A 143,887-nucleotide genomic window follows, 5' to 3' on the forward strand; every position below is an offset into this window, starting at 1 on the left:
GAGATCACAGGCAGGAGGCAGCTAAGTGTGGGATCACTGTGACCAATGACAGCACCTTTCAACCTGCCCTTCCCGGGGCTCCGTGATTCCCCCAGCTCAGCTTTTATATCTATAAACGTCCCCGTTAGAAACAGGCTGACTTTTCCCTTCTGCTCTGGCGAGAGTAGGGTCAGAAGGTCACCATGTTCAAAACGGTGGTGGAGGCAGCTTCCAGCCTCTGTCCATCCACAGAGACAGAAATGAGCAGAAACCATGCGAACAAGTTTGTCAGGATTCTGGGCAGGGTCAGAGGCTTAGAGCAGCCGAGCCAACACTGAGCAGGTTATGTGAAGAAGACAGGATTGAGGGAGAAACGCTTCGACAGCAACAGCTGAAAATTCAGCACCCACTCGCAGTAACGGGTACAGCATCCAGACAAGTTCAGTGAGGACCAGAGGACTTGAGCAACACCGTGACCGCCGGACCGACAGCCGGGTGAGCCCTCCGCCCAACAGCTGCAGGATGCACCCCATCCATTGGCAGCCCGGCCACTGGGCAGGTGGTGTATTGACTTTAGAAACTGGGTAAAGTAAAGATGATAAAGTTTCAACGTTGCCACCTCACTAACAGTCCCGCACTGACCCCAGCCACAGTAAAGGAGGGGCCGTGCTTGGCCCTCTGCTCGCCGCGCCGGCAGCGCTGAGTGCAGAGCACGCGTGTGATACCAGCGAGCCCGCTGCGCTGTGGGGACACAGGACGCACCCTCAGCGGGGTCTCGGGGGGGGGGTGTGCAGTGAGTGCCATCCTCACTCCGGTTTTCCTGTCCAAGGATATGTTGAAGCGAAGATGTTCTGGGTCATGTTTATGTCCTTTGATATCCTTGTTATCTGGATGTTTTGTTTAAATTATCTAAAGCAAAACCAAGAAATGGCATTAAGCACATACTCCGTTCCCTGAAGCACTTGAGGTTTGTTTCTGAGCGGAGGGACGGTGCTGTTCTCTGGCTCTCGGGTGCCTTCTGGTGAGTGTGGTCAGTGTATGAGAACTGTCTGAATAGAGCCAGTCCTGCCACTGTGCGCTGGGGAGTGGCCTTGGCACTGGGCGGAGGTCCAGGGGAACTTCCTCGCCCCCCCTGGGCTCCACCGTCTCTCCCTGCACAGGAGTCCCGCCCACTAAGTACTGAGCGCGACTTACGTCCCCCCCTTCTCCTCCTGGTGACCTGGGTGCCACTGCAGGCAGGACCTCAGGCACCCCCTACTCTGGTGCCGCTCTCAGTGGGAGAGGCTACGGCTGAGGCCCTGGAACACTCTTCTGATAACTTGCTTCAGGCCCCCACATTTTTCAACTTCTGCCACTTCCTGCTGACTCTGCCACTCGTTGTCCAGGGATGTCTCTTCCAACCAATAGCCTGAGGGTGGTCACTGGGCCTGGTGACCATAGATAGATACCACCCTGCATGTCAGCACAGGCTGAATGAGTGTCACCTGCATGTCAGCACAGGCTGAATGAGTGTCACCTGCATGTCAGCACATGCTGAATGTCACCCTAAGTGACCATCCAGTTCTGAAGCTGCTGCTCTAGGTCTCTGATTCAGACTCAGGATGAACCTGAGAACTGGAATGTATTGATGACATTCTTAATCACGTAACTACCTTACCAGTGGCACTTATCTTTGACTACCTGACACCTGGCACATAGTGCTGTCTTGAAACATAAATTAAAGCCAATTCAGGGGATTATTCAGGACAGAAAAAGAATCTTTGTTTTGCTTCTGCTTAGTTTGGAAGTTGGAACTGAGGAAGCCTTTGATGACTATTTCAAGCTGCAGAATACAGTACATGCAACCTCCCTGGAGCACCCTCTCCCGCTGGAATGCACCTGCCTCTGGAATGCACCTGCCTCTGGAATGCACCTGCCTCGGGAGTCTTTGGAAGCCTGCCCTTGACCAGGAGATGGCATTCTTACTCTAGAGAAAGAGGCAGTGGAGGGGCAGAAGCATACCAGTGGAAGTGCCTATTCTTCACCGTCCTCCTGTGCGATTCCCCCACACCCCTCCCACCTCCGTGCTACCCTAGACAGCCACCTCACCACCTTGTCACTCTGCAGGTGCCTGCGATGTCTTCCTGCCGGCCTGCCTTTGCTCTCGGGAGAAGAGCTTGTATGCTTAGTCACAGCCAGCTCACGGGAACAGGGCCAGCTGCGTGGCTTGCAGGGCCCTGTGTGAAATGAAAGTGCAGAATTTATTGAGAATTTTAGTACAGTAACCACAGAGCATTAAACCAGGCATACCTGTGAGGCCAGCGTGCTGAGGGATTCAGAAGACAGCTCCCTGTCCCCAGCCTGTCACTGCAGCCCCTCTGTGACACACAGCACAGGGCTGCTTAAAGGGAGAGTCATCGAATGCTGTTCAGAGATCACAGACTCTGGCACTGGAAGGGAACTGAGAGGCCATCTAGTCCAGCTGCCTCATGTAAAGAGGACTGAACTAAATAAATTCCACGAGACGGAGCCATTCGCCCGAAGTCCCCAGCTGGTGATGCCCCAGACTGAGGGCTCTCATGACCAGGCCAAGCCTCCCTCTGCCACACAGACTTTTCCCATCACTCAGACATACTTTGCTCTGTTCTCTCTACAAGAGAAGGGCGCAGGTTTGACTTATGTACGTTTATTGAGTATGAACTATATGCTGGGCATCATGCTGGATGATTACATATAATACCTCGATTAACAACAGTCTCAGAAGACCATTAGTATTTTCCCCAGGAGGAAAATCGAGGCTTGGCACTTGAGGCACTTGAACTTGAGTTAGAGATGGAAAGCCAGGGTGCAAGAAGTCTGACTCTCACATGCCCCCCAACCCGCTGAGAGCCAGGAAGGAGCCAGCCTGCATTGCCTGGGCTCTGCTCTCGTTGTGGTCAGTTCTGGGAGGTCTCGGGGACTCTGACCAGGCTTGCTCCTGCCGTGGGTTCTTGGCTCCAGGCTGTTGCCTCCCAGAATGTTCTTCTTCCAGACAGTCCCCGACAACAGGAATGCCTGGTAGGAACTGGGAGACCTGACCACACAGGGTCTTGTAGGCCATCGTGAGAACACTGGCTTTTCTCTGAATGAACTGGGGGATGTGGTGTTTTGTGCAGAGGAGTGACGTGATCTCAGGTGTCTGTGTTGAAAAACAGTCTAAGGGTGGGGTAGGGTGGGAGGCTTTTTAGGGTTATTACAGTAACCTAGGGGAGAGATGGTGACTCAGACCAAGGCAGGGATGGGGAATACTTGACTTCTGGAGTTACATATGTACATATTACATGTTTAAGTTTTTGTTATGGAAAATTTAAAATACATGCAAAAGTAGGGAGAAACGTCCAATGAATCCTCCTCTTCCTACTTGGGACCAGTGAACTTGTCACATGTCAGGCACTTTCCAGGAGCTGTGACAGTTGTCCACTTGTGACCAGTCCCGCTTCATCTGGGCCTCCCAGTGCTTCCCCAGCCCTGGACCGGGGGGAAGTGATTTGAAGCAAATCGCAGGTGCCACTGTCCCCACATAAGTCCCTCAGCGTTGACGCCTCCACTGCCCCCAGCGGCCCTGCCCTGCATCCGCCCGCTCTGCCTGCTCGCAGGCGCACAGGCCGCTGACCTTCCTCACAGCCGCCCCCTCGGTGCCCTCCACGCCGCTTCCCTTCCCACCGGCCGCCCTGCGTTGCTTCAAACTGGACTCTAGGGAGAGGCTCCTCTGGGCTCCGTTGGTGGTGGTCCTTCTGCACCCACCATAAACTGGCCAGATGGTGCGAGATTGGCCGCTCCGGCGCCGGCGCCCTCTGCTGGCCCATCAAGTTGGCGTGATGTCAAGGTCAGTTTCCCAAAGAGGGGTGACAGCAGTGGCGGTCACTCAGCAAGTGATGGGCTACCCTCGGACACTAACAAACAGTGGAAATCCAGTACAGGAGGCCAGAGGGGGCTGAGTGCCTGCTGATTGCCACCGCTTGGCACGCTGACCTGGGTCATTCTGAGCGTTATTCTGGGCTCCACTAAGGAATTAGGGGACATTTTTTCTTAAGATTTGGTGTTTATACCGGGCTGGGTAATAGCATAGGTCGTAATTACTAGACTGACAGTCAAGGCCTCCATTCAGTTCCTGTGCTCATTGTGGCCTCCACAGCATGAGACAAGCTAGCAAACTAACGTGTGGTAGTTTCTCCACTTTCAAATGCGATCAGCACCTGCCTTCTCCTATTTCAAATATGTAGAAAGGTGAAATTAGAGAGGTAAAGGTATTTTGAACCTTTATTTTTTAAAAAGCAAGTGAAAAAATCTTAATGATTACTATTTCCTTTGTGAAGTTTCAGGGACATGGATTTGAGTCCTTGCTGTGCAAAAGATTAGGTGTTCTCTCCTCTGCTCACTTGCATCATGTGCTCCCGTCTTCCCCACCCCCATGTGTCTTCCATATTCATATAGCACTCTGAGCAGCGTGTAGGTCATGACTAGAACTAGGTCAAGGTTGGTGGTCACCTCCATCAGCATGAGAAAGGGGCAGTCAAAACAAGTTCACAGAGATGGTCTTAAAAAATTGACCTCGCGCTCTGCCCTCTAATACACACCCGCCTGTAATGCAGTTGCTTGAAGTATATAAAACAGTACCTCATGTGAGGATACGTGCAAAGGAAAAGGCTCTGGGCCCTGGCCCACTGGCTGTGCACGTGCTGATGATGGAGGGGTAGCAGTGGAAGGTGACCCCTCTGGCATCTGAGGGCCCCGCTGTTCTCAGACCCCTGGTGGGTCTCTACTCAGAGGTGCTGGTCTGGAGGGTGGACAGGAGGAGTGGAAGCTCATTAAAGTGCCTCAGCCAGGCCTTTAACTCGCACACTGTGCGTTTCCTGTCGTGCTGCCCGAAGCAACGCCTGTGGGGAGATACGTGCCTCCGCCCCGGACGCGGGGCCTGGGAGGGTGTCTGCTAAGATCAGGATGCTGACTAGCCCTGGATCCTGGCCACTACAAATATTCAGTTTCCATTTGCTTTTCTTATTTCTAAGTTTTCTGGTTGAATATATATTGTTTGTATGATAATATATTTTACTAAGGAAAATATTTAAAACCAGTGCAGGATTTTGAAGACCGCCCCCCCCATACAGCCTGTGTTTTCAGTTTACCAAATGTGGAGCAAATAAACCCCAAACAGTCTATCAATACACATGTTCATGCCACACAGGTTTTTGTGGGGTTTTTTTGTGTTTTTTTTTAAGGAGAGGCTACTCATAAAGCAATATAGGAACAATATTTATTCATCTGTTTTAAAAAATATCACAATTTCTTTTAGAACAGCAATAAATGTACATCTCAGAGAACTGTAAGCCCAGTGGCATCCTAATTAGCTTGTAATTCTTTTGCTTGGGCGAGACTGGAAACGGAGCCCGTGGCCCTTGTTTATGACAGGACTAATCAGCCAGGAACTTTGGACTTGAGGAGACAGAAGTCTTTCTGCTGCCGAGGGTTTTGTGTCTGCTTGTGTCTGGGCCGAGCTGCAGGAACAGCGCTCACTCCTTTTTGAAGATCCGCTTGGCTTCGACTCCTTCGTACACGTAAGTCTGAAAGGTGTTAACAGACAGGAGAATTTGCCATTAATTTTAAGGCTAAATTAAGAAAAAGATTAGATTCATATGATATCATTATCACTTTGAAATGAATTACTTATAGTGAAATGAATTTGCTTGTCTTGATAGCAACATGTACAGATACAGAACACACCCATTAGAAATACATGTGGTTTGTAGTTGCATTTGCAGTTAAAATGGGCATTAATGTATTTAATATATACGCAAGTTCTTTTCAGTAGGGATCAGAAAAGATGTATATGGTTAAAATCAGAAGGTTTATGAGAAAAGTAAGAGTCTGTTTACTGAAGATACAACTTAGCAACAACAAAAATGAAATTATTGTTGTGCAGTTATCTTGGCTTTGGGAAATAGTGATAATGGTTTCACAGCTCACCTGGACCAGCTCACCGCCTATGATTTCTCGGACAGCATTCAGTTCATTTCCATTGTCTACCCGTTTGAATTTTCCGACAAGTTTATTCCCCTGCAGGTCCCAGGTCCCCTGTATAAAAGTAACAGTAACCGGAATGAAATAGCCTCTTTAGAGTCTTGCATGTGTTGGTGCTGTTCTGAGTTCTGTGGGTGGACGTCTCCACAACGACCCTGTGAGGTGGTATCATTCTCTGTTGCACGGGTGAGAAACCAGACGGTGACCACCCACAAACCCGGAGTGGGACCGACCCCAGCCCAGGCTCTGCCGCTGAGCCCCTCTCTCAGTGGCCCCTGCGTGCGGATTCCTAGGGACAAGCGCTTCCTAGGGACCAGCGCGCCCTGAATCTCATCATGGTTCAGATTAGTCTCAGGGCCCGGCTGACACCTGTGCTTGCTTTAATTTGTGGAATTATTATAATAGTTTTAAAAAGAACATAACTGAACAAATATTTAACAATTTAATTGTCATTGCAAATATATAATTTAACTAGAAAAATTCTGAGGACAAAAAAGTTTTTAAAAAATCAGTTGAAAACATATGACTTCCTAAACTTTCCATTTGGTCACTCACTCATTCACTAATTTCATTTATTTTATTATTTCAGTTACATTTTGTTATGTTTCAGTTAGAGAACTAAAAGTTTTTGTTGCTGTAGGTACGTAAAGTCAGTCTATGGCTAGGTCTATACTCAGTCATTCAGAGGAGTTTTTTCTAATTCTTATTGTTCAACTCAGGTTCCTTATAGATATGTATGGAAATAAAAACATATTTAAGTACTCTGTCAGCTTGTGTGCTTACACCGTGGATAAACTCATGAATGGAGTTAACTAAACCATCCAACAGCAAGAAGCAGAGGTTATCTTAGTGCTGTGTAGAAAATCAGGACAGCATTGCTTATAAAACTGCTTACACGGAGTTCAGTTCCGTCCGCTAGGCTGTAATCAAAAGTAACGCCAAGGTCAAAAACAATCTCGGCGGTCCGAAAAGTGCTCGATTCTTTGACGGTGAATTTGTTTCCTTCCTGCGTGATTATCAGTTTCAAGTTGTCATGGGCCGCCAGCTTCCTTTTCACCATATTGATGCCTGCAGGCAGAGAGAGATTGGGTACAATGAAGTCAGCGCCTGGTTTAATTTTTGCTACTGTTTGGAGGGGCTGGAAAGCCTGAGCGCCTTGCCTTTGCACGGGACACTCAGGTTGCTTTTGCAGAAAAAGTTCGAGCTGGAACAGAGAGAGCGCACTGACAAGCCGTTTTCCCAAAATTTAAGAAAAAGTAAATGCATGGAATTGTAGAATCTTAGAACTAACTAATTTAAATACAGTTATCAACCTTTTTGTCTCAGTGCTAAGTAAACCAAATTCCAGATATGGCAAATGAAGGATTAAAAGCTATATTCATATATTTATAAGGACATACAACTTGAATTCTGCATGTACAGTAGTCTTTCACTGCACCTCTGCCTTTCATGTGGCTTTACATCTTCAACTTCATATTCTCTTTGCTTTTTGTGGCATTTCTGACTGTCACAAAAATGAGAAAGTTAGCAGTTATTACAGTCAAGTTCATTATTGTAAAATGTACAGATTGCATAAATTTGAACTTAGAATCCCTGAACTGCAGGTTATAATGGATGCAGAATTTTATTTTTAAGTAATAACGTAAATTTGTTTGCCCGTCTCGTGCGGCGTATGGGCTGCCAGAGTATGGTACAGATATTAAAATCAGTTGGTTTAAAATCTCCCTTAGAAACTACATATTGTAGTCAGTTCACACGCCGTTGGCACTTTCCAAACGGAAAGCTGTCAGTTTCCCCCGGAACGGGCTCCGTCCCGTTAACGCGAATGAAACACTGGATCCGCCTGCGTTTCAGGGGACAGCACCCAAGGATCTCTCCTCCCGCTGGGGACACAGCGTGTCTCCCAGTGGGAGCAGGGACACGGGCTTTCCCTGCTCTGCGCCTGCACACGCTCGGGCGCCTCGCGCTCCCTAAGCCCAGGGGGTAGAGGGAGTCGGGGAGCCGTCTGCGGGAAGCAGGAGGACGGACAGACGGCCGGCAGAAGCATGAGCCCTTACCCATCTTCTCCATGAACTTGTCGTAGTTCTCATTCCGGTCTATCTTCCAGGTCCCGTCGAAGGCCATGATGTCCCGCTGAGTCCCAGCTGCCAGCAGTCCAAGACTCAGGTCTGTGCTCGGGAGAGAATTTATCCTGTGTCTTATCTCAGAACCAGCTTCGTGCTGTGATGTGGAAGTTTAAAGTTCAAGAGGTCACCCAGTGCGCTGAATGCTGAGCTGTCTTCTTCCTCTAGACACCTTCATTCCTCTCCTGAAACTTGGCTGGTTTAAAACTTGCTAAGCACACCTAGTCTTCCCTAAACTACAATTTGTGGGCACATTTATTTCAAGAATTAGAACGCACGCTAACACTATCTGAAGATAGGTTTTTCTAACAAGTTCAAAGTGCGCCCTGTGTTGGAAATAATGTAATTCGGAGCATGTATCAAATAACATCTGGAAAGTGAGACTGTTAATGACCTTTCCATTTTTACAGCAGCAATTTCCTTGTAAATAAGACTTTCTGGCCAAATACAGCTGTGAGATTAAGGTTAATATGATATCAAAACTGAAAACTTATTGGCTTTTCTACTGTGTCCCTTTGCCTTGTGTTCTGGGATTGCTAGGAGCGTGGGTAACTCTCCTGGCACCTGGTGCGGGGCATGGCACCGCACAGACCCATTCTGGTTGTGTTTTGCTCTTACATGGTGATGGGCCGCTCAGAAAAATGTCGAGAGGTAGATATGAGGCCACATACCATGGAAACTCCCAGAGCAAGAGTCAGCTTTAAATGTCTGCCACGTGCAAAGAAAACAAAAGCTGGATGGCAGTTACGGCGTTAACTAAAACTGTCCCTTTTACTGCTCTCACTGCCTTGCCCTCCGCAAACCTGGCTCAGTGGGACACCAAGACTCTGTGCGTATGGGGGCGAGGAGCAGAGGGTCCCAGGACAGGCAAAGGGGGAGCCCAGCCTCTGTCCCCCAGGGCAGGCCTACGCTGTTCGACAAAACACGTTAACTTAGTCTGCAGAGCGGAGTGTTGGTTATTAACCAGCCCGAACCTGTTAATAAGTAAGAGATGGTTATTGCGAGTGAACATGACTGGAGAGCCTATTATTATTATTATTATTAATTATTATTATTATTGGTCAGTAGAGAAGCTACCAGCCAGGGGAGGGACGCATCTGATGCATTTGAACACAAGAAACAGGTCCCAGAGGTCACAGGCACCTTTCACCCCTTGTACAGAGGAAGAAAGAGCTTATGGAGTCTTTTTTAAAAATCATTTCTGGAAAACAGCATTTCCAGGCCTTTTCTAATCACCTCAGAATTTCTGAACCTTGCTTTTTGGTCCCACGTTGGGTAACATTTCATGCTGGAGGGAAACAGCGTGGTCTGTGTCGGGGCCCAATGGAGAAGGGAATGGGGCCAGGGGAAGGGGCGTTGGGAAGTCCGGAGACTCCCGCCAGCCTGCACAGTGACGTCCCTCCGGTTTAACTCGAAGTCACAAACTTCTAATGTAAGACCTGTTAGATGACATCTTAGATTTTGTACCTGGGGAGGCTGGTTGGTTTTCCTCCCAAAAGACCCCAGAGTTGCAGCAGCTCGGGGGGATCTGCCGTGTGGTGGGAGTGGCCTGCGATCCTCATTAATTGACCATGGGCAGCCTCCTCATGACCTCTGTGTGTCAGCTGAATGACCTGCACGAAGGGTTGACCACCCTTCCACCTTCTCCGAGACTGCAATCGAGGTCTGCCCCCAAATGACAAGGCCCCTCCGGGGGGCGGTGGAGGCAGCTCCTCTCCTGTCCCTCGCACACTGAGGGAGGCGGGTCTGCATAGTCTCTGTCCCCCCACCCCCGCTACATCCCACATTCCAACCTTGTGCTTCTGTCCTATTATTATTATTATTATTATTATTATTATTATTATTATTGCTGTTGTTATTTATTTTAGGGAAAGCTTTTCTTTTGAGCCCATTTCCATCTGGCTGTGACCTTCCAGCCTACACCCTCACGTTATCTACCCCCTCCCGGCCTGTCATTATCTGTCATTTGCCCCTATCCAGCTTTATCTGCCATCTACACTGACAGCCTGGCTCACAGCCATCCTGGGTCCTGCCACCATCACCATGATCTCGAAGTCCACGTGGAGAAGCCACTTGTCACTCTGGCCTCACAGTTCCAGACCCTCATCACCTCCAGGCCTTGTCTACTTACACCCAGGGCTTCAGTCTGCATCGGTCGTGGCTATAGCCCTTCCTCGTGGCAGGTCACAGGCCACCCTGGGCCACAACTCCCCACCCCCTGCCCCCGCCCAGCTCCTGCACTTTCTCCCCAGCATCAGCTCCTGGGGCTCTTATATGTTGTTGCCAATAAGAAAACTCCCTCACACCTTTTGCCGTATTGAGCAGGTGCTTCCCTGTCCCTGTCCCCAGCACGTCTCCCTCTGCACCCCTCTTTCCTCCACCTGGAAACCCCCCACCCCATGCTTTCCTCCTAACACTCAGCCTTTAAGAAGCCGCTTGATGTCACTTCTCCCATAAGCGCCCTGTGCCCTTGCTCCTGGCCGGCTGACTTGCTCGAACCCGAGCTGCAGCATCAGCAGGGACCTGCCCAGTACACCCACCCTGGTGGCTGCAGTGGCGGGTCAGCCTGCCTGTTTCTCCAGGACGCCTTCAAGTTTGAGGGCGGAGATGACACAAACATGTACAAATTCTGTACAGAGTAAGTTCATGTTCCCTGACTAAAGCCTTCATCTCCCGCCCTGGGTGCAGCGTGTGAGCTCCTAACAGGCTGTGTGCCAGCGAGCAGGGCCTTGTGTAGGGGCTCCCGGTGTAACGCTGGCACTCTGCCCACTTTGCAGCTGAATTGAGGCCCCCCGATGGGCTTTGGAGCCGAATCGAGCCCCCCCAGACAGGCTTTCCAAAACAAGGCTCATTGCAGATAAACGTCCTCGAAGCTGTCCAGTCGGATTCAGACCACACATGCTGTTCTGTAATCACTTTAAAAATGAACAACCATCTTAACATTTTTTTCATTTCATTAAATATTCCTTTACATCATTCAGAAAAAATTTAAATTATAGGTTAATGAGCAGTCAATGTATGTAAGTTAGAAAACATTGAGAGGCATAAAGAGGACAGTCAAGGACTCCCAATCCCGCCAACTTCGGCTGAGGTGTGTGCGTGCTTGTTTACACACACATGCAAACAGGTGCGTAAGTCATGTATTCCTGCCTGCACAGCTGTGTATGTATGTGCGCACACACAGGGCCTTCATCTGGCACCAAATATAGGAGGTTTTGAGAGTCTCAAGGGGAAGAGAAAGCTACCTTTTGCTGAGAAATGAAGATGTGAGAGCAGGTCAGGGAGAGGAGACTTGGAGAAAGGAGAAGCAGCCCCAGCGCATGTAGCAACGCCCCAGGCGGCCTGCAGACGTGCTTAGCAAGCACAACGGGTGCCAGGGGTATCTCGCAGCGACATCGGGGCACCTACTCGCGTCTCAGGAGCTCATCTCTTGGGACAAGGACCTTTGAGATACAGATAAGGTCCCTAAAGCCCTTCGCCAGGCAGACCTTGAAGTTTGCCCCAGGCAGCGCTGCCACCCTTTCCCACCGCAGTTTGCTTCTCCGGTCACCGGCCTGGAACGGACACGGGTTGATTTAAGTAGAATCCCTTTCTTTAATGCCCTCGTTGGCCTTCGTCTACTTGCCTGCCGCTCCATCGCCCTCCGACCCGTCACTGTCAGCTGCACAGCACAGTTGCAGGGTTTAACTAAAATGCAAGTTCATCTCTGCCTTCCACTGGCAGTTTTGTCCTGAGGCCGCATAGAAACATGGCAGTGCCATGTGTGTTCTGACCATACACATAATGAAATGTCCTCAGGGCCTCTGGGTGGCACGGCTCCAGGGGGCACATCTGCACCGTAACCCTCCCGGAGTCCCTCCAATAGGTTGTAATGGGAAAGTTCTGCAGCACAGCCTTGAGTCCTAAGGTCATAGTTTTAATCTTTAATATCAAAGTCATAGTTTTGATTCGGTGTTAGAAGTGATCTGTCTACTATATTAAAGAATACTTTGCTCTTCTTTCAGTTAAGATGTCTCATCCCCACCCGCCTCCACCACGGGCCTGTCTGCAGGTTCCCCTGAGTCTTCAGGGATCAGGGCCTGTGAACTTTCCTGCTGACCCCCGGAGGGTTGGGGGGGCCAGCAGAAGGTGACCCTCTGATTGCTCTGACCCTTACCTCCTGCACCATACTAGCAGGGCCTCCTCCACACCTGGTCACTGCCAGCACCCCTGGCCTCTGTCCACAGCAGCGCATCCCAGAGCCGCCTACTCCAGGCAGCCCTCCACACTCTCAGACCATCCTCCTACATGGGATGGCGTTTAAATGACCCCAGGCTGGTATTCCAGCCTCTAGTCTCCATCTGGCCCATCGCCTTCCCGTTCTTGGACCCACAGTTGGGGGGGGTACCTCCAGGTCACCCGCCTCTGCTGCCGTCACTGCCGCTTCAGCAGGCACGGTGCAGGCTCAGGCATCACTACCTTGCGCACCTTGGCCGGGCCTGGGACTGAGGGAAGCTGGTGAGGCTCTCACTTTGAGCACAGACTGGGTGGACAAAAAACTCAGCAATCAAGATAAGCAACATTTTAATGAAATATTTGCTTAAAATAAATATTAATGCCAAAAACAATGGACAAGATACCAAAATTTAAATAAAGTCAGGATTGGTGTGGGACACATGCAGTTCTGCGCCTGTCCCGAGGCTCAGGGCAAACAGCCCTCATCACTGGTCCCCTGTAGTCACCTCTCTTTCCATTGAAATGATCCTCCAAACATTCCCTCACTCGCCTCAGGGGGGCGTGATGCTGACGGTTAGGCCCGGCCCTAGCAGCGCCCTGCGAGATGGGCCCGAGCACCGTGGCCCCAGGTATCCGCTCGTCCGCCCCGTCCACGCGCCCATCGGGTGGCATCTGGAGGAGAGTAGAGACAACCTTCCAACGCCCGAGCCTCAGCCACTTTCAGACGCTTATGCGAATGGCTGTGAGGAACTAACATTTGCAGTTACACAGGGAACGACCCTGGCACGTCAGCTCGCCGTGTGGACACCAGCACAAGCGATCCGTGAGCTTAAAGGGAGTCACGTCATTCACCCTCCTGGCAGAAGTGTCCCGAAAACTTGTCACGTTAGCAGCTCGTCCATTCTGCTTGCACCCGCCTCGGCGCCCACCCTGCTGAGCTGCTGGGAGACACCCACCCAGGGCTTCTGATCCGCACTCTAGTTAGAGACCCACCCGCAGAGGGCGTGAGGAGCCTGCTCCTGTTCAGGGAAAAGTTAAGGACCTTCCAGCTAGAGAGCTGTCAGTTCCTTCAAAAGAGTGTTTTCCTAATCGCTCAGCTGCCCAGGGGTAGCTGCTAACAGAGGATTGTGTCCAGGACACGGGGGCACATCGTTGCAGGCACTAGAGATTTTTTTTGGGAACTTGTTTTCCAAGATTTTTTTCAAAAGTGGGCATACTAAAGGGGTAATTTATTCAATAAATATTTGTTATCTAGTTTACGACATACAGAGCTGTTATTGGTGCCAATGGTCAAAGATAATTCTCTAAGATCATTGAGGGCACCTTTGGCCTCTGTGCAACCAGGTACGAGTGAGCACGGTCCCCCCCCCCCCGAGTCCAGCTGCAGCCTGCTGCTCTGTGGAAGGTCCAGTGCCAGCTGCTGCTGTCACCCTTGGCCACTGAGGGACCCTGCTCCATACTCGCAGCCCACAGAGCACTGGGCCTAATACACTCCACTGCCACATGCAGGCCACAGACGGGGCTCTACAGAAGCACCCCTACTTGGAGCAGCACAACACGCAGTGAAAGCAGCAGCCTCCCCCCTCCCGTGAGCTCTCGAGTGCTTGCTTTCCTCCGGATAGACTTGGGACAGACGCTTTTCCTCGGCGCCTGGTTGTCAGACTCAGCAAAGCTGGACCCGCCCTGGGTTCTGATAGTGACCAGCGACTGCCAGCCGGGTGCAGCTGGCAGGGATCTTTGCCCTCCCAAATGGCTCCTGGGCATTGCTGCCCCCATTAGGATGCATTTATGAGACGAGATTGAACACCTTTGCCCTCTCCAGAGCTGGAAGCAGTTTGTTAGCATCTGTAACACACAGTGTCACCCCCCTCTGCCCCTCAGCCTGGGACATGCCACCTCCAGTCTGTCTCTGCCCGGACTGCAAAAACACTTAATCCCATCACCTTCGATTTTCTAGTTAGGTGTCTGTCCTCTCGGTTGTGAACTGGGGGTGGGGGGTGGGGGGTGGGGGGCTAATCCGCCAAGGCCCTGCTAAAGCCAAGGTGAGAGGAGAGGAAACACTGGGGACCAGCACGCCGTCCTGCCCCTGCCTACCTCAGTCCACCCCCGGGTTTGACTCCTTTCTTCCCTGCACAGAGGGACTGTGTTGTGCTTTTGTTGACCTGGGAAGTCCACATAATTAGAGAGGAACAAAGTTTTCGGTGAGTTTGCTGGTCAAACCCTGAGGAGTCTCTCTAGTGAAAGTGTCGCTTTTATCTTGGAAGCGTCACTGCAAGGCTCCTGCGTGTGGCTCTGTCCATGTCCCCTTGCCCCTGGGATGGTGAGCAGTTAGAAGAAAGGGGCAGTGTCTTGATCAGTGGTTCTCCCACTGGAGCGAGCACCAGAACAACCTGGAGGTAGGGCCCGGGGCCTGGGAACTAGCATTTTCAACAGGAGCTGCTGCTGCTGATCCAGGAGCCACGCTCGGGAGGCTTCCGACTGACACAACACGAGTCCGACTGGGGATGCTCAGAGAGGGCGGTGGGCTGCGGGCAGGCGCGGGTCAGGCGCAGCTCAGAGCAGTACCCGCGCAGCGGCTGAGCCTCAGCCTCTGAGACCAGGGAGCACCCGCCGGCCCGCAGAGTCGCTGTCGGGAGGAGACGCGCTCATGTACCTACGGGAAAGAGCTTGGCAAACGGCGAAGCAGGACATAAGTTGAATTCATTCTAGATGTGCTTTCAATAGTCATGTGTTTTTTAAAAAAACATGTTTTTGATTTTTTTTTGAGAGAAGAAGGGATAGAGAGAGAAAAACATCAATGATGAGAGAGACATTGATGGGCTGCCTCCTGCATGCCCCCTACTGGGGAGGGAGCCCGAAACCCGGGCATGCGCCCTGACCGGGAACCGAACCCGGGACTTCCTGGTTCATGGGTTGATGCTCAACCACTGAGCAATACTGCCCAGGCTCAATAGTCATGTTTTATCTTCTTAATAAAAGCTTTTATTTTACCTCCTGGGATAGAAATCTTCCATCATTATCATCACGTAGCCATAATCGAGTAATAGAAGTCTACCCTTTATTGTACTTTCTGTACTGGGTACTTAAAAAATTTTGTTTATATCTTTCAAAAGCCTCACAAAATCTTTTTTATCATGCACATTCTTTGCTTATCTAAAAAGCCCAGGACAGGGCAGCCCTCCAAATGTGTGAGGCCTCACCCGTGTAAACAATTTGTATTACAAAACTCACGAGCTCACATGAAAGACAGTGACTGGGGCGGACAGCGTGTGGTCCCCAGAGACCCTCATCCTGGGAGCCTATGACTGTGTCAGCTTTCATGGGTGCAGGAGCTTTGCAGGTGGGACTGTTGAGTGTTTGAAGTGGAAGGTGGTCCTGGGTGATGTGGGTGGGCCCAGTGCAGTCAGAGTTTCCTTATGAGAGGGAGATAAGGTGTAGGGGGTAAGCAGAGGGTGTGTGTATGTGGGTGTGTGTGGGTGTGAGGGGGGAGGAGAGGACTTGGGGCTTACATAACATCAGCCCTAGAAGATGCTTGCTGCTGGCTCTGAAGATGGAGGGGGAGGCTGGAGGCTGTGCAGGGGCCTCTGAGGGCTCAGAAAGGCAAGGAAGTGGCCACAGGAGGCAGGTAGGCACCTGGCTGATTTTTGATCTGAACTGAGATAATATATCATGTTGTTTTAATTTAGTACATTTGTGATAATTCCCACCAGCAATGGGAAATGAATATGGCTTTTGCGTGAAAATTTAGAAACTTGAGCCGGGAAGAGGAATTTCCACATTTCACCGTCCAGCTGGCGCAGTGAGAACCTGCTCCCACCGGCAGCGTCCAGGGTCCATGTGCTGTGCTTTCCCATCAGACGCGCTCCTGCCCCACTCCCGAGCTCCCACTGCAGAGAAAGCTCAGAGCTGTGGCCTTCAGGGCCTCTCTGGGGAAACAACGTGCTGGTTCTGTGGTCACTCAGGACGCTGCCTGAGAACTCGGCTTCCCGGGACCCAAGTTCGTCAGCGTGCCCGTCCCCCGCATCATCCCAGTGTCCTCTGAGAACAGGTGTGAGAAACATGCAAATGCTCCTTGCTGGTCGCGCTCAATTGACTTTTTAGAATTTGATGACCTAAAACAACAGATCTCTCAGCCAGGCCTTTCTCGTGCTCTGGAAGCCATGTCCACTGCCTTCCTAACAGGGGCCTCCCTCGGCATGGACTTCACCCCGCCTCCTAGGAGAGGAGCACATCTGTCCGGAGCTGCACAGCTGTGACCGCCCAGAGGGGACAGCTTACACTGATCAGAGGCAAGGAGCAGTGATGGAGGAGGCCCGTGGGGCCCACAGAACGGCCATCGGGGAGCCCTAGCAGGAGGCAGGGTAGTGCTCTGAGATCCCTGGTCAGTCCAAGATCCCTGGTCACTCCAGGTGGAGTGGAGCTCCCCGAGGAGGTCAGGTAAGTTAGAACAGGCTCTGGTCACGAGGCTTTACTAACACCCCTGCCTCAACCCTGCCCCTTTGAGGCTGCACCTTGGGACAGGCCCACCCGCCCAGACACATTCACCGAACCAGGGTGGAGACGTCAGGAGGAGAAACACTCCCGGCACTTACTGTTTTCCTGAGACAACTTCAGAAAGCTGGCTGGAAAAAGGAAAGCTCGTTTCTTAGAGGAGTTTGCTGGACGGGGTCATACAAAGCCTAAGATCACTCCCATCGGGTAAGGGGACACAGTGCTAGGAAGTGAAATGCGACTCTGAAAGTAGCCACTATGGGAGACGTTACAGTTGAAAGCTACTGTGATAGTCCATGTTTGTTGCTCCCCTCACCCCCCACCCCAGCCACGCAATCTTGACCCTTAGTTTAGAAAGAGGAATTGAAAATGTGCCATTGGGATGCTATCAGGTGATTGAGTCAGCTTAGTTGCTGTTCAACTTACACACACACAGACTCTTAAAATGAGGCAAGCGGAGAGGAAACCATACATGACATTAAATTAGATTTCTTTTGATGCAAATAGTATTTTTATTCCATTTAGAACTGTTTAGAACTGTTGTGTATTTCTATTTTGAACAAATGTTCTGTGAATTGGGAACATGTAGCTTTTTTCCTTTCTAGGCTGAATATAGCTTACAATCAGCATAACCTCTGCACGTTCAACGTGTTTCTACTCATTTGATGTTACGTGGCTTAAAGTCATCTTCCGACATCTGCACATGTCAGCACAGGACGCCGTCTGATAAGGCGGCACAGCCCACAGCAGAACGTGGGTGTGAAGAGCTGTCAGAGGCTGCTCTTCCGCCAGGGGAGGAGGTCTCTGGAGATGGAATATGGGGCGTGAATCGGATACTTCAGATGGTCAGTTATTGTTCATTTGGAGAAAATCATGGAGAAATGATCACTGGACAGAGGGCATTAAGTCAGTCTTAATTCTCCACTGATTTCCCCATTTATTTCTCTTTTGCTAGTAAAACTTTTTTAAAAGCAGTTCTATTCATAGTTTGTACCGGGTCAGGGAGGATCCCCTCTTTAGATACAACTCAAACTCTGGCGCCCTCTAGTGGTCGGAAGCCTGAACTGTTGTAAGTGAGCTCTCACCCGCCCTCCACTCTGGGACTGTGCGCTGCCCAGCTTTGCCGCCCGGTACCAGGGCCTTGTCTAGTGGCCAAACCAGACAATGCAGAGAAACTGCCCTGAGCTACACCTCCCAGCTCAGATGAGCCGCGCTGGAGGGCACTGCGAGCAGATCGACTAGGGAAAGTTCACTCTGGATCCCAGACACCAAACCTGCTGGCGGAGGTGACGCTCGTCTCTAATGCTTCCAGGTGGCCCACCTGATCCGCTGAGAATGGATTTGGGGCCTTTTACAATTAAAATTTAAAAAGAAAACTGAGTGGGGTAGCAACTGCTTGGAAACTAGACAGCGGGGCTGGGATCCAGCTCATGCTGTGGCCAGCATTTCACCCCCACGCTTGCTCCTCAGCAGTGTGAGGCTGGTCACCATCCTTCAGAGTGTCACTGGGGTCTTGGAGTGAGGAGCGTGGACAATGTGGCCCTCCAGGTGGTGGCAAAGGACATGAGTAAAAAGAGGACTATTACTGAGAGGAGTCTAGGCTAAGAAAATGACGCTTTATTCAGCTAACAGGACCACAGGTTAGCTTGATTTAAAGCCTCTCAATCTATCGGCCCCTCCTCTCTGCCTAAAATTCAACGCCCACTAATAACCATGCCACACTCATCCGTGGTTGTTTACCCTTCTCTTTATTTTTACAAAGCGTGGCAACACGAGGGGACAGCGGCAGGTGAAGAGTCTGCCCAGTGGAAACCACCCTGACTTTGGCGTGGGGTGGTCCACGTGCGTGTTCCTTTAAAGGGACTCGTCTGAAATGCTTCTCACGGTGGGGGAGGGGAGAGACAAAATCAACATCCACAGTTATTTAAAATGGCTTACGAGCTAGACATAATATACATAGTAACTCCTTTATCCTAGTACAAAAATAGTGCAGAAACTATATATTTGTTCAAATATATTGAAAAGGTATAAGAATACAAATAGATATTAACAGTGGCTAGTGATGATTCATAAGGTTTCTTTTCTTAAACTATAATAGAAATTTGTATTTTCAACTATTTACATTGCTCTCAACAGCATTCATTCAGACATGTTTACACAGGCTTCTGAGAGGGATGAGTGTGGAGGGGCAGGGTGAGCCTAGCCCTTCCTCCCTCGCTCCTGGCGATGCAGCAGCCGGTCCGGACCCGCGCAGTGGGGCAGCCGAGGCCCGAGTGCTCCCTGCGTGGCGGCCTGTGGAAAACGCCGCCCACAGTGCGATCCACGGCGCCTCACACCAGCGTCCTGCACGCTCTCAACAGGCCACGGGGCTCACTTGCAAGAAGACAGGGTGGTTGCTAACAGATTCTCACCAAGTTCCAAGTAATGAGTTCCTTGGAAAACTGCATAATACACATTACAGGTGAAGACGAAAGTGGCATAGTGTGCCCCGTATTTTCACGGTAAATCTGCAGGCTTAGAACTGAGCTGTCTCCTACCCAGAGCACCTGCTGGGACTGGGCTCCGTGGGCTGCCACACTGTCTCCACCGCGGGGCACAGTGCTGGGCATGTGGCAGGGACTCAGCGAAAGGCGGACTGAGCATGTCTGAGACAGCAGCGAAACTGCGCCACCCTGCTGTAACTGCAGACGTTCGGGGGAGAGCATGGCGAGGACACCCCCGCCCTGCCCCACTGTAAACGGATCTTGTAAAAGCAAATGGGAGCAGCACTGCTTGTGTGGGCTGTGAAGTGTGAGGAGTGCGGTCTGGTGAAAAACACAGGAAAAGTGAAAACCGACTCGGGGTCTAACGCGTGCTCTGTTCTGGAAATCGAGGCACGTCGCTGCTAGGCAAGAATACAGCTGTGGCATTTCCTCCCGGGACCCAGCACTGCCAGCGCGCTTCCTCACACCCTCTGCGGCCAACACGGCCACGGAAGGGACCCGCTGTCTGGGACGAAGGGACCGGCGGGGACCACAGCATCGGCGGGCTGGCGCTCTGAGGCCGGGCGCTCACACTGTAAATCTCACTCTCGCCAGCGGGAGAGGCTGAATGGCTGTATCGTCCGAGCAGGGACATGTGGGATTAGACGCCCGAGCTCCGCAGCCCCATGTCCCGTTCTGACAGTGGTCCCCAGGGCCCGCCAGGGCCGACAGAGGAGCTGCCTTCTGTGACGGCCTCCGCGAGGCAGTCTTCGCCCACACAGCTCCTCTGCTTGTTCAGGCACAGAGGTTGTGACCTACACAAGTGCACACAGGATAGTGGCTGGCAGAGGCCAACGCTCTGAAAAGTGGAAGGCCAGGCAATTTCACAGACATCTAAACAACTTAGTAAAAAGTGGGGACTTTGGGGGCTGAAAATTGAAATGAAATGGTATGATGTTACTCAGCTAAAACAAAAGAAAGCTCCTTACTCTAGAACAGAACAGCTTCCTGCTAGTTGCGGGTAACAAAAATTATAGGGTGAGAGGCGAGGACCACGTACGGGGTGGGGCAGAGGAGGCTCACAGTTGTGAGAATGCGAAACATAGAGTTATTCTTGGACTATTATTAATTATTGTATTATTTTCCATACGAACAACTGTAAACCTACTATTGCCCCACCCTGTATACATATATTTCCAACTTAAGAAGATACTGGGAAGGAAATATTCACACACGAATGAAAACTTTGTGCCCATGTACCAGATATTAGTCCACGTATGGAATGACTTTTCTAAAGATTAAAATTATGGGAACCAACTAACCAGCCCTGAAGAAGCGCTCTTCTGTATGAACTAAAGCACCCAGGCGTGGCATCGCCTGACTCCTAATTCCTAAACTGGAGTAAAACCAACCGTTACCTAAAGCTCAGCTGAAGAAGTTCTAATCTAACTGCATCTTTTTGCTTTTAAAATGACACCCTCCAAACCTAGTCTACGATGTCTTTTAAAATCTCGGTGACATACGGCGACAGGCGTCAGCACAGGCCACAGTGCATGACAAAAGGTAAGTTACGAGAGATGCTACTTCACACGTTTACACTAAGGAACTGCACGCGCGCAGGTGTGCACAGGGGTGTAGACCCATGATTTCAGCCTGTAGTGGATGCGCCAGTGCCACCAGAGGTAACCTTACAGTCTCAGCTGTGACATGAAATAAAAACAGAGTAACACCCGGACAATACAAGTATTATGACGATAGCACATATAGCCTCCCACAGCCGACAGCGATCTAGTCTGGCCTCTCCCACTACGAAGCAAGGGCCATTTGACTTGTTCTACCCTTTCTTTTTTTACCTGAATGGTAAGAATAAAGACACATTATCTCAAGATACATATACACACAGAATTTTAAAAACTTCACGACATGGTGACTGTCGGGCAGTTCAGGGAAAAATGACACAGAGGGAAGGTGTGTTTCAGGGGAAAGTCTTTGCTGATGCTGTGGTCCCCGGTCCCCAAGGGGTTTTCCACCCAAATCAGGGACAGGAGCTCAGAAACATTTTGGGGGGCAGGGGAGGGGGTTAACAAACCAAACCAATGCCTCTCTTCCTATCGAGTCCAAACGTTTCGGGGAATTTGGAGCAGATTTTCTTCCTGGAAGCAGCCTCCTCTACTCCAGGGCGGAACCCGTGTGTTTTGCAGCACAGGGCTACAAGCCGCTTAAATGGGCTCGAGTTCTAAGAAAATGCTCACATTTTCTAAATGTACTAAAAGCTAGAGAAATTTAGTAAATGCCACCGTCTCCAAGCTCAGGGCCGGTGTTGAGGGTACAGACGTAGATTTCCGTGATTCTGGGCTGACTAGTCCAAGAAGCCCAAACTGGGCGATTTCTCGTCAGGAACCCCACGCTGCTGCCCTTCACCCAGGCCCGGGCCCCCCACGGCGGGACCTAACTCCTGACCCCCCAGGCCGGCCGTTAGCTGCGCCCCGCCGACGGTCACAGCTCGCATGGGGCCTGTGCCCCCCACTGACCACCTTTTTCTCGATTTCCCACTGAGACGTCAACTGTCCACCTATAAACGATGGTGAGTAAGAGGCACGGCGAGGAAGTCACACAGGAGGAGAGGAAACCGAGAGCGGCGCTGCTGGGTGGCACCGCTGCTGGGTGGCACCGCTGCTGGGTGGCACCGGCCCCTCGCTATGACCAGTGGTCACCTATTAAATGAAACCGCTGCTCTACAGGGCCGCCCGGGAGCGCTTTCCCTTTGCTCCGGAGCTGTAACTCTTTTGTTAACATAATACATTGTTGGCAAGTCTCTCTCTTCCCCCTTAAAAAATCTACCCAGCCCTCAATTTTTCTCTACCCTGCGAAGGTTTTCAGTGTCGCAGGACCTACCCCACTTGCTCCTGCCCTATTTGTGGGCAAGAAAAGCTTCCAAACATTCTTGAAAGGTCAGCAACTCCAAAACCACGACACTAAATGATTTAAACTTCCCAAGCGAAGCCCACCAGCCCGAGCGCGCGCCCGCAGCGCAGGAGGGGCACGCGCGGGGCCGCGCGCTGGAGGGGCACGCGCGGGGCCGCGCGCTGGAGGGAGCCCGACACACACGCACACAGACGCGGGATCGTCCGAGAACAGTCCCCGCCGCGCTCTCCAAAGCGGTGCAAAAACACCGCCGCGGGGAGCCCAGGCCGGCGGGCGGGGTCCAGCGCGTGGGCGCGCACGGGCGCGTGGGGCGCGCGGCCATCAGGCCATCAGCTCCGCGGCGCGGGCGCGCGGCCGTCCGCCCCGTTCACCAGCGCGCGCTCCTGCTGCTCGGCCAGCGCCTGCCACTTCTGCCGGTTCTTCCTGCAGCCGTCCAGCAGCGGGAGGCAGTCGGCGGACACGTGCGTCAGGGCCTGCGGGCGAGAGACACGCTGGGCGCCGGTGGCGGCCCGGGGCGGGGCGCGGGCCGGGGCTCCCGCCCGCCGGGGAGCGCGCGCCCGGCCCCCTCGGGTGCGGAGACCCAGCGAACACCCACGTCCCAAAATAACAGCCCTGGGCTGGGCGTCGGCCCCGGGGGGAGTCCGCAGGGCAGGGAAACAATTATTATTTTTTGCCTTTAATGGAGCACAGACGTCTCTCCCTGCCCGCGCCTGTGCTGGGACACCTGGGCTTCTGCGTTTTGTTTTTTTATAAAATGCTTTATACTTACATCGATTTTTATCCAAGATTACATTAAAGATCAAGCCATAATTCTTTGTGGCATTATTATTTAGCAACTATAGTGCCATACATAGTGAGGTAAAAGGATGTTCGTTGCCGATTTCTTTATAATAGAGAAACATGGGCTTAAATACCCAGACACAGGGTAAGGTAATTTGTGTCACTGTTTTGCAGTGTTTACCACTGTCATAGGAAAACATCTGACCTAGAAATATGTACATTACGATATATTAGGAACTGCAGGCAGCAATTTTTGTTCAATGAAAAAAATGTGAAAATGCCATAGAGCCTATACACTGATAGGGTAACTATCAGTGTAGTTACAGATAGTTATATCTGCCTATAACTGATAGATAACTGGTGGTTATCTCTGAATGGTGGCACTATAACTCATTTTATCTTTCTTTTTGCTTCTCTGCATTCTCTGGTTTAATGAGAATATTATTACTTCTGTAAAACATAACAGCAAACATACATATCAGTGTACTTAGAATTTAAGAGCAGACAGTGTCAATGACATGGACCCTGCACACACGTGAGCCGTGGAAGGAAAGCTCCCTCGTGGGAGAGCTGCTATTTTGACTGTATTTCTGAGCACAGGGCAAAGTCAAGAGACACGTTAGTATCTTGAACCCCGGAACCCTCACTCTGGAGGAAAGAGCCTGCGGTGGGCCGAGTAGGAAGCGGGTGTTGGGAGTGGCTCTGGGAGCCCCCTGTGTGGAGGAGACAGCGGGACCACCGCAGTGGGGACACACTGCAGACCCCGGGCGCCCAGGCTCCCTCCTCTTGCCCTTCTGCCTCTCCGCCCTCTCCTCCCCTTCTTTGCTCAGCAGCCCCCGCTTCCTTATGAAATCCTTTAGATACCTAGAACCCTGGGCGCAGGCAAGGATGGGCTTCCCTGCACCTGGCTGACTGGGGCAGGAATTCCAGGGTCTGGGAGATGAACTTCCCAGACTCAGTTACTGCATCTGGGAAATGTCCGGATTACAGGACTCCGGGGTTTCTTCTGGCCTTGGCTTTCTATGATAACGCCTGGATAAATGTTCTCTCCCCAAACAAAACTTAAGGTAGTTTCCTGTTTAAACTTTTAAAGACAAGGACAGCATCTAATTTCTGTACACAGGGCATGCACGTCTAACCTAGTAAGCCAGATGTTTTAGGGGGAATATCTTCAACTATAAAATAAAAATCCCAGGCCAGGAGGTGCATGGAAATGGGAACTCGTAATATTCTTCCAGCCACCTCCTTTTAATCCTCATAAAATGTTATTAACACTATTAAGCTACACTATACAATGAGAAAGAATTGGGTAATTACTTTTATTTAGGCTAAAACTTACACTTACGAAGAATATGCTGACACAGAGCATGCCCAGTATACCTTGGGGACAGCACGGGCACATCATCCTTAGTGTCCCTACGCCCCTAGAACCTAGCACACAGTAGGCACTCAATAGATGGTTAGGCTTTGATGAAGTTTTTAAGAAGCTGTAAATATAAAATGTGTTCCCTGTTCCCTGCACACAGCATATTCAGTAGCAGAAGGAACAATAAATATAAGCCCAAGGTCAATCACTTCAGTTTACTTGGGGTTTTAATTCCTAAGTCTGAGTTTAGCAAGCCCAGTCGTTTCCATGGAAATACCTCATACAGTTGCAAGCAGATGGCGTCTATGAAGCCGACTTGCATGCTTGGGATTTTGTTTTTCTTCTCCCTGTTCATAAGATCCTGAAAACAAACACAGGACAGACATTCACACACCTGCAGTCACTTAAAAGAACACAATGCTCTTTGGCTCTAAAAAGACTAGTCACGAGGCCGGCTGAGGAAGGCTGGACACCTGCTCACCTGCCTCCTTACCTCTACCAGCCTCCTGAGCTGCCAGCTGGCACCATGCTCAGGGAGGCCCTGATCCTCTGCCTTGTCTGTCCTGGCTGTGAAGTCCCCACACCACCCCCAGAACTGACCACTGACCTAGAGCCAATCACTTCTCTAGAGTTGACCACTGGACCTAAAGCTCACTGGTGACCTGGCCTAAACTCCATGACTGACCTACAGTCAACGGCTACCAAGTATTTGGAGAACACAGACTTTGAACGGTCTACTGTTGTGGAATCAAACACCCTCAGCTCCATGAAAGAAGGAGCTGAGGCCACAGCTGATTACAGCTCAGTTCACACGGAGCTTCTAAGACTATGCAGATGTCATTGCGGCTTCTCCCAAGAGCTCGTGACTGGAGCACCGGATGAGCCTGGCACCGTCATGGAAGCAACAGGTCTGTCTGGGGGCTCGTTTAAAATCAAGCAAATTCTCCTTAGCTGGGACCACCACTCTGCCCCAGCACTTTCTACGGAGATTCCAAGCTGCCGAACAGCCCAGGATCACACGGAACAACTGTGCGAGGCTGAGACACAGCGTGTCCCCAGCTGAGCACAAGGAGCAGGGACTCTCTTAACCACGTCCCATCTAATATGGGCTCAATAAATGTTCACTGGCATTGAAAAAAAAAAAGACTCGATGCTTCATTTTCAGGAAAAACTCATCCCAAAGGATAGAGATGGTTTGAGAGGAATCTTTTTCTTGTATTTGGGATCCAGACTCTGTGGAAAAGGCAGTTATGTATGAAAAAAACCCTTCAACAGCTGTGTGCCCTTCAACCCAGCAGTTCTGGGAACTTATCCCAACAGGATGAACATTCAGCAACACAGATGCGTGTCACTATGCTGTGTGGATCGTGAACAGTGCACATATCACACCACAGGAAGCGGGTAAGCGACAGTCCCATCTACGTTACGTAATCAGGGTGAGTAACATACAGAGGGGCAGCATTAGATGAAAAGTGGCTTATGATATTTAAATGGGAAAAGCAAATTACAAAAAAGTAGGTATAATATGATGGAAAATAAAATGAGAAGTAGCTGTGTTCCTAAGGAAAGATCTCACTGACACCTGAGAAGTTTATAACAAAAAAGTATCTGAATAATTATTTGAATAATTGCCAGCAACAGGGTCTCATACTCACAGCAGGCTCTATGTTGAGCTCTTTTCTCTCTTTGTCTCCTTGGTCAAAAAATTCAGCCGCTACAAGCTCCGCTATCTGCAACGAACAAGAGGACGTCCTGGCGATTTAAAGCCTGTCTCTCTGTAGAAGGGACTGAAGGCTCTTTGATAACAGAATCTACCAAACCTGCAGCTTTCAAACTCATCAGTAAAGTTAGAATAAAGTCGTCATGGGGAATGAAGTTATGTGTCATTTGCCTTAAATGTGTGTCTGGTGACAAAGGCTGGAGTCTGCAGTCCTGATCTTCTGTAACTACATGGAAAAAGCTAACGTCATTTCACTGCTGGCACTTGGTGGGGACAGAAGCAGCACCAGCCCATCTGTGTGCGTAACCAATGAGGCGTCAAGCGCCTGCGACGCCTGGTGCTGTGCACACACCTCAAATAAGCGCGCACTTTGCAAATGATCCATGGGCCTTGTAAGTTCTTATTAACCTGCGGGACCCTCCTCTTCTCACTCTCTAAAAATGTTCCTTATGATTTTGGCGGTGGTTCTTGCTGACTGCACTGGGTTATTTGTCCTGCAGTTTCCTCTGTCCAGGTTCTGCTGACGGCATCGCTCTGGTATCATTTAGAGTCTGCGCCCTGCATTTCTGTGCCCTGGCAATGAGATCTGCAGGCTTGATTAGATCGATGCTGGAATGTTTTTAGTTCGCATTTTTGCCATGATTCCTTCACAGGCAGTGCTGCGTGCCCCTGCCCAGGGCTCTGGAACGAACGTCGGGCTGACCCTTTCCGTGACCTTGGCAGCCATTGATGACCTCAGTCTAGATACAGTTCTTAGGGGCTGCAAAAGCTGACATTCAAGCAATCGATCATTCCTTTTTCCTTTATAAGTTGAAATACAATAAAGAGAAAATTAATTATTTAGTTACCCTAAAGTACAATTGGTATTAAAAAAAAAAAAAAAAGGCAGGAGAAATGCTTCACCTTCTCCACTTTAATTACCATTTTAAAAAATGGTTCTCCACCAAAGCATCCACCGAAGATGACCAGGGGAGGCTTTGTTATGTTATCTTCGTTATTACTTTGAACTCTGAGATTTAAATGTATTTCGATCCCTAACGATGCTCCGATTGCTCCATTTCGGCCCTTGGGGCTCATCGGGTGGGCGCCCAGGCCCTCTGCCCGGGCCCTCGCAGCGGCGACGCCTCCTCGCTTTCCCGACCAGCTGGCCTGCTCACCGGCGCGTCTCCTGTCCAGGACCGCAACCAGCCACTTCTCTCCCGCAACCTTCCTCTGCAGGAGGCGCTTAGAAACCTCAGTCGGGCCCTAGGTTTGCCCCGTAACCTCGCTGATCGCTGTGTTTACGCCCTTCTGGGGGCTGGGCCGGCGCATGTCTGCTCACTCGTGTCTCGGGTTCACCAGGGCGGCAGGGCTGCCGCCTACGCTGGTCCCGTAGGTCATCTCCGCTCAGGCCCAACTCCTAGCTCTCGACAACCCCATGCAATTCCTACGTGCTTCTCTCCCGCATCCCCTACAACAGGGACCGATATCTAGACGGCATCACCACGAGCGGTGTGACTCCTGAAAGCAGTTTTGAGGGCTTTTTGGGGATCATTCTGCTTGTTTTAAGGTACATCCCACTAGAGATACCTGGTCCAGTTCCTGTGTTAACGTCACGTGGAACAAAACAGTCCTTCTCAGCGTGGCTCCGCAGCAAAACCTGGATTGTTCCATTTCACTTTCAAGGTTCGGTGATGTTTAAAACTCAATTTTATTTAATAATTATAAGCGCTATCTACACGGTTCCAAGGTTCAGTCTACAAAGGAAGTCCTGCCAAGCAGCTCTCCCTTCCATCTCCTATCCTCAGTCCGATCCCCTCCTTCCTCAAGGGGGAACCATTGACTTGTCTGTGGTTAAACCTTTTTCCGCATAAAATGTACCTTTGTAACCACTCCCGGGCAGTTTAGAGATAATGCTCACTTCTCTGCACAGCTGCACGGAGCTCATGGCGTAACGGACTCGGTCACTCAGTCAGCGCCCCACGACGGGTGCGCGGCCAGCTCCAGCCTTCGCTGTGTAAGCACCTTCACATATTCTTGCCAGTATATCTTTGTGACAAGACCCCTAGAAGTGATGCTAAGTGAACATGTGTCTTTACACACTTCCGAAGGGTTACAGTATTTTGCCTTGTCTTTCCCCAGCTTCCCAGCAGAGAATGTTGTAAAACCTTTGCATTTTTGGCAGTTGGACAATTGAGAAAAGGTATCTCAATGCTTGTTTTTTGTGTTTTTTTTTAAATGAAGTAGGATTTATGTACCGTGAAGTGCATAGATCATAGGTACACGGTTCACTGTATTGACAAATGCCGATAACCACGTAACATACCCCTCACCAGGTGCAGACTCTTCCTACCACTCCAGGGGCGCCTCCGCGACCCTTCCCGGGCAACCCTGCCCCTCCTTTCTTCCCTCCCCCGTCACCACTATTTTAATTTCTTTCACCATCGATTAGTTTTGCCTGTTCATAGAAAGGAACTCACAATAAGTATTCTTTAGTGTCTGGCTTCTTTTGCTCAGTATAGTATTTTATGAGACTAATTCCTGCCATTGCACGTAAGGGTTACTTTCTACTGCTGAGCAGCACTCGACTGTATGAAGCACACACTGCAGTGTGTCTGTCCAGCCTCCCGCTGACGGACACTTGGGTTGATTCTGGTTTCTGACTATTGGGAATAAAGCTGTTATGAGATTCTGGATGAGTGCTTTGTGTGTGTCGCCATAATTTTAATTTGCGTTTTCCCTTTATGACTGGGGTTCTGAGAACCTCATAAGAGCCATTCACATTTCTTCTTTTATCAACTTTTCGTTCAAGTCCATTTTCGTTCAAGCCCATTTTTCTATAGGGTTAGTGGCCTTTCTTGGTTTTTTAGAAGTTTTTAATATTAGAGATATTAACTATCGACAGAAGTTGCCAACATTTTTACCAGTTTTTCATGGTCCTTTACTTTGCTTAGGGTGTCTTTGCCATGCAAAAGCTTTTTCCATTTTTATGGAATTAAATTTATTAGTCTTTTCCTTTATAGTTTTTGCATGTTGAGCCATAGTTAGGAAGGTTTTCTCATTCCTGGGTTACAGAAGACTCCACAGATGTTTTTATTTAATACTTGGATGGTTTAATTCTCTGCACTGAACTCGCTGCTGCATTTGGAGTTTACGTTTGCAGAGTGGATCCCATTTTGTCTTTTGCTATCTGGCTATGGAGATGGGAAAATCATCATAACATCATCTAGTTAAAAGTCTACCTTTGCCCAGTTATTTTAAACACTGTCTCTGTTATAAATGAAATGTTCTATGCAATTTCCAGTGTTCTGTTGACTTCGCTGGCCTGTCACCCACACTGCGCTGTTTTGATGACAGAGTCTTGACAGTATTGCTTTGTATGTCTGGACCCCAACCTCACCACGTTACCTTTCCAGGGTCTGATGTGGAACAAAGAAAGGATAAATGAAAATACAAATTCTTCCTCATTCCATTATTAAAGGGATGTGCTGAAACATCTCTAAGTGAGCCAGAAGTAGCACTTAGCAAAGAAAAACTTACCACTAGGGCCTTGCTGTGCTAACACAGATGTTCTCTTGCTTAAATACATCTTACAAACATCAAGTGCTAATGAAACTTCTACAAAAGAAAACTTACATCCAATTACTTGCTTTCCATACTTCTTAAAAATTAGACAAGTTCCACGAATACTTCAGAAGCTACCTTTGGGAGTAAAGACTTTCCTCACTTTGATTTTTAATGATTAGTTTACTGTCACTGAGCGACAACGTACCCGTTGCTGAATGGGCCAGGGCTTCGTGATGGCAGAGAGGTCGCACGCGGTCATCAGCATCGCTCTGTGGGGGACAGAGAAGCCCAAGAGCCCATTGGCTCTGATGAGAATGTTACTCGCATAAATCGTTCTTGGTAAAAAGGCGAAATTGAAACCCTCTAACCCACAGTTGACCATTTATAGAGACTGAAGAAATGGAATTCATCCAGGAATGTGACTGATACTGGGTGTCAGAGGGTCATGTTTTGGTTACTCAGTGAACTACTGAAATTTGCACTCAAACTGCCTCCATCAGCCCCAGACGGCAAAGGAGAGAAATTATTGACCTTTGGGCAACGCTTGCCCGATGCTGTTTACTCTTTGCACCCTGGCACTCGACGCTCAGTGGTCATCTGATGAAAACACATTGATCACTAATAATTAGCTATTAAATGGTAACAGCCTGCTGATGAAGGTCCTGAGAGAGCAGGAATTACGGTGGGCGTCCCGATTCACTCACACACGCAGCGACCTTGAACTATGAGCAGGGTCTGCCAGGGGAACGCGAGGAGGGCGCTCTGAGCCCTCCTGTTGGGGGAACCACACCGCCCTGGGGCCCGTGAGCAGGCGCCGAGTATCCACAGCTTCATGCTCTGAATCTGTCGGAAAGAACAGGCAAGGCCTTCACTGCCCTGGCCAGTGCACTCAGTGGTTAGAGCATCGGCCTTCGGATTGAAGGGTCCTGGGTTCAATTCCAGTCAAAGGGCATGTACTTCAGTTGCAGGTTCGAGCCCTGGCCCTAGTCAGGGTGCATGAGGGAGGCAAGCAATCGATGTCTCTCTCTCTCCCTTCCTCCCTTCCACTCTCTCTAAAAAGAGCAATGAAAAAAATAAATGTCCTCAGGTGAGATTAACACTCCGCTGTGATACAGACATTCAGGGTGAGGCCCACACCACGTGGGGACACCCAGCCTGAAAGTACCTTCTCCCTAACTTCCCCCACTTCTCCATCGCTCACAGCAACGCTCTCGCAAGAGATGAGGGCAGAGACAGTCCCATGGCAGCTCAGGCTGCTCTCGCGGAGGCCTTCGGGGGTCCCGGCAACACAACTGCCTCCCTCCCCCAAGGAGCACTCGCACCCGCATCTGCTGAACTCCCATCTGCAAAGGGAAGAGTGTGGAGGTGACAGTAAGTGACCCACGAGACCTCGGTGGTCACAGGAGGAGAGCCGAGCAGCGAAAAGCAAGGCCCAGGCTCGGCACTGCGGTGGGATTTCTTTGTTATTGAGGAGAGCTAGCTAGTGCTCCCAAAGCACAGCGGCATGTCTGTACCACCCTGAAGCCACGCTGAGATTGCCAAGTGCCACACGACCACAGGGCAGAGAGCTGGGCCTTTGTGCACTGTTGCCTCATGGTTGGCATCTCTGTGTACATGGTAACGATCTATTTCAAGCAATGCACTGTCCTTAGCATCACTCGATTATGACTCTTTGCTCTTTCTTACTGATGCAGTTCTTGCCCCCCAAGGTAGTCATGGTAACAGCCAAGGGACGGTGTTCATAGGTAGTCGGGATGGGCAGAGGTGTGGGTGAGGGAGAACACATCTGGAGAGCCCAGTCCTGACCGCGAGGCTCTGCCATCGTCGTTCAAGGGCTGTGAACCCCTCACAGCCAGCTTCTTGCTCCCACAGTCTTTACAATGCTATTTGCAGCTTTCATCCCAAAGAACTGGGCATGGGAACCCGGGAACCCTAGAGCCATGTACTGATGGTCTACAACATCCTAATGCTCCTTCCAGAGCAAAGGAATGAATTATCCACTTTTTTGCAAATGCATTTTGCAAATGCATTTCTGCTGAATGCCCATGTTTGGTCCTCTGTGCAACACTGGAAAACTCCAACAGCCTCTCAGATCATCAAGCGGTAACAAAGGACTGCAACGAACCTGATGGTGACAAAATTAACCGGGAAGCCAGCCTTCAGCTTTCAGGATAGATAGGAAGGCTACTTACAAAAACAGCTCCTTTTGGTGAGGGTCTTCTAAGTTGAATTGGTTTTTTCTTATAAGTTCAAAAAACTCTCCTCGCCTCCTTGAAAACAAAAACAAATATTTGGTGGTTATAAGGAGTCCCTAGGCTCTTATCTCATCCCCTGTGGTCTGCAAAGAATCATGGACTCAATTTTGTGGGGAAAATCTCTACTGGTTTTTACCCATATTTGAACCCAACATAAAAATCACTACTTAAGAACACATTTCCCCCTTCTACCATGTCCTCGGGGTGAAGCACCAACCCTCGCCTGGCGCACATCACAGGTGCCAGCAATCGCGATTCCCAGCCCGGACTCCAGGAAAGGGGAACCATGTGGGTTAACACGGGGTGCCGAGAATGGCTTAAGGAATTTTAAATGTGTGGCATAACAAGATCTATAGGATTTCGGTTTAATTTCATATAACCCAAATATATTCTGACATAGGGTAAGAAAAAAGTTGTAACAATTGCTCTGTGTCAGTATGAAGTTGTGACGTGCTTTTAAAGCAAAGAAAGGCGGAGAACACGGGGAGGGAGCGCTCATCCATACAGTGGGTATCCAGGGGCCCAGCGCTGCCAGCATCTCGGGGCGTCATACGAAGCCAGAGATACCAGGAAAACAGGGAAACCTGTGTAACAAAGTGGGCTGCATGCGACTGAGCACCAGAAATGAAATGCAGGTCCCAGGAGGACTCAGAGGAGAGACCAGGTGGCCTGGAAAGGCTGGGAAGGCTTTATGGTTACAGGTATTTTTCAAATTCTTGGTAATTAGATCATCTTTACTGGGCAATCATTTTGAATCAGCTGAAATTTATTCAATTTTCTCTTATCCTAACTGACTTTAAAGTGCTCCCAAATTCAAAAAAGCAGAGACTTTCAGAGGCAGGCACCTTTAGATATGTGTGTTCCTCTGTGCTTGCTCTGTTTTATTTAAATTATTTTTTAAAATTTATCTTTATTGTTGAAAGTATTAGAGGTCCCCCTTTCCCCCCGTTGACCCCATCTATCTGCCCCCCAGGCCTTCACCGCACTATTGTCTGTGTCCATGGAACAAGCATACAGACATAGAAGTTCTTTGGTTAATCTCTGCCCCTTCCTTCCCTGAGATCCCTCAGTCTGTTCCATGCTTCCACGTCTCTGGATCTGTTTTGTTCGTCAGTTCATTATATTCCACATATAAGTGAGATCACGTGACACTCTGGAGATGCTCTGTTTGATTTTACTTCTAATGAACGGCTAAAAGCACAGGCGTGACCCTGGCTGGAGGAGAGAGGCCCCGTGGCAGGGAAGCCCCGCGAGTGTGCCTGCCGGCCCCCCTCGCTGCCGCAGCCTCACAGACCGCAGGCCGTGCCAACCGCAGCCTGCCGGGGTGCCCGCGGCGCCCGCACACAGCACCCGCACACAGCACCCACGGGGGCCCGCTGTCGGCTCTGAACCAGCAACTTCAAAGTTCCCCGCTTCCTCCCGTGAGAAACTGCACACAGCCTGGTGAACGGCTTTGCCGGAGCATCCGTCCTACCGCCCAAACGTTTCCCAGCGTGGGTCTTAAAGGTCTGCAGCCGTACGAACCCTTCCGAGACCCGCTCCTTGCCTCGGGGCGCTTCTTGAGACTTACTTGATGTACAGGGCTAGGTCTGTGGCCAGAATCGCCTGCTTGATGATCTTCAGCGCAGTCTTGTATTCTTCAATGGAGAGGCCGCTGAGAATCTGGTTGCCCTTCGTGGAAAAAGAAACCACCGTTAGCACGCCGCCCGGAGGAGCTGCCGACAAGGACACAGCGGAGCGCGCAGTCACAGGTCGCACGCGCGCTGGGGCTGACTCGTGCGTGCGGGGGGACACCTGCTTACTTAGCGTGAACGCCCCGAAATGATGCTTCTCCTCTCTGCTCCCACTGCCGGGGCATATGAGAGAAAACGGCGTCCTGATGGTGCACCTGCCTGTGTGGGGGTGTCTGCAACCTCTACACACCCGGGGCTCAGTCCAGGCCCAGACCCCAACCATAGAGCCTCGGGGCAGGTCACCCACCACGTTCTAACTGCAGCGAAACTGAAAAGTCAAAGCTGCAGGAACGAAGAGCTGAGTGGGGAAACTTCTACACAGCTGATTACTAAAGAATATTTCTCTGGCTTTCCTAATAAATTCAGTAGCTCTTTGGGACACAGTTATATACTTTCACCTTAATACCAGGAGCAGTGTGCATTCCTTAGGAACAGGCCAGCACGCTGGTCGGGGGCAGGAGCCAACGGAGGGCTTCCTGGCAGAGGGCAGCCTGGTCTGAAACACCGACAGGACAATGTAAAGTGTGGCTGGTGCGTGTGCTAACACTCAGACGCTGTCACCACAAAACCGTTTGGTATTTCTTGCCTGTAATTTAAAGCACAGCTCTCATCTTGAATTAAGTAGAACATGGATTCTCAGAATAAACTCAACATCTGCACATTGAGCCAGATGTGCTTTCCAAATCCCAAGGCAGAGGAAAACCCAGAGGCTCAGGACCAGGACCGGAGGCAGGGGATTGTTCTGAAGACCGGAGAACTGTGGGTGGGCTGGGCCGGGGCCAAAACCTTCGCTTAACAGATAACTAGGTGCTGAAACCGGGCATCTATCTAACTGAGGAATCTGTGATTACAACCATAAACATTATTTTTAAATATCAAATCATTCTAGAGCCTGGGCCAAAGAGAAAACTATTCAGGAAATACCTTCTGATACTTTCATCGATTATAAGATAAAACCACTTCAAGGGGAAAAAGGAACTGTCTTTTGGTGTTACGTTTTTATTTCCCTTCCCCAAGCAAAGGCTGTACATTCCTGTATACTTGGGCTTCCAAAGACAGAATAGGCAGATGGGACTTATAGTTTGAGGCCAGCCATACAGACCACCAGATCCCGTCTGCTCTGTTAAGTAATAATATACTACCTAAGCTATGTTACCTAATAGCAGAAACAGCTATGGCAGAAACTTGTTAAGTGTGGTTTTTAGAAGAGGCTAGCATATTTTCTTTTTGAAAACTGAATAGAGTATTAAAATGAAAGTCCTGGCCAAAGCACACAGGGAGCAAATCCCAGGGCAAGTGCAGATGTTCCTGCTATAACAGGACATCCGTTCCTGAAAAGTCTCAGTTCTAAAAAACTGCACCCTAAAAATAACACCATTTATGGGAAAACAATGTTGGGGGTAACTGCTTAAAGCCTGTGCAGCTGTGTGACCAGAGCCAAACCAGGCCAGGGCCAGGGACTGGCCATCTGGAGATGATACGACACGATGCAATTGTGTGGACAGGCCGGGAGATGGGGCTGAGACAGCGCAGGTGGGACCGGACCACCAGGACGGGGGCTGCGCCTCCCGGGGCCCAGAGCCGAGCCGGGCCGGGCCCCCTCAGCCGGGCCCTCGTCCTCAGTATTGTCAACCCGAACGGCAACTCCTGTGAGTCCGGCGCCTCACCCAGCAGAACTTATCCGTCGCGCAGACGTCACCCCCCTTACCCACGTGCGTGAACGGATCCATAGGAAACAACCTCCCGCCACGCTAGACCAGGTGCGCAACTTGTAAGGGGGTTTCCAGACGGGGTGCCCGACTCCTAGCCCTGCACGCGCGCCGAGGCTTAGGGAGAGGAGGGACTGTCCCTTCACTGCCAGCGCGGGGCTGGTGTCCCTGCATGCTCCGAACCCGTCTGCCTCCCATCTGAAAGATCCAACGGCGGCAGAGGGGTGGGCGCCCTGTGGGACGGCCTGCGTCCGAGTTTGGGAGGCGCAGCGTTGATGGTTAGCCAAACAACCATTGCTAACGTCTTGTATACATTTTCTTAACTTCTTTTCTCAACATGAGTATGTCCAAGAGGGCCACAGAGAGGACAAGACGTCAGGTTCTGGGAGCTGAGGAAGGAGCCACAAGGTGACACAGGGGACAGAGACGGTTACTCGCACTGGGGAACACCCCGTGGAGAGGCCCCCAGTGCTGCGCTTGGCCCGGATCTGGAAACCACCATCAGGAAAGGACTCGGCCTCCACACCCACCGGCGCGGGAGCCAGTCACTGGCACAGCGCCCTCCGCGAGCCTGTTCTCGCCTCTCTTCCCGGTCTCCCTCCCGCCCCACGTCTGGGGGCTCGGGTGCGGATGGAGTTAGAGACACAGGGCAGGATGAAAGAAGCCGGCAGGCGGTCGGGGAGAACCTGAGACTAAGTCCAGGTCCTGAGACTGTCACGCTGGCGGGCAAGGGCACAGTCTCTCCTCTCCGTAAGCCTCTGGGCCGGGACCCAGGACTGGGCATGACGGCTTCTAAGTGGAGGATTGAGTAGGCCAGGCTGAGACCCAAAGTAGTGAGAGAGTGTCCAGGAAAGTCACGGGCCACCCTGAGGGGCCCCGGGGCTCGGGGAAGCTGAGGGGGAGGCGACATCCAGCTCGGGGAGCTGCCCTAAGGTGACACCCCCGAGCCCCCCGCTGCGCAGCTGCAGCTCGTGTTTCCTTGCTGCTATAGCCACGCGCGCGGCCGGCTAATGCACGTAAAGAGCACACCGGAGAGAGAAAGTGAAGAGCAGGAACCCCACCGGGCAAGACCCCCCACTGCTAGCTTGCTGGTATACGTTTTCTCAACCTCATTTCCCTCGACATAAATGTGTCCGGCATGTCACATGCTTTCTCACATTCACAAATATCCGTTCCCCCAGTTGTTGGATAGCTTCATTTCTTTACAAGTTGTTCGTGGTCAGAGGTTTCAGTAAAGAGAGGAAAAGGTACTTGAGAGCTATGCCCACCACTTCATTGGACCAAAAAAAACCCACAAAAAACCCCCACACAACAGAATTAACTGAGAGCCATAAAACACCAGTGTTGTTTGCTACAAATGTGGAATGACCAAGTGGAGGCCGGGCTGGCAGCGTGGTGCGAGGAGGGGCGAGGCTGTGGGCACCGCAGTGTCCGGCTTCGCCTTCCTTACCCAAAAAGGAACAAAGCACGCTCAGGAATCACGATCCTGGGCATGGACCCAACACTTAAAATACCGCCGCGTTTACACCGCCCCGTCGGGTCCCGGGGGTGCTCACCGGGCTGTTGAGCACCATGAGGCACTGGTCGAAGTGGTGATGCTCCAGGGTCGAGTGGCAGTACAGCTGGGCCAGCGGGTGCTCGCTCCTGCAGGGCGGCGAGAAAAAACACTTAGAACAGTCGGGTCGGCGTGAGCCAGCTCGCAGATTTCTCCTTGCTGGTTAACTACACCGGGGGCGACTTCACAAAATTCATCAGACCAACCGCCTTCTCTCCTCCTGCTGAGAAAAGAGGGAGGGTCGTCTCTGGGCTCTAAGTACCAACAGTCAGGCTGCTTTCAAACACGGTTCCGCGTGCGGACAATCCCGCCCACTTCAGGGTGGAATGGAATACGGACACGGCACTGATTTCTCTGGACACGAGAAAGATCTCTGAAACAGTCGGACCCGGGACAGTTTCAACTTCGAGACTAGAATAAGTTTAGAATCTGAGACGAATGCTCACGGGGCCTGTCCTGTGAAACGAGGCTGAAGGTCAGGAGCCCCTGGGAGAGAACCGTCTGAGGAGGAAGGGCTGGGGCGTCAGTGATGGAAGGGGGGTAGGTCAGTCCCCCCACGTGGGGCCCAGGCCGTCCTGGCGCTCTAGACTGCACTCGGGGGGGACAGGGGAGTCGTGGCTGCGGGAGGGAGGGAGGGGCATTGTGCTCAGTTCATTACATGTCACAGACGGGCACAAATCAAGCCCCAGAGCATGACAAGTGCAGTCTAAGACCTCAGATTTCTCCTGACCCTCAGGTGTCAGCAGAAGGCACAATTTCCACTATTCTTTAAAAGAAGTTAAGTTCCTGCCCGGCTGGGCGTGGCTCAGCGGGTGAGCATCGACCTAGGATCCAGGCGATCTGGGTTCGATTCCTGGTCAGGGCACATGCCCGGGTTGCGGGCTCCATCAATGACTCTCTCATCATTGACGTTTCTCTCTCTCTCCCTCTCTTTTTCTCTCTCTGAAATCAATAAAAACATTAAAAAAAAAAAAATCTCTAACACTCCTGTTTTCACAGAAGCGAGTATGACTTGGAGGAAGTCTGCTTTGTGGTGTGTGTGAGAGCAAGATCCTGCGGTCCGAGACTTTTCCCAGGATTTTTTTTTTTCTTGAGAGAGGATGACATTTCTCCAGATGTTTTTCTGGGGAATTATTTTTAAACAAACAAAGGAAAAAATAGCTGAGTGTTCTTCCCTCTCCAGCAGGGCAGCACAGCGTCTGATCTGAACACTAACAGCATCGCGTTTGGCGCCGAGATCTTTTAGCCGCATCCAACGCTGCATCTTTTTTCCCTTTGATAACGACAGGCTCAGCGTCGCGATCACATGACCAAGCACAGGGGACCAGGCCAGTTCACGAAACATTAGGGTTTAGAGGAAACAGTTAGTCTCGGACACTCAGGCAAGAATCTGCTATCTTTTCCCATCAGAGGTCAGCAGAGGACGCGGTTGCTGCATCCCTACAATTCTTTTTACATGAAGTTTTCTATTTATTCAGATAAAGGGACTGCGATTAGACCGTGTTTTGAAATTCCCTCAAGACATCTGGAATTTCCTTAAGAGATCTGCTCATTAGAGGAATCACTCGCATACTTAAAAAAATGCTCAGTACGAAGAGATTTTTCCCATTATAATGCAGGCTTTTAGACTAAGTTGCTGCGAAAAAATAAAAATGTCCCAGTGGCTCAAAAACCTGATGAAGTGAAGCCGCCTTTACATCTCATTTGTCACTGCAAATGTCACTTAAGTAAGGTCTGTAGGGGAGCCTGAAACACTTGTTTAAAGAGCTCTCAAAATCAGCCAGAGAGCAGGCTGTGATGGGAACGGGACTGTCACCAGCATCGACTGCTAAGATTTACTCAACACTGAGTAGGTGCCAGGCGTTCGATGTGGCGCTGGCATGTGTTAGCTCCTGAAGCCCGCATCGGCCCTAGGAGGTAGGCATGCGATCGCCTCCACCTACAAGTCAGGAAACTGACGTGCTGAGAGATGAGGCCCTTGCCCGAGGCGGCGCAGGAACTGTGCGAGAGGAAGGACTTGAGTCCAAGTCTGGCCTCAGAGCCCCAAGTCCCCAAGGCTGTGCTGCACAGGCGCCTTCCCTGAGACCAGAGCCTCCTTCCACCGAATACTTGCTAAGTACCCAGGATCAAGCTGAGCACTTCTCAAGAATCATCTATTCTATTAGGGTGACATTTTTCCTTTTCTAAGCTAGACTTTATAGTTTTCTGTGAAGCTCTTAAGTTCAACCTAAAACAAAACTCTTGGACTTGCATTCTTTTGTCCATTTCACTTAAACTAAACCAGAGTGTGTTACAGGACCTTGACCCATTGAAATTTTGTAGCATGTAATTTTGCTGTGGGCCTTGCTTTAAAAAGACAACCCTACAATTGGAAAGGATGGTCCTGTTGTCCGGCTGGGGAGACACCTCACCGCTGGATGTAGGAGTTGTTCACCCCGCGGTGGTCCAGGTCGTGGCTCAGGGCGGCGATCAGCAGGGCGAGCACCTCCAGGTCCGACAGCTTGGTCTGCAGGGCCGGGAGTAGGGGGGGGGAAAGAAGGATCTCGTAAGGGCCCTAGACCACCTCTGTGCAGTCTCGCAGTTTTTATGTGTTTTATACAAGACTGCTTTGTGGTCGCAGAGAACCCATATGGGGGACCTGTTCTACAGGGAAACAGCTGTGCCTCATCTTCAGAACGGGGCTACTGCCCATGACACTTATCCACAGGAAGGGCTGAAGTGCCTCCACCAATCATCTGTCCACCACAGTGGATGTCATTCATTCCTAGTGGTCATTATATATACGTGGAAGAACCAAATAAACTCTGAATCACTGTCCTCGCTCTGCCTGTAGCTGCTCCCTGCAGGTCCTGGGCCTCCTCGCTCTGCCCTGTAGCTCACTGCAGGTTCTGGGCCTCTTTGCTCTGCCCCGTAGCTCCCTGCAGGTTCTGGGCCTCTTTGCTCTGCCCTGTAGCTCCCTGCAGGTCCTGGGCCTCCTCGCTCTGCCCTGTAGCTGCTCCCTGCAGGTCCTGGGCCTCCTCGCTCTGCCCCGTAGCTCCCTGCAGGTTCTGGGCCTCCTCGCTCTGCCCCGTAGCTCCCTGCAGGTTCTGGGCCTCTTTGCTCTGCCCCGTAGCTCCCTGCAGGTCCTGGGCCTCCTCGCTCTGCCCCGTAGCTCCCTGCAGGTCCTGGGCCTCCTCACTCTGCCCTGTAGCTGCTCCCTGCAGGTTCTAGGCCTCCTCACTCTGCCCTGTAGCTGCTCCCTGCAGGTCCTGGGCCTCCTCACTCTGCCTTGTAGCTGCTCCCTGCAGGTCCTGGGCCTCCTCGCTCTGCCCTGTAGCTGCTCCCTGCAGGTTCTGGGCCTCCTCGCTCTGCCCTGTAGCTGCTCCCTGCAGGTCCTGGGCCTCCTCGCTCTGCCCTGTAGCTGCTCCCTGCAGGTCCTGGGCCTCCTCGCTCTGCCCTGTAGCTGCTCCCTGCAGGTCCTGGGCCTCCTCGCTCTGCCCTGTAGCTGCTCCCTGCAGGTCCTGGGCCTCCTCGCTCTGCCCTGTAGCTGCTCCCTGCAGGTCCTGGGCCTCCTCGCTCTGCCCTGTAGCTGCTCCCTGCAGGTTCTGGGCCTCTTTGCTCTGCCCGTAGCTCCCTGCAGGTTCTGGGCCTCCTCGATCTGCCCCGTAGCTCCCTGCAGGTTCTGGGCCTCCTCGCTCTGCCCTCATTGGCTCTGCCCTAAAGGCACAGAGAGCAAGAATGTTTGGCAAAACAATACACTAAAGGGGGTTAGGAATGAAAATTTGGCTTTAAAAGGTTGCATAATATATTTCAAAGCCAATCACAGGTTGTTTTTGAGGGGCTGCCATCCGTATTATCTATACTACTATCCTTAGGAAGGAAACACAAGCTGAAATTCCTGTCGGCTCTGGTCTGCCGGATTCACAACACTCTAAACAGCACATTCTCAACACACACAAAATCAGCATTCTGCCAGGCCGGCACTCAGCGGTCAGTCCTCACGACCTTTCCAGTCCTGACGTAAGTGAGCCTGCTCCCTAAAGATGTTTGCCCTGCTTCCTGAGGACAAGCCCTGCCATTAAAGTGCACTCCCTATGGGGGGAGACAGAGAATAAAGGCTCTAGAATTCTACAATAGAAGCGGCCCAGAGGCTCAGAATTTGAGTTCTGAGATGGGGCCTGAATAGCTAGTTGGTTCCCACTGGCATTAGAGTCTAAGGACAGAGGTGTGCATAAACCTTGGCCTGCGGAGGAACAGACTGCGGGAACACTCTCTGTATTGATCTTCCTTGTGAACAGTCTCTGGTCAATGCACTTGAAAGTTAACAAGGGATCAAGGGAACTGGCGATAGAGGACCCTGGACTAGCTACAAAGCGGGTTCTGGACCTGAGCAGTTTGGACGGATTCTTCTATGGAGCAGGTTGGATGTGAACATAAGGAGGGTGACACTTTGTCTTCTACTGTAAAGGTTTCCTCTGCAGGACGTATTTATTTGCCCAAGCACCATTTAAATTCAACACGGAATTATTTAAAGACGATTTTAATGTTCCATATACATTCAATCGGAAAGTTTAGCAACCAAGTATTTTGCTATACTAGCCTTCTTTCATTAAAATATAATTTATTTTGCAACTGGCAATAAATAGTATTCTCAATCATCGTTAGTGCACATTTAAAAAACTTGAATGTGCTACCGTAAATTTTACTACTAGAGCAGCAAACTGTCTAAACCACATAAATGGCTCTAAAATGTACCTGGATTTTGCCTGCCTTCAGGGCGGCGAACATGCACTGAGCTGTGTTGAAGGCATGTCTCCAGTTGTGATAGGCAACGTTCTTCCGATAATTCTTCTTAACACTTAAGATCCACCTGCACAGAACCTTCGGGGAGGAAAGCATCCGTAGTTACAGTAACTGCTGACCCTGACCACACGCTCACCACACTCATCACGCTCCAGATGCTGTTCCCCCTGGAGAGTGGTAAGACACCCAATCCCCCCGACTCTGGGGGGCTCTATGATGTAATCATTTAACAGCTGAGGACCCTCAGAGAAGGACCACGCCCAAGGTTATACTGCTCCTAAAGGGAGAGGCCAAAATCCACACCTGAGCATGTGGCTGCAGAGCCCACCCGGTTCACACTGTCACTAAATTAGATGCAAAATGCAAGGCAGAGCTAAGAAAGGTATCTGGGGTCTGGCTAGGGCGCTGACTAGGTTTTTGAAGGATGTTATGTCCATGCGTCATCAATTAGGAGAGTCCATATAGAGAGGCACACATGTATGAGGAGCTCACTGCCAGAGAGCCACGCACGCAGTCACTGTCAGGTTCGTCTTAGGCTCCAGCTGTTGGTCTGTGGAGACATTTAGAGCGAGGCTCTGGGGGCTGATGGGGGACAAGGTATGAAGCACATGTCCAAGGTGGAGCTCCCAGTCCTGATGCAGTCATAGTTCTCTGTCCCTTTTAAACATACTTGAACATTCAGGCAGGGTTCCTGCGTGGTTACCAAGAAGTCATTTAGAAAAACAATATAGGCAAATAAAGCCCTGAGGTCCATATGAAAAAAACATATTTTAAAGATGGAACGAAAAAAGGATAGGCTGTTGAGAAGAATCTTACAAGCGGGGTTTAATTCAACTTCTGCATGGTGCGTACTCAGTAGGAACCCCCGGGGACTCGCGGTCCCTCGGTGTGGCCGCTCCGCATCTGCGCCAGCATCCGAGTCGGCCTCTGAGCACCTCCTTTCAATTCCGAATGGTTTCCCGAGCTCCTGGGGATCTGTACAAATAACCAGGACGTGCTTCTTCCTACGCACATCACTGGAGGCCCTTCAGACACAAGGAGCATTGTCCTGGGCTCTGGAAAAGGTACCGGGAAGGGGGGAAAGAGTGGCGTTTTAACGACAGCCAAGGCCGCTGCAGGAGGTTTAAGGGCGGCCTCTCGGAAACTGCTCGCAGAGGGTCCGGTGGAAAGTCAGAGGCTTGTGCCCCCGTTTCCCTTCAGGCCTTTCGCTCCTGTTCTGTGACGCAGGCCCAGGGATGCTGATCCAGGGAACCCGAGCGTCGCCTGCTCTTCCCTCCCAGCCACCACGTGGCGGAGGACTGGAGTGTCAACCCCACGTGCGCTCCGCGTTTCGGAACAGAGTTGGCCAGCAGATGACAGCTTCCTTATTGGAGAGTTTTAAGTAATAGCTATAAACTTCCAAACTGAGCAGTGATGTAGAAAATGACTGGGATTAACTAAAGAATCAAGGAAAATCCAGAAATCTAGCCTGTAGACACATCACCTAAGGGTCAGAGGAGCTTCGGTGAAACTGAAGAGCGAGGTCCAGCCCCCAAGAACACCGCGAAGGACGCTGTGTCACCTTCTCCCGCTCCATCAGCCTGAGTTTCCACTCCTGTAGGCGAGGCTTTTGAGAGCAGACACTCACTGCAGAACCATGTCCCCAGACAGAGCTGGGCACATCGTCTGTGTTAATCGACTTGAATTTATGAAGTACCAGATGGCTGAATAGTGAGGCCTTCGAGGTGTTTAAATTCCCAGAGAGGAGATCTGTACAAGGAGACTAGACATTCAACTGAGCAGATAAAAATAACTTTAAGGCAAACAACCGGACTTCTGTTTTCCAGGCGGTCCCCTCTCTTTCCTCATGCTCTGTGAGGCTGTCCGCACAGCCGGGTGAGACGAGCGGACTCCCGGCCCCAGCCCGCTGTGGGAGGGGATGGCCTTCGGTCCCGCTCTTATCTGGGAGGCGAACGAGGTTGTTGAAGGCAGTAAAAGTTCATTTTCATCTTCCCCCACACGGTGGTCTGTGGGCGCCCAGAGCTGGCCTCACATTAGCCCTTTATGCTCTCATTTCCGGAGGCGCTGACTCAGCCCCGGCCCTTCCCTGACCGGTGACCAAGACCTCTGCAGTCAGACCATGTCACCTCCCTGCTTCAAACTCCCTGGTGACACGCCGATTCTCGGGGCAAAATCTTGATTCCTCTGAGCAGCTTACAGGGTCTCTACGACAGGCTTCCTGTTCCTGACCAGTGCTCCCTGCCAGCCCCACTTGGCACAGTGCCCCCCATCCCCAGCCCTCCCCACCCTCCTGTCCTCCTGCCTTTGCACATCCCGCTCTCACGCTGGGAAAACTCTCCCTTAGTCTGCAACCTGGTGCTGGATACATGGTGGGAACCCAATAAATGTCTTCAGAGTGATCAGCAGTTTATCTTTAAAATTCTCTGGCAGGCATTAGGTAACAGTATATCCGTCGCTGAAACGTAAAATCCAATACCAATTCTCTCTTACACACATGAACGCACACCCGTGTACACACACATGTGCACACATGTGAATGCACACCTGCACACACTCACACATGCACATGTGTACACACTGTACATGCACATATTCACACTGTTCACATGCGGAGCACACGACACACGCACACCCACCCACCCACACAAGACACGTGCATGCACACACTCACACATGCACATATCCATACTGTTTACATGCAGGACTCATGACACACACATGCACGCACACCCCCCCCGCCCCGTACACACATGCGGCCCGGAAGGACGTCCCCGCCTCCCACCTCGTGCTTCATCTGGAAGTTCTGCACGAGGTTGAGGTCGGTGAACATCCGGATCGTGCACAGCGCTGTTTCCAGGTCAGACAGCTCAAAGTCACTGAAGCTGAAGTCCGTGATCCTCAGGGTCTGGGCAGATGGCACCACAGCGGCCTGGGTGAGAGCAGACAGTGAGTACAGCTGCGCAGCGCAGCAGCAGGGCTCACGCAGTCCTCTGGCTTCGCTATGGGCACCCTGTGTCTGCTTTCCTTCCGAAGGTCATTCACTGGAGACATTCGTCTAGGAGGCCAGATGGAAGGAGGAGAGAGGGAGCTGCCCCAGGACTGAACCTAGGACAGGTCGCAGGACTCAGGCCTGGATCCGCCCCTTTATGCCTCCCAGTCTCGTTCACAGACAGACGTCACAGGACTGCGGGGGGGATTGCGTGGGGAGCAGGACAGTGACGATGCTCTGAGCATTTCACGTTTCATTCTCAGACGACGTTCCTCAGGCACAGAAACCTAGGCCCAGGGGTTAACTTCCTTCCCCTGGGAGCCCTGCCCTGACACCCACCCAGGGGCCGGCTAGAAGACTCGGTGGCCCCACTCAGCAGGTCTCAGTCGCCCAGGGCTGGCTCTGTTTCTTGGAGGGGGATGTGTTTTCTGATTACCATCTGGTGTTGGGCGACAATCATTTAACTAGTTCACACCAGCAGTTTCGTCACATCCACCTTGCCCATTTTCATCGATGTTCCTCTGTGCCTCCTGCCTCTCCTGGAAGCACCCACGCCCTTTAGGTGACAAGCCCCTTTAAGGCACAGCTGCCACCCACAGAAGGGCCCACGCCCTCGGAGCTGACCCGGCTTGGGAATTCCTGTGACATTACTCAGAGTTCGCCGATGGGCTTTCCTGTGCTTCCCCGACCACGCCGGGACCTACGCTTCCCTGCATCCATTGAGACTCCCGATGAGACAGTTTTGAAATGTGGTAGTACGAACATTTACTAAATGAATGCAAGAAGGAAACCTCATTCCCTCCACTTAATTTGAGTCATAAGTTCTGGTTTTAAGGACCCAAAACCTCTGAGGAGAGTTAAGCCGATCACTTGGGCTGGAAAACGAGCGGACTTGGCATGTACCTTCCGATGCCTCTCGTTTGGGACTGAATGTTATTAAAAATCGCCAAGTTTGTTATATTGTTTGGTTTGGGAGAGTTTAAGCAAAAGTAATGGATTTCTGGTTTCTCCTGAGAAATCAGGCCACACTGAGCCCCAACTCCCATGAAGCAACACTGGCCAAGGCCAAGTCACCGAGGTTCCCGCAGGCAAGCCGAGCTGTCGCCGTCTCTCCCAGATTTCTTATGGTGTCCAGGATCGGCACTGGCAGGAACCCCCACTCCCCTGCCCCTGACCATCCACCCTTCTCCCCACCCTGGACTGTCCACCCCTCTCCCCCACCCATGGACTGGCCACCCCTCTCCCCTACCCCTGGACTGGCCACCCCTCTGCCCCCCCCTGGACTGGCCACCCCTCTCCCCTACCCCTGGACTGGCCACCCCTCTGCCCCCCCCTGGACTGGCCACCCCTCTCCCCCACCCCTGGACTGGCCACCCCTCTCCCCTACCCCTGGACTGGCCACCTCTCTGCCCCCCCCTGGACTGGCCACCCCTCTCCCCCACCCCTGGACTGGCCACCCCTCTCCCCAGCCCCTGGACTGGCCACCCCTCTCCCCTACCCCTGGGCTGTCCACCCCTCTCCCCAGCCCCTGGGCTGTCCACCTCCCACCAGCACATTAGCCAGATGGGCCGAGAGGCAGCTGATCTAAAGAGGCTCTAGCTCGGTGAGGGCAGAGGGAAGAAAATTAATCATCTGGACCAGGTCTCCCCTTAAGGCTTTTTCCTGACTCCTCCAAGCCCCTCAGGTTCCCGTGACTATCTGGGGTATCACTATTCCATGTTACCTTCTCCCGCTCACCCTGACCTTCGCATCTGACACACCCCAGACGTGCTTAAACCTCACACGAACGCCACCGGCCCCCGCTCCAAGCTCAGACTCCACCCCCGAGCCCAACTTCCGAGAAACACGCGCTGTCAGGTCAGCCCCAGGGGCCCGGCGAGGGCTGCGGCGGGAGGGCCTGGGGGTTCACATCAGGGCTCCCCTCTGTGCCGCCCCCCATCAGAGCAGCGCGGTCAGAGCTCCGAGCGAGGCGGCGGGACAGCCACCTTCAGCTCGCAGAGCAGCTGTCCCTCCACGCCCGCACTCACGGAGAGCACGTGCCTTCCCGCCCGGCATCCTTATTCACGCAGCAGGAAGTCCCCTTCTCTCCTCCACAAAGGAGACTCGAAATGCTACAGGACAGAGGCCCGCACGGCTGGGGCCCTCTCCACGGACACTGGCCCCAGCCTTGCTCTCCTCAGAGTGAGCTGCTCCCCTCTGCTGCTGGGCCAGCCACATGGCCACCCTCCTGAGCTGACCTCATGGGACAGCAGACGCATCCGTGCAGAGCCCGTGGTCGGTGACACAGAGGTTCGGAATTCCTGGGACCCCTAACGGGCCACGAGGAAGTCACGTGTCAGTAAAGCTCTCTGACCACCACCAGGGGCCTCGGCTTTCTGTCTGCCCTGAATGGCTTGGGAAGGTGATTTTAAATTCCAGTTTATGAAACAAAACACTCTGCTTTTTAATAATAGCGGGAATCCAGTCTGTGCTCTTTCTGGGGCAGGTTACGCACACAATTCTGTGTTTGCACAGCTTCTTTTATCGATGGCTTGATGGGTCAGACGTTGCCTAGTGAGATTCCCACCTTTGTTTTCCGTCAGGGGGTAATGTAACTACAGTACTGTGGTGTTGAAGAGCAGAAATGCCCTCTTTTAAAGATTCTGTGAAGCAATAAGGTGCTGTACGCGTCTAAGGAAGGAAGATCCAACTCAAAACTCCCAGATCCTCTCACCCAACACTGCTCCTCCCTGCACCTGCTGGGATCTCCAGAAAACATGCCAAGACACTTCAATGCTTAATGTGAACATAGTTCTACTCCCCATATTCAAAGGAAACTGCTCACTTTGGTCTGACATTGTTGATGTAACACATTATTTAAAGCCACACTATTGGCTCAAACTTCACGTAAAGTTTAGTTTCAATTGTTTTTTAAAATACTGGCTTTAGTTATTTGTGCTTGTGTACGGAATTAGGAAAACAACCTTTGCATAAACTGACATTTTAATGTCGATGTTTGGAAAGCAAGTCGTGTAGAAGTGGCTCTCAGACAAGGCCTGTAGCCGCTGGAGAAGCCGCGAAGCCACCCGACAGCCATCGCTTACAGTTTACAGGAGGCTGATGTCTCTCCTCCCATTTTCAACATGCACAGGACACGTTTTTAAAGGAAAAAATATACCCAGTTTACAAGGCTGTTAGCACTTGACTTTGTCTAAGAGAGAAGTGAATCCACATGCGAATGAGAGAGAAATCTGCTTACACAAAAGGGGGAACGTCAACTCCACGCGGTACTGGCCTCATGGGAAATAAAGTGACCAGAGCACAGCAGGGCCGGGTAACACCTGTAGCCACACGCTTCATGATTTTCCTTCTTCCTAACAGTATACAAGTGGATTCCTTTATGTCTCAACATGGAAGAGGAACAGACTATAAAAATTTGGATAAGTGTACAGTTTTTCAAAACCACATAAAGAGGGCGTGTGATTAACAAGGTTGAGATTAGGTTGAAATATGTCTATGCTTCTAAGTGAAACTTAAGGGCGAGTGTGTGACTGTGCTTGGGAAGAGCACACGCAGATCTGGGTGACTTCTAAGTCCCTAAGAAGTTCCAGAGCGGAGCCCGATATTTCAGAGCTAAGAACACCAGTGGAAATAACCCACTAGCAAAATCATCGCAAAACAGGTAAGATTAGCTCGTCAGGAAGGATTAAACAGAACCCGCTGCCTTATCGCCATGAACTAGACTCAGGCAGTTCACGCGTGGACATCTACCAATGGATGCCCGATGCCCGACAGGAAGCCCGAGGGCCCAGGCTGTCCTCGGGAAAGGCAATCAGCCAAGCTGCCAGATATTCAGCTACCTATAACAGACAGGCATTTATTACATTCTGATAACTTTCTAAGGACCATAACCAGGTCAGCTGGGTTCCTTTTATTTTTATCTCAAAAACTCGTGACTAAGGATTTTTAAACGTACTTGGCAAAATGCTTAGCTTAAGGCCCTATTTGTGCTACACCCAATTTTAAGCCAAGAGATGATTAGATTAAAAATAGGAAGCTCAGTAAAAAAAAAAAAAAAAAAAATCAAGGAAAGCATGGGGAAAAAAATATAAGGATTCTGAATTTCCTATCAACAAAATTACTTTTGTATAACTAGAGAACTTTCTGGGCATAGGCATAAATAGCACAATTAAGTTCACTAATTCTCTTAGGGAACTAATGCTTAAAAATAAAAGTTAAAGCACATGACAGCTTTTCAATTCATTTTAGGTTTAAATTGGGGTAAACAATCAGACACATGATAAAGACAGCGATTTTGGTAATTGCTGGGCGATGCAGACACCTGCGTAGCTGGGGCTGGAAAGGAATTTTTATTAGGTTGATAGAAAACTAGAATCGGTTGCTGAATTTCAATCAATTTAAGTGTATAATTTGACCTACAAACTATGTAACCCTAAATTTCTGAACGCAGCTGCCAGGAATCTATTTTCCAAATGGAAAGCAGATGGTTTCGGACAATACTGCAACACAGCAGTTTTCAGTCATGCCAAAGTGGCTTTCTCTTGCTAAAATTATAAACATAATTGAGGAGATAATTTTCAGATTTCTCTGAAAGACTATGCTATTTCCAAAGCGAAAAGCAAAGTTTAAACAGCCTGGTGATTTTTTAGCATTATCTTTAGAAATCAGTCTATATGCAAGTTTTTATTTATCTAAAACAACACATGGCAGAGTGTAACCTTGACCTCGTTTAGAACTAAATAATCCCACAGTGCCCCGAGCACTTAGAAACGCGTCTTTCCCTGTGATGCTCTCACAGTGCGCATTTACTCCAACGTTAGCGTTCTAGGAGGTCAACGGGTCCAGCCCAGCCCGATATGAACAATTCTTTAAACCTATAAACCCTTGTAAATCATTGGGAAAAATGCTCATTTCTTCAAATACCATCGAAAACAAAATAAACAAAGCCAATTCCGGATGAGGCTCATCCCAGCAGAAGCCCAGCCTTTTGGGAAAAATCATCTCAAGTTCCTGAAACTCTCCTCGGCAAGTGGCTCAGCTTGCCCCGCGGTGATTTACTTGAGAACCCAAGTCCTCCGCCTCCCCGCCGCCTTTCTGGCGCATCCCTGTGGCTGTGGCCCGGGACAGCCGGGACTCCCACGGGCTCATCGCTGCCCCCCCCCCGACCCTGAGTGGGACAACCTAGTCGCTCAGCCCCGACCTGCTGTGGATTAAACACGCTCAGTGAACACGCTCCAACGCCACGGAGGCCACAGATGCGGACGTGGTAAGTGCCTGTCAATGTAGCTCTTCTGGTTACACCCTTTCCCCGCGCCTCGGCCGGGGGTGGCTGCCCAACGCCGAGCCCCGCGCCAGGTCTAGATCCCACCCCCACCTCGCACTGTGGTCTCACCCGCCTGTTCCTTCCCTCTGTCCGAGAACGTCCTGCTCTCTTCTGGGGTGCAAGCCCCGCTCACGAGCACAAACGAAACCAAAACCAACCACAGGAATCTTCACTTGATTCGGCCAACAGCCTTCATCGCTACTCCTCCACTCTCTCTTTCACACAAAACTTGTTTTTAAAAAACAGTCTATATTCACTGCCTCCATTTTCTCGCTTCCCCTTGCCTTGTGCCGTTTACTCCTGAAGCTGCTTTCTCCACAGCTGGCTGCCTCGCCTCAGTCCTCGTGTTTGCCACCCTTCCTGCAACTCGGGGGACCTCCCCCCTTTTGGAGCCTGTTCTGCATGGTGCCTTCTGCCCTGTCCTCCATCCGCCTCCCTGTTTACCCATCTCGTCTGTCTCAGCTCTTTCCTTCCCTGCTCCTGAGCCCACACTCCCGAAGGTTCTGCCCCGTCTTCCCGTCTCTCTGCATTCTCTCCCCTCTGCTCCGCTGCCATGATTCCACAACCGAGGGACCCCGAGTCCCAGGAGTACGCCCCAGACCCCCTCTGGCTCTGACCACCGGCCCTCCCGCCTCCCGCCGTCCTTCCCGATTGCTGGTCCACCTGGTGGCCCCGCAGCACCGCGCACGTGCCCTGCTCTAACCCAGATCGGCGGTCCCCCTCCTTACTGCGCCCTCTTTGGTTATTAAGGGCACCATCATCTTCACCTGGCTCATTTCCCGCCTCTCTGCCCCGCAGGTAGCGCTGCGGTGGTGTGCCAGGGCCCTGGGGAGCGCGGGGTGTGTGTGTGTCCTGGCTCCCACTTCCTACCACGGTGACCCTCAGCCAGTCACGTCTGGCCTCCGTGACACAGTTGTACAGTTTACGTTAGAAAATGCAGGCAGGGCTCAGAGGGCTAGCACTTGGCAGCTGAGATGCTGATGACAATGACAGAGAACCTCCGTGATCTGGCCACGCCCTTCTCATTCCTTACTCGACCCTCGTCACGTCTCACACAGACCCGAGCCGCGCCTCTCAGGCTTACACTCGGAGGGCCAGCCGTGGTTGCAGCAGTGCAAGTGCCTCTGAGCGTCATGAATCTCAGCCAAGGCCTCGGTCAAAACCCAGAGCACGCGGCGTCCTGTCTCCAGGTCAGAGCTCGCTCCGGGCACGAAATGAGAAGGGACTGGGGAGCCGGGAAGTGGCCCACAGGAACCCAGCCTCCAAAAGTGCTCCTTGCTCCTCAGGCCACAGAAATTACACTCGCTCCCCATTCCTCATAGTGCAGGGGAGGCTATCGGTAACAAACTACAAATTCCCCCAACCAGACAACCACTGTGCAGTCCCCTGGCCCCACTTCCCCAGGAACTGAAAACTAAATTTAATTTTGGCCTAAGATAGATGTAAAGATTAGAACAATTACTAGGGGAAAACCCCCCAGAATCATATAACATATGACAAAGTCCATAAAAGTTATTATCTTTGTATCATCGGTGACTTTGCAGCCCTGCAGGAAATTGGAGTTGATTAAATATTTTTATGAGCATCCATCTAAACATTTACCATATGTGACTGAACATCTAGGGGACCATTACTAGTGGGAGCAGACACCCCGAGGAAGGCATGTTTGTGTGGGAATGAGGTGTCTGCAGGTAGTCATTTCTGCAAAGGGGGGTTACCGCTAGGGACTGCAGCTCTCTGGTCTCTTCCTCGGCTGCCGAAGCGTGATAGGACAGGACCTGCGAGAGAAACGGAGCAGGTTACACAGGGTCACCCCACCTGGGCTCGAATTCAGCCTGGGATTCTGCTAAAACCTCCTGGAATGAGAAATAGACTCTGCAGGCTGTCAGGCCTTCCTTTGCTTTCTGCTTTCTTTGCAGAGAGAAAATCCTAGATTTCAATTCAATTGTTCCAGAAAACAAAGTTATACTCCCCTTGTTCAAAGGAAACTGCGCACTCTGGTCTGACATTGTTGATGTAACAAACACATTATGTAAAGCCACACTATCGGCTCATACTTGGCAAAAAATTTAGTTTCAATTGCTTTGTTTTGTTTTGTTTTTAAATACCGCCTTTGTCACTTGTGCTTGTGTACAGAATTAGGAAAACAACATTTGTGTCAACTGACATTTTAATGTCGACATTTGGAAAGCAAGTCGCCTGGAAGCGGCCTGTAGCCGCTAGAGAATCTGTGCAGAAAAACTGCATGGCTGGGGTAGACATGTCACAGATTCAGGGAGCCCTTTACACTCGTGGGTTCAGAGCTAAGCAGAGTAGGGGGGTCTAGGAATCTGCCCGCTGACAGCCGAGGACACTCAGGCCCAGGGACTCTGCTGGCCTGGCTGGGAACCCACACCGAGGGAGGGATGGGGCCTCGGACCAGCTTCCTGCCACTCCTGCTCTGGAACATTTTCCATCACCCCAGTAAGGTTAGAAAGTCACTCTCGCCATCATTTATAACTGAACATGAGGGTCCTCAATTCCCATCTTCTGCATGTCAGCCATGGACGCTGAGAGGTCCCAGGCTGTGCTCACCTCCAGCGTGACCATCTGCTTGGCCATGGCCCTCTCCACGGCTTCATACATCTGCGTGTTCTGGATCCCCAGGCCACAGAAGATCACAAAGGCTTCCAGAAACTGCTCGTCATTCCGGTTGAAAGGCTTCACCTTGCCAGTGCTCTCCTCCAACTTGTTCACGAGCTGGCAAACCCCTGGGATGACCCAAGAAATGGAGCAAATGTTACCAGAAATGTCATAGTTTTTATTGACTTTAACATGCCCCCCCCCCAGACTGTCTTAGGCCTGGCATCTCAAAACAAACAAACGAACCCTCCAAAGTTCAGTATCAGCTAGAAAAGGAAATGGAATTTATTTACACGAGAACTCATTCCACGTGGTACTCAGCATGGGTTGTTCAAAAAATCCTGGAGAGCTATTTTCTTCCAGACTCGCCCGTGAATTTTAGGCCACTTGAGTCCCCAAAGACAGCCTGTCCTTTGGAGGCTGATTGGATTTTTGCAGACTTGCCAAGAGAAGGATTTTGGTGTCCATCAGAACTCCGGGCCACGCAAGCTGCCTCTCCTTACTGAGAACCAGAAGTTCAAGACCACAGTTGCCCAAAACACAGGGTGCAGGGCACCGGCGATTCACAGAGATGCTCTCAAACCTCAACAGGGGCCTCTGCGGCTAGGGGAAGCACGTTTGCAGACGACTTTCAATACTGCAAATAAAAATGACGCTTGGCTTAGGAATGAAAGCAGAACTCGTCTCTGAAGGACACCGCAACCTCCTCCGTCCTGGTCTGTCTTAGCAAGTGTCGTCAACAGGAGCGGAAGGTGACGTCAACGTCACGATGAATCTCCACTGAGCCACTGGTTCCGTGGGAGTCCGAGCCTCATGGTCTCCGCGAGGACTGGGTCACCTCCTTCCTCCGGGGAACACGGCGTCCTTCAAGTCCTACGCTTTAGTACATAGAGGGCCTCACAACTTACAGTGAGGGAGGCGAGAACAGCTTGTCATTGTTGCCCCTCTGCTTTCTTCCTCCCTGTTTATTTATTTTGAGGGGCGGCATGGGGGGTGAGAAAGATGCTATTTTTCTAATTTCTTCAGTTGACCACTTAGTTCAAATCATTTCATTATTACTTATTAATAATAACAAACTATTTAAAGCTATATATCTCCTGTGTGTATAGCTCTGACCATGTGCCTTGAGTGTTTGTTATATCGATACAGCTATTAATTTTCTAAAATGCCATATAGCAGTAGCTCCCTTACCCACGGGGGACACACCCCAAGACCCCGAGTGGATGCTGAGACCACGGAGAGTACCAAACCCTCTATATGTATGTTTTTTTCTACATGCACACCTATGATGAAGTGTGATTTATAAATTAGGCACAGTGAGAGATTAACAACAACAATAATAAAATAGGACAACTCTAACAATGTACTGTAATAAAACTTATGTCAATGTTTTCTCTCTCTCTCTGTGTCTCAAAATATCTTGTAGTGCACTCACACGAAAGGGGGCTCCTCACGTGTCTGAGTCGCCAGCATCACCGCTTACGGTGGGGGGTCCTTGTTGAATAAGCTCAGGGAGACCTGGACACGGCACCGTGCCCCCGGGACGGCTGACCCGGCAACCACGATGGCCTGCGTGGCTGCGGGGGGTCTGAGGCGCGGGCGATCACGCCCCGCTCGGGCGGTGTGAGCTCGTGAGACTGCGTCCCGCGCCTCAGGAGGGCGCCCCCTGAGAACGCGTGAGGAGTTTATTTCTGGAATTTTCCATTTAATGATTTCGGACAGCGAGCAATTGGAACCACAGAGCTACTGCAGCCCCACGTGGCCTCTGGACTTCTCCCTTGTCACTGAGAGGACGCTGCCCAGTTTCTGAGCGAGACTGTCCCCCTGCTCGCCCCTTGTCCACCCTCCCGGCCCTAGTGCATCTCGAGCGGGACAGTGCCGCCAGTTCGGCTTCTCGGGAGCCACCGAGTGCACGTGTACGTGTGACGATCGTCAGCATTTGTGAGATTCTGATGGATATTTCACAGGAATTTGTAGTTTTAAACTATGAAATAGAAAAGTATGTGCATGCCAATCAATTCCATTTCACTTTTATATTAACCAATGCTAATGTTTCCATGTCTTCCCTGTACTTCGACACTGTATGGACCACCCTTGTCCAGTTCTCCTGTATCTTAACAGCTTTGGCTTTTGCACGTCAATGATGTTATTTAGTTTATTAGAAGCATTTGTGACAATCACACTTTCCCCTGTGGATTTTAAACATAATCAAAGCAAAGTGACCCTTTACATTATGGTTTTACCTTAAATTCCATTTTGTCTGATATTATCATCTCTACCTTACTCTCAGACTTTGCCTGTGTTGTGTAAAATGTGTTCTCACAAGTGGCATGCATTCATGTCTCTGAGGAGCTCCTGTCCCTGGCCCGTGAAGGCCAGCGTCCCTGCTTCCTGGGGCTGCCTCATTTCTCTCTTGGGTCGGTGCTTGAAATGATAATATCCGTATTTGTTTCTACACTTTGATAATTTTAAGCTATAATGTCTTAGTTTTATTTTTTCCCATTTTATTCCAACCATTACTGCCTATTTCCAGGTGGTTATTATAACTAAGCATAATTTTTGGTTCTCTAACTGGGGAAAACTGGGTGCTGTGAGCACTCTGACCAATGTGCCCCATGAGGCCACCGCACAGTCCGGTCCCACCTGCGTTAGGAAAATCCTAGCAAGCGTCTGTAAACCACTGAATAGAGCCAAATGGTACATGGGGTCTAATTGAAACTTACGTAATTCTAGAATATGCGTTTGTGCTTTGGAGTCAAACTGCAACAGAGGAACCAGCAGAGAGGGGAGAGAGATGCACCTGGCGTCCCGTTCAGTGGGAAACGCTGTTTGCCTAGAGCCCGGCAGGCGGGGGTGGCAGGGCACTAGATTTTCTATCATATTTTCACTGACGAAGACATGGAAACCTAAGTTATGTACAGTGGAGATGGGCTAAACTTTTTTATATTTTATATGGGAATGGGACTAATTCCTTCGAAATATGCCCTGAAGTTGGTATGAACAACAGGCATAAGGATTTCTGGTAAATACGATATGGGGAAAAGGCATATTTAGCCTAATAAATAGGGGGGATAGTTGGTTAAATATATAAATGTCGAATGAGGAAAGTGTTTCCTTAATAGAGTTGGAAGCAAAGGGGTGGAAACACTGTCTCAGCCAGAGCACTAAGGAAACGTGCTAGGAAACAAAACCTCAGGGGCACCTCTGACGATACAACAGGCCCCACACCCGTCTAATGCCTATAATTTCATCTAAACCTCAGTAATGGAAAAAGATGAGGGGGAAGGAAGGTGACCAAAAACACATGGTCCCATCCATCTGTGCTTCTGCGTGCGGCTCCGCAGGGGGGCTCTATGAGATCTGCGTAACAGCAGAATCTGGTCTGACACGTAAGAAAAATTACCCACAGCCATGATACTTTCCATGCTGCATCTGGGGTGCAAAGTCTGGCTGAGAATTCGAATTCTTCATCTTGTCACACTTATAAAGCAGCAGGAACACTGGAAATTTCCTTCTCCTACTTGGAATCAAAATCAGCTTGAGCCCCCCCTAAAACTCCACTCGGGGAGTCATGTTTTTCTTCCTTTTTACTTACATGGAATTTTCCTCTCCAAAAACAGCGTCTGCTTACTTTGGGCTCTCTTCTCAAGTAGGGGGACACAAAACGTGTGCCAAGAGAAGTCTGGCTGTTTCGATCAGCATTTTTTAATTTTTTTGCTCACTTGTTGACTGATTTACCCCAAGTGCCTAGAGCAATACAGTGGTTGCTAAATACTTCCGATGAATGAATGGGTACAACCTACAATCTAAACCACACAGTCAAAAAAGAAAAATCAGAAACCAGAAGTGAGACTCCAAAACAATTCACATTATCAGCTTCATGTGTCTCAGTCTACCTCTCAACATGAGACCTTTAAACAAAAATTCCATTAAAATAGGATTAAAATAATTACAAAAATACAGCATCGTTAATCAGATCGGTGACAAATGTCTGTGGTTATCTGAACATTTCTTTTATCAGTTCAATTTTTATTTTTTACACATTTTATTCTTTAAATTTATACTTGGAAGAGAAGTTTCCGGGAATGTTATTTTTTCTGTAGCAAGGGCAGCATGGGGGTTAAGGAAAAGGCTTACCTATCACTTTATTCTTCTTTCCGTTTTTTATAGGCGTACAAAGCAGACTTTTAATGCCCTGCTGGTTTACGTTCCCCGTGTTTTCACTCTGAACAAAAACAAACAAAAACCAGCGAAAAATTACGAAAAGACTCATTTGCCCGTTAGGTGCTGTTATGTAAACCACATTGGACATCTGAAACCCCTAATATAGTCACCTTTTATTGGCTGGGGTGATAGAGTGCAGAAAATGTACACATTGCAACGACACTCACATAAACGCAATATAAAGCAATTCGTCTTTATATTATTAAAAATAATAAATATCCTAGACTTCTTTTCTCTCCGTTTAAGCATTCCCACAGCTTGCAGTACCTGCACGCACTCTCCCTGCAGGGGGCGCCTCAGGCAGCGTAAGGGGAGGAGCCCAAGCCAGAAGCGTCACCCCCACCGGCCAGGGCACCCCGCAGGGCACTGGGCCTGGTGGGGGCACTGCCACCGTCTCTGCTGCCCACACTGCTGCCTCCCGAGAGGTCCCCTAGACAGGGCATAACCACCCCAAGGCAGCCGACAGCGAGCAATGCTTTTCTGAAATAAAATGAGAGAAAATGCCAGAATCCGGTTTCCAGTGGCTGAGAAACTGGCCTTCGCAGCCTCGCTGTGAAGAACAGACGGTTCTCCGCAGAGCTGCCCCGGGCGGTGGTCACCAAGCACGTACCTTCAAGCCACGTAAAACTTAGCTTTGGGGATAAGCTCAAGAACTCTAGCAATCCTTGCTAAGGAGCGCCATTGACACCCATCATCTCACAAGTCGTTTAGGACAATTCATCAGGACATGTTTAAAAAGCTGATTAAAGTACACAGAAAAATACTCAAGTATCGCTCAGTATTTCGACCAACGTTCAGAGCGATTTCACTCCCCGTGAGCACATCAGGGGAAGCGCACGTCGGTCCTAGAGTCAGCTCCAGGCCTGGCCCGCCAGTGAGGAGTCACCGCGGGCGCAGATCTGGCGGGAAAGCGCCTTCCCGCTCCCCGTCCAGGGCTGGGCCACTTACCGTCCAGGGGAACCTCTTGTCCTTACTGACGTCTGGGATGTTGAGCGCCTCCATGGTGTTTTTGACATACTGAGCGTACATGTAATTGATTCTGTTTGCGTCACGCTCCCTGTGGAAATAACGCGTGTGAGTTCTCTCTGGGCAGAGCAGAGAGATTTATTTATCTAAATAAGTCATTTCTTTAGATAAATGATTATAAGAGACACACCAGTCTTAAATTATGGGGCAAAACATATATCTTCCTTTGAAAATGCAGCTTTAGATGTATCTGGTGATCTACAACTTCGGTAGTTATTATAATTGAAATGCTTTGAAAAGACACAGACCCACCATTTTTCAACTATCTAAAACAAGTTTTTAAATGTCATCAATAATCTTATTGCCATCGTTAGTGGGCATGTTGATTTTTGTGCTGTTTAATGTAAAATCCATCTGGATTTCCTCCCATGTCTGATTTTTCATCAGATTATAGAATGATGAAGGCCTCGCCTGTTTTACTTCCTCAGTTATTTACTCTGCGTATCCATCCCAGTAACCTCTCCCACACTTCAAAACGGGAAAGTCGGGCAGCCTACGTGAGCTTTATTAAGCAAGCTCTCATCTCTTCTTCCTGTGAGATCTTTTATGACACCTTCTAAATTAAAAATTTATCTTCTTAAAAAAATTCTCTTAAACCGAGAAATATTTCTCCCAGTTTCCTTCCAGTTTCTTGATCAACACAAAAGAGTATTCTAATGTCAGAGGGTGCGCAAGCCCAGGGCCAGTGCCGAGGGTGTTTTTCCATCAGGAAACTTCCCACGTCCCAGGCTGATGGGGTGACCTGGGCAAGGAGGGTCAGCTATGGACATTTACTCCCGTGGAAGGATATGCCCATCATAACTATAAAATCACTAACTGAAGAAATAGGAAGCCTGATAGCGGGAGATATTTCAAAATAAAATAGAGCCTCAGGAAGAAATGTCCGCTTGTGCTCAGTGTCCCCAGTACTTTTCCTGTCTCCTGTCCCTGCACCGAGACTGCTTCCTCCACAGCGGTTTCCAAGGGTGCTCGCGAGCACCAGTGACTCCACATAGACCCTGCAGTCTGGCCTCATTCCGGCCAAGATCTTCAGTCTTTCCTTCCTTTTCTCTGCATTTTAGCGTAAGTGCAATTTTAGTTTAAGTGCATCGGGTACCGGCCACGTGTCCGGTATTATGTGTGCGTGAAGGGGAGGGAGGAGTCCCCAAGGCCGCGCTGGGCTCCCACCCCAGACATCTAATCTGGGTGGGATCCCAAGGAGAGCTTAGGAGGGAAGTGCAGGATTTAGGTTCATAAAACAAATTTTAAAACTACAAGCATTCCACAGATAGCAGAAGCCTCAGGAAAGGAAATAAGCTTCAGTAAAGATACGAAGAGTGCAGGGGCGTCACTGGAAGAGAGGCCCCCAGAGAAGGAGTGGTAATAACACTATTAATGGCTTGTATTACTCTTATCAGCACCGTGCTAACAGTGGGAGCCGGATGAAGCCCCAAATAGTTGCGTGCCTCGCCAGGAAGGGTAAAATCAGACTTCGAGGCACTAACATTGAGAGGCAAAAACACTAAAATTACTTTAAATCAATGGAAACCTAGTTTTTTAAAATTCCTTGAAATCTCTCAGTTTTCCTAATGGCTAAGTTAGTGAAAAGTGACTGTTAGATTTACTGAGTTACGAGATACCATTTTCTTTCTTACTCTGAGAAATGCTGATAAAGTCTTGGTTCTCCCACTTGGTAAGTACAGACTGAGCGCCTGCTGCCCGAGAGGGCCCGCCAGCGTCACGTGGATCCCAGCTCACGGGGGCGTGTGGGTGTGATACAGCTGACAGCCCAGCAGAGGCTATGGCACAGGGTAGCTGATGGGTAGCTGCACACACCTTTGGGCAGGGTCCGGGCCCTCCGCAGCCCTTCCCTTCACCTGCATATCTGGCTCCAGAACGCAGACGCGACTTGGGGCTCAGCCACCTGTGGCTGGGTGTCACCATGCAAGTAAGTCCAATTCAACAGGACAAAAGAGAAAAGCTGCTGCTTCTGGAAGCCTGTGCTGAGAGGCAGCTGACACATTTCTCTGCCCACCCTGCACTGTCCCCCACACTCTCTCACCCACGCACCTGAGGCTGGAGCCACATCCCTGACCCCGAGGGGATGGGCCACACCCTGGTGCCGGGTCCAGAGGCCTCTGCGAGCCCCTGAGCCGCCCAGCTCCGGGCTTTTCCAGAGAGCGCAACCACCTGCATTCTTGCTCAAGCTATTTTTACTTTGTTTTTTACGGTGCAGTCGGGGCCTCATCCTAACTGATGCGACTGGTAACAAAGCCACAGTGCAGGAGGGGCGGAGGAGGGCAGGGCGCCCCTCAGTGGGTGGGATGGGGACCAGGCGGCGCTGGGAAATGCGTGAAAGGCGGGTGACCTGAGGACGTGGGGAACGAAGGGGGAGAGCGTCTTCCAGCCGGGAAAAATGGGATAAACCACGCTGCTGAAATGAAGAGTTTTCAGTGTATTTGGAAAACATCAAATAACTACAGGTTGGCAGGAAGACAGTGATGGTTTCGGGCTGAAGGCCTCGGGCTAAGACAGCAGCGGGCGTTTCTGAAAGTGGGAGCCAGGAGTAGGATCTGCGCCCGGAGCAACAGGAAGGTTGCGGGGCCCTGGAGACCACCCTCGGCTCCAGCTGCAAGGAGCGGCCCTGAACAGGCCACGCCGGCCAGCGCCTCGAGGGACAGTCTGGCCGCAGCTGGGATTGTTGGGACGGAGGCTGGGGAGGGCCTCCCAGCAGCCCCTCCAGACTCCTCCCGCCGTCTGAGGCACTTCCAGAGACGCTGCTGCAGCCGTCCCCCTGGGTCAGCCCTGTGCGGCTCTAGGGCTCCCCGGGCCTCCCCAGCTCCTTCCCCCTTGCTTCCCCCAGGGGTTTCCCCTCATACACGTCTTGCATATTAATCCAGCCTTGGCATCTGCTTCTTGGAGGACCTGGGCTAACTCAGACGTCCAAGGCCTTTTGCACAGTGGACATCATGGTAACGTATATGAGAACGTCTTCGGGGGGACAGTGAGGGACACGGAGCTCGGAAACACTGAGAAGCTTCTGTGCTTTAGAAGCAATGGGACTCACTGCAGGCTGCGTAAGCCAAAGACGGAAAAACACACCAGAGAGACAGAAATAAGAGCCAATGCAGAGAACCTACCACATGCCAGGAATGCTCTGAAGCGTGTATGTGCATTATCTCGCTTACGGCTGACTACAGTCCTGCTATCTGTAAAAAGGGTCTCCATTTCACAGATGGAGAAACTGAGGCTTCCAGAGGTTCAGTGATGTACGCAAAGCCCTCGAGCTAGTAAGTCTGATTTCAGAGTCTACACTCTCCTACTCCGTATCCAGTTTTTTAACGTAGTAAAAACCCTTTCTCTATGTTTTAAAGCAGTAGGTGCTACTGTATTTAACTAAAATTATGTTTCTGATATAATAACCATTAACAAGTACTAACTAGTATTATACTTCAAGAAAGTGAGTTCAGAGGGTTAACCCTATGTATTTGTCATTTTATGATAAAAATGTGGATTTATAGATTAACATAAAATTAATATGGAATTACAGCACTAAAATATCTATTTCTTGAAATTAAATGCTAACATGAACTGTGCAACATCATACTCACTTTTCCCTTCTGATTGGTGCCTCTTTGATTTGAAGCACAGAAACTAAAACCTTCCCCACCCCCTGGTCTGGAAATGAGCCTCCCTCCGGGAATTCCAGGGCGGCCCACCTCCCAGAGCCCTACCTCCTAACAGTGATCCGATGCTATAATTATGTATCATGTGCACCCTCAATATTTTTTACTGTTACACTTAACATCTCAAAACTATCTTCAGTACATAATTTTAATTTATAAACGATAAGTGGGTTGGTTGGGAAAACGCCAGATGAGCCAGGCTTTTAAACAGACACATAACTGCCTTAAAAGAATGGTTTGCTCACTGCTAACACCTCCCTCTCATGCAACAGTGTTGGGACTGACAAAGGGTTTAACAATGAGAACTGGAGAGGCCTGAGTTCTGTCAATAGTGATTTTAGAAAGACAATAAATACTCCGCTGGTGACGTGTGAATATCGGTGTAGTCCTTTTTCAAAATGCAGAGGTTATTAAACACCATTCTAATTCAGAGTTTCTGCAAAACTCAGCCTTATGTATGATTTTTATTTATAGAAACATTTGCATCACTAAGAGGTCTTTAATTACATCATTAGAGTAATGGCTAAGTTTTAAATGGTTAGCAGAAATAAGGCATGAGTGTTGAACAATTTTCATTACTGCAAAATCAGTTAATGAATCAGCTAAAATGCTCCATGCAAATTAGCCTCTTTTAAGGTACTCACACCCTAGTTTAGTTATCTTTTGTAAAAAATGTCTTTATACTAAGACTATTTTGAAATGATTAAAAACATAAATGAAAAGATACCTCCATTTTGCTTACAGAGAGGGAATATGGTATTCACCAGAAACAAATAAAAAAATATAGTAAGAAACTAAATATATAGACTTTGCTTTTTAAAAAATGAATATTCACCAGTAGGGGTCACTATTACACCAAGTCACCAGGCTCATTCTGCTATCACTACAAGGAATTAGAGGACCTGGCTGAATTATTAATAAAAATCAAAATGCAAATACATAAAATATAATTACACATAAAATATAATTACACATGCTGCTGCACAAATATTCAAAGGTAAATAGTTCATAATTGTATACATATAATATGCATTATCACACCAACTTCCTACATCTCATACACATATGTAAATTTTTAAATGTTTATATTTGTATATATATAAATTCATTATTTATGCAAGCCGAAAAGTAAGAGAGTCAAATATTTACGTGTGCCTTATCTAGAAGCTTTCTAAAATGTTTTTTATAAAAAGCAACAAAAATCTCATAGCATTATAAAATTAAAATAATATATATTAATGCCTATCCTAAGAGAGTCATTGATCAAGCCCGCAACCCGGGCATGTGCCCTGACCGGGAATCGAACCCCGATCGCCTGGATCCCACGTTGACGCTCAACTGCTGAGCCACGTCAGGCCGGGCTAATGCCTAGCCTAAGAATAAGGAATTCCATAGCTGAACTAGGCAGTGTAGCCTCAGCCCGCGTGGGGGGCAGAGACAGGCACTCACCAGGACGTGGGCCTGTTCAGTGTGGACTAAACAGTGTCGAATATGCCAGAAAACACAGACGGGCTTAGGAGAGAACACACGTGGAGATGGGATCAAGCTTCTGCTCAGACCAGCAATGCCGAGAGGGAAGGCGAGGCCAGCTGTTCAGGTCGGACTGTGTGAGCCAAACCTCGGGGAGCAGGGCCTCTGGGTAAGGACACTGGCTGATGGACCCGGGCACCCGCCCCAGGCCCAGCCCAGCAGCAAAGGTTTAAGTCAGGTGCGCCCTCTGGGCCCAGGGAACTCCCATCTGCCCAAGTACAGCCTGCCCTCAGCTGGTTCCTAACATTCTTGTCATAGGAGAAAAGGCCTTTCCTGGTCGCATGTTGTTAAAACAATAGTCGTTAGAAATAATGAGTTTTGGTTTAAATACAATTCCTTAACAAACTCACAACTTTGAGTCGCTGTGGTACGGTTTCTCCATCCTGATGGGGGAAGACCTAAGAGGACAGGAAGGGTGAGAACAGGTAAGAGGGAAGGAAGAGAGAAAAGGCGACCTGAGGGCAGAGGGCGCTTCTGCAGACCGAGGGTGACCCGGGTCGGCTGCGGGGGTCAGAGCAAAGGCAGGCTGCGCGCTGAGCCCGCCGTCCTGCGGCTCTGCTTCATATGGACAAAGTTTTGTTTCATTGTGTTTCCAACTTTATTACAAGCATTTTCTTCGAATGTTTTATCACAAATGTTTTGAAATATACAAAAAAGTTGAAAGTACAATGAATACCCTACTCCTGGATTCAACAGCCTTTTAACATGTTGCTGCGTGTGCCTTTTCTATGTATGCATGGTTTACGTTAAGTTTAGCTACGTTTACTTATTTATCTTCAGCAGAACCATTTTGAAGTTAGGTGCAGACATTCTAACACTTCAGCATAAATATCCTAAAAATAAGAACATTCTTCTACTCATCACAATTGCCCATCGCCACCAGTCCACATTTAAATTTCCAACAGTCCTCCAAAATGTCTCTGAGAGCTGTTCTGTTTTGTTTTAACTGGGACCTAGTCAAGGTTGCTGTATAGCTCCTGGCGCTGTGAACAGTCCCTCCCCCGGTCCCCTCAGTCACGCTGGATCCCTGAAGGGACCCGGCCAGTTGTCATACAGAGTGTTGCACGCCCTAGATTTGCACAGAGATGGATTTTAACGCATGGCCAGCGAGGTGCTCAGGGACGGAGCACTGTACCCCATTTACTACGTGAAATAATTCTCTGACAGGTGCACTGTCGTGAGAAGAATCTGGAACTGTAATGTCAAATAGTAAAGCTGCCCGGCCAAGCGTGGCTCAGCGGTTGAGCGTCGACCTGGGATCCAGACGATCGGGGTTCGATTCCCGGTCAGGGCACAGGCCCGGGTTGCGGGCTCGATCAATGACTCTCTCATCATTGATGTTTCTATCTCTCTCTCTCCCTCTCCTTTCCTCTCTCTGAAATCAATAAAGATATATTTAAAAAAAAAAATAGTAAAGCTAAGATAATGTTCTATTTCCATGGCCATATGAGGCTCCAATATATAATATGAATAATTAGCAGGGAAATAATTAGAAAGAAATGCACACTGGATAGTGCGACAAGCAGCATTACACCCGGGGAGTCCCGTGGCTTCCTCCTGGCAGATTACACGCTCAGAAAAGCCCCTGCTGAGCCGACGACACCAGCTTCTGCTAAGGGTGAGGCGGGGGATGTGAGAGAACATTTGGTAGTTTACTCTAAATCCCTTTTAAAATTCTTCAGAAAGCACATGTAAAATTGGGGCAATAACATCTACAACCTCCATTATATAAACACTTCTTACGTTTTCTGAGTGATAATTTAAAAATGAATACAAATTTTAAAATGATAAAAGCATGAAAAACAAATGGGCTCCAATGGAGATCTGATCTGACTGCAGCCCCAGGGTCCGTGCACTGAGGCAACGGGACCACCGGCTCCCTGCTGGTATTAAATCCCCACGGCTGATGCCAGATCGGAACAGGCCCGCAGAAAGTATGTGCAGAAGCCGTCAGATCCCAGTGAGGCTCCAATATGCCATGAAAAAGAGAACTGAAATAGAGCACACGCCGGCCTTGAATGAGCTCACAAAAAATACCATGCCTCAGGCTATGCTGTGACCATTCACCCTACGAAAAAATTCTCAATTGTAGTAAAAAAACAAAACAAAACAAAACCCCAACCCTGGGACTTTATAACATCAAAACAGTAAAGTATTTTCACACACTTAACTATCTGTGGGGAGGCAAGAGCCATTAGCTTTTATGTCTTAAATTAAACAGGCCACGCAACAACTCTGCAGCGGGTTTTACGTGCTTGTGAATTGAGAGAGTTCTTTTACCTTGTTACGGTGTCGGGCGATTGTGCCAGTTCCTCGCACTCCATGTGAAACACGCTGGAGAAGGAGTCCTGAGGACAGAGAGACAACGTGACCGGCAGTGAGTCTGACGAGGCCAGAGCAACTACCCACACAGGGACACACGTCTGAGGGGTGACCGGCGCGCTGGTAGTTGTGACTTTTTTTTACTCTCGGTCCAGAGGGAACTGGACCAAGCACTCGCTTCATGACATCGGGTTAGTAAAAGCCACGTTCCTATAGTTTCAGATCTCCACTTGCAAGAATGCTTATTTGAGTACTCTTTTTTTCTACCAGGTGTTAATAAATATGTTAGCTTCCAAATTTCTCTATATTTATTCAAAATCCTGCAGTTTTTGCTTTTATGCACACGCTGCCTGCTGCTGTCAGATCCCAGGTGAAGAACGTCTTTATAGAAAGACGTATCAGTCAGTCATATTTCAGGAGATCATTAAAATAATCATGAAAATTTTAACATAAAGAAAGACCCTTGAGGTGACTAAAAAGCAGAGTACATATTTGTAACCAAGCTATACTTACACCTGAATAAACTGGAAGGAAAGAGAGAAACAAAACAATGACATTCGTTTAGCATGGGGACAGAAGAGCGGAGCACTTTTTTTGTATTGCTTACATTTTGATTTTGGCTCACGCTGTTGAAATGCTTTTAATCAGTAAATAATTGCAATATAAGTCAAGTCACTTAATTCCTTTTCCAAACCCAACAACTGACATTGTTAAAAGTGAGCAAAGTGTTAAGTGTGCTAATGGGCGTTTTGCTGGGCTTTGCTTCAAAGCACTGCTGAGCCAAATCACACGCTGTCGCGATGGGTTAACCGGTGAAGCATGAACTGAACACTAATTAAAGTGACATTTAAGTTGTTTAAAGAGGGGAGCCTTATGTATAACTTTCAAAAATTAAATACTAAAGAGCAGGTCCCAGGGGAAACATGGTAAGTTGACATGCTGCATTAATGAGTTCTGACCTGAACTTTAAGGATAGCTACTGCCTTGTAATCATCTCGACATTAAAGATTTTATAACTGATTGAACATATGAAGTAGTATCTATGAGAATACTGATTATCGCACAGCATAGTGAGTTCCTAATTGATATCCTACTAATAAGAATCTCACATCCACACACATGCGCACACACACACAGTGATTCAGATAATGTTGGGTCATACAGGACAGTCTTAATATCTAAAACAATTAAACATTTTTTAATATAAGCTAGGTATTAAATATCTTTTATTCTGCTTCTGCCCCAAACATTAACTCGGATATCACATATGATTTGTAGCTGACCGACACAAGTGGTAACCCCCACTCTCTTTCCCATTAACCCACCAATAAGGAGCCTATTCTCAGGGTCTAAAGGAAAAGTAAAATGACAAACTACGTCAAAAAGAAATCTCCCATAGGTTAAGAAGGGAAAGAAACTGCATGAAGGAAAACCGCCCTCGGCTAGGGGCCCGGTTCAGACTCAGCAGGCCCGCCCAGAAGTAACCAGCACTTTACAAGAACAGTCTTCCACACACACCCATTTCTTTACCCTGCAAATCGGTGGACGGAAACCTACCAGTCAGAACAGCTGAGTGGTTTCCCATTGCTGGTAAAGGGCTGGGGACTCACTGGCAGCTTTAATAAACATTACTTTATTGGGCCGCGCCTTTTGGTTTTTAAATGATTTCTAGTAAAAGAATATTTGATACCCGACCCATTCAGAATAGGGGTCCACCTGTTCCCAGCAGCCAGGACACTGCTATTCCTGACCATGGGAGGTCAGCACTGTAACAACAGTGCATTTCTCCATCACAGCCATGGAGCTGCTGACCACAGCAGCGCAGGACCCGCCCCTGGTGACCACTTAGAGGAGGGACACCTGAGGCACGTGGCGACCCCACCGCTACCGTCTTCAGCCAGGACAGCTCATACTTCCATCGGCTCTGCATGACAACCACACAGGGTTTGAGAGGGTTCGAGGCTAGCATGGGGTTTAAAAGCCATGCTCCAAGAAACCTGAGTTTCTATCTCTCTAAAACTAAAAACGCCATACTCTGTACTCACGGAGCAGTCTTCGTCCACTATGAAAATGGTGCACTTCTGCACCTGCATGAAAGAGAGAATGGTGGCGGCTATCTTCTTTAGAATTACTTCCAGTGACTGCTGCTCTTCAAAAATTAAGCTGGCAAGGTCGAGCAGCACCTGGATAAAAAATCAGGAGCTTAATATTCAGTAATTGCTTGTGATCATTAAAGCAATATAATGGTATATATGGGTTATAAGTTGTTTATATATATTTAATCCAACTAGTTATGACCAAGTTTGCATTTAAATATAAATATGTCCCTGCTTACTAGCAATTGTTCTTATAGTCAGTACAGTGGTTCAATCATAGCTCTGAACCCAGGGTCATCAGACTTTAATCCTGTCTTCCCTTCCTGCAAGCTTTGTGATCTAGGGCAAATTTCTTGAAGATGGGGATAATGGTAGTACCAAAATCATAGGAATGTTGTAAGAACTAAATAAGTTAACATTCACAAGGAATTTTGAACAGTATCTGATATATAAAACACACTGTTAATAAAGAGTAAGTGATTATTAACATTTATCGACATTTTCACAGAGCATAGTAAATATTGTCCAAAGTAAACAAAGCATTAAGACTTCTTTTGTGACTTTTCCTGCTCATTTCTCTTTCCTTCTAATGTCACAAACAATTTGTGTGATGAGAGGGTAGGAAGGTTATTACAGAAAATTTACTGGGGGTGATACTATCCTAGCCGAGGACTGAAAGATGAGTAGGGATCATTCAGGTGAAGTAGGGAAGAGAAATATTTCCGTCAAAAAGAACTGAATTGAGAGAAAGTAGCACACTACAAACTCTGAGCAAGTTTCATGTGTATATGGAGTATAAAGTGGACAGCTGGGGAGATGAGGTTGCAGAGTGAGCAGAGAAAGAACCACAAAACCCTGTATGTCTCTTGAAGCAGTTTGTATGGTGACAGATTGCAGGAAGGAAGTGAAAAGATCACAGTTGTGTTCGTAAAAATGGGGACGGGATGAATGGATGACAAGAACAGAGCATGGGAACAGCTAGGGAGACACTGCAGCTGAAGGCAATGGAAGGTCCAATATCTTATTAACACAAGTGCAAAAAAGAAAAAATAGAGAGTAGGGGAGGTGAATTATCAAAGAAATAATGAAAAAAAATCACATAAAACTGAAGAGCATAATCTCCAGACTCAAAGAGATGATCAGGTATCAGCATCATGAATTATGAGAGAAAAAAAAGTCATACTATGAAATTAAGTTACCAAAGCAAAGATAAAGAAATAATCCAAAAAGCTTACAGACATTAAAAAAAATGTGCCAAGAATCAGAACAACATGGATGCTAGTTAGAAGACAAAGCACTACCTTTAAATCTGAGAAACTAAATTTTTATTTGAGAATTTTATACCCAGCCAAACTGGCAGGATAGTACAATAGACATTTTCATACATGTAAGGACTCAGAGAGCTTGCCTCACCACTGCCCTTCCTCAAGGAGTTAATTAATAATGTGCTGCAATAAAACAAGGGAATGAAGTGGGAGAGGAGTTGTGGGATCCAGTGGATAGCAGAGGAGCCCTTCTAAGAAAGCAGTGAATGAAAGTTCTACGCTGACACTTGTGCAGCAGCCATGGGGTGAAATAGTTTGGCTTGGAAGAGGCAAGACTGAGAACATCAATTTGGAGATCTCAGAGAGAAAGAACTCAACAGAACGCTTAAATAATGCAGTCTTGGGGTGAGGGGGGACCAACAGCATGAGATGACACCAGAGCAAACAGTTCAAGGAAAAAATGAATGGAATTCAGAAACATCCAGAAAAACTAATATGAACATTCACACAGTCATGATACTTATAAACACCTTATTTGAAATTGCAAGTTTAAAATTAACCTAGATAAAAGGTAAGAAAAGTTAATCATGGTTGTAGACAATGTATATGCTGTCCACGTGGCCAACATAAAAGAAAAAGTCCGGATGGGAAAGCAGAGGTAAGGAAGTGGTGGTGGGGAAGGAGAGATGAGAAATGCTGAGGTCCTTGTCTTAGGAAGCATGGAGTCAACAGATGATGTCTCTCATTGACAGAGCAAGAACTGGAAGCCCTATTTAACATTCCAAATGCAACCCATCCAATAACTCCAAACAGTGGCATAATGATATTGGTAGGCTAAGGGTCGTGCAGGCAACGGGTGGCGTGAGGCACATAAATCCTCCCGTTAAGTCCGTGAATGAGTCTAACAGTTACCAAGCATGGGAAGTAGGAAATGGAAATAACTCTTAGGAGAAACAGCTAACGTATTTAGAAATTAAATCTGTCTACTTGGATTTTCAATCGTACACATCTACTGGATAAAAATCATGCAAGTGTACTGGGAAAAAATTTAACGGAATTTTTAAAGACGCTCTGTGCCCGCCCCGAGCCACCGGCGTGCCTGGTTTCTCCTGTTCTCCAGCAGCGAGGTCTCGTAGAGCTGGGCGTTGTGAAGGACGATGCCGCAGAAGGCCAAGTACGCAGCAAAGTCCTGCAACGGGCGACACGACACCAGATGAGAACGGTCTATGAAGCTATCTTGTTATAGTGCCCGAAACACAAAAGGCACCCAAATTATTCAGAGTTGAAATAAGTATTAGGAAGCCCAAAGCGCAGACGCTTATTCTGCATAAAATCAGGAACTGATGCGGAGTGGGTGCGAGCTCAACGGCACCCCTAGTGGACGACGGGCGTTAACTCGCCCCCTATGTCACACATCAGGGAGTCACCACCAAGGGGAAAGGAGGCGGGATGGAGACACAGGTCTCTTTACATCCCTTGAAACTGGGATCCGCTCTACGTAAAAATTCGGTGTGGCCTCTGAATGACATTCAGACTTGGATCCATGCTGAGAAGGCAGAAACAGCTTGTAACTTATTACTGGGCAAATAAAGCCCACATGCTTGTTCAGAGAACACTGGCAACAGCAGTCCCACTAAAGCTGCAAATCTTAGCTGACTTATGTCCGTGTTAACAGGTATCTTTCATCCTCATTTTACTCTACTCGGGTGATGTGCTCACAATTATACTGATTGGTGATTAAAATAAATCTTTACGTGACATGCTTGATCCACAATTGTGGATTTATTTTGCCAAGACCCTAAGGATGCCAATCTTTCAAGAGGGGTTCACGCTAATGGACTAGAAACAAACAATGGAATATAAAGCTGATCTAGAGCCATGCTCCCACCAAATATTCTCAGGTGTCATTAACAAATAGGACAGTAGATGTCTATGACAATTTAAAGGCACTTGCTGTGTTATGAAGCAATTAAGACATGGGGCCAGCACCAGGGCCAATACGGCTGACAGCATGGAGACAAAAACCACTGTCTTGTCTGAGTGTCTCCCCAAAGTGTCTGCTAATTGTCAGGGGGTGCCATATCTAGCGATGGGCTTGAACAGCAGGAACTCGGTGGGCCCCCTGATATACATGTAATTACATCTACGACAGGTGCAGCTGTAAAGAGCTTTGAGGGCTGCGTCCTTAAGCGGGGCGTGTGGAGGCCGGTGGCCCCGTGTGCCTTCGGAGCTGGGCGGGAGGGGCACGAACGATGCTCACCCGGCTCCTTCTCAAGCTCTTTCCGCACCACCCGGCCTGAACTCGCACCCGGGTGCCGGCCTGTGCGGGAACCCTGTAACACACTCTGAACTTGGCTCCCCGGGGGGCAGTTCAACTTTCTGCTGGCCTGGGGTGCTAACCGGGGCCGCTGCTTTAGGGGATTTTACTCAAGGCTAAATCTCTCACAGCAGGGATGAAGGTAACTGAGCGAATTAAAAGTCCATGAGACCCTCTGCGCGGCCCCAACTTGCGGGTGCACACACCTCACACACACACACACACACACACACACCTCCCACACACACACACAACCTCACACACACACACACACACACACACCTCACACACACACACACAACCTCACACACACACACACACACCCCTCACACACACACACACACCTCACACACACACACACCTCACACACACACACACACACACACACACACACACCTCACTCACACACACACACCTCACACACACATACACACACCTCACACACACACCTCACACACACACACAACCTCACACACACACACACACACCTCACACACACACACACACCTCACACACACACACACCTCACACACACACACACACACACACCTCACTCACACACACACATACACACACCTCACACACACACACACCTCACACACACACACACACACACACCTCACACACACACCTCACACACACACAACCTCACACACACACACACACCTCACACACACACACACAACCTCACACACACACACACCTCACACACACACACAACCTCACACACACACACACACACACACCTCACACACACACCTCACACACACACAACCTCACACACACACACACCTCACACACACACACACAACCTCACACACACACAACCTCACACACACACACAACCTCACACACACACACACACACACCTCACACACACACACAACCTCACACACACACACAACCTCACACACACACACACACACCTCACACACACACACACCTCACACACACACACACACCTCACACACACACACCTCACACACACACACACCTCACACACACACACCTCACACACACACACACACACACCTCACACACACACACACCTCACACACACACACACACCTCACACACACACACCTCACACACACACACACCTCACACACACACACCTCACACACACACACACACACACCTCACACACACACACACCTCACACACACACACACACACACCTCACACACACACACACACCTCACACACACACACACAACCTCACACACACACACACACACACCTCACACACACACACACACACCTCACACACACACACACACCTCACACACACACACACACACCTCACACACACACACACCCCCCTCACACACACCCCCCTCACACACACACACACCTCACACACACACACACACACCTCACACACACACACACACACACCTCACACACACACACACACCTCACACACACACACACCCCCCTCACACACACACACACACCTCACACACACACACACCTCACACACCTCACACACACACCTCACACCTCACACACACACACACACACACACCTCACACACACACACACCCCCCTCACACACACCCCCCTCACACACACCTCACACACACACGCACACACACCCGACACACGCTGACAGCCGTGGGCGGCGGGGACCCTGCTGAGGGAGTGAACCCCGCGGGGTCCCCACAGCCAGGCCAGCACTGCGTCTGCCCAGGAAGGACGCTTCTGACCCCGTGCAGTCGCTGTACCCCGTGTTTCCCGGGACCGGCGGCGTGGGCAGCGGCTCCCTCTGGAGGCCCGCGCCCCGCGAGGAGGAGGCGCCCCCGTGGTACCTTCTCATCCTTTTCCGTGAACGTCCCGCCGTTCCCCGACTTCTTGTTGATGGCCTGGGCGACGCCAACCACCTGGTACAAGGAGAGGAAAGTGGTCCGAAGTCACTGGTCTACATTCGCCAAAGCGTGTTTTCTGCGTGTGCTTTACGCAGCACGAGCTACGAACCCGAAACGGGGCCGCTCGGCGATGGGGCCGGTGCCGCAGCACTGACGCGTCTCTCTTCCCAGCCGCAGTTTGAGTGCTTTTACCCTCCCGGCTCCCGCACTGTCTGACTGTGGCCCCCCCGCGTGGTGAAGGGGATGACCGACAATGCCCGCCGCCCCGGTCAGCAGCCCCGGTTCCCTGTGCGAGGGGACGCGGGCGGGCGGGCGGGAAAAGCAAGGAGCGCTGAAGGCATCAACTCCTCACTGCCCGTCAGGGTCTCGGGGGGGGCAGATCTCTTCATATCAAGCAAAGGGCAGAGGAAAAATGGGCAGATTTATCAACTCTTATTCGGGCGTGGACTGTCCAGTAAGTACATCACCCTAAAAAACCGTGATCCCTCTGACACTTCTCCCATCATCATCGACAACAGAAACCTGCCCTGCTTTGAGCGCCTTTGGGACGACACTAAGTCCCCGCGATGCTGTGACGTGCGAGACCTGAGTCACGTCCTTAGCGAACAAGCTAGCTGAGACTCGGGATGTGCACGGATAAGATGAGGTCCTTGTCCTAATGCCTGGAACCTGGGGATAGGTCGCCTTACATGGCAAAAGGGACTTTGCAGACGTGATTAAGTTAAGGATCTGGAGATGGGGAGATAGACTGTCCTGAGTCCCATGGGTGGGCCCAGTGCCCGAGCAGGAGGCGGGACATTCGCAGGAATGGGAAGAGCTGTGGGGCAGGTCTGAAGCTAGAGGAGGAGCCACAGCCAAGGGGTGCGGGCAGGCTGGGGAAGGCCAGGCAACAATTCCTCCCGGGGCTCCGCAGGGGAGCACAGCCACCCACACCGATTTTAGCCCAGTGAGAAGTAGTTTGGACTCTGGCCCGATGGGGTTGACGTACTGCACTTCATTCCTGGTAGATTCTGACAGCAGCAGTGACACCCAGATGCTCCATTGGAAGCGCTCCCACACTCTACCTTCCCTGCACCCCTCCTCACCCCACCCTGCATCTGTGTTTCACCAGCTAAGCCCCACTTCCTTGGAAAGCCCTGACATCCCCTCGCTAATGGTTTTCTTGCCTTTAGTCCAACTCTGACACTATGCCAACGCTGTCTTCTTTGGACATGCTCTGCTCGCCCAAGTCACCTCCTCACTCACACGTTCTAGCAGCTCCACCCATCCATCTACAGGGTAAAAAGCGAAGCCGGGATCCACAGCCCCAGCTTGCACTGAGACCGCCCACATGACCTCTGTGGTCCACGCTATGACCTTTGTCCACCTGGCTCCTTGAAATTACAACCCTCCTCTCTCTCTACGGAGGCCGAGTCTCCAAAAAGCGGCCCCGCAAACCCAAGTCCCGCAAGGCAGTCTTGAATGCCGTACATCTGACACCAAGGTCTCCGGCCTTCAGCCTCATCTTATCCGTGCACATCCCGAGTCTCCAACTAGCTTGTTTGCTAAGGACGTGACTCAGGTCTCGCACGTCACAGCATCGCGGGAACTTAGTGTCGTCCCAAAGGCGCTCAAAGCAGGGCAGGTTTCTGTTGTCGATGATGATGGGAGAAGTGACAGAGGGATCACGTTTTTTTAGGGTGATGTACTTACTGGACAGTCCACGCCTGAATAAGAGTTGATAAATCTGCCCATTTTTCCTCTGCCCTTTGCTTCATATGAAGAGATCTGTCCCCTTCCGAGACCCTTACGTGGCAGTGAGGAGTTTATGCCTTTAGTTATAAAGCTAAAATTACAGCCTAGAAGGACTTTGGGAGAGTAGGGAAGAAAACTATGAGATTGTTTTAATTTTAAATTTTAAAAACATAGAAAATCGCAGAGGAAAGATGGTAAATACCCATGTTTTGTCATCTAGAATAGCAGTAATGTGGGGCATGTTAAAACTCAGCTTGCTGGTCCCACCCCAGAGTGACCGATTCAGTTGATCTGGGTGGGGGCCTAAGAATTTGTTTTACTAAAAGTCCTCAAGTAATGACAAATGCTGTAGGCTGGGGACAAAAATAACTTTTAGAACCACTGATATAGAGCCACAAAGTGTTAATATTTGGTGGTTGTTGTTTTTTAAGTTAAGATAAAACTAACTTGGACTTCCTCCTTCCCAGTCCCATTGCACTCCATACCAGATTTTAGTCATTTGATCCCCAAATGTTTGGGTTGCTGGCAGTTTTTTGCTATTACGAACAATCTCCAGTGATCATCTGTGGGTGGGTCTCCTTGTGCTTGTGTGAAAAGAGCTCCTTCGATGAAATCTTCAAAGGGATTACAGAAATGTATACCTTTCCAGCAACGCCCAAGAGTCCTTTGTTAACCTCACAGCCTACACCAGCACCTCAAATAGCAGGCTTTTTCATCTTGGTCAATCTGATGGGCACGTATCTCACTGTTATTTTAATGTGCATTTTTCTGATTACTAGAGAGAAGGCACAGCTTTTTAATTTTATTGGCTACATTAGTTTGACTCTGTGCTGCCGACATGCACCTCTGCCAATTTTAACGTTTTTGTTGTTGTTTTGGGTTGTTGGGCTTTTATTAATAAATTATGAATCCAGGTTTGACATTTCTTAAATGACCGGTGACACTGAGTTTATCTGGCTGTGGTCCATTTTCTCCACCTGCGTGTCCAAGCAACGCCACACCTGCTGTTTCTCTTGAAGGGTGTTCCTGGCAGGGGACAAACAGGTGTGAAGACAGGCGTGGCCGCTTTGGCTTCCTCACACCCCGGGGTTAGGGAGAGGCCGCCGCCTGAAGAGAAGGGTCCTGTAAGTCGAAAGATAGAAACAGCAGGGCCCTGAAGATAACTGGCCTTGGAAACACTCGACCAAGGGCCAGTGCCTTCCATAGAGTTAACAACTATATTCCCAGCCAAAGTAAGAAAAGTCAGAATCCTGAAAAGTTTGCCATTTTACAGAAGCGAAGGGCAGGCCTGGTACAGGCCCTTTGCATCTGTTCACCCATCTAATCTCTGGGGCAACCCTTTCAGGTGGGTATGATCATTCCCCCTTCAGCACGGAGCCCATGGCGCTCAGGAAAGTCATGTAGGTCAGGCAGACACGCGGAGCTGGCTGGAGGCCCTCAGGTCCCATCCCGTCGCCCACCTGCTTTCTGCCGCCCGCCCGCCACGCCCGGGGAGAAGCGAGAGCCGCTCCGCCGCCAAGCACGGGTTCCGAGGCGCTAGTCTGTAAGGACCGGGGTTCCCCGCACCCCCAAGGCCCTCTGCACGCCCCCCACACTAATCTGGTTAATGCATATTTTCACCCAAGGCAATGGGGCACTTTCCCAACAAGAACTAACAAAGACGGATCCAAAGTGGCCGCTAGAAGCTCTGTTTTCTTCGACTTCGATTATAAATCTCATGACACGTTTCCATAGCCAAGAACCACTCATACAACATAAAAAAGTCCCACGTTTCAGGGAAAAGCAGATAATAATGCAGTTTCAAAAGTAAGTGGGTTCTTGCAGAAAAAGCCGAATGAAGGATGGTGACGGAGGCAGGACAGTGGGCCCGGGCTGTGGGGATCGGCTGGGGAGAGGGTGCGGGTTCCAGTTCTCGACTGGGTGCTAGTTACACAGGGGTGAATAACACTGGTCAAAACTGGTCAAATTGTGCATTCAGATGTGTGTGTTTCACTGTACGTAAATTTTAACTCAGTTTTCTGAAAGGATTTAAAAGTCTTAAAAGTAAACTTGCAATTGCTGGTGGTGCAGGGAGTGGTGGTCCGCGCCGAGCTCCCGGCTGCCTTGGCGACGGCAGCGCAGGCTGAGGTCAGATTGCTTGCTCGGTGCTGTAAGCAGGGCTGATGTCCCCAGATAGGGCGGGACAAACCCAGCTGCCTTGGGATCAGTAGCCTCCCTGCCCTGGGACTGTCCCGTGGGAGGGGCCCCCATGAGCCTGGGCTGCGCCCAGGGGATGCTGGGCTAACTCCCCCACAGGACAAATTCCTCTTCCCCGCCAAACACCAGCATCTCTGCCACACAGCGCGCAGAGCCACAGGGACCTGCTGCCTTCTTATCCAGCTTGTCTGTCCCTTGGGACACAGAGGTTCGGTTCTGAGACAGAGCAGCCGGTGGCCACCGTGAGAAGTCTCCCTAGGTGCCCTTCACAAGCTGCCAGAGACACAAAGATTAACGCAGCAGAAGAGAGCCCTGTGTCCCACGGCGGGCAACCCAGGCTTGGGGGGGTCAACCTTCCATCCCCCCGTTTGTCTGGCTGCAGACACTCTGAAGGGAGCGAACGAGCAGTCTGAACCCCCACTAGGTGAAGAGCTCTGTCCGGGTGGCCTCTGTCACATTCCCTGTCTCAGAGCCAGCTGGGGTGTTTGTGCCTCACGTTGAAACTTTATAGGCGCGTCACTGAAGGGACAGAGAGGCGAGGAAACTTGCTCCAGGAACCGAGCTCACCAGCCAGCACGCACACGCCGACCAAGCCGTTTTTGCCATGTCAGAGCTCTTTCTTCCAAACTCTGCCTCTCTGCTTAACTGGGAAGTTCAAAATAGCAAAAACAAGCGCACACAGAATATATACCGTACACACTGCACTCTGTATCTGAATGATCCCAGCACTGCTGTGCACACCTTTACACGTGACGTGGCCAAAAACGACTTGGGAGCCTCGGTTCTGTTTAATAACTGAGATTTGTTTTCAGGGTGGTGTCCGCATTCTGCCAGGAGCTGGCCGGCAAAGCACAGGCTCTCCCTGGGCACTGCTGTTGGAGTTGGACTCTATTAAACCAGGATCAAGTTTGTTCCAGCTCCGCCTGCCCTGACCACGGGTCCGCGTCTCTCCAGCAGGGGGCGATGCTGCACTGGTGACGCTCTGAGAACTCCAGGGTAAAGGGGGTGCCGGTCATGGGCTCCTGGTACAACCAGGGAAATGACAGAGCAAAGTGGCAGGAAGCAAGTGTCATGCATCAAAACACCGAATAGGCTGCCTGTCATTTACAAATGACACTTGGTGGCAGGGGTTGAGGGAACACCCGTTTCATCAGGGGTGAGCTGAGGGTTCCGAGCACTGTGCTGGCCTCCACTGGCCCCGCTGGGAAGCTAGGTGTTTAGCCTAAGAGGTCCAGGGAGAAGGTGTGGGTGTATGTGTTTATAATTTTTTTACAGTCAACAAAATCCTTCCCCTAGAGATGTGCTGTCATAGCCAAAACATTTTATCTCTAAGTTTTTTGCCTTCAGATGGAACATGAGCCGCACAGGTCATCATATACGACAGCTCAGAGGCAGCTCTGGCTCAGCAGCAAACTCCTAGCTGCAGGTGTCACCAGCACAAAGGGCACATCTTCCCCACGCGGCTGTGCCAGATAATACACGAAGTCATGCATGTACCTGCAATCATTGTTCACAACTCCAGCGTTTATGATTATATTATTTAAGTCTGTAATTTGCATTTTTAAAAGCTAAAAATAGTAAAAGAATTGTTTGGTAGCTTTTCAGCTACAATGGTTAATAAAGATGAAAGGAGAGTTACTTTGTGGTGAAAAAAATGCAGCCTTAGGAAAGAACAGTGTGAGTCTGACTTCCAGCTCTGCCGCTTAATAGGTGACACTGGGAATTTCTTGAACTTGACCAAGTCCACGTTTCTTCCCCTAAAATGGGGGTGACAATATCAACAAAATTAGTGATGACTGACGTCTAAGTGTCACAGGAAGACCGCACCCCTATTTACCAGGCAGCCTTGAAGAGGCTTCTACCCGGCGTCCCGCACGCGTCGGTCTGTTTTGGTTACCATGCTGCTGATCCCACTGCGAGCTCTCGGGGAAACTGGATTCGTGCACACCATAGTGCAGTTTAAAAGGCACCTGCTCTGGGAAGCATCCTTGTCTCCCTTTGCTTACAGTCTAATGAGGGGAAACAGAAGTAAACCAGTAAGTTGCAAGTAGTGTGTCACATAGTATTAGGGGGAAAAGAGAGGAAATGAGGGAGTGAACCATGTGGATAACTACGGGAAGAGACGTCCAGACAGAGACCAGCAAGTGCAAAGGCCCTGGGGCTGGAGCTTATCTGATTTGTTGAGAAACAGCTAGAGAGGAGGGGCTGAGGGACCAAAGGGAGTGAGATCAGAGGGGCTTCAGGAGCCAGATCATGGGGAGCCAGATCCTGAGACACAAGAACACCAGAGCAGGCAGGTGACCAGGACACAGCAGGGAGCATTTCCTGTGAACCTTAAGGACCAAAGGACTCAATTTCACACCAACAGCAACCTCCTGGAGCTCAGCCTCTGTGACAGAACATTCTGGAAGCATATTAGTGCTTCAACCATGTGCCACAGTCCAGGACCTGGGCGCCTCCCCCCACGCTCCTCCTCTGGTCCTCCGCCTCCTCTGTCCCAGTTGGCTCAGCACACACACTGACCTGTCACCTTTCTGCAAACCCAGTCCTCGTTGCCTCAGGTAGTTCATGTGATATTTCATACATAAAAGACTGAGAAAGAAATTTTAAGTGTTAGTTTAATTGACAAGCAGAGGCCTCCTGTGCTATCTAGCCAGTTTTAAGGAAAGGGAATGAAGCCACAAAATATATTTAGACCTCTGGTGGTTTCAAGATATCGCCACAAACTCTCCGATCCTCCTCTCTTCAAGGGTGGAGCCTAATGCCCTCCCCTGGACTTTGGGTTGCACTCGATGTCTGGCTGCAAAGGAACAGAACCCCAGAGGGGAAGGTGTGCAGCTCTGGGGACTTGGTCTACACGGCGCAGCGGCTTCCTCCTGCCTGCTGTCCACCACGGGGTGCGGACTCTGATGTGGGGCCCACGTGGCGAGGAACTGAGGCCTCCTGCCCACTACCACGGAGTGAGCCCTCTGGGGAGCGGACCTCACCTTGAGTCAAACACCTGGCCTAGATTCCTGAGTGCGGGGACCTGGGCAGGGAGCCTGGTCGGCCACATCCCCTGGGATTCATTCAAAATCACTAAGCTTATGGCAATTTGCTCTGTTGTAAGAGATCACTAACACAGTCCTCGTGATCATCAAATAATTTGTAATAATCAAATAGATCTGGAATCTAAATCAGGTCACTTTCATGTTATTTCACTGTTAGGAAGCGATGCAAAAAAATATGATTCAAAAGTTGTATTAGATGATCACCTCCTGCTCTTCAATTTGATTTAACCCTAGAATATTAATTTCCACTCTGTTAGGAGAGAAACAAGTGTGGATGCCGAGATGAAGATCTAATAAGAAGAAGTACAGAGTGTTTAACAGCTTACAAAGCACTTCACCTGTGTAACCTTAGCTCTTAATCGATGAATACAGACGTTTGCGCATATATGTATTAGGACAGCTATCTCACTGACAACCATCTTAACGCTCGAAGAAAAGATGAACATTATTTAATACTCAAAATCCGTCCATGGGCCTAGTTATATGACTCTGGGTGAGATACTACCCAAAGAAATTATTTATGCTTACCAGCAACTGGTTCCAGACCACTAATATCCTACACGGGGCCTATGGACTTCTCAAAATTAAATGTAGAAATGATCTGTTACATTAAAAACGTATTCATTCCAACAAGGGCTGAAACGGCTCCCCTGAGAGTTCGGAGACGACGGCCGGCCCTGGTACCGTGTGAAACACGGCCTCAGGCTGCGGGGGGACCTCTGAGCGTCACAAAGAAGATTTGGGCAGATACAGCCGACCGACCTCTGCAGGCTCCAGCGTTCAGTGGCCTTTCTGCTTCTGGATCAGGAGGGCCGGTCGGGGGGTTAACCCGTGAGCGCGGCACTGTTCACCTGCTGCCCTTAAGACATGTTTTGCCTTCGGAAAGTGGCTGCCGTGGTCGTCTTTGTAAAATACACTGGTTTCTCATTAAAGGGCAAAGCGGAAAAGGGAACAGCTCTGGGGTCCGGAGCCAACGGAAACGCTGCGAGTACTTTTGTTTTGTTTCTAAAACAAGGCTCCAAGAAAGAATATCACAGGGGAATAAACGCAACGAACAATTTATAAGTTCTTTTAAAAAAACACGTGACTAGCCAATTCTTTAGGACTAAAATAGATCTGGACCAACCAACAGCCTGCAGTTGAACTCTGCTTATTTTTGTGGCCATACTGGCATCTAGGATGACTTGGAACCGAAAGATCACGCATAAAGCCGTAACATGCATCTGTTCCAAGCTTGCGTGTCAAACTGAAGAGGGGCCCAGAGGCTCTGTGAGCCTGAGCTCAGGCCAGAGTCGCTGTCCCAGTTCCTCCCAGGCTGCGGGTCAACCCAGCAGGGCCCTGGGCAGAGACTCCGGCTTCATCTTCCTCTGACTGTCCTTTCTCTCGCTCCCAAATCCACAGCCTGCCCTCTGAACTTGAGTGTTGAATACTGAACTCATTTAACAAGTGTCCTGCTACCTTACACTACTGATCTTTAATTTCTGGGGCACAAGTTCTTCATCTATAATTGAAGACAATTTGAAAGCAAGCACCTTCCTTGCTTCGTGTTTTCCATATCCTCACTGCCAAGACCTAGAATCTGCATTTCACCGTGACTCAATCATTACCTGTCCAAACAACACAACTGGGGGGGAGGGGGGGAGGGGAGAGAAAATACTTAAAATTGAACAGTAAAGTCAATATGGCTTAAATGTCCTTCTGTAGAGTGCAAACATTTATTTTTGTACATCACAGCTGGAATTACACATCTGATTCCATTAATGCTTTATTTTGTGATTTTCAGCAGGCATTAAATCTCTTTGATTCATCAAAGTATTTATCTTCTAAAAATTCTCATAAAAGTTAGCTAATATTTTCTGAAAATTTTTAGGTTTTTTTTCAAAGGGAGGTATAAATAAAATTACATATTTAGCTAAAATGCTCCTTTATTAAGTTGTTCAAAAATTTATCATACATCCTGTTATATTTGCACCAAAGAATTACATCATCAAGTATGATGAAATAAGATCAAGACGCTAAAATAAAACAGAGGGAGGAAAAGAGCTCTGATTCCAAATTAGGTTTCCACCCAATAACTGGAGCTGACATTCAACCAAGAGGAGATGGTGTTCCAGCCTCCAAGACATGCCTGCTGTCATCTCCAGCTCAGATCAACAAGACAGTTTCACAGAGCTTGCATTATTTCCCACGTCCTGCCTTCCACCTCAGCGGCGCAGCCCCTAAAAATAAAAAGGAGCGCGCGGCTCCTCCACGTCACAGCGAGCAACGGCCCGGGTTCAGGGGGCGGCCTCAGAGCTGGGTCACCGAGCTGCAGAGAGAGCCGCTTTCCCCGCCCTTCTCTGCTGGGCATAAAGGAATTGTCTGGTTATAGAAACAACTAATGCCGGTGACAAAACTAAAACTGGTCCCGGCGCCCAGGTCCCCAAATCCAGCACCATGTGTGAAAGAAACCGAGCGGCAGCGTGGGAATCACAGGCTGGCTGCAAAGTGCCTCCTCTACGGCCTGTCGGTCGCAGGCCTCCCTGAGCACGCGGCTGGATCCACAGCACACACGGCCGGGCTCCTGCATCCCCGGAACCTCGCCTGCGGTGCGGCTGGCTCCTCCGGGACGTCGCGGAGCCTGTCACTGCTCTTCCCTCTTCCCATGTGGAGAAGGGCTTGTGTGCGGGGCCGCCTGCCGGCTGCCCTCCGAAGACCATCAGATTGGGCGGCGCCCCGTGCTCCCCCCTGCAGGGCCTCTCCCACGTTGGACACGGTTAAGAAACCCTCCCTCCCTCGTTATGACCCTGGGGTGACTGCCAGGTGTGTCTCAGCTTCGCCAGTTTAGCCCTGGGACTCAGGGTGGGCTCCCTAGGTGTCCCGTGCCCGTCTCATCCGTTAGGAAGGTGGAGTGAATGAACGTATCTCCGGTCGCCAGGAGCGCTTCCGCGGGAGGGGCAGCTATTGTCTAAGTCCTGCCCCACGGTCCTCACCCCAAAACACAGCCTGGGCTGGCTCCTCTCCCCCGGCCCTGTGTCTTTTTGTCTTCATTTTCCCTAGCCAGTTTCTCTTTGACCTTTCCAAATAAATTATTTTAGCCTTCTCAAACTTCTCCAGTTTTCCCCCACGCTCCCCATTAACCCTGCTCTCTTAGACGGGAGCAGAGAGGGAGAAAGACTGCAAAAAGTGATGCTCTACAGGTTTTAAAAAGTATTTGTCACAGAAGTTTAGAGATATCCATGACCCGGACCTCTAAAGAGGTATTGCTGTGTCTGCCCACCTGAGATGGTAACAGTAATGAAAAGTTCTCCGGAAAAGTCTTCATTCGTCCAAATACTTCACAAGAAGAGACTAATGAGGAGACTGTGTGTTTCACCGAATCTTCTAAGTCTTCCTGGACTCTCTGGCCTGCGTTAGAGTTCGGCCCCTCGTAGTCAGAACCCAGTCGGAAGCTGGTCAGAGCTGGTGCCGGCGCCTTAAGAATCGGGGTCACTAAAGGTACCGGGACATTTTGCAAATAATCCATAGTCAGTATGGATTATTATGGACTCCCAGAGGAGTCCAGTCAGTATTCACATCTCATTTTAGGCTCCTTGGTAATCCGCTGGAACTGGTGTTGGCTGACTCAGAACAGTGGGACTGACACAGAGACGACACCGAACTCACGCGGCCTCATTTGTGAGGAAAACCAGTGAAGGCATTTTTCTTCAGAGCTTCACGCTTGTTCGACAGTAGGCCAGCGACGTCAGGGACTGTGCTGGTCACCACGTGACCCCAGCTGGCTGGTTAGTCTGTGGCCGATGACCTGGTCACACAACTCGATCATTCCTTGTCTGTCTTAAAAGCTCTGCGAGTTCTTAAAAATTAAGAACCACTATGTATGGATCACTGCCAGTGTGTGGGGAGCTACGCTAAGCCCTTTGCAGGCGGGTCCTTTCATAAGGCCCATTTTACAGATGAGGAGACGGCAGGGATTGATGATTCCATCCTGGTTACTCAGCAAGTTAAGTGGCAAAGACAGGACTCAACCCAAAGGCAAACGTCTTGACCGTCACTCACCCAACCCCTCATTCCTCACGAATGATGTTTGCTCCTGGGTTGAGGCCCATCTTTACCACTTGACTTGCTGGGTAACCAGGATGGTTATACACTCCCCATTTTGACCTCAAAAGCTTCATGAGAGGAAGGGACCTTTCACGTGCACACAACAGCCAACCCTGCGCGGGGCTGGTTCACGCAGCTACACGTGAGGCTAAGCCTGGAGGTCACACGGCGCATCTTCCTGGCGGCCTTGCTTCCGGGCCAAAGGCCTTTCTGCACAACAGCAGCCCCGCTGAGAGCACGTCGGTCCCCCTCCCTGTTTCTATCATTCTTTCCTCTGGAGAGAGAATTCTCAGGGGACATCACTCCGAGCTGGGCCGTGTGACTGGGAGAAGAGGGAGCAGGGGCAACGTGGAGAGAATGGGGGGGCATCAAGATGCTGAAAAGCTGAGTGTGGGAACCCTCCCTCAGCACATGATCGCGTCTCCAGGGAAGGCACTGACGGTCTCTTATCTCATGAACTGCTCGGGCGAGTGAGCTGTGGCAACCAGTGAAGAGGGCAGGCTTCACACCGAGGGGTCCCAGGGTCAAGCAGAGACCAGAGAGGCCACGGGAGCGTGGGGCAGGCGGATGTGAGCAGGCTGGGGACCCAGCAGGAACCTCAGGGGAGCTGTGGACACTACAATCTAGGGCCTGGGGCTGAACCCCCTTTAATCGTATCTGGAAGGGAGCAGACAGCCCTTAGCTGAGAGGGGGGTTATATATTCACGTAAGCAAATTTAAATCATCCCGTTAGAATAGCTAAAATGTTATTCACTGACAATGCCCGGAGGCCATTGGAAGGAACTCTCATATATTGATGGCAAGAACACATGTGCTGCCTGGCTGGTGTGGCTCAGTGGTCGAGCATCAAGATCCAGGAGATTGAGGTTCGATTCCCAGTCAGGGCACATGCTCAGGTTTCGGGCTCGATCCCCAGTGGGGGGCGTGCAGGAGGCTGCTGATCAATGACCCTCAATGATGTTTCTCTCTCTCCCTCTCCCTTCCTCTCTTTGAAATGAAAAATAAAAAAATTTAAAAAAGAACACACGTGCTTCACTTTTCCAGAGAACTTGGAAGTTCCTCATACAATTAAACACACACCTACCATACGCCCTCGCAATCCCCCTGTTTGAACAACGGGTCTGAACTATGCAGGTCCACTGACACGTGGACTTTTTTCAGTAAGTACATTGGAAAAGTATTTGGAGATTTGCAACAATTAGAAAAAAACTTGCAGATGAACCTTAAAATTTTCTGATGACCATCGCAATTGGATAACCATTTATGAAAGGAGCATTACTCAGACACTTAAATATAATATGAAGTAAACTGATTACAACCACAGCCACAATTATATGTCTTAGACAGAATAAAGTTGTGAGGGGGTGGGGGGTAAGAAAATGAAATGTCTGAAGTTTATTTCTAAGTCACAGACAGTCAAGTCTCTATCAGGATTCAACCCTATTACTAAAATCTAAAGTAAAAAGGTCAAGTGGAACATTGAAGCGCTTTATAGCTAACCTGCCACGATAGTATTATTTCGTAAGTGTGCAAAGCAAAGCAATTTTTTTTCCAAAAAGAAAAATGTTTTCAAATGACCTTTTATGAAATGGAAAATTGGCTTACCTCTTCCCTATGGTTCTTAATTGGCATACAGAGAATACTCTGTGTCCTGTAGCCTGTGATCTGGTCAACTTCTGCATTGAACCGCGGATCCTAGGAAGGGAAAAGAAATTCGATTTAATGACTGACCTGGTCAAAGACTGATTTGTTTTTTCCATTTTATGAGATTAGAGAAATCTAACCTTTGACTTACCTTGTTGCTCTGAATGACAGTTTTATTGTTGTAAAAGGCATCAAATCACATAAGTTTGTATTATTTTGACAAAGACAAATTTAAGTCTTTTTGAGAAGCTGATGTTTACGAGAACCAGAAAAATACAGACTCACACAGAATGTTCAGAAAGAGAGGAAATTCAAGATATTAACCAATTTCAATAGCCTTGCTCACATAAATTCAGGAAAAAGTGGCAGCTCTCCAGCCTGCAGGACCACCGGCCTGCTCCCGTCTCGCCGGCCAGCTCCTGAGCCCTCATGAGCAGCTCTGCTCCGAGGCTCTTCCTCTAAATCCCACCGCCCCCGACACGACCGCTCCGGTTTCGCCGCTGCGTCCCTTGCGCTGACTGCTCATGTGTTTCCTCAGCACCCTGTCCCGTTTCAGGTGTTCATGAGAAGTTACGTCTTTGCTTTCCTTCCTCTCTCTATATAAATACATAAAAGCCGTACGGCCTCAATCAAACTGTGAACAACTCCCTAACCTCTCGGGCGTCTTTCTTTCCCCTTTCACAAAGCACAGCCCGCACATCCCGTAATCAGGAAGGGCTCCGGGAGGAGCGGCGGGTCGCACCGTGTGAAAGAGAAAGGCACAGGCCGCCTGGCATTAAACTTTAGACAGGGGCGGTGAAAGGTTGTAAGCTCTACGAGGGGCTTTACTTTATTTTTTTGGTTCATCAGGGTTCCCAATATCAGCACAGGAATTCCAAAGCATCTGTTAAACTAATGAAGGAATTCAGTAACAAACAGCATCTTCGTTATCAGATGTGATCATTCTTAGCTTGTCCTTTAAAGCAAATCTTGCAGGTGGTGGTGGTGAGAAAACGGACCAGGGGAAATGCCCAGATACCACCGTAAGGGGTGAGCTTAGCGTGGAAACACACATACCAGAACATAAACGCTGGAACAGCGTTCAAAGCGCTGGCCCTGGGAAGTTACACGCTCAGCCTAATAATAGCATCTGCTCTCATAAGTCTGCTTCTGGAATTCCCTCCAGAGAACATGGAAGAGCCACGCTGGAAAATCCTCATCTTTGAAGGTCATTTCTATTTTTTGTAATTAGTCTAAAGTCACGCAAAGCCAAAGCTGTAAATGAAGTACATGATGACACCTGATTCACTCAATTGGGGTCAGAAATGAGGCCAATTTTCCCCTAAGAGAACCAAACTTGGCATTAAAGACAATTTCAAAAGAAAAGTTTTAAAACGGTGGGTAATCAGTATATATATTTTATATTATAAATAAACGCTACTGTATTTTTGCTTTCTTCTTGCAAATATGCTCAAAGTTATATTGAGACACAGAGAAAACCCTGGCTGAGTGTTTCTAAGAAATAATTCTTAAATAACATATGACAGGGTTTCCCAAAAAATGTGTACGCACTCTGAATAATTATAAAGGCAGTGCTTATTAAAATGCATTTCATTTTCAAAATTGAGCTATCAGCTGTTACAGTGTGTGTACATTTTTGGGGACGCCCTGTATATTGCAAAGGATCTAAAGAAAGCAGAAAGGATACTGATATTGATGAATTAAAGAAGTAGAAAATTAACTTATATAGTGAATTATTCTCTAAGCTAATATCAAAATAGGAATCAAAGTGATCATCAGCAATTATTTTGTTAATGAATATTTTAATTACAAGACTAATTTATAAGAAAGAAGGTTAAGCCCAACTGTGTAATCACGTCAATAGCTTCAGACAGACTGGAATTAGTAGGACATTCATAGGTTTTGTTCGGTGTAGACCAGAAATTAAAATCCACAGCAGCCTGATGGCACTCCTCAGGGTAGGTGGGAGGCAGGCACACTTCCCATGCACTTCAGGCGGATCGGGCATCGCACACGTGCAGGTCCCGGAAAGAGCAGAGGGAACAGCGAGCCCTTGCGTGGCCGGCCACTCGCGCTGTGTGAGCGGGGCTGCGAAAGCACCAGCCTTCGCCTCCACCGGCCCGACGGAGGGGCCGGCGCCCACCTGGCCTCTTGCTGGGAAAGGGCGCTGGACGGAACCCGCGAGGGCACCGCAGGGGGGGCCCACCACGGCCCCGCAGTGCCCGTCCGGCTTCTCCTGGGGCCGCTGCCCGCTGGGAGGGCGGCTGGCACCGGGCGGAGCTCAGGCTCCGAACAGAACCGCGAGGAGCTCGGGCTTCCAGGCGGCCCCGCAGGGCCGCGCGGGGCTGGGGGGCGTATGCAAGGGGGCCGCAGAGACTGAGTGGCTCTTCTCGTCACACCCGCTAAGAACTGTCAAAAGGACCTGCTGCAGGCTGAGGGCCGTCAGGGAGGGGTTTAGACCCTGGGGTCCCCCCCCAGAGGAGACCTCGCTCAGCAGCTCGGGCACCGGTTGAGACACAGGACGCAGCTCTTAAAGCAAGGACCGTGCCCTGGATCGACTCTGCTCAGGAGGGACAGTCCACAAAATAGCTGGCCTGTATTCTTCTAAAATATGTGTCAGGGAAGATAAAGAAACAGGGAGAAACGATTCCAGACCTAAAGGAGACTAGAGACACGACCAGAGTGCGCAGGCTGTGGTTCCGGGTGCGATCCTGAATCCGAGGGGAAAATAACTACAGACGACATTCATGGGACAATTGACCAAATCTGACGATAGGCTTTTAGATAACAGCATTATATCATAAAATCTCCTGATTATTTTTTTTTATTTTTTTAAATCCTCACCAGAGGATATGTTTTTTTAAACTGATTTTTAGGGTGAGAGGAAAAGAGAGAGAGAGGAACATCGATGTGAGAGAGAAACATCAATCGGTTGCCTCCCCTATGAGCTCTGACTGGGGATCGAAACCGAAACCTAGGTATGTGCCTTGACCGGGAATCGAACCCACAACCTTTTGGTGTATGAGGCAACGCTCCAGCCAACGGACCCACACCAGCCAGGGCTAAAATTTCCTGACTTTGATAAATGCATTACAATGGTGTAAGAGAATGTTCTTGTTGAAAAATATACTGAAAACTTACTGAAATATTTAGTAAAAATGTCTCCAACTTATTCAACAGTTCATAAAAAATAACAGACATATATTACTTATATATAGAAAAAGAGAAAATTGATAAAGCAAATGGGGCCAAACATCGATGGAGAATTGGGGTAACAGCTAAGTGGAAGTTTTTATATGGGTCTTTCTTGCAACTTTTCTGTAAGTTTGAAATTATATAGAAAGAACAGAAAGCAAAAAAGGAAATAACATGATAGACTTGCCGAACTTCACGCTGGTTTTCCTCTGGAGTGGCATTTCAGGGCAATGCCTCAAGATACTGGGAACACTGAGCAAAGACAGGTACCGCAGTTCCCAAACTGTGTTCTCTGGGGCACGACTGTGCCACAGCAGATTGCTAGATTTATCAAAATTAAAACAGTCACTAGGGTTCTGTCTTCCTTCTAAAATTCATTTTGGAAATACTTTTATTCATCAGAAATTCAGTGCAGAGAGCCAACATTTCTTGGTAAATACTTGAAGTAGAAAGCAAGGCCTGTAGGGTGAGAGATGGTGATGATTTATCTGGAGATAGAATGAAAAGGGAGGAGTGAGGTAGGGTGGGAGGAACCGCAGCTGGTGGTGCAGGCCACAGGGGTGGCCACGCGAGCTTTCCCTAGAACCCCCAGGTCTCCCCCCCAGAAGTCAGCGCACATGGAGTGGCTGTCCTTGGAAACAGGAGAGGAGTCCTGGGTTTGCATTCCGTTTGACCGGGGAGAGAGAGGGGGTGCTGACAATGTGGACCCTTTGGGAAAGCTTAGGGAGGCTTATGGCTTCCACAGGACATGGAGCTAGGGTTCAAGGCCATCTGTGCTGGTTAATTTCATGCGTCAACTTGACCAGGCTAAGGGATGCCCAGCAGCTGGTGAAACCTTGTTCCTGGGTGTGTCTGTGAGGCTGTCCCCAGAAGGATTAGCCTTTGCGTCGGAAGATGGGTGAAGATCGCCCCCAATGCAGCGGGCATCGTGCAGTGTGCCGAGGCCTGAATGGAACAAACGCAGAGAAGGGCTACTGTGCTCTCTCTGCCACTGGCTCTGCTTCTCTGAAGAACCCCGACTAATACACAGTCCAATCTCGAAACTGGGTGATATCTAGTTCGTATACGTAAGGAAAACGCCAAACACATTTCTACTGCTGTTCTGATTGTTCTGTGTTAATATCTTAGTATCGACAAATCCTGTGCCGTGTCCCAGAAAGGGCATGAATGACGGGTTGATGGGGGAAACGACAAGTGGCTGAACATCAGCGTCAGGGCAGCACCTGCCAACTAACCTCTCACGGGACCTGCGGCTGACCGAGAACTGCTGGCCCACGCAGTGGGCCTCGTCTTATACTTTAAGCATGTGAACGTGTCATTTTATTCCTAATAAAAGAGCTGGATTCTCTGACTTATACCATTCTGTTACAAAGTTTTAAGAAGTGAATCAAATGTTGACTTGTCTCACAGTTAATGGATCTGTGAGACTATTGTTTTATTCTGAGCTTCAGCCTGAGCACGATTAGACTTCGTGGCCACCCCGTGGTTTCCACTGCGACATTACACACTTCTAAAGTGTTCGATGGTCACGTGAGTTTAAGAAATGCTGCTGTAGAGTGTTGTTTTACAGACCTGTGTTTAAAGACTCAGAAACCGTTAGGATGGCTTTGCATATTCTAACTACTTTCACAAAAGGTAGGAGACAGTGGTTTGATTATTAATTACTGGTGGGGCTGACTTCCATTGTTCATACCAATGTAAGTTATATGTCACAGACCAACCCCACAACTTCTAACGAAATTCCCGGGACACAAATAGTTTCTGCAAGGCCACCGTAAACACAGGTCAAGGATGCCAAGGGTCAGGTGGCAACTCAGGAATCACGGGCTAAGAGGCTTCACCCTAGGAGTGTGACAGGCTGGGGACATGGGCTCTTTCAGACAGCCGCACAAGACTTAAATCATTACCAATGCAGAAAAACAATTACATTGCCAACATTCAAAGATGGTAAACAGATTAAACAAACTGCACATAAGCGAAGAAATTCTCGGGACGAGGGAAACTGGGGACCACGGGGACAAATGAAGGTGTCCTCAGCAAAACCAAAGCATGTCTATGGTCCTTCTGTACTTGGGGCTCGATTGCCATTGAAAATGGAAACCCAGCTGTCACCTAACTAAGGAAGGGAATTCTCCAGCTGTGTCCTGAATACCCTCCTGGGGATCAGCTACAGTATGACCTTGCTACAGAGGTCAAAGAGGTCATGGAAGAATCCAATTTGAACAGATCACTTGTCCTGAATGGCTTCTGAAAAATATTTCAGGGTTTATCTACTTAACCTGTCCCATCTCTCCCCAAATTCCTACCCTCAGTACTCCTCACCAGTTGTTATTTATTTATTCACCCCCCTTCAAACCCGAGTCACCCTCGGCTGTTCTCTGCCCCGACTCCATCCCCTCTAGGCTGCTCCGTCCAGCAGCTTCACTTCCCCACCCGCAATCCACTCCCTCCCCATCTTTAAGGCCAGGGCCCGCTTCAGGTCCTCCTTCCCCACACTACTGAACTCAGTTCTCCTCCCAGCTCCAGTGTTTTTCCCTCTACTTCATTTTATGACCACTGTAAAATTCATCTTTCCAAAGCACAGTCGGAGTCATCCTGGTGCCCCCTGGAAACCATGGTAACTGCTCCTCCTGGCCTGGGCCCGCCTTCCACTCCCCAGCCGGGCACTCAGGATGCCATTCGCTCGGGCTCTGCCCCTGCAGCTCCCCAGTGTCTGACCCACACGCTTCCATACGAGCGCAGGGGTCTCTGCTTGGAGCTCCTCTGAACATCTGCACGTCTCACGCACACAGCTCCATCCGCTCACATCTTACCTGCAGCCCCAGCTCTATTGTCAAGCCTTGCTCCCTCGAATAACGCCCTCCAGCTCCCCAAACGCCTGTCATCTCCTGCTTCCCGAACCCACCCACTCTCCTCAGCATCTATTAGGACCTGCTTTCTAGTCTACTTATCTATCTTCTCTACTATAATTTTTGTTGAATCGATATTTATTAAGAGCATCAGGCACTGTATTAGGCACCAGGGATACAGAGGTGAATAAAAAAGCCATGACCCCTGGAACCGCGCAGAGGAGCTGCACCCTGGGAGGACCGCGGGCCCCCTGCAGCACAGTCCACTGCGCCACGGGGCAGGTAGCTACAGGAACTGTTCTCTCAAAGCGCTGGAAAGTATTTCATCAACAGCCAACGTGCCATTCCAGGAAGATGCTTTGTTTAAGACACGTAATTCTAGCCCAGCCGGTGTGGCTCAGCGTCTGAGCATCGACCTAGGATCCAGGAGATTGCAGTTGAATTCCCAGTTGGGGCACATGCCTAGGTCACCTGCTTGATCCCCAGTCGGGGGCGTGCAGGAGGCAGCCGATCCATGACTCTCATCATTGATGTTTCTCTCTCTCTCCCTCTCCCTTCCTCTCTCTGAAATCAATAAAGAGATATTTAAAAAAAAAAAAACACTAAAAAACCACCCCAAAACACCCATAATTCTATTAAGAAAAGGGACCACTCTAAGTATGGAATTTGAAGAATTATATAGTATAATCTTTAAACCCACAATTAAAGACCTGTACAGAACTCTACAAGTAAGAGAAATATCAAATCTTTCAACTGAAATATCTTAGAGTAAGAATTTCCATTTTAAAAACTTCATTTGCTTAATTTAAAAAAATAGAAGAAAGAAAGAAAGAAAGAAAGAAAGAAAGAGAAAGAAAGGAAGGAAGGAAGGAAGGAAGGAAGGAAGGAAGGAAGGAAGGAAGGAAGGAAGGAAGGAAGGGAGGAAGGAAGAAAGGAAGAAAACCAGGCTTTGGAGTCAAGGAGACTGAGCGAATGAGTATGATTCTGAATGAATGAGTGAATGAATGAATGAATGAATGAATGAATGAATGAATGAATGAAAGAAAAAGCCTACAGGGTGGTGGGTTTGTTGGGGCTCATCATTTTAGGGCCTCAGTGGAATCCTCGGAGGTTCGCGTGCAGCTAATATGGACAGGGACATGCAGAGAGCAAGTTAAAAATGGGAAAGACGCAGCCACGAGATGGGCTGTGTCAAACCCTCAGTAGGGGGGAAACAAGGCAAGGTGGCTCAGTGCCGTGTCCGTGGCTCAGCCACCAGCCAAGAAGCTCTGGCATTTAAAGATGCAAGGTTCTTACCATAAGTCCCAATTTTAAATAAGTGTGCAAATTGTTACAACTCAGTTTCAAATATTCCTAAAAATTCCCACTCACAGCATCGCCCACTGCCCCCCACTCACAGCACCGCCCACTGCCCCCCACTCACAGCACCCCCGTGCCCGGCACTGACTGGCGGTGCCCCACCACGCTCCCCACATGCCCCCAGCCCCCGCCTGCAGGTCCCCCCTCACCTCGTAGGCGTCTTTGATGTTCAAGGGCTCGCCCAGCGCGGCCACGTGCCCCACGATGCCCTTGTTCCACTCCAGGCGGATGCAGCTGTTGGACGCCTCCTCCAGGGTGGAGCCCTCGGCCACGTCGAAGAGGCGGCTGACCAGGAACTTGTCATTGGAGCTGTCCTCGCAGACCAGGAACAGCGAGTAGCGGTCGGCGGAGATGAGCCCGTGGATGTGCAGGAATATTTTGTGGCACAAGGCCGTGACGTCCAGGTGGCTGGAAATGTCCTTCACCAGTTCCAGGAGTCTGGAGCACTGGTCCCCGTCATCGTGGTCGAAGCGCCGCGGGGTGAGCGGCATCTGTTCCCTCTCCGAGTCCGAGACGAAGCTCACGGCGCCCTCGGCGTCCTTGACCACGATGGGTCGCAGCGGCCGGTCGAACTCCGAGGCCGAGATTTTCCTGGTGGGTGTCCCCGGGGCGCTGCTCTCGACGCGGGGACTGTGCTGCGGGGGACACGGGCAGGATTCTGCGCGGCCTCGGGCGCCCTCCTTGAGGACCGGGATGGTGTGGACTCTCTCAGAAAACCACGCATTGACCATCTCTCTGCAGGACAGAGCAGGGGCACGTCACCCACTGGAGAGGGAAGGGGGCTCCCGAAAACTGCTACTAATTCTCTCGCTGTCAACCCACTAGACAATAATCCAGTTTGTCACAGAAAATATAAAGGCGATGGTTTATTTAAGACAGTTGTATTTTGGAAAAACTATAGAGGACAATTGGTCCAAAGGACATTTGAATCAAGTATGTCTGTGCACATATATTTCCAGATGTCTGATCTATAGCACATCAAACCTCAAGCCTACTCTCAAAACCAGTTAGCATCAGAGTACAAGACACGGCCCCCCACAAAGGATCTCCGGTTGGACTCCCCATCAAGGGCACGTCCAACATACGTGGGTTGCCTGTCTGAGCCCCACACCGGTGCAGGAGGCAAACCAACCAATGTCTCTCTCTCACATCGGTGCTTCTCTCTCTCTCTCTCTCCCCTTCCCTCCCTCCCTCCCTCCCTCCCTCCCTCCCTCCCTCCCTCCCTCTCTGAAATATCAAAGGGAACAAAAAACAAATAACGAATGTTTGACTACATTTGGCTAGCTGACAGGCTTGGTTCTAGACAGCTTCATCTGTATCACTACACACAGATTAGCTTTAGAAGAGGAAATGGAAAATATAAACAATTTGATCTGGCATGTAGAAAGACTGTAGACCTCTAAATATTATCCTAGTAGTGCTTGTTAAATAATGGCAGAAATGATCTCTTCTAGATTGTTTACTGGTATAAAGGATGGGCATTTTAAAGTAGGCAATACCTAAGTTTAAACACTCAGTCCAAAATTTTAAATTGTTTGTTTTAAATGTGCCCTCCTGTGAAAGAAACCTCTTAAAGCTAAAGGCTTCACGGTGGGCGATTTTTTTTTTGTTTTGTTAACCCACATCCTAGATCATACACATTCAAGGGTTGGTTGGTTCAAATAAGTCCTCTGGGAAAGCTGTAACCTTATACTAACTGACAGCGCCATTGCTTTAGACAGTTTTAAAACTCTTCTTTTGAGACTACCTTCTAAGAAAATTCAGAAGCAGCATAAGAACATTTGTTATCTAAACGTTAGACTTGTTTTCCACCAAGTCTTGCTCTCCAAACAAACAGATAAAACAAAATAAAGCAAAATAAAACAAAAAACCTTGAGTAACAGCTAACCTAAAATCTAGGTTATGTGTAAGACTTGACTTTTTCCAAAACTAAAGTTTACCTTGGAAAGAAAAACACTTGCTACCACTGTAGATATTTCAAAGACGTTGCCTTTAATAAGAGCAATGCAGTCTCCACTCTATCATCACGTATTGATTACTTTCTCTAAATGGCCAGGATGGAAGTAGTTTGACGATGCACAGTGTTGGGGAGTGTTGTGACGCCGACGCTCTTAATCTCTGGTTGTAGTAAAAATTGGTATCACCTCTTTGGAAGGTAACAGGCAATCTCTAAATGCATTTATCCTTTGTTCCAGAGATGTCACACGCGTGACAAGGGAAGGACCGGGTGGTTACTGTGGCGAGGTCTGTTATAGCAAAGACAAGGAGCACCCTAACCCGCACCGGGAGGCTGGCCACATACGCCACGCGGGTTATGCAGCCGAGCACGAGGCAGACACGGAAGACGGCCACGGGCAGCGATGTGAATCGTGCACGGTTTGTTGAGTGAAAAAAGAATGTAGATCGAGGGGAAAGAAGAGGCTGCCTTATTTCTGAGTCGCCACTAAGTCTCCCACTTATGGGATGTTCCCTTTTCTTTTATTTTGGACAAATATGGATTGTTTGGTGAATGTATATTATCCTGAAATGTTCCCAGTCTAGGACGGAATGGGTACAAAAGGTAACACAGATATTATAAGGATGACTCCTAATTTCATGGGATGGATATAGTTGTAACAGCTTTTAAAGGTCTCTCTGAAAAGTAGCAGAGTAGGTGGTATGTTGTACAGATCGCAAGTATACACCACAGAGCAGAGTTTTAAAAGATGTGAGTGTCCTGCCCTGCCCGGGGGCTCAGCTGGTTGGAGGCCCGTCCCGTGCACCAAAAGGCTGCGGGTTCCACCCTGGTCAGGGTGCACGTGGGAGGCAACTGACAGACTCTTCCCTCTTACACCGATGTCTGTCTGTCTGTCTTCTCTTTCTCTCCCCCACTTCCTCTTCTAAACACATCCTCAGGTGAAAATTAAAGGAAAAAAAGTAAGTGTCCTAATGTTTTATAAATTCATGTTGTGTCTTAGGACAAACTTTCCACTAAGAACAAAATACATTGATTAAAATAATGCTGTATCTTAAAAACTTAGAAACGAGGCTGCCATACTCAGGGAAACGTGAGTATAACCCCCAAAACTGCAGCCGGGCGTCAAAGACATCGCTGACAAAGATGCGTGTGCCCGTCAGAGACGCGCAGGGAGCTCTGCAATAAAACTGTCTTGTAAAATGTGAGACAGGAAAAAGCAGTGCGTCTACATGAACATATCTCACGTGACTTTAAAATATGTACATGGAACTTAAATTGCTGAATCAATATAAAAATAGGCCTTTTATCTATTTCAGCTACAAACCTAAAACTTAGCCACAGTTTCTTACTTGATGAATGGAAAATGGCGAATTATTTTTCTTTTTTAATTAAACCACCTACTTGCGAACTCCATATGGATGTCTACACAGAGAGCTTAAAATGCAGGAAACGGGATTCCTAATGTCCCACCTGTCACCTGGCCAGTCCCACTCCCTGCCAGTCACCTGTCACCCGGCCAGTCCCACTCCCTGCCAGTGACCAGTCACCCGGCCAATCCCACTCCCTGCCAGTCACCAGTCACCCGGCCAGTCCCACTCCCTGCCAGTCACCAGTCACCCGGCCAGTCCCACTCCCTGCCAGTCACCAGTCACCCGGCCAGTCCCACTCCCTGCAGTTCCCTCATGTTAGTAGAAGTAGCAGCACTTTCTCCCCAGCTGCTCAGACCAACATCTAGGACTTACTCTAAATTTGTTGCCTTCAACTCTCATGTCCAGTCCAAGTCCTGCCAACTCGACCACCCAAACCTTCCATCCCAATCCCTTCATTTCTGCCTCCGGCCCTGCACCCGGCCCGAGCCCCACCACGTCCCACCGGCCATGGCCACGGCCCCTGGCTGGTCCCTCTGATATTATACCTGCCCCTTTCAATCCACTCTCCACCCAGCAGCCAGAGTAGTCTTGTCACGAAGTAGCATCTGAACTACTATGCTCAGCTTCTCCCTGAGCTCAGAATAAAACCCAAACTCATTGAAACCCCCGCCCCATCCCTGTCCCCGCGCCGGCCTCCCTGGAGCTGCCCAGGCGCGTCAACATCTAGCCGTCCCCAGTCTGGGACCCTCCCCCTCCCATCACCTGGCTGGTCACAGCCCCCACGCCCCTGCTCAGAGGCCCTCCCTGGTCAGCCACCTAACGCGGCCTCCAGCCCAGCACGGGCCCACTCCCCCTGAATTCTCGCTATCGGACGTCTTTCTTGGTTACCATACCCTGGCACACTGTCCATCTGCTCCGACCAGATGAAAATCCCGTCAGAGCTACTCGCCTGTCTTACCACTCAGCCCTGCGCTTAGAAGACGCCTGTCACACAGTATGTCCTCAACAAGCATCTCCTGAGTGAATACATAAAGGAAGGTTCCCAACTGAGCTGCATCACAGGGACCCCAGTCTCTGAATATCCCAGTGCTGCCACATTTGCTGCAGAAACTTTACCACCCTTGCGGGGGAAGCCTCGGGCCCTGCAGTGCCCAGCGTGTGTCTCAAACAGCAGGTGCTCGCCAGCTCTCTGCTATGCGTCTTCATTGCTGTGTTGCATTGTCTCACCATGTTCCATTTCTAGGTGTCTTCTGGACAGATGAACTCAGGGTTAAATGACACAGGGACTCAGATCCAGGACACTGTCATTCAATCAGCCAGTTTGACCCACAGCAGTCACAGGGGCGGGGCTTCTCACGACCACATTTTTGGTTATCTGAGTCCCTGGAGTTGCGTGTGCGCAGGAAAACATATGGTATGGTCACATCATCACGGCCGCTTAGGAATCGACCACAAGGGAAGGGAAAACATCTCGCCTGCCTCTGTCCCCCGGAAGCCCTGGGAGCCTCGCCGGGCACAGCCCACGACCTACGTGGCTGGCTGGGGTGGGCCCTTCCTCTCCCGATGACTCTCTGTACAGGTGCGAATCACCTGAAAATGTAAATTAAAATTCTTTTGCAAGAGGCAGAGTTTCTAGAAGGGGGCAGAAGTGATGCTGAGAGCCATTCTAACATTACAGAGCGCCGCTGGCAGTTAAGGGTTCCGTCCAGTTGAAGAGCGGCTACCGAGGGAAGGAGTGATGCACGGATACTTGAAACAAGAACTCTATTCAAATAATCACACTCTAGGTTAAGACAGGCCCTTGGAAAAACTGAGGAGGTCTCCAAATATTGCTTCAAGGACACTATTTTGGGGGGAAAAGACTCTCTTGGTCCTGCTGCAGAAGTCAAATGTGAGGTAAAGGTATTGTGCATGGCACAGTTTTGTCGGGAAATTAATTGTTTATTCTAAAAATGGGCCCAAATTTTCAGAATAACCTGAACTCTTTTAAATCTAAAGTAAATTTACTCTCATAATCTGCGGTTCCATGACAGGCACTGTCCTGGGCGCCAGGGATCGCTAATGAGCGGCCCCAACACACTCCTCCCCAGACTGGGGTCTGTTGTGTCCAGAAGTTGATGTATATACATATTGGACTCTGTCACCACGTGAAGTTAAATGTAAATGCATATTGCATGAATAAAGATGGAGAAGGTGACTGTGAGCATGTCAAGCATGAGGTAAAAAGCGGGGGGATTCTAGAGGCCGGGCAGGTAGTGGCTCCCCTGGCCTAGGACAGCCTCTCTCTACTTTCCCTCCCTCTTCTTCCCTGATTCTACGGCATGTGGACAAGTATTTACATTCAGAACCCCGAGGAAATCCCGGCACCACTGGGCATTACGGACCCAAACACCCTCTGCCATGCGGCAGCACGGCCAGGAATCGAGCCCAGGTCTCCCACCCCGAGTCTTGCGGCCCCTGAGAACATCGACGTTTCCGATGCAGCGACTCCCGTCCTGCGAAAGGCTCTCCTCGACGTCCAGCTGCCTCCGAGAGCGTCAAAGTCAAATTCAAGCCCACGGGGCACAGAGAACAGGATCCCTTACAGTAACACGTTCACGAACTTAATTCTTTCCCGCCACATCGTGGCAGGGCCACGGACTAAACCGCGGGGTAAAGCACCGTCTCCAGGACTCAGAGGGCAAAGATGCCTCAGGACGGGTCCACCTCAGTTTCTCTGAAAGCAGTCACGTGTTGTGATCTAAAACAATGCACCGAAAAGAATACACCATAAATGCGCTGGAGAGGAGAGGCGCCCTCAGAGCTGCTGGCCGGGCAGAGGGAAACTCGGGGCACCCGGCTGACGCTGGGCTTCGGAGAAGCGGTGACTACTCCTGTGGCATCGTAGGCTCTGGGAGCAGAGGGCGGGCGTGCTGGAGGCGGCCACCCTGGGGCTTCCGCGTGCCCTGCCCAGCTGGTCCTGTGGGTGCGCACACGGCCGAGGAAAGGCAGCCTCCGGGCGGCGTGCGGACGAGCTCGGGGCTGCGGACCCGCCGGTCCTAACGTCATCGTCCCAAGAGCACGGGGGACCCTGGGCACCGGCCACACGTGGCCCCGTGGAGAATAACTGAACCTTCCGAAAGCTCTCGGATTAATAAAATGTGGCATCAGGTGCCCCCTTAAGTCAAGCCTTTTCATGCTACTCTCAAAACCACACCGTTTCACAGAGAAGGCAAGCTGCAGCCCGCCTTTGAAAGGGCGGCTGCTCCTAGGCTGCTAGCAGGCCTGGGGACTGCGCTGCCAGCCAAGCGCCCCAAATTCTAACCTCCTCTCGGCTTTGCTATTGACGGGATGTGTGACCAGCGACGAACAACTTTCTTCCCGAGCTTCAACGTCACCCTCCATGCGACGGGGAACACGCGCCTCCGCCGGCTCCCCCTGGAGGGCAGGGCGCGGGGCTGGCTGTCTCCCGCAGGGCGGAACGTGGGGACCACCACCCCGGTCCCGAGAGTTGTCAGGAGGTGATCCCAGTCGGGGCCCCAGACCACACACCACGCGGGTGGGAGACTGAACCACGGCAGCCTCCCTGGAGTTCAAAGCCGGCGCGGCCGCTGTGAAAACGAGCAGCCGTCCCACAGTCCCCACGGCGCTGACATCGCAGCAGGCGGAGGGGACCTGCGGTCAGTCACCCCGCTTAGCCCCTTTCTGCCCCTCAGCTTCCTCGCTTTGAGGCGAAAGGCCTCCTCACTTCTCACTCCCGCACAGGGCGGCGGGTGAGTGGGGTCCGTCTGTGCGCCCGCATTTCCATGTCCTCCTGCAGGGGAGAGGCCTGTCTCCTGCACCTGCAGAGGGGCTGGGGAGGGAGGAAGGCTGCTCCTTTTTTCACAAAGTTCTGCCTCGAGAATGAGGGGAGAGAGGGAGGGGAAGGGGGAGGGAAAGGATGGGGCAGGATGAGGGGGAGCCTAGGGGGAGAGCTGTACTCCTGGGGTACAGGACCACAGGCTGATGGCCTAGCGGGTCTGGAAATAGGCCGGCTACACCCACCCTGAGCACTCAAAGTCTGTGGCCAAAGCTGAGACTTCAGCAGGTCATGCTTTGTGGACGCTCACTAAGTCCCCCCCATAAAGAAGAGTCACACGGTTCCTCCACGTAAGTTACAGTAGAGTCACCTGAGCAACTGCAGCAGGGGACACACATTCCAGGAAGGTGCCCTGCGCTGGGCCACAGCCCGAGGGACTCGATGCTGTCCTGCCCCAACAGGCAGCTCCTCAGTAGGCACCGCACTCCTGGGGCGCAGAGGCGGGCGCCCCTTCCAGTCGCACAAGGCTCTTACTGAAAGACAGCAGGCCCTGCACGCTTGACAAGAGGCCCCGGCCACGGGAACGGCCGTGAGAGCCGATGCCAAGAGTTTATAACCGGCAGGACGCTGACCGTCCCACCAGGACCATTCCCTCTCCTCACCCAAATCGGTTTTACTGTCCTCCAGTCACTCCCTTCCTTATTCCATTCCACAAAAAATGCCATATCCCATAAACGAGCTGAATCATACACCTTTTATAAATGGGTAAATTGATTTAGTTTTGTTTTAAAACTCTGACAATACGTCTTAAAATAACCGAAGAGACCCAGAGGGTAGCAAAGTCAATGCTGGGAGCTCTCCCCCCCGGTGAATACCACCCGAGGTTCCCACCTGCCCATGCCCGGCTCACCCAGGGCCCTCCCCACACCGAGCCAGGGAGGACCCCGGAGGTTGATATTAATTAAAGGCAGGAAATAAAGCCATTGGCGGCTGCCAAAAACTTGCCGTGAGTTGCCATAAATGCGACTTGAATTTTAAATCTCAAATCTGTTTAGATGACGAATCCAATCAGAAGTGTGTCTTTCTGCTCGACTTTAAGGAATGCAGGAACATTTAGGAATATTGGGGAGCACTTTAGGGAAGACTCTTGCAGCTCAAACTGGTGACGACTGGATATGGAAACTGGTGTCGTGAAGAACACGTTCTGATGCCACGAGGCTCCTTCAGGGGACTGACGGCCGGGCAGGCGGGTGCCCTACAAACCCTACAGAAGGAAATGAGCTCACCGCCCGGAAGGCCCAGCAGCCAGGCGCAGCACCTGCTGCGGGAAGAGGCCGAGCGTGACGTTTCCAGGGCCTGGCTTGGGCGTCTGCAGCGACGCAGAGGGACGAGTGGGTGCATTTGCGAATGAGCGTAAAGACCAAAGGGATTCTGGGGCTAGGACGCGTACAGCGTAAACTGTCACTGTTTATAATGGCTGTAACGAAAAGTTTATTTCGTGGGAATGACACACAGCAGAAATAAGGGGCTGTATATGCCATTCTGTGCATCCTGCGTCACTCTGACAGTGACAGCCTGAGGCAGTTAACGATTACGTCTAATGGTGGTGGAACAGTGCTGCCTTTGTGTGGACAGTCAGCCAGCTTCGAGTTTTACACACTGGGTACGCGTCATCTCCCGCTTTCTAGAAGTTTTATATGTTGATTAGTACTACTCGTTGAAAAAAATGAACGGTATATATGCTGTTAAGAATGAAAACTTCCTCCCTTTTCCAATTTCTCATTTTCACTCAAGATTAATATAAACGTATCAGAGGACCTAAAACCACAGGCATAGCTTGTGCTCTAGAAATTTTACCCTGATCTAGACCAGTCACAGCTCCCCCACGTGCCTGCTACCTAGAAGTAATGAGCAGAATGTGCGAAAGCTTCTGACCCGACGGACGCCAGCGCTCACGCAGCGTCTCAAAGGGGATTAGCCAAAGGGATGCGCACGGCATGTGCAAATGCACACGCAAACACACACGCAAACACGCGCAAACACGCGCACACGCGCGCCTCTGTCCACAGGGCTCCACCCAGCACTGAGCTCTCTTGCTGCCAAAGCTGAACTGCTCGCTCATCTTACAAAACAACTCTTGAAAAAGACCGAAATGCCTTAAAACACATATTCAATATTCCAGATGTCTTGAACAGGGAAAGCACTTAAAAGTACTTGCCTGGGTTTTATAGGCTATTTCTTGGCACCTAGAAGAGTAAGGAGGAAAAAACTTACAGGGCAAAGTAAAAATGTGATATAAACGTAACTCTTAGGAGTTAAAAGCGTTAGCTGAAACCTACTTGTAAAACTACTAGTTTAAAGTGCTCTGTACTCTTGCCTAAAAGAAGGTATCAGAGGACACAAATTCTTTGAACATAAACTGTACTTAGGGCATTTGTGTCCTAACACTAAAAATATAATTGTAACAGCCGAGTACCTAAACTTTCAGCCACTCTCTTTTCAAATGCCATTTGAGTTCCCACTTTTTATGCCCTAAAGTTATGCATGGAAACTGAACCGCCCGGCAGTCCCTGGGCACGTCACCCGGCGTGTGCGGCCCGTCAGAGCCCTGGGGAAGCCGCAGCCTCCGTCGAGTCAGACTCCGCAGGGGGCATCCAGGAGCCTCCGCTTTGCCCCGTTAGCTTTACATCGGAGCGCCCGTCAGCGCGCGGGCAGGGCCCTTGCTGCGAAGGACTGGGCTTCAACCCCAGGACTACTGCTTGGGTTTGTTTCCGAGGATATGCTTAGAGAGAGGAAGGGAGAGAGAGAGAGAGAGAAACACTGACGTGAGAGAGAACATCGGCCAAAGGGCTGCCTTCCATGGGTGCCCCGATCGGCAGCAGATCGAACCTGCGACCTAGGTGTGTGCCCTGACCGGGGACAGAACCCACAGCCCTTCGGTGCCAAGGACTATGGACTATGCTCAACCAACCGAGCCGCTCTGGCCGTGCCCAGAACTACTTCTTCAGAAGGTGAGACCTTAGGGACATTATTTATTCTCCGTGTAAAAGGGAGACAGTGGCCCTACCCCCCACAGGTCTCTTAAAAACTTAAAGGAAATGATGCATTTAACGGACAGCATGGAGTCTGGTCCCAATGTTTAATGCACAATAGTTATTGTTTTTAAGTTAATTGAACATTAAATGGAGTATATTTTCAAAAGCACTTTTTTGGGGTAAATATTAAAAGAACTTATTCAATAGGCTTCTACAGAAAATCCAGATGTTAGCCATTGCTGCTTCTTAAGCTCCTCATTTAAATGCACTCACTTGTCTACAGAAACACTCATGTTAAATAAAATGTTTTAATGTAAGAATTTTCTCAAAATAGGGAGTGAAATAGACTCCCCAGACCAATAACTACACTTACACAAAACATAACTTCCTGAATAATACAGAAAGATTAAGAGCCTAACATTTAGCTGGGAAAAATAAATGCAACAATGTAACTTGGTTTTTTCCATCACTACTTCAAAATTAATTTTTTTCCCCAAAAATAAGTTACAGATTTGGGGACAGCTTTTTTCCAAAATATCAAAGACACAGTAAAACCGACAACAAATGTAAGAAAATACGCAGCAACATTTCGTAACAACCGTAATTCTAAATGAGGATGGCTGTAACTGGATGGCTTTGAAGCTCACTACAGGAGATCTGGGGTTAGAGCTGGCCCAGTTAGCTCCTCCCAAGGGGCTCCCTGGGGGACATTCTGCAGAAGGTTGACACACGGGCCTCAAGGATGGCCATGGAGCAAGTCCCTTGAGCAGCAGCATTTGGGGAGAGTTGTGAGGTCCCTCAAAACAGCAAAAAGTCACAGGCCCCGAATGATCGAACACACAATGCATCCTCAAGCTGGAGTCTGCTACTCAGAAGCCATCCCTTTTCCTTTCTCTCCCATGCTTTTTTCACCAGTCACGTGAATTAATCACTAAGGATTAGAATAACAAAGCGTGTACAGCTTCCTGTCCGAAAAGGGCTGCTGGGTAACTTCCTTGGCCATCTGCTAAAATTATCTGCAGGGAAAACACAAGTAACGCACATAAAGTCTCATGTTAGATATTTTTCCTGCTCTTGGATTCTAATTTTAGGCAGTTTTGGACACATTATTTGCATAATTTGACTCGGGTCTACTACTCATGTTTGGATAATACTTAAAGAAGGCAAGTATTCCGGCTGAGAAGTTGGTTCTGCTCTCCTAGTGAGAATCAAGGGTGCCTGGAGCTCAAGGGGGATTTTGAGCTCATTTCTGAACTTCTCTGCCCCGATTCCTCACTCCTTCTTGTTTTAACGCCGAGGTGTCTGAACTTGGGCCAGTCACAAAGTTAGTTAACAGCAAAGCTGGGAATAAATCCAGGCTCTGGCCTCCCATTCCAGCTCCCTTTCCAGCACCTTACAAAATCCACAGAGCTTCTGTTCAAACTGTCAATAAAAATTTGTCTAAAAAATGAGAAAGACACGTAAAGTCAGTAAAATCACTGCTCTGTTGTCCTGGTCCCCCTTACCAGGATGAGGGGGTGGCTGTCGAAGTGTGTGATTCTATCTGGGGCACTGGCAATTCCCCGGGCAAAACAGTAGACAGCTGAAAGCTGCTACTAAAAAAGAGAAGGGAGTCTAGAGTATTTCCTTTAGGTTTCTTAAGCTCCCTAGGAAGTAAATGCTATTATTTCCATTTCACAGAGAGGGCTAATAAAGTCCTGAAGGTCGTACTCTTAGAAAGAGGTGGGCTGGTTTGCAGCTTGAATCTGTCCACTCTAGGGCCCTTCACCGTCCTAATAGAAATAACTGTCAAGGAATGTAGAACACTAGCTCTCAGCCTTGTATTGGTGCCAGCCCTTGGGGGGCGTTTGGGTCACAGAGATTGGGGTGCTCCTGGCATTCAGGGTCTGGGCCCAGGGATGTTAAACCTCCTGCAATGCACCCAGCAGTCTCTCGCAGCAAAAACTGTCAGCAGCAATGCACGGCATCGCCCGGGAGAAACAGCAGCTTGCAGGAAGGAAATGCTAACATACAATAGCAGGTGTAAATGCAAAGGGCGGTCTGGGGCACGCCTCCGCCTCCTGTTTGGGGCACACCTCCACGGACAGCCTCCGAATTCCCCGCTACGGTGTCACAGTGAGGCGGTCACTTGGGTCTGGCATGGGAAGGAAACGGATGCTCTGCCTAAAGTTATTTAGTAGCTCCAAGCTTTCTCCAGCTATGGAAACATCTGAGACGCTCGCTGGAACCAAACATAAAATGTAGACTTGCTTCATATGGTTTCGCATTCGAATGTGACCGAGAGCTGGAGAGCTGGAAGCGACACGCTTGGTGATTTTCCATGCATACGTTATCCCATGCGTGGAAAATGTCCCTTAAGGGAAAACCGACTGACATTCGAAAGAAAACAAGCACTGAGAGCCGTGCTGTAAATACGTCCACTGATGTGCTTTGCAGCTTAGATACGGCGACGGCTGGACCTGCCTCTCGGTCTGAGGTCTGGGGGGCCCTGAGCCGGCGAGTCAAGTGTGCCGTGAAGATCTGTCCCTTTTTCATGAAAGTATTTTACTTTTGTGTGTTCACACTGATGACAATTAAAACCAAAAACAAGTGGAAGATGTGTGCGTTGTGTCACCGAGATGACCACCTGTGCCAGGTACAGCCCCGCAATCCGAGCACTCAGGTTCCTCCCCGGTTGCACCCAACCACTCAGCCCCTCGCCCTGGGGTACAGAGAACGTAGAAGAGGCCGGACCGTGCAGACGCGCTTCCAAACCGAGCACCACCGCAATGACGTGCTCCAGGGGTCAAGCTTCCTGGCTGTTCAGACACCCAGTCGGGGAGCTGCAGCGGAGGCGGCCGCCCTCAGGCCTCTGTCGGCCAGTCACGGCCCCCATTCGCTGCGCAAGGTGACTTAGTGCATGCTGCCCATTGGCATTTGGTGGGAGTTTTTTCATTTTATTTGTAATTAACTTATACATTTATTTTGGTATTATAGTTGCATACATGCTATAACTATGATTAAATTACACTAATCTTAAAAATTCCATGTTTAGCCCACCAGTGTGGCTCAGCGGTTGAGCACTGACCACTGATCCAGGAGATCGGGGTTCGACTCCGGTCCCGGCACAGGCCCGGGTTGTGGGCTCAATCCCCAGCAGGGGGCTGCAGGAGGCAGCCGATTACTAACTCTCATCATTGATGTTTCTGTCTCTCTTTCTCTCCCCTTTCCTCTCTCTGAAATCAAAAAAGACATATTTTTTTAAAAAGTGAAGTGTCTTTAAAAAAAAAAATCCACATTTAAATAATGTTAAAATAAAAGGAAGTCCGCACTAGATATGGCAGCAGTCTGGGGCTTCGGGTGTGCCCTCACCGATTTCTTTGGGAATTCCCCACCCCCAAGGACATATCACACTATGGACTCCTTGTCTCGACAAAGTAGTCAGATAACACTATTCTGGACGCGATGATGGGTCCAGAGCAGCCTGTGACACAGCAAGGCCTGAGTGACTGTGATGAGGGATATGGAAAAGAGGGCACTTTAACATCAGAACTTTAAGACCATCATAAACTTGCCAAAAAGAAACTTTCCCAGCACATGAAGAAGACAGTGGGAAAGTGTAGCCAACACAGCACAGTGCCCAGGGATGGATGGATGGATGGATGGATGGATGGATGGATGGATAGATAGATCAAAGAGATATACAGAGAAACAGCAGGATCTTGACAAGATTATGTCATCAGCTGAATTTCACAGCTAAACCAATTCCCAGGAACTTCCATTACGTGAATCAGTTCTGTGAGTTCAAGTAGAGTTTCTGTCACTTGTGACCAAAAGCTTTCTAACTGCTGTAACGGAGACCAACAAGAATGTGTTTCTTTAACAAGGGTGCATTACTTAAGTTTGAGAGACACTGGATCGCGTGATCCCCTCTACCTCTGAAAGTCAACCATCTGTGTGTGTGTGTTTCAATTATTTCATCAGCTGAAAAGATCAGGGTCTTTTCTTTCCTTATAACTTCAGTATAACTTATTCAACAGAGAACAGAAATGGTGATTCTTATTATTTATAACTATCACTAAGGATATGGTATCGAATGGGGCTCTTCAGTATCTCAAGTTTGAATGTAATAAAATTATTCAGAGGAAATAATATGCAAAAATGCGAATCTTACCTCACAATTCAGACTAAGGGGGAAAGCCTCTACGAAGACAGAGGCCAGCAAGGCACATAGGACTTTAAAAAGCATGTTCACCTCAAACTAAAAACCAGAAACAACACACGTTTGAAAGCTTTTCAGAAAACTTAGCAAAATGATTCTTACGAACTTAACACTCAGTTTGCTTTACCTGCTTTAAAACATGTGCTTGGCAACAAGTATAAATCCTACCATTTAGAGAAACTGAATGACACACTTACATCATAAAAAACACGAATATAATTCAAAACGAAGTGAGAATACCCCATCCGTTCGTAAGATTACAGAGCTAAACATCAGACCAGTGACTCATGTAGAAAGACTTCCTTGAGTTTCTGCTCCGAGGTAGGCGGCTCACGGGCACTTTTTACTGAGAGCGTGACACTGTCACAGGTGTTTCCAAGGCCCATCCGTCAGCTGGAGCACCGGTCAACTGACCTACATCTGTGCAGCTAAACTAATTCCACAGGAAGTCCTGCAGAGGCAATAGCTGGTCTGCATCCTAAATTCAGAAATTAGTCATTTTTCAACCCTCCAACTGTCAATCAACGCAGGGATTTACTTGATTGTCCACAGTCCTTACCAAAGGCTTTTATCTCAGAAGAGGCTTGTATCCCACAATCAGCTCTGAGAAGGAAGAACAAATTGAACCCGACACAACGGGTATGGGCTTAATTAATAATTAGGTTGAAAAACATTACGGGGATGGACTAAAACCTACCAAGCAGTTCTGTTTAGCCTTTTCAATTAGGAAAGAAATCTATCCTGGGCATTATTGAAATGCACTAGGAGGCTCAACCAAAGTTCTAAGATAACTTGTGTTTTCAAACCTGGAGGAAGGGGACCCTGGTAGAAGGACGCAGTCTGTCATCCGGTAACGGTGGTGGCACAGCCTTTACGTACACAACTTGAGAGGAGTTTCAAGTAATTTTAAAAGAAATGATATCCGAGACCAGAGTCAAATCATCTACTTAGGCAGAATTATTTAAAAAGAAAATTGTTGCCCTGGCCGGTGTGGCTCCATGGTTAGAGCGTTGGCCCTCGCACCTGAGGTGACTGCCGGTCAGGGGCATATATCTGGGTTGCAGGTTCGATCCCGGGCCCGGTCAGGGCGCATGTGGGAGGCAACCAATCGATATGTCTCTCTCACATTGATGTTTCTCTCTCTCTCTCCTTCCCTTCCTCCTTCCACTTTCTCTAAAAAAATCAATGGAAAAAATATCCTTGGGTAAGGATTCACACAAAAAAAAAAAAAAAAGAAAAGAAAAGAAATTATTACACAACAAAATCAAAGTGCTACAAACTGTGAAGATATGATCTTGCAAAAATACTGGCGATTTCTATACATCTTCACACCACAAATGAAAAAAAAAAAATGCTACTGAACGGCACCACAGCCTGTTTAAGCTGGTGTGACACTAGGCCAAGAGAGTGACCTCAAAATAGCCATCTCTGACCAGCTGTCACGGCGCTAATTCCACGGTTAGGAAGCATGCTCTTGTCCTGCGGGCTCCACCTGGATCTGAATGTGCAACCTGGAGGCAGGAGGACCGTGAGGAGCAAACGGGAGGGGCGCCCGCGGTTCCCGCGCAGTCCCCACGAGCGCTTCCAGGCTGGGGGGCAGCCTAGAGGTCACTGCTATGAACAGTACAAGCAAAAAGGTCACTACTGCGCCAGGACTGCCATGGTAAAACGCAGGGCGGGCGAAAGGAGGCTTACAGTTGTGAGTATGAGAAACAGAGTTTATTCTTGTATTATTATTTATTAATTACTGTATTATTTTCCATACAGACAACTGTAACCCTACTTTTGCCCCACCCTGTATTATAACTAATGTCAAAAACAGACTGAGCCCCTGCCCAGAGCTTTATTCTCTTCAGCATTAGTGACTGCTTAACAAAATATTCTTAATAAATCATTTGTCAGAAAATTGTGAAGTTTACATTCCTATACAGTTACACAAACAGTCATTTTTAAGAGTTCACAGCAATATTTATTTTCTATCCCTCATCTCTTTCAATATAAATACTTTATAAATACAAATGTTACAGCTTTTAGAGGTGAAAATCTATTACAGAAGAAAGAGTAGAAAAACAAAGGAAAAAGGGAAAAAGAAAGAAAGACGAGCCGACACCGGGCCTGGACACTCGCAGTTCAGCCAGCTCTGCGGTGTCAGAGACCAAGCCCAGCACAGAAAGCGACAGGCGAGGGTAAAACTTCTGTTTCTGGACTTTGATCCGAGCAGCCATAAAAGCTTGTCCTCACTTAATATCTCCGCGTGTCAGGAGATGCCAAATATTCCCAAGCTTTTGCCTAGTACAAAACAAAGCAATAAAAAGCCAATCGTGCAACGCCTCCGACACTAACGGACTCCAGCGTCGCCCAGGATCAAAGAGCTGGTTAGTGGCGAATGAAAGGTAACATTACTCTAACAGGCTGTCAAGAATAACAGCAGCTGTGAAGGTGGCATTTGCGGGGAAGGCGGCACCCGAGCATGCAGGGGCATCAGAGCCCGCACTGTACCCGTCAGTCTCCCCGGCCTGTGGGGCCAGGGCAAAGTTGCCTCCCATAGTGAGGGCTGGAGCTTTCCATGCTGCGGTGACGTCGCCAATTAATTTTTATGCCAATAGATTATGCTATGAACTGCTCGACCGACACTCAAATTCACATACGCAGGCTGTAATTACTAACCAGCATCTATTTCTATGCCCCAAGGTATAGCTTTCAATGAGTTGCTTCACTCTGCATTTGAAGACAGTCTCAGGAAACAGTGTAACAGCCGCCTAAGGGCTTTCAAGGCCGCCCCAAGTTCACAGGCGCTTAAAGGAGACTCGAGGAAGGCCAGACCTCCGCTCGGCTCAGTGCCTGTCCTGGGTGCAGATCACTGGGTCTGGGAAAAGCACAGGGGCAGGTCTGCCTGTCAAAGATTCTTCTGATCAAATCGAAGAATGCAGAAGCAGCTCCATCATCACGCCTGCTGACAAGCGCAGACGACCGTCTCAGGGAATCCAAATGCACTTTAAAACTACTGTTTCATGGGTTTCCTGCGTCACCTACAGTATTTACAACATGTAAAAAAGGGGTGAAAGCAAAGTAATGTGAGCTTCTACTTAAAACACAAAATCTTAGCTGTAAAGTTAAAATGTCTGCAGTAAGTTTGTACCGTAACCAAGTGAATCACGCTGAGTTTAGAAGTTTGGCAATTTTGTGAGCAACTACTATCCAACCTCCAAATACCAATCCAAACTGGACTCTTGTTTTATGAGGCACCCCTGGCTACATACTGACGGCTTGCAGCACTTTGCAACTCCTAAAACTGAGGGCCTGAAGCACTCGAAACTATTTCATACTTTCGTTTTCCAACTTGAACTCAACATAAACTCTTCTCTCAAGAGTACACACACACACACACACACAGGTCACAGAAAGTGTGCAGCCGACCATCAACATCAGCTGTCCCATAAAAACGGACAGCTAAGTGAGAAAAGTATAGTCTCGGATGATCTAAATCTTACACGGGTGAGCATAGTCTTGAGAGTCAGGATTTTCATCCTATGCCAATTGGGAGAAAACGTAACGTGAAAAGAAAGGTAACAAACATTTTCCACTTATTTTCGTCTAACATACCACTTCCAAAGTTCTGGCGGCTCAGAAAGGCAGGTGCTGGTAGGTGTAACTAGTTAAAAACAGCAGCCCCAAGCAGCCCACTTTTGTGCTTAAGTGGAGAGGGGGAAAGAAAGGGGCCTTTAGGCTGATTTGCAAGACAAGTAACTTTTTCCTTTCAACTGCTAATAATCTGCCTAAAGAACACACGCCCCACACTTAAAAAATTAGCGGGTCCCCCTGCCCACTCCCCATCCTGTGGCCACAGCTCACTGCGGGCGGAGGGTGGAGTGTGCACGGGTGGCGGGAAACTGGACAGGGGGTCCGGGAGCAGCGGGCACCTCTGAAAACGGTCGCCCAGGGCGATGGGCAACTCCAGAGCTCGCTGGCCTCCTGCTCCCCCCAAGCCCTCCGAGAGCCGTGGGAAGCAGCCGCTTTCCGTTCAGGATTTACCCTCCCCGCGCTTCAGTTTGGGGTTTTCAAGGGAGAAGGCGAAGCCGGGAAGGGGGCTGACTCTCAGAGGGCCCGTAACTAACCCGGAGGATGAGATCTGTCCCGAGCCATCGCCTCTGGGAGAAACCTTGACAGTGGTCAAGTCGACCCCAAAACCCTGGAGGCCCGTTAGGAGAAAGGGGTCGCGGAGAGCCCGGCCTGAGGTAACGGGTACCCCGCAGGGAGGCGGGAGGTGCAGATGGCTCGGGGTCCACTGTCCGCGAAGCACCCGCCGGGGACGGCCCCCCACCCAGCCCCGGCCCGCCGCGCCCAGGGAGTTGGGAAGGGGGTGCTGGGCAGGTACCTCGTCCTGTCTCCAAAGGGCAGCATAGCAGACGCGGGAAGGCGCGGTGCGGCGGCGGGGCCCCGGCCGACCCGGACTCCAGCAGGCGCGGGGGCGACGCCGCCGGTGCGGCGGGTGAGTGGAGCCGGCTCCCTAGCGCCCGGCCGCCCGCTCGCCCCGCGCCGCGCCGCCCCCTGGTGGGGAGCGCCCCGCACAGCCGCGGCTGCGCGCCGGCGGGGGGAGCCCCACGCCCAGCCCGGGCCGGCGCCCCCACCATCACCCCGGCCCCGCGGCCAGCGCCGGCTCCGGCCCTTCCCAAAGGGTCGCCCCGGAGCCAGCCCGAGCGCGCGCAGGAGCCCCGTGGGCGCCCCGGCTCCGCACCGAGTCCGCGGGCTAAGGGGACCCGCCCGGGACGCGCTCTCCGCTCCCCTCCCCGCCCCTCCGCTCCAGCCTCTGCTCCTTCCAAGTCCCGCCAGCGTCTCCCACGCGCGCCCTAGTGCCCGGGGCGCGGCCCCTCCCGGGGGACAGCTGCGTCCCCGCCCGCCGCGGCCCTCGGCCCTGGCTCCGGTCCCCGCGGAGCTGGCCCTGGGGTCGCTCCGGCCGCGCGGGACCCGCCCGCCCCGCGTTCACTCCACGCCGCGCCGGAGCAAGCGAAAGGAGGTGCGCGGGACAGCGGGGACCGGAGCGGGACGCGGCGCCAGCACTCACCCGGGGAAGGCTCCCGCGCGCCGCCGCCCCGGGGCTGCCCCGCCGCCGCGCCCCCTCCCCGGCTCCCCGCCCCGCCGGGCCCCGGCGCGGGGACGGGGGAGGAGCGCGGCCGCCGGGACCCGGCTGGGGACGGTGCTTCCGGAGCTGCAGGGACGGGGCTCAGACTGTTTTGGTTTCGCCTCGGAGGCTCCGGGCTCCGGGAGGTGGCCAGGGCGCACGGGAACCGCTCCCCGGAATGCGGGCGGCGGGGGCCGGGCCCCGGGACATTTTTGTATTTGAACTTTGCGAGCAAGTTGGACCGAATCCCACGCTTGGGCGTTTCGGCTGCGCTCGCCTTAAAGTGGAGGTCTCCGCACCGCAACAAGACCGGGACCTACTTTAAAATCAAGGCCCGGGACCCGAGGCTGCTGCATGGAGCGGGGAGGGGACGATGCCCTGAGAGATCAGCCCCGGGCGGGCTCCGCGCCGCGGCCGGGCCAGCCGCGGGTCCCCTCCTTACCTGGTGGCTTTCCTCACAAAGTAAGAGAAGGTGAAGTCCCAGTGATCGTCCAGCCACGCTTCCACCGAGTCGTGGTCCCGCGGCCGCGCGGAGCCGGGGCCCGCCCGCTCCATGCCCGCGCCGCGCGCCCCTGCGCCTCGCGGGGGCCGGTTCCGCCCCTGCCGGGGTCTCTCCCTGGAGCGGCGGCCTCCGCCCCGAGACCCTCCCCCGCGCCTGGTCGCGTTCGGGCAGCTCCGGGGCGCTGCGCCGGCGCCGGGCCAGCCCGCAGCCCCGCCCCGCCTCTCCGGGTCCGCGCTCCAGGTGCGGCGGGCGGGGCCGGGGCGCAGCCGCGCCTCCGGAGGTCAGGCCCGGGCCGGCTCCCGCGGCCTCTGGAGTCCCCGGTTCCGCGGCAGCCGCGGCGGCGACTGGCGAGCTCTCCGGAAGCCCCGTGGCCACGGCCCGAAGGCAGCGCGCGGCCGCTGGGGTGCGCTGCGCACCGAGCAGGCTCCGGGTCGCCCGGAGGTGACGGGTGTGTTCGCGAGTGTCCCTCTCTAGGAAAGGGGAGGTCGCGACGTGGAGGCCCATCCCCAGCCCAGGGAGCCGTAGCTGGGGGAAGGTCCCCCGAGAGGAAGAGGGGGTGCCACCCTGGACGGTTTTCCTCGGGCCTGGAACAATGAGCGTGCGCCTCGCTCTGCTCCAGCCAGGCGCCGGAGTCTGGGAGCAGGGGGACTTCACCTGGGAACGCAGCCGGCCGGCGCGCCCGGGACGCAGAGCGGGGGGCGTGGGCCTCGGGGACAGGTCTGCGGGTGACTTCCAGCACGGCCTTTCCTGTGCTCCACGTGAGTAACAGCAGCCATAGTCATTGTAGATTAAGTGCCTTTGCATCAAACACCTTTTTCACGAGGTGGAAAAAGACTTTCTGTAAAGGAAAGGGGTGCACTGCAATAGCCGCGATGGCTCGTGCATGGAGTCAGCAAACAAGGTCGTCTGGGTACAATCAGAGTAACTTGAGACCTTACGGCGCTACTGACACAGCGCAGAGCTGCCAGTTAGCCCGATTTTAAATTAATTCGTCACTATGTTTAACTGGAATGAACTCCCCCCTCACCCCCTTCAAAAGTATCCATTTGAGAGGGCTCAGCCTCCCTACCCTGCCTTGTCCTGTCCCGATCATGCTTCACAAAAAGGAATCTGTCTTGCTCTCCTCTGTCCTCATGGCCATATCCCTGTGCACACCTGCAGTTTTAATCTGGTGTTTTTTTTCAACAAATTAATTTTTTGGCAGAATTAAACCTGGGCTTGTGAAGGACACTATTAGCAATGGTAGACCAAAAACAATTTCGTTACATACGTTTTAACAAACTCCTTTCAAAATGTTCTTGGCAACAGTGTAAGAGATTGCTACTACACAAAAACACATAATTAAATTTATAATACGAGAGCTTTTAAAATGTTTTCCAGTCCCTGGATGCAATGGTTGATCCCTCCTGCATTAAATAAGTGTCCTTTTGTAACTTCAGCCTCTCTGAAGCTCTCCTGCTGTAGGCAGGTAACCACGACGCCCAAACTGCAAGCAAGCAAAGCAGCCGAGAGTGAAGTGATGCGTGATAAATTATATTGGATTTTAAATGACCAGAAACCAGGGAGGTTTCTGAAAAATTGCTGCAAGAGAAACAGTTCATTGGGCGCCTCAGTTCTGAGCCCTGGAGATGGCAGGTTAGGGGTCAGAGGGAAGGCCTCTTACCTGGGGCGAGCTTATCACAGAGGATTGGGGGCTGCCGTGTTTTAAACAAACTGCTGTCTCTGGAAGACTCAGATAGCGTGTGTAACAATACCTCTTGTAACTACAAAGTACTGACAGGGAAGCCTATTCTGAACAGGCTTCTTGCTCCCAGCTTTATTCTTTATCTCGACCTGCTCAGTTCTTTTATGTTGCAGCGTATCGGTACAGATTGCACTAAGCATCATCTCGAATCTTCTTTTCGAAGGAGTTGAAGAATAGTAAATAATGAACACCAGCAAGAAATAACACGAGGAAAGCTGAACGTCATTTGCCTCACACAGATGTGCAAACACTTTACAGGAAGCCCTCCTTACTCCCACCCTGCGAGAGTGAGACCCCAACTCCCCAACAACCTTTCAAGGTTCCGTGGGATTTCGCTTTTATCTGCCTCTACTGTCAGAGGTTTGGGTTATACAAGTAGAAAACAACAAAACCATGGATGATCAAATTCCTTTTCCAAAAAGCATAACACAAATTGTAAGAGTCACATATCACCTACCTTGCCTTTCCCCCCAAAATACCATCCTTGTAACAATCCTATATATTCTAGGCTTGAGAAATTTGAGTATATTTTGCACATAAAATGGGATCCAGGCTTCTCACTGTTGAGGGGGAAGGATTAGGAGGTACATGGTGGTGTTGAAATGGAATTGGGGGTTAAAATTTCAGTGTGTGTGTGTGTGTGTGATGTGGGGGAATCCCACACGGCAAGGAAATGCAGGCAGTTTCCAAGAGTTGTGGGCAGCCTCCAGCTAACAGCCTATAAGGAGCCTGAGTCAGCAAGAAAGTCCCTCAGTCTTATAACTGCAAGGAACTGAATACTGCCAGCAACCCTAGAAGCAGGTATTTCCCCAATCAACCAACCCTCGGTTAAGACCGCAATCCCAGCCGGTAAGTTGACTGCAGCCTTGTGAGATGCTAAGCAAAGACATCTTCATAATTGACATCTTAATAATATCAAGTCCTACAATCCATGAACATAGTATATTTATCCATCGATTTCAGTCTTTTAAAATTTCTCCTAGCAATGGCTTAGAGTTTTAATGTCTATACCTTGCCTGTATTTTGTTAAATTTATATATACATATACCAGCTTTGTCACTGCGAGATGCCGGAAGCGATGACACTCCAGTAGCAATGAGTACTCTCAGTAGCCATGTCTTGGTTACTAAATACCATTCTTCATTTTAAAAGAAGCCAGGAGTCTTTGGAGAAAAGATCCAGGTCTGGGACAGGGAAAGTACAAAATGTACCTGGAAAACCTTGTTTTGCAGGAAAATAAGGAAGACTTAAAAATGATGCCATATATCACAAGGACAGAAGATACATGTAAAGGGGGCTTCCAATGGAAAAATCTGGAACAATTTGAATATCATAATATGTAATGGTATTAACAAATTCCAAACCATTTACTATGGTTCCATATTGATATCAATGAATAACTAGGTGAGCAAAGAAATAGAAGAGAAGGGAATGTTGCTTGCAGTAGAGTGACAACCAGTGAATATAAAAGGAATCATGTAGTTAGAAAATCATTAATGGTTACTAAAGCTAACGAGTGAGCATTGTGATGAGTGAGATATTGACATAAAGTATATTCTCACGAGTTATGTATTAGTTACCATGGGGGAAAGTATCTACCATTACCAAGAAAGACTTGTGAATACTCTAACCAAGTGGTCAACTTCGAATCACTTATACTGGGATGAACCAACAGTACACACCTTTCAACAGGATATACAGAAAGGCGCAACTTACTTATGCCTCATTGCTGCCAAAAATCTGAATCTGTTCATGATGATTAGACTGGGGGGTTTTCACAGGAACACGCCCAGATTGAGGGACTTTCCACAATGATTTCAAGGTTAAGAAAGACAAAGAAGGACTGAGGAGCTGCGTGTTAGTTGTCTATTGCTATGCAACAATATTACCACAATCTTAGTGGCTTAAAGCCACACACATTTGCTCTCTCCTAGTTTCTGCAGATCAGGAGTCGAGGGTGCAATGCACATGGGTCCATGATGCCAAAAAACTGTGTGATTCCCCCTAAGACCTCCACAAACGGGGTGACAGCCATCTGTGGGTAATGCTTTCAAGTCCTGTCTCAGAAGCAGGTCAGCTCAGGGGCTCCTGCCCTTTTCACCTGCATGTGGGGAATGTGTTCAACAAGGTACTATGGCCTTTTCCTTTATAAACAATATTAACCACTCACAGAAACATAAAATAACATGAAACACTCAGATCCAGAACATATCCATCCTGTTGTTCACTTTTCTATGGAAGAGAGGAGTCCATTCTCTAGAGAAAGGATCCTGCACTAGTCAGAATAACTAAAAATAAAATAACTCGTTAAGAAAGAAATCACAAGGAATGACACACGTTTAAGTCAACTGCATGCCAGTGTGACATTCTTACCTAAAAACCAGTTTTAAAGTAGGTCATTTAAAATAGACTTTAAAGAGTGAAGGAACAAAAGTGTGAATTTTCAAAAGAAAATGGAGAGAAACAGAGGCATATTGATCTTCATTTCCAGTCTAGACAATCATTTTCCCTTCCTTTAGATGTTATGGATAGAAATTTCTTAGTGACGCTTAGAGTCACATTTTAAAAATTTCAGATGGCGGCACAGACACCATGGGAAGCTGGCCTCCTCCCGAACATGGAAGGAAAGGTGTAATTTAATTATCACGCCAGAGAAGAAGAAAGAACTGAATGAGCAGAAATAATGATCATCTATCAAACTTCTTTCCCCACCTTCCCTCTAAGATCCCTCAGGCTGTTCCATGCTTCTATGTCTCTGGATCTATTTTGTTCATCGGTTTATTTTGTTTATTACATTCCACATATGAGTGAGGTCATGTGGTACTTGTCTTTCTGTGACTGGCTTATTTTACTTATAATAATACTCTCCAGGTCCCTCCTTGCTGTCCCAGAAGATAAGTGATCCTTCTTTTTTACAGCTGCATAGTATTCCAGGGTGTAAATGTCCCACAGCTTTTTTATCCACTCATCTACTGATAGGCACTTGAGAAGAATGTATATCTGCAGCTTTGGGGTGGAAAGTTCTGTAAATGTCAATTAAATCCATCTGATCTAGTGTATCAATTAGGGTCACTGTTTCCTTGTTGATTTTTTTGTCTGAAAGACCTATTCAGTGAAATCAGTGGGGTGTTTAAGTCCCCGAGTATGACTGTATTGCTGTTAATCTCTCCCTTAAAGTTTTCTAGAAGTTTTTTTATAAATTTGAGTGCTCCTATGTTGGGTGCATAGATGTTTATCAGGGTCATATCCTCTTGCTGGATTGATCCCTTTAGTATTACATAATGACCTTTCTTGTCTCTCGTTATGGTCTTTGTTTTGAAGTCTATTTTGTCCAATATGAGTATTGCTACCCCAGCCTTTTTTTCATTTCCATTTGTAAGGAAAATTTTTTCCTACCCCTTCACTCTCATCCTGTGTGAGTCTTTTGTTCTGAGGTGGGTCTCTTGTTGACAGCATATATTTGGGTCATGTTTTCTTATCCATTCAGCCACCCTATGTCTTTTTATTGGAGCATTTACTCCATTTACATGTAAGGTTATTATTGATATGTATTTATCTATTGCCATTTTAATTCTTTATGCCTATATTTCCCTTTCTCTCTCTTTCTACTTCTAATTACAGCAGTTCCTTTAACATTTCTTGCAATGCTGGTTTCGTGGCGATAAACTCCTTTAGCCTTTTTTGTCTGGAAAACTCTTTATTTCACCATCTATTTTGAATGATAGCCTTGCTGGATAGAGTAGTCTTGGTTTCAGATCCTTACTTTGCATTACCCTGAATACTTCATGCCATTCCCTTCTGGCCTGTAGAGTTTCTGATGAGATGTCAGCTGACAGCCTTATGGGAGCTCCTTTGTAGGTAACAGATGCTTTTCTCTTGCTGCCTTTAATATTCTCTCTCTGTCTTGAATTCTTGGCATTTTAATTATGATGTGTCTGGGAGTGGGTCTTTTTGGGTTCTTCTTGCTTGGGACTCTCTGTACCTCCTGAACTTGTGTGACTCTCCTTCACCAGGTTATGGAAGTTTTCTGCCATTATTTCTTCAAACAGGTTCTCTAACCCCTGCTTACTTTCGACCTCTTCTGGCACTCCTATGATGTAAATATTGTTACATTTTATGTTGTCCCATAGCTCCCTTAGACTGTCCTCCTGGTTTTTAATTATTTTTTCTCTTTGGATCTCTGATTGAGCAATTTTTTCTACCCTGTCTTCTAATTCACTGATCTGATCCTCAGCTTCCTCTAATCTGCTGTTTATTCCTTCCCATGTATTTTTTATTTCTGCTATGTCATTCTTCATTTCCTTCATAGTTTCCATATCTTTTCTCATACTGTTGAGCATCCTCATGATCAGTATTTTTAACTCTATATCTGATAGATTGCTTGTCTCCATTTCATTTAGATCTTTTTCTGGAGACTTCTCTTGTTCTTTCATTTGGGGCTTGTTTTATTGTCTCTCCATTTTGGCTGCCTATTTGGGTTTGTTTCTATGTATTAGGTAAGCCCGCTAGGACTCTCAGTCTTTTTGGAGGGTCTCTGGTGCAGGCCAGTGTCAGACCCGGTTTGTGACTGGCCCTGAGTACCGTGTTTGGAGCTGTCAACAACCCTTAGCTTGAGGTCTCCTCTCCTGGGGCTGGGTGTGGTTGGACAGGACCAAGATGCACATCAAAGACTCCTCTTCCAAGGCCCGGGTCCACAATCAAATCAGACAAAGACTCAAAACTCTCTGAGGTCTGCCTCTGCCTGCAGGCTGATTAATCTGATTCTCTTAACAAACTTCAGGCTGTAGAAACTCCTCCGGGTAGGGCAAGAGGTTTATCAGCTGGGGGGGGGGAGGGCAATTGCTGCCCCCCTCATGCAAAAGCAGCAAATTATCTGCCTGAGAAAGATATCCTCTGCATATGGGGGAATGACTTGGCACAGGAATCCAGAGGGGTGCCTTCTGATCTCAAACTCCAAAGCCCACAACTCTAGATTCTCCTCACACAGCTTTAGTCCACTCCGCCCTCCCTCTGCTGGAGCCCAAGGTGAGTGGCTGCACAGGAAACTTTGTGTGTTGGCTCTTTAAGAGGGTTCCTGCAGTTCCAGCCGTTTCTCCCTGGCAGACAGAAACCCGTCTACTTTTCACAGACAGATCTTATGTGGGCACCTTTCTCAGGTCTGGTGCTCTGGGCTGGGAAGCTCAGCCTGAGGTTTAGACTCCAGAGTCCTCAGTGGGAACCCCCACAGCTGAGATCTCCCTCCGGACCTTCAGTTGCAGCCCAGCCCTCCCTCTCGCGCTTCCGCACTTCCTACCAGTCTCTACGTGGTCTTCCTTTTCCCTCCTTGGTTATGGGGCTGCTCCCCAGCTTATCTTCAGTTACAATTGATTATTCAGGGTGGTTTTTCTATATTTTAGTTTTAATTCCAGTTTGGTCCCAAGAGAGTGTCAGTGTTGCTTTTTTTTCCTTTTCAAATAGCATTAATGGCACATTTCTTTGGATTCGAGGAGTAAAGACCAATCCAGATCTTATGTAAGCTACAAGGCTGACTTCTGTAGTCCCAGAGAGATTTCTTCTTTGTATTTTGCAAAAAATACTATTGTTCTTTAAAAATTGAATAAGTAGCAGAATATCTATTCTGTTGGTCAGAGTTTGTTCATATATATAATCACAATATTGTCCATAATTGATCTCATAGTAAATTTTCCAACTCGTTCTTAAACTGATAGTTTATGATGTTAAACATTGATTACTTCAAGCGAAATAGCTACAATCTTTAAACCAAAGTAGTAAATGTTTATTGACTGTCATTGTTTGCAAAGTGCTATATTTAATTATTATTATTTTCTCTGTTGGACATAAAAATGCTAGTTGTTTAAGTCACATCATCACCTCAGAAGGTGGAGACAGTATCCCATCTGCCTAATTTATAGTAAAGAAAACCTAATCACTAGCTGTAAGAAACTTTAGTTGCAAAACAAGTTAGTAAAAACATGAATAGCGTTAATGGTCATACCCAATATTCGCTGAGTGTTGACTTTAGAAAATCCAGTACTATCTCCTAATGCCTTTTGAAATCTGTAAACTTCCCTGCTCAAGCCTTTTTGCCAAATATATTAATCTTTATTACATTTTCTACAAAAGCTGTTTTTAGAATTTATAAAACATTTTCCTTTCTTTTTTTTTTTTTTTGCTTTAGAACTCAAACAAGCAATATTATAGAAGGGGAAGTAAGTCATACATAGGAGAATAATTCATACTATTCATAGGCTATAGAAAGCACCTCGATGTTTGGTCCAAGTTTATTCATCCAGTCATGTCCTCATTGACAAAGGAGTTTTGAATGCGTCTTATGTAAAATAACTTGTAGTCACTTAAAAGTGTTTTATGAAAATATACTATTACTGGAAAGACAGCTATTAGGCCATTTATTTTCTGCTTATTTTGCAAGGAAACGTGCCCCTCTGAGCTTGCCTGGCTTGGACGTGTGCTCCTGAAGGAAATATTGCTGTCGATGGCTTCCTGTTTAACGGCAGACTGGTCAGGTGACGCCAGAACTCCCCAGTCGTGTTAGATATTGCTTGGCATTGCTTCCAGCACAATCGCTTTCGTATTATTCAGTATGTAAAAACTACTGCCCCCCCCCCATATTCAAAATTCTATAGCATTTTAGTCTTACACTTACTGAGAGACAAATTTCTTTACAAAAACAATAGTATTATTTTTAAGTAATGATACGTGTCTCACTCAGGCCTCATTTAGCATATGTCCCATTAATTTTTAGACAGAAATGAAATTAACTATCCTGGCTTCCTGGTTCTTGGGAAGTTATTTATTACTCTTTTTTCTTATCTGCAAAATTAAATTCCACCCAACCTTCCGTGTTCCTTCATCCGGACCCACATCCTGTGCTCTCCCTGCAGGACATGCTCCCATCGTGCCTGAGCTCCCAGGTCTCTGCCGCTCCCTTCTCTCTTCTGCGTTGTTCTTTCTGCACTGAATTATTCCGGCATGAAAGCATGGTGAGCAGTTTCCCCCCGTTAAGAAGAGGCCTCTCCTGCCAGCTCCGCGCCCTCTCGCTCTGCCCATCTCTCTGCTCCCGTTTGCGGCCCCGCTCCACCTGCTCCTGGTTCCTTCCTTCCTCCTGCTCCGCCTGGATCTCTTCTTCCTCCACAGCACTCCCCTTGGAGCCCGGGCAGTTAGGCTTTCTCCCGTTTCCACAGAGCAGAGCTTGCTAAGTTCACAGCTGACCGCACAGGGCCGCGTCCAGGGTAAAGTGCTCAGTCCTCACCTAATGTGACCCCTCAGCAGCCCTGGGGGGTGGCCACCCCCTTCTGCGCCTCCTGCACTTGGTCTCCTGCTGGGTCTGCCCCCCCCCCCCCCCCCCCCCCCCCGATGAAGCCTCAGTCTCCAGCCCCTTTTCCTCCTCACTCGTTTCCCCGGCAGCCCCACCCCTGAGCTGACAGCTTCCAACGCCCCATGCGGCTGCGGCAGAGCAAGGCCCACTCATATTTCTCGCTGGGATGCACAGGCAACTAGGAAAGGAGGTTCTGTGGCATCCTCCCTCTTGATGCCGTCTCACCCCCTCTTCCTACCTGCTCTCCTCAAACCTGACGGTCACTCGTCCATCATTTGACAAGTGCTTCCTGAGCAGCGTGCGCCTGGCTCTGGGGGCGAGTCCGCAATCTAGGCTTCTAATGGTGTCTGGTCTTCGCCCTCCTCTGTTTTCCTATCGGTTCTTCGTGATCTATCATATCCATTCCCATTACTTCGGGTGTGTTCGAAGGACCCCTCAAATAATTATCTCCAGCCCGGACTTTCTCCCCCAAGCCGCAAGCTCAGATTTCTACCAACCAGATCTCTAAACCTGGCACGCACACTTCAAATTCAACATTACGTCATAAGCACAGTTTTGTTAGAAATGCAAACAGCCAAACCTTGCCGCTCTTTCAGCCTAAGTTACAGATGAGTCCTTGTCCAGCCCTCCTCTCCCTCAGGTGGCAGTGCCTTCCTAAGGATCTCTGTGACTGGCCCCCTCACCTCCGCCTACTAGCAGCGCTTCTTCATTGCCCGGCCTAGACTGTTTACTGTCTGAGGATCTCTGGCTTCCACTTCTGTCTTCCTCCCATCCTTGCCTCACACGGTTGCCAGCGGGATCTACTCGAATTGAAATCTGAGGACTTCACTTTCTTGAAGAGCATCTTTGATGGCTCTCCATTGCCGACTGAATAGAGCTCATGGTTTCATTCTTTGTAAAAGCAAAACCTTTTAAGTCTCATCAGCTCCTGTTCTGCAAAAACTCTGAAGTTCTGGCTCGACAGAAAGACTGCAGATCTGTGAAGCTGACCGGCTCTCCGGGTTTTTGTCCCTGCGTGTGTTTGCAGACCCTGTCCATGTAGGCGCGGTTCCTCTAAGACCCAGCTCAAGCTATACTATCGCTGAATAATAAATGTTTGAACAGTACAGCTCAAGCCCGATGCCACCCAGAACTAGACCTCCTCTCCTCTGTCGTAATACCTTGTATAGATCCCTTTATTTTTTCCCATAAAATTTCAAGTAGTGCAGTTATTTTCTGTCTGCCTATTTCACTGTACAGGGAATCGTGCAAACGGAGACCCTTTAGTATTCAACTTATAATTTCAGTCTTTTTGTTTTTATTTTATCTTTTATAAAAGAGAGGGAACAGCTGATAAGCACTATCCTTTTAATGAGTATTTTTAAACTACAGGAGTTTAGATTATAAAACTAAGATTTTTATGAAATATAGTAGCTGTTTTCCTAATATCAGTTACAAGTTTATAAAAATTAAAATAGAATACACATATCATAAAACTAACCCTTTTAAAGTGTACAATTGGGTGGTTTTTAGCATATTCACAAAGTTGTGCACCATCATCACGATATGATTCTAGAACATTTCTAATTCTAGAATATTTTCATTACCCCCCAAAGAAACAGTGTTAGCTGTCACTCCCTATCTCCATCCCCTCTCTCTGCCAACTAATCTACTTTCCGCCTCTATAGCTTTGCCTGTTCTGGCCATTTGATATAAATGAAATTATGTACTATGTGGCCTTTATGTCTGACTTCTCTCACTCCGCACAGTGTTTTCAAGGTCCCCCGTGTTGTGGCATGAATGGTTCTTTCTTCACGAGTCAATAATATTCCATTGTATGGATAGACAGTATTTGTTTACTCCTTCTTCAGCTGATGGATGTTAGTGTTTCCCTAAGTTTTTACTATTATGAATAATGCTGCTATGAAATTCACGTACAAGTTTTTGTGTGGACATATGCTTTCAATTCTCCTAAGGATATAAGGGGTAGAGTTACTGGGCCACAACTCTGTTTAACTTTCTAAGGAACTGCCAAGCTGTCTTCTAAAGTGACTGCATGATTTCAGGTTCCCGCAGTCTGCACGGGAGCTCGGCTTCTCTGCACCCTTGCAGCGCTCGCTCCTGCCCGGCTTCCCGATTATAGGCCCCTCGAGGGTATGAAGTAGCCTCTCATTGCGGCCACACAGGGTTGGGTCCCGTCCTCTCATAAAGGGTTAGAGAGCCCCACCCTATCTAAATTCAGTAAGCAAATGCTTCCTTTTATATTACTCTGAAATAAACAGAAGGTAAGCCTCTCAGAAGACAGAACTATTACTTTTTCTTATCTAAATATCTGTAATGCCTTGTAGGACTTAACATACTTTATTTGTTATTCCTAAGATTCTTCCAAGATTCTCTCCTGCTTTCAATTTTGGGGGCAATATAATGCCCCCAAATACAAAGCTCTGCGTTAAGGTTTGAGGCATGTTAATTTGGAGGGAAACAGTTTCTAGCGCCCATCTTCCCACCCACCCTTCGCGTAGCAGTACTGGGCTAAGCACGGGGGTGCTTCATGTACTTTGCTGTCCCTTGTGACTCTCCGGGCGTTTTTGTCTTCCTCTTTGCCAGTCTTTCCTGCTAACTAGCTATCACCTTGCTCTTGTCTGCACCTCCCCCAGCCACCTCAGCATTATTTGAAGACTTTAATAAACACACTGCCCATCCCTTTCTGCTGCCCGACATGATATTCAGCACAGACAGTGAGGTTTAGAAGTTGGATGGTGCATCTGAACCTGTGCCGGGTGGAGTGACTTTTGTGACAGTGGCTGCTTGTGCCTTCACATGCACATTCCCTCAGTCAGGTCTTTCAAATGAGGTGCCTGTGACGGTGGCCAGCACCCCCGTCTCTATTAAGGAGGGGTTTATCCTAGTTTACACACAAAACTGGGGACAGGGATTTGCCCAGATGGATTCCTGAAGCTACATTTTACATTAAAACCATGTTTTTCATAGTTGCGTACAACTGAATTCACACATTCTATGCAACCTCACCTCGGCTCTCCTAGCTTAAATGTTGAACTTCACCCTCGTGTGAATGCACAGCCGAGTGCTCAGCTTAAACAGTGCCCGTCACCCTGTCATGGTGAGAGAACATGCGAAAATAATAATGGGACAGTCATCAATGTGCGTGTTTGACTCCTGCATCCCAGGCACCGCACTAAGTGCCTTAGACACAGTCCTGCCTATAGTTTCCTAAGTAATATACTGAGATGAATTAGGGAGGCCTTATATCAGAATTAACTTACTGAGTCCTAGTGGTTGAGGGGAAAGTGAAAGTCACAATAATACAAAATATTCAGTAATAAATGGACCACATATAGAATGAATTTCCACTCAAACCAACATCGCTTCCACGTCAATGCCTGCATCCGAGGACCCGAGCCAAAGGTTTTGTCCCCCAGTTTCGGGTTAACTGTACCAAACAGCCAGCAGCACAGTGAAAACCAACAACGAAGTGTAACCATAGATTTTGGAGAAGATGCAGATTTCACAAAGCTGATAAAAAGTACATTGGAACATTGTTCAGATCACAGTCAAAGATATTAACAAACAAGGCTCCAGTGGATTGAGAGTGATTAACTGGAAAAGAGAACAACCACCAGTTGAAGGTTATGTTCGTCAAAAAAATGATGAAATACCAAAGATTATGAAGCTGCTCTGGAAGCCAAATCCCAAGTGGTAATTGCCTGCCATGCTATTGTATAATTTTATCCCAAAAAGTATGCCAAAAGTTATTCCTGATTCACTCTTTATGCTAAGAAATAGCGTATCTCTGCAATGTTAACTATGAGTTAATTTGAATTCACAGTTCGGTTTGAATTTTTAAAGATGGATTTGTAAACTTCTTGCAGTTTGATATAAAACGTATGACACCTGAAGGGGATTCATTTTCAGCCGGGTTTTTCTCCCAGCAGGACTCCTGCCAGGGAGGAAGGCTCTCCCGTTTCATCCTTACCCCTTGTACGTATTCTAGGGAAACGAAGCTTTGCTCGGTTCCGTAACTTGGCCGAGATCATGGCCAGGCATCCAGCCTACAGGACGCAGCCTTGGGCCTGCAGAGCATTGCTCCTGAAAGCAGGATTCCCAGATCATTAGTACAGTAGGAATCAGCCCACAGGACGCAGCCTTGGGCCTACAGAGCATTGCCCCTGAAAGCAGGATTCCCAGATCATTAGTACAGTAGGAATCAGTCCACAGGACGCAGCCTTGGGCCTACAGAGCATTGCCCCTGAAAGCAGGATTCCCAGATCATTAGTACAGTAGGAATCAGTCCACAGGACGCAGCCTTGGGCCTACAGAGCATTGCCCCTGAAAGCAGGGTTCTCAGGTCATTAGCACAGTAAGAATGGGACCCATGAGGCCAAGGAGACAAGACGGAGGAGCTTTCAATCCTCGGCTTCTAGGTTGCCGAAAGCAATGTGATGGCCTCAGACGTGGAACAGGACCTGTGGAACTCACTGAGTTTATCATTTGGGGGTCAAGACGCCTCTTCTTCCTTAGAGTGAGTGCAGCTGGCACTGGAAGAGAAAGCTCTCGAAGGGCGGTGTTCGGTGGGCGGTTTGGTGCAGAGTGAACCGCAAGATGAGAGAATACCTGGAACCATAAAACCGTGTCCCCCAGGCCCGGTGCCTCATTTGCTCGAGCTGACGGGCTGAGTGCGGGATGGGCCGCACAGCCAAATGGAGCAAACGGCACGGTCCCCGTGGGAACTCTGCGTAGACCTTGCCCTCCCCCGCGTACCTGTGAGTCCCAGACTTTGCAGGTGTGCATGCTGGTCACAGCGTGACAGATCCCTCAGGACAGAAGCGGCGCGGTGGAGGGCTGCGGGCTGCGGGCTGCGGGCTGCGGGCTGCGGGCTGCGCATCGCTGCTTTTCATCCCAGCTGCGAAAACCCGGAGCTTTGTGCGTGGGGAGAGGGGAGAGGATCTGCCTCAGAGTTTTAGTCAGGGAAGCGTGACATCCTTGGGGAGAGGAGAGGCAGTAATGTCCCCTGGCCTGTCATCAGAGTTCCCACCAGCACGAATTGAAATGGAGTGTAACTGTGTTAGAGATGCAAACAACAAAAATCAGAAATGTTGCCCACACGAAAGGTATCCTTGGACTGGAGGGTGGCCAGGTGTGTTCGTTGCATGAAAATTCACTGAGCTGAGTGCTTCTGGCTGTGTGGGCCGGTGCACGCGCTTTCCCTTCCACGTGTTATGTTTTTGATAAAAAATAAAGCACAGGAAGGAATATAATCATTTAAAGTCTCTATGTTTCTAATGTCGTCTGTTACTAGTTTTTCTCTATAGCAAAAAAGCAAGAATTTTCTTGAGATCTGTTTTATAAACAAATGTTTATGACACTTGTAAAATGCATTCTGATGACTGCTTTTTTGTCCCTACCGTCTCCATCTAATCCATTCTGGTTTTTGTTGTTTTTTTAGTTCTGACCCAACCCTGCATTTTGTCACTTTTCCATTTGCTTTTTGTGCCTCAGTCGGGTTCTGGTAACAATCCCATTTGAACAAAGACCAGTCTCCGTGGGCCCAGCGGGTAACCTCATTCCATCGGACGGTTAAGGAGGCATCAGTCCTCTGGGAGTGATGGGACGTCTGTTTCCTGCGGGCGTGAGGCTGATGACAGGGAAAGAACACAGATGACGGGAAGACACAGGGGTTTATTCTGTCATGAGTGAAAAGCCACCTGTCATCACAGCTTTACACATCCCACCGCCACCACCCAGCATAGCCCGTGGCAGGCGGCACGTGGCGGGGACGGTTTGGGAAAGACGGGTCCTGGGCTCATCACACAGGCCTTACTGACAGGACGTGGCTGAGCGCATGTCCGGCCCCTCTCAACTGCAAGTGACTTCTCTGCAAGCATGGGGACAAAAATGTCTACATCCTAACACTTTTGCAAGGATTTCAATTACATGGATAAATGTCTCTATAATATTTAGCACATCGAGATGCTCGAAAGATGAAACACTCTTTTATTTTCTATCCTTTACTTTTTTAGGCAAAAATATGTCTTTGTGAAGCTTGCAGTCCTGCCTGAGTGATTCACAACAGTCTGGCTTTGGAGCTGCTCGGCCCTGGGATGGTCGTTTATTACATGAATGCATGTGGGATGCAGGCATGCTTTCCTACAGTTTTTCTTCTCTCTCTCTCTGCCTTTTGAATTTTCCAGATAAAATATCTATCCTAAATAGGATAAAAAAGAATGACGTTTGTAAAATTCCTTTAATGGGAAAGAAGATATTTGAGTATTTGATTTTAAAAGAATAGAGAGAAATAGTGTGGGTGGGAATTTATTTTGTATTTTTAATTTCTATTTCAAAGCCCCACAAGCTGAGCCAACCTCTGTTGAGACCCAGGCATAATTGTAATGTTTTTAAAGAGATGCACGTTGGCTACTTTTGACTATAACCTGTTGAACCTGACTTTTAAAAAATGTTACCTAGGAAAGCTGTAAGTGAAATAGTTGGAGGAAACTTGAGTACTGAGCAATCTCCTCGTTTTACTTCTAAACCGCTGGGGAGGGGAAGCAGCCTGCCCGAGGCGGCCAGTGAAAGTCCGGAGCCAGCCAATGGCCCCTGAGTGGGAGAAAGCAGACGGGGAAGAGCGGAGGTGGTGTAGCGATGGCTGTAGAGCTCGGGTAGAAATGCCGCGGGGACCGGGCAGAACGGCGGCTTCTGCAACTGCGCCCCCACCGCAGCCCTCGGAGCGGGAGCCCAGCCCCTGCAAAGCTGACCGGCCTCCTGCGCGGCCCTGCCGCCTCTCTGGGCAACTCAGGACAGAAAGAGGAGCTCCCTTGACTCTGGGCAATGACCCTCCTCAGGCAGCCGTCCCTTGTCCAAGGATGCCCTGAAGATAAGCAGGTGCTGTTAACAGGCCAGCAAAATGTTTATCTCAAATACTATTTGCTCTGTAATTGCGCCTAAACTATTAAAATATTCAGCCTGCCTCTTTGAACTATGATATGTCATATCAGGGAAAATGTCAGCCTGCCAAATGATCGTAATTCCAGATTATTATTATTATTTCATCACTTTTCTTGTTGTAGGGCAGGTTCCCCCATCACCCAGCCTCAGTGCAATACCTCACAAATGAAAGTCCTCGGAGCATTAAGCAGAACATTGAGCCTTTTGCTTATGCAAATTTACACGGGGTCACTTCTCCAAATTCTCAAGGAGCTATTTTATTGTGGTTTCAGATGGTAAAACTGCTCCATAAAACTGCGAAGCCCGAAGGGAAAGAAAAAAAGCCACGTAATAGCTAAGGACTATTTACCTCATGGCTGGCAGGAGAAAACTGGGTAATTGTCACTCCCTAAGTCACATCGTTAGCGGGTCAGTTTGCTGTCCCCGTAAGGACGGAAGTGGGCGCCTCCGAGGACATGCAACATTAAGCTGTGTCTTTATACCCTCCTCCCGCCACCGAGGGTTTCAGGCTCTCAGCCATTACTGAGGAAAGAGCGACGTTTTTTCAGGAATCTGGTCCCTAAGACAACTGCACGTAGCAGTGTGGACGCCAATGAAATCCACAAAAGCAGCTCAGCGAATAGTCCGCGCGCGGCTGCTCTGCTTCATTAAGCCCCCTGCGCCTGGGACGCTCCAGGAGCTGAGACAGTGGGGAGGTGGCGTCCTCATGGAAGGCCCGCAGCACGCCTGCCGGAGCCGGCGCCCTCCGGGACATGCCGCTGCTCCTTTACTCCTCGGTAACACTCGGCTCGGCCTTTCCCACGTAATCTCACCTCCTTTCCTCTTGCCCTCTCCTCCAGATAGAATTGTTCCTAAGTACAGAGTAAAGTGACTCAGCGAGTGCCTTCCGTCTCTGCGGTCTCCAGTTGCAATTACAGTGGTGAAAGATGCTGTCCGCAGTTTCGACCGGAAAGCACAGGTGAACGAGGCCTCCTTCGTGGCGCGGCGAGGCGGGAGCCTGCAGCCTCACTGTTGGCTGAGCGGGCGGCCTGCGGGCCGTGGAGGAGGCGCGGCCCCCCGCCTGCGGGGCCTCCACCCGCATTCCTGTTCTCTCGGATGTGGATATCGCTCCCTACTGTCTTTGTCTTTCGTCGACAGGAGCGTGGCACGTTGGGCCGGCCTGTGGCTGGTTTCTTCGGGTCACGGTCATTCTCATGCTGTGTCACAGCTGCGGCCCTGCGCGTGTTAATCACCCCTCTATTGCAAAGGTCCTGAGGAGCCCGCTAGACACGGAGCGTCCCGTCAGAGTCCTTGCTGCTCTGTAGGGTGTGAACTGAAATCGACGGTTCACCTGTTTCCACGCTTCTTCACCCCGGGGCTTTGAGAAAACACACGTGGGGATTCCCTAGCGGGGCCCGGACCAGCGAGTGCTCCCCCTCCCCAACTCCTTCCCCCAAGAAGCTGCTGCAGAGCCTTTGGGACGAGACTGGCAGAGCTCCCCACCCTCCGTCCCTGCCGCCTGGACAGCTTCCACCGCCAACGCTCCCGCAGACCCCGCCGCCAGCCGCCTGGCTCCGCATCCTGAAAAGTCACTGTTGACCAGCGTGACGTCAGGCAGGGCGCTTAGCCACTCCGATCCTCAGTGTCCTCACTTGAAAAAGGGGTGGTGGTGATAACAGAACACACATCATGCATGTAAAATGCCACAGCAGTGTCTGGCCCATAGTATGTAGTATAAAAGTGTATGGCTCAATATTTAATTTTCACTTCTAGCATATTTAACATAAAATTTTTCTCACGTTACGGGGAGCCTTGCTAATGTGTATGTGATTTACACATTTTAGATGTTTAACAAGTTGGTGTTCCTAAGTAATGCCCTAGTAATGCTCAAAAAATCCAACTAATGATTATACTATTTCATAATGATTTGATTATTTATACCCTTACCTCATCCCAAAAGGGTTGGGGCAGGTGCCTTAGCACATATATAGTAAGATACCTCAATAGAGAGATGATAGATAGATCTTAAAAGAGCTGAGTAATAAAATTAGAGAAAAGAATGAGTGAGGGGTGGAAGAGGAACACGCCTTTCAGCTCCGGCTCCGGGGAAGGCCCCCTAGGAGGCCCCCACTCAGCACTCATTCCCAGCTAAAGTCACACCAAAGCGACATTTTACATTATCTATGCAACAGCTTCCTTGGTGACAGGCAAAATAGAAAGATGACTTTTATTATTGCTATTTTTATAAGCAGGAGAATTTAGGCTGTAAAAGTGCAGCAATTATTCCAGCTGATTTTATAGGTCACACAGGGCGCAATGCCAATATGCTATTTATTTCACCTAAAAATGGATTAATCTACATAATATTGTTAGAGGAAACAAATCCTTTAAAAAATACCTGCTAGACACTACTACCTCATAAAAACAATTGTTTACATTCAACTGTCCAGAGAAATGAGCCTAAAACGTGGGCCAGACGTGGCATTTATTTCCATTTCTGAGCGTACGTTTATCCAGCCTGCAAGTGCTTGCTGGGTCAGCTCGCAAGTCTATAAAAGGAGAGCAGTGGAGAAGCTGGCCTCGCCCTCACCCACAGTCTCCTCTGCACATCCTTCCTGTGTTGTCAAACTCCATGACAAGCACCCCCACAGCCTGCTCTGGGGGGCGGCTACCCTGCCTGCTGCCTGCGAGCAGATAGGTGGGCGAATGTGCCCTAAGTAGCCGGAGAGCCCGCAGTGTTCTTGGGGACTAAACCACAAAGACCGGAGAAAGACAAAATAGCAGTCACGTCTAAACTTGATAGAAGGCCCCTTAGCTCTCCAACACCGTCACCCTCCAGCTCCACTGTGGCATCAGCTCATTCTCTGTGTCAGAGGAGGCGGCTTGAGATGGCGCACCTTCCTCACAGGTGACCTGGAGCTCTTTAGGATTACTTTGTTCTGTGACTCTTTTCCAAGACTAAGTGTCCAAAGGATCTTAAAAGTGAGAGTGCTGCCCAGCCAAGCGTGGCTCAGAGGTTGAGCATCGACCTAGGATCCAGGAGATGGCAGTTCGATTCCCGGTCAGGGCACATGCAGTGTTTCGGGCTCCATCCCCAGTGGGGGGCGTGCAGGAGGCAGCCCATCAATGGCTCTCTCTCATCATTGATGTTTCTCTCTCTTCCTTCCTCTCTCTGAAATCAATAAAAATGTATTTTAAAAAAAGTTAGAGTGCTTCCCAGGACTTCCTGGGAGAATTCATGTGTATTAGTGTATATGGCAAACACCCCTCCCATATGGCTAACACTGACCTTAGTCTCACTGACAATGACAGGATGTCAGGAAAAGTGAGAACAGGAGGAGAGTGCCTCCTGGTCATTCTAATTTTAGTTTTGGTCTTTGGTAGCATCTTACATTTTATTTTATTTAAAAAAAATTTTTTTAAATATATCTTTATTGATTTCAGAGAGAGGAAGGGAAAGGGAGAGAGAGAGAAACATCAATGATGAGAGTCATTGATCAGCTGCCTCCTGCACGCCCCCCCGCTGGGGGTGGAGCCTGAAACCCGGGCCTGTGCCTTGACCGGGAATCGAACCGCGATCTCCTGGATCCTAAGTTGATGCTCAACCACTGAGCCACTCCAATCAGGTGATAATTACAGCTTTTAATCTCTCTCTTCGGCTTTGGGCTAACTGGCTCCCTTCTATCATCGCCCTTCACCCTCTTACACACCAGGCACGGCCTTATCTCGCTGGTTACTTACTGGGCGCTTATTAGGTTCATGGTCCCGGAGTCTGTATTAAGAACACAGAGAACAAAAACAACCAACCCCCCCCCCAAAAAAAAACAAAACAAAACCCACCAGCACTCAGGTGGTAGTGGGAAATCGTGGGTGCCCATGTCCGATCTGGGTTCGGATCTCAGCTCCATCATTAACTCTCTGTGGAAATTCTCAGTCTTGTCCTTTCCTCTGCTTCTGTCTTGCCAGCTCCACTCTGTCTAGATTATTGTCATTTGAAATCGGGAAGCGATTGTTTTCTAGCTTTGTTCTCTTTGAAGCCGTTTTTACTATTTTGGGCCCCTTGAGTCTCCATACAAATTTTAGGATCAGCTTATCCATTCTGAAAAAGATGTAACTAGTATTTTGATAAAGACTGTCTTCAGTCTGTAGGCCGAGTTGAGGGGTATTGCTGTCTTAACACACTGAGTCTTCCCATCCACGAACGCGTCCTTCCATTTATTTAGGTCTTCATCGACTTGTTTTAATGACGTTCTGTAGTTTTCAGTGTGTTTATGTTGCTCTTCTTTTGCTAGATTTATGCCTAAGTATTTTATTCTTTTGACGCTATCGTCGATGGAATTGTTTTCTTAAGTTCACTCCTGGTTTGTTCATGACCAGTGTATAGTATTACAAGTGATTTTTGTCTATGGGTTTTGTACCCTGCGACCATGCTGAACTCATTTGTTAGCTCGAATTGTGTGTTTGGCATAAAAGTCATGTCATCTGCAAATAGAGATGGTTTTACTTCTTTCTTTCCAATCTGGATGCTTCTATTTCCTTTTCTTGTCTAACTGCCCTGGCCAGTACCTCCGGTGCAACGTCGTATAGAAGAGGGGAGAGTGGATATTCTCTTTATGCTTGATCACGGCGGGGGGGAGTTTTCAGTTTTTCACCCTTGTGTGTGATGTAAGTTGTGAGGTTTTATGCTTGTTTGTTTGTTTGATAAGATGCCCTTTATTGGGGTGGGGAAGTTCCCTTCTATCTTTCATTTGTTAAGTGTTTTTAATATGAAAGAATTTTGCATTTTGTCAAATATTTTGTCTATTGAGATGATGGTGTGGCTTTTATTTGTTATTTGTTAATATACTGTATTACAATGATTGCCTTTCATTGTTCAGCTAACCTTCCATTTATGGGTTAAATCCCATGTGGATATTATTCTTTTTAAACCATCAGTCTAAACAATGTTTCCAGAATGTAAGCTTTAGAGCAATAATTCCATAGGATGCTAAGTTTCTCCATGAAAAAAAAAAGTTACATTAGGTAAATTTAGAAAATGATCCGAGTTAAACAAATTTCTTAAAAATAATAGCTCAGAGAATGTAATATAGTAATACACTTTGAAAATCTCCAAGAGGGAGGCACAGTATGCCATGTTTTATACGCATCTGGCAAAGGTATTTTGTGAAATTAATTTCCCATCAAGCACACCTTGAGAAATATGTCCCAAGAATTTTGGTTAAACTTTACTATCATGAATTAGTGACCTAGAAATGCTTGAAATGAATTGGGTCTTCAATTTTTAACGCATATGTTGCTGTTTAGAAAAGCTCATTCAACATACGAAAATATTTATAGAGTGTCTATTATGTGCCAGGTACTCTTCTAGGCACGGGAGATATGGCAGTGGGGGAAAATGACAAGAGAGCTCTGCTCTTGCAGAGCTTACATTCTGGAAGGGAGGCAAAGAATAAACATAAAAATCATGCGCGTTATAAACTACGTTAGAGAGCATTATATGTTACATAAAAAGGAAAAATCAGTTAAGCTCCTTAACATCAGTTTTGGTGATAATTTTTTGGGATTTGACACCCAAAGCAAAGGCAACAAAAGGAAAAATAAACAAACTAAAAAGCTTCTGCACAGCAAAGGAAACCACCAACAAGAGGAAAAGGCGACCTCGTGAATGAGAGAAAATATTTGCAAATCATGTATCTGATAAGGAGCTAATAGCTAAAATATATAAAGAACTCCTACAACTCAATAGGAAAGAAACAAACAATCTGATTAAAAAGTGGGACGAAGATCTGAACAGACATTTTCCCAGGAGGACATACAGACACGCAGGTGGCCAACAGGTACACGCAAAGGTTCTCGGCATCGCTAATCATCAGGGAGCTGCAGACCAGAACCTCTAGGGGCTATCACCTCACGCCTGTCGGAAGGGCTATGATAAAAAAGACAAGAAATAACCGGTGTTGGAGAGGGTGTGAAGAAAAGGGAGCCCCTGGGCACTGTTGGGGGGCCTGTACATTGGCGCAGCCACCGTGGAAAACAGTGCGGAGGTTCCTCAAACGTTTGAAAATAGAGCTATGACATGATCTGGCAACTCCACTTCTGGGGAGTTATCTGAAGAAAACAAAAGCGCTACTTAAAGATCCGTGTAGCCCCACATTCACTGCAGCAAGATTTATAAGAGTCAAGACTTGGAAGAAACCCAGTGTCCGTGGGCGGATGAGTGGATGGAGAAGTTGTGGGGGGTGCGCAAAGGAACACTACCCAGCCATGAAACAGAATACAACCTTGCCGTTTGCAACATGGATGGGCCTTGAGGGCATTATTCTAAGGGAAACAAGTCAGCAGGAAGGGGAAAGAACGGGGGTGGAGCAGGTTTGGGGGGGACAGTCAGCCTTCTGTATGGAATACGTTGCATTTGCGATTTCTTCTGTTGGACTTTGGTCACACTAACTCGGCACAGGGATGCAGACGCGCGGTCTCTGTCATCCCCTTGACAGGGTGCATCTCTCCCTGACACCAGCAGGGACACCGACCCATCAGTCCTTTACACTGTGAGCAGCTTTCAAGAGGCTAAAACCAGAATTGAATAGTTGCAATTTATAATGTCTAGTATTTCATTTGTACCATCCCCTCCATTTCCCAGGAAACTGCCTGTTAGAACTTGTCTTCTTTGTGGATTAAGAGTCTCCTGCTTAAAGTACTTTTTGATTCCCTCCCACCTAAACCCCCACAAAACAACAACATCAAAACCCCAAAACAAAACGCCCAGCTACCCTTGCACTGAGTCCTAGTCAGTAAAACAGGAGTGAAGGGGGGGGGCGTCCGCTTCCAGGCCCAGCCCAGGAAACCTTTCCCCCTGACGCTGTTTCTCCTTCCCCTTTTGACTGGTTGGGGACTAGCTTGACCATATTGGAAAAGACATGCTGAAAAATTTGGAGCCAATATTGGAAGAAGCCCAGGGTCTCTGAATTCTGCTCAAAGGAGCCTGACCATTTACCAAGTAAGAACTCCCATTTTGGACTTAACGTGAGAGGATAGTACGCATCTACTGTGTTTGAGCTATTGTAAGTGTGTAAGTTTATTTGTTATAGCAGCTAGGCCATTTTCTTTGTGCAAAAAGTCAGTGGTAGACTAACTCAACCCAGTCGGATAATCGTGGTTTCTAGATGAGTAGTTTTGGGGTTAATGAAATGATCTTGCATAATTGAACACAATAACTAGAAAGGCATACTCGGAGAGTTCACTGGCCAACACAGTAGCTACAAGCTACACGGGGCTGTTTACATTGGAAGTTATTACGTTGAAGTACAATTAAAAACTCAGCTACTCAGTTGCACCAGAGGCGACCACAGCACAGACCAGAATGTTCCCATCAACATGGAAAGTTCTACCAGACAGGGCTGTTCTACAGAAAGAGAGAACTGATCACATGAATTGATGAAGTTCATAGATAACTTGCAAACCTCACTTTGGCTGGTGATTTCTTATTTTCCATAACCTTCTCAAAGTTCTCAAACTTTACAAAATTAGGGTTCCTCTGCTAACATGATTGGCCTGAGCTTGAAGTCTTGCCCGCCCCTGACTCTGGCACTGAGAAGGCCCTCACCATGGGCAAAGCCTGCAAGGAGAGAAAAGGCGAGAGGCAGCGGGTGCAAGAATTGCACAGCCAGCTGGAGAGGGCAGGAAGGTTGTCTGTCAGACACCCTCACCGAGTCACTCGGTCTCACAGTTCCTGGAGAGAGAATGTCCTTAAAGCAGAGAGCATAGAACTGTGCAGTGCTTTGTGGCTCACCAGTTGGAGGTGATTAGCCTAAAATCAAATAGTGTAAATAGATAAAGAAATTAGAAACAGCAAATATAATAGGACATAGGTGAATTTCAAAGCATTCGATAGCAATGGCCCGACTGCGGCGGAGGATGGCATCTGTCCTTGCTGTGCCAGCACTTACAGGGACAGGATCCTGGAGCTGTCGTCTCCCAGCCGTCAGCCCTCCAGGATCTCCCGGTGTCCAGGGCTCCAAGCACAGCCGCAGGCTCTTCTCCAGATACCATCCGCCTACTCTGAACTTTCCATCTGGAATTCCTTCTCAAACCTAATCAGAAAATGACCGATCACATCCAAGTAGGTTCCAAGGCAATGGCACAGTATCAGCTATTTAAATGTTCCGGAAAGTTCCTATTTCCATTACAAATACAATCACTCCTCGCCTCTCGCTGACCGATTTCTGTAGGTCCCTGTAATTAGATCTCTTACGGTTGCCATCTTCTCTTTTTCAAGCCGCGTTCTAACCTATCTTTTTCTCCCAAACACAATGAAATAAATATTACATTTCAAAAACTCACGAAGACAAGCAAAAATAAAAGGTGTTTGCACATGAACACAGACATAATTCACTGTGGTGTTTAATACTTGTCTTTTTAAAACAAACTCTAGCTTTGAGAGAAATCCTGCAGGAAATAGAAAAGGGAAACAACCTCTGGGGTGCTTCGAAACGTGGCTGAGACATTGTAAACCGAAGATTCAACCATTTATCCGGAAACTCGCACTGTTCATTAATCACCAAGCGGCCCTGTTGCGTGACTTACTATGGATTGTTCATACGTTGTGCTAAGATGCACGTTTCACCCAGAGTAAAGTTAATGAAGAATATTTACAGGAGAATTTCAGGAAATCTTAAATAATTTTGGTGACTTACTTTGAACTGAGCAAAAAATAAATATTAAAAATTATAATTTCTAATGGTTCCTTCTTAGGCTGCTGTGCCCAGTCGCCTGCTGGCATCCACCTGAGAGCCAGCTGTTAAACGTTTGCCAGCACATCCCTGGTCCCGCCAGGCCTCTGGATCCTGTCTCCCTCGCCTGTTCCCAAGACAAATCATTGGCTCTCTCCATGAATCCCCATTTACTTCATAATCTTTGCTTTAAAACAGGATCTAAAATAAGAGTTGGCATTGATAGAATGTAAATATCTGGCATACATGTACCCAATAAATATTTGTTGAATATTGAATGTTAGTTGAATACAATGTGGGTCAAAAAAAGGTTCAGAATGTGTGTATCTTAATCGCTCTTAATACAATGTCTGTCTTCCCAAAGCACACATTTCAAATATAGCACTTACATCATATCCGAGTTATCTGTTTACATGTAAATGCCAAAACTCAAGCCATTAAGACAAGTCTCTGAGTTCCCCTGCTGCCAATTTACCTTCATGGAAGTATATTTAGAGAAGAAACCAAAATCTTAATTTCTTTTCTCAATGACATTACTTCTTTAAATAGCTGTAGTGCTGACGTCCACTTAGGGACACTAGGGGCCTGAGCATTTTGAAAGCGCCTGTGTCCAGTCGTGCTTTGGGGCCTTCTCCAACCAATAACTGAAACCAACCAACCAACCCGCGCTCACTAATAATTAACCGTCCGTCATCCCGGGACTAACGGTGGTGTGTGGAGTTGTTTGTGTGTCCACCTTTGCTCCTCTCGGGCTTCCTGCCAGGGGGCCTTTGCATATTCATTAGACGTAAGGGCTCTGAAATGCAGACCTTTCTTCCCTTTGTTAGCAGATCTCCAAAGACTCCTGTTGCAGCGGGAGGAGGTCTACACAATTAACAAATAAAATTTATTTCAAATATCCAATTAACAAAGGTGGATCTGCTTCCCTTTATACATTACGGAGAGGCTAGAAACACTACTTAAAGTTGTTTAAAATCTCTTGAACCTTATAGTTTGTCCACAACTACGAAGAGTCAAAAATGTTTAATTGCGTAATAATCCCCCCTCCAGGGAGCCGTCCCGTCTCACATTTTCAAGCACTCCCACAGCAGGTACTTTGTCACCGCGAGCGAGAGCATTTCAGCGTGTTCCTGGGAAGATAAACAGTGGAATATAAACAAAACGTCGGGCTTCAGTGAGAGCAGAGCCGTCCAAGAGAAATAAAGTGACTAGCTTAATCCTTAGCGAACTGGAATTTGCCGGACTCTTAGCCAAACGAATATTTAGGAGGTTGCCTATGTGTTCTGTGCACATGCACTTGAATCCTGACACTCTGGTCTGAGGACAGAGCGGGGGTGGGGGCGGGGGGGTGGAATAAATGGAGGAGCACTGATTGTAGAGAAATAGTTCCTGGTCAGGGGGACATGTGCGGGCGTGTGTGTGGTGGCAGGTGAGGGTGCGGGTGAGGCCAGAAGGGGGGCAGCTGACTGTTAGCGTCACTGTCCCTGCGGAAACTTGGAGCTGAGCAGCCGGTTTCTAAGAGACTTTCCCTGATCCCTCCAAGGCTGCCAAGGTGAAAACCTTAGGTCTGGGTGAGGTTCGGGCAGCCTCGCTCTAGGGAGATGTATTTTTATTGACGGTGATGCCTTCTCTCTAGCCTGACGATTAAACCAAGCTTCGCTCTACCACTGACCTGGTCTTTCTGCCTCTCTGCTGAGTGTGAGCAGGTATGTGTATTTTTCAGCCATCTCTCAGTAATTGGGAAACACCCAGCCACGTACACATAAACACACGGTTAACACTGAGTTTCCATTACATTTAACACGCAGCACCTCAGAGAGCAGGCGCGTATTGTTCTGGGCACAGGAGAGAAATCTAGCTCCCTAAACCCTCTGACAAGCCCGGCCTTGATGATCAGACTTTAACTGAATCCAGGTCACTGTGTCCCCCGACCCCTTGTGTCCACAGCAGCCCCGTGGCGGGCTGCCCTGAGACCGGGGAGAAAGCCCCTCTGTTTGCCCTGCTTGGCAGTACATAGAAAAATTGGAGCCGAGAGAAGCAAACCGAGACACTGTAGGTGCAATTACCAAGAGACTCATAAATGCCATGTGGTTCCCAGAACCGTTTCCTGCCCCGGGAGGATCACCCCGAGTGATGTCTGATCTCTTTCTCGGCCCCTCAGCAGGGAAGGTCAGCCTTGCCCGCGCGGTCGGGGTCCCGAGAAGAGGGAATAAATGGATTTTCTATCTTATATTATTTGGGGGGATGTTGACTTTACTTTTTAATCTACATGCTTGCCTCTGAATAAAATGCTATTTCAAGTATTTATTCAAGGCACACATTGGTGACAAACTGGAGCAGAGTACAGCTTCTGATTTTTCAGGCCCGTAGAGGTTATTATTACCCTTGATTCCTGAAATGTCCCCCGAGGCCTTAGCATATTCCGTTCTTTTTGCATGCTCTGCGGTTTCTTTTCTTACCACCGGCTCCAGAGTTTGGTTTTGTGGATCAAACAAATTCAGGTTGAGTCAACAGAGATATGCACTCTGCAAACCTGCCTTTAATCTGCTCTTACCGTGTTATTTTTCCTGCATCAGCCAACATCCCCTAACGGAGAGTTATTTCCCTTAACCTCACTAGACACAAAAATGTCTGAGTGTGTTTCAGGAAAATGCATAGATTACAAATCCAAACTACCACGAGGCAGAAAAATCCTTTATGAAAACCAAAAGGAGGGACAATTGGGTCAAAAAAGACCTGATATATATAAATAAAATCAGAATTCAAATGGCTTTGCAGGAACTGTATAATCACACATAGGTAAAAATGAGAGAGAAAACATTATATTGAATTGCAGTGATTTTTTAACTTCCTAATAGTACCATGACAAGACTATTAAAGGAGCCACCCCAAATTACAACAAATCAGAAAGAGTTCACGCTCAACCAATACATCATGTTTAGTATCCGTCAGACGTCAGTCAGAGCGCTTATTAGGCCCGAGGCTTTCACGTAACACTTCTATTCTTTTTAATCCATAAAGTTGAGGATTTGGCTTATATCCTTTTGAAAATAACATGTAAGTAATTTTATCTGGAATTTAGATATTTAGTAATAATTCTAATTACTTATGTATAATTACTCATAAATGTTAACTACAGAATCTGATTTCTAAAAATTTTGTTTGAATATTTCTATTTAATAAGGAGCCAGCAATTGTATGACTACTACTAAAGCATGTGGGTAAGAAAGTAAATCTCCACATAGAACTGTCTACCTAGGAATGTAGTTAAGACCAACAAAACTTGGTCTTTTTCATCTGTCTTTCTCGATATGCACTTTAAGTCGGGCCCACCTCCCGTGCCTCAGTACCAGCCGACCCGTGCAGGCACCCAACTCGCATGCCCACCGCACCCCAGGAGCCCAGGGCTCTCCACGCGGTCCCATCCCATTCCAGTGGCACCTGCTGCTGTCCCCGGGACCAGCCTCTCGCGCTCAGCCCTGCTCCGGGCCGTGGCTCCCAGCTCTGGCCCCCGTGCCCCTGGAGAGTGGCCTGCACCCCGTATTCCCTCTCCGGGGCCGGCCCCTTCGCCTGCGCCCCTCGCCTCTCGGCTGGAGCCCCGGAGCGCTGCGCTGCTGGCCGCCGGCTCAGCCCAGCCACTCACAGCGCAGCTGTAGTTGAAGAGGGAATCACACAAGACTGGGGGTGGCTGTGGTGTGCGCATTTTATGTTTAAAAGGAAAACCACTTTTCTGACCCATTTGTCCAAAACATGTACTTATTTATTCTGGTAAAATGCTCTATTTCCTTATCATTAGTAAATGCTAATAAAAGTTATTTGAGATATGAGTTAATCTTTTTCTCATTTTGACCAACCCAAAGAATTTGTTGACGTGTGTAACTCTTTGCCCTGAAAAGTCCTGATTCAATACTGCAGCTCTGGAGGAGGGCTTTTGTACTTTTCGAATCCCCTCTCCCACACCACATAGTAAAACAACTTCTTGTCAAATAATCATGTATCTTGTGAGCTTGGCCAACCACAGCAGTCACACGACACAATTATCTTAAAGAGTAACATAGAAAGCACTTGGAAAAGGAACCGAACTTTTTCTACGTTTTAAAAGGTAGGCAAGGTGGGTAGACACGGGCTTGGGCGTGATTCACATTATTCCATGAGGAGAAATTTGAACGGTCTTCATAACGTGCGTCAACTGAGCTTACTAAACGCTCCCAAACTTATGTAACTTTCTGACTTGCTTGAGACATAAGGATCATGTCACTGCCTACAAATGTAATTTATAAGCCATGTGGGAATGTATTCAATAAATTTAGGTTTTTTTCTAAATAGCTCTCACTGGAAAAAATGTTCATAACTATGTATTTCGAAACATAAGTGGACAAATATGCTGAAATCAAAGTCACATCAGAAAATCTGACCCCAAATAATTTTCTGGAGGAAAGTGCGTGCATACTCATGGAGCTCTAGCTTTGGCTGAAGACTGTGTAAATTAATCTTGTACAGCAAGTGGACTGGAGGTTAGAGACTATTTAGTACAAATAAGCAAAAACAGAGCTTGTATATGACATGCTGTGTTTCAGAAGACTTGTCCCCCAAGGTTTCCAAGTACAGAAATTCATAATAGAAAACCAAATATGTCCCAGGAATTCTAGTGGTTTTTATCAATTCTATGACATCTTTAAACATGGTATATTGGGACCATGGGCTATGGACTATTTGAAAAATCCTTATGATGCTTGTTCTGGGAATATGCCTGCAATTTTAGTTTCCAAATCTGGGAAATTACTGAGCTTTATTAGAAGGAAAAGATGACCTCCGACCCCATGCCAAGCAGAAAATAAGGCTGTTCATTTACAGCTCTCAGTCTCTTACAGCAACAAACAAGGTAGACATTCTGCCCACTATTTACTGATGAAGACTCTGAGAGTCAAGCCGTGAACACCAACTTCTTGGGGAGTTCTCAAACATCATTCACTCATTTGTTTATTTATCTTTAGCAAACAAACTCATGCTTCACTCATTGAGAGAGAGAAATTTATCAACTACAGATTGAAAAGAAAATGGTGGGACTCCCTCAACTGAGGAAACACTGAGGCCGACTGAGGATGTGATGGGCCATTAATCCAAGGGTCCCTTTCAAGAATGGGGTGATGGGGGAGGCGTTTAGAACCTGGAAAAGGGGGGTCGGGGGAAGAGCAGAAGGCAGACTCACGCATCTGGCAGAAGGTATATACAGATGTCTGGGTGGATGTTTTAGGTCTTCACCTTGAACCACAAGGCGCTGAGAGAGCATTTCCCGTCTGTGGTCGGTACTCGCCACCCATCTCGCTTTCCGGGTAGCTGCCCCCCACTTAGGAGCCCGCCCACTCGCCAGCTGGCACACACACAGACCCACAGGTCATGAAGCAGCCCTAGGAACCCGAGGAAGTCCTGCCAACTCCTCACGGCCCCGCGTCTTGACCCTCAGATTCCAGGGGAGAACCCGAGAGGCTCCTTCGTTCAGTTCATTCAGCTCAGTCCCATTAAAACGTGTCACCTTTCCCAGAAGATCATCTGCTATGTTCCTCTCTGATTTTTCGCTTCCCCCTTCTTCCGGCTCAACTTGAAAACACGACCCATCACTTCCACCTTTGAAAACCCTTCCCCGAGCCCTGGCCCTCTGAGGCTAAGGGAGGCTGAGTGGTGCTTGGCTGAAATCTGTTGGATCACGGAAGGCCCGCCGTACTTGGGGACCGACGGTTCTCGGCTCTAGCCTGAGCCACCCGCCGGCAATCCTCCCGCTGGGGAAGGCGACAGCTGGGGCTGGCGAAGTGCAGTTTAGACAAGTGACTGTATCCCCTTTGACAGCCTAATACAGGTCATATCCGAGTCCGTCTGCTTCAGCATCTTATTACCAAGAGAAAATCCGGAGAGCGTGACATCAAGTTTAAAAGGTAGGTGCAGCCCAGCTTCTTTTAGCCACAACACAGCAGCTTAGCGCTGGATGGGCTTCTGCTCCTCCAGTTAGTCTAATGGCCTCAAATACCTTAGAAAGAAAGAAGAAGAGAACCTTCCGGCACGTGCCAGGATTACATAAGGTTTTTTATGTACATATTCTCTACATACATTTCATATTGTCTCAAGTTCCTACAGTGACCATCAGTGTGGAAATCATACTCAATTTA

At 49.0% G+C, this 143,887-nt stretch overlaps 2 protein-coding genes across 5 annotated transcripts; both read right to left on the reverse strand.

The window, feature by feature from the left end:
* Positions 1–5,230: 5,230 nt before the first annotated feature.
* On the reverse strand, positions 5,231–8,376 carry FABP2 (fatty acid binding protein 2). Its single transcript, XM_081137052.1, has 4 exons — positions 8,073–8,376; positions 6,911–7,083; positions 5,962–6,069; positions 5,231–5,558 (listed from the first exon to the last, which is right to left on the reverse strand). Exons 1-4 carry the CDS (start codon positions 8,137–8,139, stop codon positions 5,508–5,510), a joined length of 399 nt encoding a protein of 132 aa, XP_080993178.1. The 5' UTR covers positions 8,140–8,376; the 3' UTR covers positions 5,231–5,507.
* A 10,197-nt stretch (positions 8,377–18,573) lies between these two features.
* PDE5A (phosphodiesterase 5A) lies at positions 18,574–113,129 on the reverse strand. Of its 4 annotated transcripts, none has more exons than XM_081137129.1 (22): positions 112,937–113,129; positions 93,184–93,769; positions 85,593–85,682; positions 72,868–72,939; positions 69,839–69,928; positions 67,424–67,561; positions 65,337–65,404; positions 63,407–63,454; positions 57,784–57,892; positions 56,749–56,836; positions 52,564–52,739; positions 51,708–51,767; positions 44,460–44,606; positions 41,630–41,755; positions 39,307–39,401; positions 36,897–36,984; positions 33,469–33,569; positions 31,836–31,913; positions 29,849–29,912; positions 26,033–26,107; positions 24,655–24,738; positions 18,574–22,704 (listed from the first exon to the last, which is right to left on the reverse strand). In XM_081137129.1, the coding sequence occupies exons 1-22, from the start codon at positions 113,047–113,049 to the stop codon at positions 22,561–22,563; spliced, it is 2,640 nt and encodes an 879-aa protein (XP_080993255.1). In that variant the 5' UTR covers positions 113,050–113,129; the 3' UTR covers positions 18,574–22,560. The 4 variants fall into 4 exon arrangements, with proteins under 4 accessions (XP_080993255.1, XP_080993257.1, XP_080993256.1 ...); XM_081137131.1 differs by lacking the exon at positions 112,937–113,129 and adding an exon at positions 111,751–111,893; XM_081137130.1 differs by lacking the exon at positions 63,407–63,454.
* Positions 113,130–143,887: the final 30,758 nt, after the last annotated feature.

Source organism: Miniopterus schreibersii (genome assembly GCF_964146895.1).
Source record: "Miniopterus schreibersii genome assembly, chromosome: 4".
In the NCBI taxonomy this organism is placed as follows: domain Eukaryota; kingdom Metazoa; phylum Chordata; class Mammalia; order Chiroptera; family Miniopteridae; genus Miniopterus; species Miniopterus schreibersii.

Excerpts from the sequence above, each read along its gene's own strand:
- FABP2 (XM_081137052.1), bottom strand. The coding sequence starts at position 8,139 with ATGGCCTTCGACGGGACCTGGAAGATAGACCGGAATGAGAACTACGAC. Across the intron at positions 7,084-8,072 it reads CAAGTTCATGGAGAAGATGG|GCATCAATATGGTGAAAAGG; the intron begins GTAAGGGCTCAT and ends CTCTGCCTGCAG. Across the intron at positions 5,559-5,961 it reads TAGGCGGTGAGCTGGTCCAG|ACTTACGTGTACGAAGGAGT; the intron begins GTGAGCTGTGAA and ends AACACCTTTCAG.
- PDE5A (XM_081137129.1), bottom strand. The coding sequence starts at position 113,049 with ATGGAGCGGGCGGGCCCCGGCTCCGCGCGGCCGCGGGACCACGACTCG. Across the intron at positions 67,562-69,838 it reads TGGAGAACAGGAGAAACCAG|GTGCTGCTCGACCTTGCCAG; the intron begins GCACGCCGGTGG and ends TTTTTTATCCAG. Across the intron at positions 22,705-24,654 it reads TCTGCTTGCAACTGTATGAG|GCCCTGACGCACGTGTCCGC; the intron begins GTATTTCCATGG and ends TCTCGCCCGCAG.